The sequence below is a fragment of the Heterocephalus glaber genome, unplaced genomic scaffold (genome assembly GCF_053883595.1).
Source record: "Heterocephalus glaber isolate CG9 unplaced genomic scaffold, H.glaber_assembly_v1.0 deba00001733, whole genome shotgun sequence".
Taxonomy (NCBI): domain Eukaryota; kingdom Metazoa; phylum Chordata; class Mammalia; order Rodentia; family Bathyergidae; genus Heterocephalus; species Heterocephalus glaber.
In genome coordinates this window covers 18,379,053-18,503,221 of record NW_028258444.1, presented here as the reverse complement: position 1 = coordinate 18,503,221, position 124,169 = coordinate 18,379,053, and the positions used below count along the sequence as shown (strand labels likewise).

The 124,169-nt window shown below is 43.0% G+C and overlaps 3 protein-coding genes, 2 long non-coding RNA genes and 1 pseudogene across 27 annotated transcripts; 3 read left to right on the top strand and 3 right to left on the bottom strand.

The window, feature by feature from the left end:
* Positions 1 to 15,287: 15,287 nt before the first annotated feature.
* LOC101707673 (tubulin alpha-1C chain) lies at positions 15,288 to 22,538 on the bottom strand. Its single transcript, XM_087200028.1, has 4 exons — positions 22,349 to 22,538; positions 18,630 to 18,852; positions 18,342 to 18,490; positions 15,288 to 16,374 (listed from the first exon to the last, which is right to left on the bottom strand). Exons 1-4 carry the CDS (start codon positions 22,349 to 22,351, stop codon positions 15,400 to 15,402), a joined length of 1,350 nt encoding a protein of 449 aa, XP_087056154.1. The 5' UTR covers positions 22,352 to 22,538; the 3' UTR covers positions 15,288 to 15,399.
* LOC147821516 (uncharacterized) lies at positions 18,851 to 78,263 on the top strand. Of its 23 annotated transcripts, none has more exons than XR_015446922.1 (7): positions 18,851 to 21,990; positions 31,093 to 31,302; positions 41,467 to 41,549; positions 52,083 to 59,519; positions 60,182 to 60,444; positions 70,597 to 70,692; positions 70,815 to 78,263. XR_015446922.1 is itself a non-coding variant. In XM_087200029.1 (6 exons), exons 3-5 carry the CDS (start codon positions 41,535 to 41,537, stop codon positions 62,540 to 62,542), a joined length of 351 nt encoding a protein of 116 aa, XP_087056155.1. In that variant the 5' UTR covers positions 21,782 to 21,990; positions 31,093 to 31,302; positions 41,467 to 41,534; the 3' UTR covers positions 62,543 to 62,559; positions 66,365 to 66,480. The 23 variants fall into 23 exon arrangements, 1 of the variants encoding a protein (XP_087056155.1); XR_015446915.1 differs by lacking the exons at positions 70,597 to 70,692; positions 70,815 to 78,263 and adding an exon at positions 66,365 to 66,480 and having other exon boundaries at positions 18,851 to 20,792; positions 20,878 to 20,953; XR_015446914.1 differs by lacking the exons at positions 70,597 to 70,692; positions 70,815 to 78,263 and adding an exon at positions 66,365 to 66,480 and having other exon boundaries at positions 18,851 to 20,792; positions 20,878 to 21,990.
* A 10,110-nt stretch (positions 78,264 to 88,373) lies between these two features.
* LOC110345544 (uncharacterized) lies at positions 88,374 to 93,125 on the top strand. Its single transcript, XR_002388942.2, has 3 exons — positions 88,374 to 89,434; positions 89,998 to 90,081; positions 91,938 to 93,125. It is a non-coding gene; the product is annotated as an uncharacterized LOC110345544 (long non-coding RNA).
* Positions 93,126 to 102,195: 9,070 nt separating this feature from the next.
* LOC147821515 (uncharacterized) lies at positions 102,196 to 109,634 on the bottom strand. The gene is made up of 3 exons (XR_015446934.1): positions 109,455 to 109,634; positions 107,120 to 107,160; positions 102,196 to 104,843 (listed from the first exon to the last, which is right to left on the bottom strand). It is a non-coding gene; the product is annotated as an uncharacterized LOC147821515 (long non-coding RNA).
* On the top strand, positions 108,813 to 114,431 carry LOC101715424 (tubulin alpha-1A chain). The gene is made up of 4 exons (XM_004863035.4): positions 108,813 to 109,703; positions 111,683 to 111,905; positions 112,045 to 112,193; positions 113,247 to 114,431. Exons 1-4 carry the CDS (start codon positions 109,701 to 109,703, stop codon positions 114,225 to 114,227), a joined length of 1,356 nt encoding a protein of 451 aa, XP_004863092.2. The 5' UTR covers positions 108,813 to 109,700; the 3' UTR covers positions 114,228 to 114,431.
* LOC101716341 (Y-box-binding protein 1 pseudogene) lies at positions 111,681 to 121,179 on the bottom strand (annotated as a pseudogene).
* Between the last annotated feature and the right edge of the window lie 2,990 nt (positions 121,180 to 124,169).

Below are 124,169 nucleotides of genomic sequence, written 5' to 3'. Positions count from 1 at the left end.
CCAGGGGAATGGGTATGGGATGAATGAACCAGGGCAGTTCCGGAAGCTTAGAGTTCTGTCTGGGCTGGGGGCGAGGGGATTGGCAGGTGCCAAGAGGAGGCTGTGTGAGCCTTGGTGCTTTTTGCCGAAGCCCTGGGCTCTGAGCCCCAGACACTTCAGACTCCACCCCACCCTCCGGAGCAACTGGGAGCCAGCGCTGCACTACTGCACCAGAGGGGCGGTCAGGCCAGCCTGGGGAGGACCAGCTCCAGCTCCAGCTCCCAGCCCCCAGCTCATTGCCCAGATCTTCAGAGGAGAGGGGCCTGGAGAGCCCCTCAGCAGGGAGTGAAGAGGATGGGAGCCTAGATGGGGAGATGCCAGGCAGGGAAAGGCTCCTACCACTCAGGGGAGGAGCCAGGTCTGGGAGATCTTGGGGTAGGAAAAAAGGCATAGGCTCAGGCCCCATCCAGCTGCCCTGCTTCCCACTGGATCCTGCCATTCTCTGTGCTGGGGATTTAGGCTCTTGCTGTGTCAGTAGAATGGTGATAATTAGGGCTGTACTTCATAGTGTTGTTGGGAGGAGTAAGTGAAAAATATATGAGTTCTTTTGTTTGTTTTCTGAGACAGGGTCTCACTATGTAGTTCAAGCTGGCCTGGAAGTCACTGTGTAGTTCAGGCTGGCCTTGAACTTGGGGTGATCCTCCTGCCTCAGCCTCCTGCGTGCTGGGATTACAGACCTGCATCACCATGCTCGAGTGAAAAATATGTGTGTATACTTAGGACACATACTGTAAATGCTGAAAAATGTAACTTAGTTAGTTTTTTTTTTTGTTGTACCAGGGATTGAACTCAGGACCTTGCGCTTGCAAGGTGTAAGTTAGTTTTATTATTTGTGTGTGTGTGTGTGTGTGGTACTGGGGATTGATTTTTAATTTTTTTTTTGGTACTGGGGATTGAACTCAGGACCTTGCCCTTGCAAGGCAGGCAGCGGAACCACTGAGCTAAATCCCCGGCCCCTAATTTTTTTTTTTTTTTAGATAGGGTCTTGCTAAGCCACTAAATTGCCCAGGCTGGGCTCAAATATGTGATACTCCTGCTTCAGCCTCCCAGAGCTTTGAGATTACAGGTGTGTGTCACTATGCCTAGTTTATTTTTAGTATTATTAATCTTCTAAGTGATATTGCCAGCCCCCAAGTGAAGTGAAGATCCGGGCCTCTTTTGCATTGCCCCATTTGTGGCAGAGAGCAGCCACTGGCAGGCTGATGGCTGGAGGGAAGGTAGCCTCATCCTGCCTTGTGTACTGGGACTCTGGACGTGGCTGCTCGACTTACTGAGCTGTGTTCAGGGAGTGGGAGGGGGTTGTAAGTGGCTCACCTTGGCTCGCCCCATTTTCTTTACCCGTAATGGGGCTGTTACTAATAGTGCCTGCTTCAGATTGTTGGAGGAGGGGTTACAACTCGAGCACTTAGAACTTGGCCCATCATGCAGGCTGTGTATTATCCAGCAGGATTATGACCCCTCCTTTCTCTGCCTCTCTCAGCTGCTCTGCTGAGAGCTTAGAGAGAAACTGGGTGCTTGCAAGGGTTTACAGGAAAGGCAAGCAGCAAGTTTAGGTTACTGGTGTGAATACTCCTAAATGGTGGGCCTTCGACCCCACCACTAACCACGCCTAACCATCGGGTTAGAGAGGTGCAGGCAACAGCTGGGGAGACTGGGAGAGTTCAGAGGTTGGCAGCTGGACTCCCCGGCAAGGTCAAAGGATGGTCATAGTGCAAAGAGCCAAAGGACTGCACTGAGAGGGCAGGGAGCAGATTTCGGGCAGCAGAATGCATGGATTTGTGAATTTGGAGCCAGAGTGTTTATGGATGATGAGGTTCTTAGGATGTCTGATGGGTGAGGGCAGTTGGGCCTATGCTGGAACAGAGCAAAAGGTCACAGGAGAAGAGACCCATCCACCAGTCTGGGTACTGATCAGGTGTGTGTGACCCTGAGTGAGCCACTTGTCCTTGCTGCGCTTCCTCTTTTTCATCTGTAGAATGGGGGTAATGACTCCCTTCTAGTGTGTTTGGCTCACATAGCTGTTCAACTATGTTGGTTCCCTTTTTCTTTTTCCATGATCAAGAGGAAACAGGTACAGGGGAGCAAGGACATTTCCCTAATTGCTGATAACTAGGTGTCAGCTGGGCCCTGGCCAGCTGGTGTACACCCCCATTCCACATCTTGGGGACAGCACAGTCTCCTCCCTAAGATTCTTTTGCCAACCAGACCCAGACCAGTGGAGGGCACCTGTTGGTCTCATTTACTTGGGAGGCTGAGGCAGGAGGATCATCTGAGTGCAGGAATTTAAAACCAGCCTGGGGAGCATACTGGGACACCATTAAAAAAATAGATTTCTTTGCCTTCCTCAATTCTTCCTATCCATCCCTGCTGTCCCTGAATTAGCTCTTTTTACTTTGACTCTAAGTGTCACAGATGAGGGACTCAGCACTCTCCCTTGGATCTCTAGTTCCATTTCCCCTCACCCCCCTCTCTGGGGAAGACCTAAGGCTGGGCGGGACAAAATTGCCTGTCTGTGGCAGCACAGTGAGCCTTCTCTCCCAGGCCAGGCCCCGGGGAGGGGGCTGCTATGGGACCCAAGGGGAGGCTCAGGTAGAAATCTGGCTTGTCTCTTTTCCAGGCACACACTCCAGCCCAGTATGGCCACAGGGTCCCTGCTCACAAAATGACCTCAGACTGAAGTCCTTTCTCCACTGCCTCCAGTCTGGGCTCTGATACTCCCATTTCGGGGGTACCTGGGACATCTTTGCATCCTAGTTTTTCCCTTGCTGGAGCCTTTGTTTTTGTTTTTTTGTGGTTTTTTTTCGTATCGGGGATCGAACTTGGGACCTTGCGCTTGCGAGGCAGGCGGCAGAACCACTGAGCTAAATCCCCAGCCCTGGCGCCTTTGTTTAGCAATAGCTGAAACTTCCCATGTGCCAAGTACCAGGCCAAGCATTTAACATATTTACACATTTAATTGCTTCCAACCCTCAAGAACATCTTACCACAATAGGTTCCAAAGCTAGTCTCATTTTACAGAATAAAATGGTAAGAAACTGAGTCACAAAGAGGTGAAGTAACTTTCCCTACGTCACAAAACTAGTAAACTAGTGATTTGTCTATGTCTGCCTCTCTTATCCCTGGCAATGTGATCTGTGAAGGTAGAAATTAGATCTTACTTGTCTTTATGTTGGTGGTGTCTAACTCCAGACCTAGGACAACTGTTTTCAAGGCACCTGAATCTCTCCGTGGTTGGTCTGTAAATAGAGATGTGTTGCTGCCATCTTCTGGTCAGAAACAAGAATGACATGCCTGCGGTCTACATCTACGCTAGTTGAGAGCAAAATTCTGGGGGCAGGAATGCTGGAATTTGGGGAACACTTCACAGTTACTTATCGTGATCTCTTTTTTTGAGACAGAGTCTCCCTGTGTAATTCAGGCTGGCCTTGAACTCACTCTGTAGCCCAGGCTGGCCTCGAACTTGCAGTGATCCTCCTGCCTCAACCTCCTGAGTGCTGGGATCACAGGTGTACGCCACCACACCAGGCTTTTCATGATCTCCTTTTTACACATGAGAATCCAAGAAGTCATATAATACAGAGACCCTGAAATTAGAAGTTCTGAGCCCTGATTCCATTCTTCCCCTGGATTCTTGAGAGCTTCCTCTGCCCCCCTCACAAACATAACGCCAGGGCAGGAGGGCAAAATCTATCTTAACTCCTCCCCCAATCCTCTGCTATGCCCACAGTTCCCAGTTCTGTCCTCAGCATGAAACCACCTCTCTCCTGCCTGCCTGACCTTTCCAAAGAGCTCCTCTTCCGCTGAGAGCAGGAGAGGACGTGGCCAGCAAGCCACACTGCTCGGCAGAGTGCCAAGAGCCCCAGCTCCATTGTGGCCTGACCCCTGCCTCAGGATCACCAGGTCCCATCGCTCGACCCAGATCCTTGGAACCTCTAGAGTCTGCATTTTAACAAACTCTGTGAGTGCTTTGTAATGCCTATAAAAATTTGAATATGACTGGATTATATGTATTTTGAAAATTGTCCATCTGTTTTTTTGTTTTGCTTTGTTTTGTTTGAGACAAAGTTTTTCTATATAATTCAGGCTGGTCTTGAACTCACTATTTAGCCCAGGCTGGCCTCAAACTCACAGTGATCCTCCTGCCTCGGCCTCCCAAGTGCTGAGATTACAGGCGTGTGCCACCATGAAAACTGTCCATCTGTTATCCCACTTTATTTTGAAAAATTTCAAACCCAGAGAAAAGTTGGAAGAATGTCAACATGAATACCAATATCCTTTCTCTCAGATTTACCAATCATCACTATTTGTATGTGTGTGTGTGTGTGTGTGTGTGTGTGCGCGCGCGTATGTGTGTGTGGTACTGGGGATCAAACTCAGGACCTTGTGCTTTCAAGGCAGGTTCAGTGCCACTGAGCTAAATCCCCAGCCCCCAATCGTCACTATTTTGTCCCAATTCCCTTTGAAAGTGTCAGACAGCATGTGATTTTCCCCTTAAATACTTCACCACACATCTCCTAAAAACCATGGCATTTTCCTAGATAATTTCAGTACTGTTGGCCCATTTAAGATCAATATAATGAGGGCTGGGGATTTAGCTCAGTGGTTCTGCTGCTTGCCTTGCAAGTGCAAGGTCCTGAGTTTGATCCCCAGTACCTAAAAAAAAAAAAAAATCAATATAATGATATTGCTTAATACACAGTCCATATTCAAAGTTGTTATTCCAGTTGTTCCAGTAACATTTAAAAAAAATTTTTTTGGTACCAGAGATCGAACTCGGAACCTTGTGCTTGTGAGGCAGGCTCAGGAACCACTGAGCTAAATCCCCGCCTCCCAGTAACATTTTTTATAGATATTTCCTCCCAGTGTAGAATTCGAAAGTCATGAATTGTATTTGGTTGTCACCTGGGCAGAGGGAGGAGCTAGGGAAGAGGGATGTGGCTGGGATGAGCTCAGCATGTTTAGGGACTGGAGAAACCTTAGTGAAGGAGAGCAGCTGACAGAGGAGAGCAGAACTGCACGGTTAGGGTTTGTAGGACTTCGTACATCACGGTGGACTTTCCTCTTCCTCCTCTCCCTCCTTCAAGATATACAGTCTTACTATGTTGCCATGCCTGGGCTCATATCCTGGCTCAAGGAATCCTCCTGCCTTGGCCTCCTGAGTAGCCTGGACTACAGGCATGTGTCACTGCACTGGGCTGGAGTAGACAGTTTTAGATGCAGTGAAAACCCACTGGAGAGTTTTAAGCAGAGAAATCATTTGATCTGATTTATGGCTTTAAAAGGTCAATCTGAAGACAATTTTAGAATTGGGACATTCTATAAGACAACTATTCCTAGTTTCTTACAAAGTGAAAGTCAAATTGTAAAAGTGTGGGTATATGGACTGGAGGTGCAGCTCAGTGGAAGAGTATGTGTGCAGCACATCCAAGGCCCTGGTTCAGTCCCTAGCATCCCCCCTCCCCAAAGTGGACGCCTTCCTTCCTGGGCTTATCATAACAAATTACAAAATCTAGTGGCTTAAAACAAGCAGATTCATTCTCTCGTGGTTCTGGAATCTAGAAGTTCAAAATCAAAGTAGAGTCTGCAGGGCTGTGGTCCTGAAAGCTCTAGAGAAGAGTCTGTCCTCACCTCTTCCAGCTTCTGGGGCTCCAGCTTCCTTGGCTCGGGACATCATCCCAATCTCTGCTTGGTCCTCTCCTCCCCTTCCTGCCCATCCCACTGTTTTTTGTTTTTTTGGTACCAGGGATCAAATCCCATTGGTTTTTTTTGACACGGCGTCTCCCTATGTAGTTCAGGGTGGCTTCGAAGTCCCAGTGATCCCCTGTCTCAGACTCCCAAGTGCTGGAATTACAGGTTTTCCCCACCACACCTGGCTCCCTTTTATAAAGACATTAATCATTGCATTTAGAGCTCACCCAGTTAATCCAGGTTTATTTCACTTCACGATCTTTAGCTATTTATATCTGTAAAGACCATTTTTTTTCCAAATAAAGAGTCTGGAGAAAAAGAAAAGAAAGAAAGAAAGAAAGGAAGGAAGGAAGGAAGGAAGGAAGGAAGGAAGGAAGGAAAAGAAAAGAAGGAGGGAGGGAGGGAGGGAAGGAAGGAAGGAAGAAAGGAAGAGCGAAAGGAAGAGAGAAAGAGAGAGAGAAGAGGCTTGGGTGTCCCAGGGGTGTGGGGCATTCAGGGGATGGGCTCATATGCTCACACCCAGCCCAGACACCGAGGGCGGGAATGAGTGAAGGACTGAGGTGCCGGACACAGGTGAAAGCACCTGAAAAGATGCCCCCCAAGGAAGCCTCCTCAGGTTGCCAGCTTGCCAGCTCCTGGCTGCATTCTTGATGTCTTTCATGTCCTTGTGGGGCAAGGCGGTGCCCAAGAAGCAGTTAAGCCAAGCACCAGATTATCAGAATTGAGGGGGTGGGGACAGGAGTGCTCTTGCCTAGCAGGTGTGAGACCTTGGGTCCCATCCCCAGACCTGTACAGAACCCTGCTTCTCCTCCTGGCCTCCACTGCATCTGCTTTAGGCTCTTAGAAGAGGGGAAACCATGAGATTGAGTGGGTGGGACTGGCTTATGCCAGGCAGCCACACCAGGCAGAGCCACTCCCACCTGAGGTGGCTCATGGCGTAAAGAGAGAGGAACGGAACGCAGAGGTAAAATAATGACCTCTGACATCCTCTCTAGGCATATGGATTCTTGAGCAGAGGACTCAGGTGATAAAAGAAGCCTTTACTAGAGGTAGCAAGGGTCTCAGACCACTGCCTCCGTCCCCAGCTCTGACTTCTTCCCGCACAAGGTGAGGCTCTGAGGTCCTTGGGGTGGGACTGGGCAGTCCTTTGACAGACAGGTAAGGCGTGGGGGAAGCGGGGACAGCCTGTATCAGGGCAGGGCTGGACTGGAACGTGTGTTATCTGGTTGGCAGCTGAAGCATATGTGTGTATGTATTTATTTGGGTGCTGGGGATTGAACCCGGGGCTGCCTGTGTGCTAAGCTAGACCACAGGTGGGTACTCCAAGAAAGAGGGGGACCCCCACCCTGCCGCTGTCACTTTCTGTGCCTTGCTGGGACTGTCTTAGATCAGGTGAGGAGGGCACACGGCCACCCGGCAGTCTTCCTCCCTGCCCCCACACAGCTTGTAGGACTCTCCTGCCTGCAAGTCCAGCCTGGAGTGGGTGGGAAGCTGGCTCACCCAGGTGCCCCACTCCCCGGCCCTTTCCTGATGAGGATTCTGGGCACTGTGGGGACTCCGCCCTGGCTTGGGGACAGTCCTCCCTCAGCACGGCTGGCCCGTGCCCAAGATGAGACAGCCCAGGGGCTGGGGCCCACCAGGCTGTTGGCTGAGGCTCCTCTGCACTCGTGATCCCCGACCGATCTCACCCTCCCTCTTGCAGGCAAAGGTGGGGGAACGGCTGAACAGACAAATCTGCTTGACCCGTTCCCTGCTGCAGAGAAGGTCTCACCTGGCAGTGGAGGCAGGGCTGAGGATCATCAGGCAGAGGGGCCTGACGGTCAGCGTCTGTTCTCCCACTCTCTAGGTGTCCTGCAGTGCTGTGCTGGCACCTGAGGTGAAAGAAGGTGGAGATAGGAAAAGGGAGAGAGACTGGGAGAGACAGGGAAGAGAGAATGGAAGGGGAGGAAGAGGAAGAGGGGAGACAAAACATGAGGTACAGAGGAAGCCTGGGGTAGAGGGGAGAAGGGAGGAAGAGAGGGGAAACTAAATGGGCCAGAAAAGGACTCAGGCTTTTGTCTCTCAGGTGCCCAGGCCCCACGTGTAGGGACAGCCAGTTGAGTGACCTCTGTCCGTATCCTGCAGGTTTCAGTGTCCCCTGCACTGCCCCTGGTCTACATTTTTTTTGGTACCGGAGATCAAACTCAGAACCTTGTGAGGCAGGCGGCAGCACCACTGAGCTAAATCCCCAGCCAAAACTGCTTGATCTGAAATCGTGTAGACTACTCAGGAAGATTTGGGATGGCCCTGGGGCCAGGCTCGCTCTGATGGGCTTCCTGGGGAAGGCGATTCCTTCAGAGCAGACCTCCTTGTTCTGTCCCTCTCTGCAGATAGACCATGGCCTAAAGCACGGTTGCCTGGTGACAGGAAGTAGATGGCACATGTTGGGGGGCCTGCCCATGTTCTCGGTGTTCTGACTTCTCCTTTGGGATTCTTTTTTTTTTTCTTTGGTACTGGGGATCAAACTCAGGACCTTGCATTTGCAATGCAGATGCCAGAACCACTGAGCTAAATTCCCAGCCCCCTGACTTCTGCTTTGAATTCTCCCAGGACTCCTGGCAAGACTGGAGGGAAAAGGCAGATCAGATTGGCTGACCAGAACTGCGGGTAGAAGGCAGCCAAATAATGAGAAATGGAATCTTTATGTTCTCAAGGCAATATTTGTGCTGGAAAAGGGCTTATACCTGTTTGAAGGGGCCTTAAGCCAGGTGGCAGCACACAGCTGTCATCCCAGCTACCAGGAAGCTGAAGTTGGAGGATTGCTTTGGCCCAGAAGCTCGAGACTGGCCTGGGCAACATAATGAGATCTGGCCTCTTCAATCAATAAACAGATCAATAAAAGAACCTCAATATTATTATTATTCCATAAATTATCCATAAGTGTTGCATGAGGCTTTCATGTTTGTTAGAATGCTTTTGGCAGGAAACAATAAGAGAGCCAACTCAAAATATCCTGATTTCTCATAACAGTGATGGTGAAGCCGGGCATGGTGACACACACCTGTAATCCCAGCACTCAAGGGGCTGAAGCAAGAGGATTGCCTTGAGTTCAAGGCCAGCTTTGGCTATATAGTGAGTTCAAGGCCAGCCCAGACTACATAGTGAGACCCTGTCCGAAAACAAAATAAAAAACAGCAATGACAAACCTTTTAGAGCTTTAAAATGATACAGCCTGCTGCAGCACACATGCCATAGGTTCATCACCACTGTCCTATAATAAAAAGTTCAAATCAGGGCTGGTTAATCCAAGGGCTCAACACTACCATGTGCCCAGTTTCTTTTCATCTTTCTTCTTGGCCGTGCTCAAGGTGTTAGCTTTTATCCTCATGTTTGTCCCCCTGTGGTCACAAGGTGGCTGAAGCAACTTCAGGTATCTCACACAAGCATCATACATTCACACAATGGCCACACGTTGCAAGAGAGAAAATTGTTTCCCTGCATTCCTTTTCAAGAACAAGGAAATTTTTCCAAGAACATCTTCCTTGTATCCCTGAGCTAGGAGACATTACCTCACCTCTCATTTCCATAATTACATCACTTGCTGGGTCCTCAACCAATCCTTGGCAAAAGGAATGGAATCACCTTGATTAGATTACATAACCATTGCATGAAGATCCGCGCTGAGGTAGAAATGAACAAGTGGTTGCTGCAGCTGAGTCTTTTTTTGTTTGTGTATTTTAATTTAATTAATTTATTTATTTGTTTGGTACCAGGGATCAAACTCGGGTCCTTGTGCTCGTGAGGCAAGTGGCAGAACCACTGAGCTAAATCCCCAGCAGCTGAGTCTTTCCATGACATGTACCTATACTGCCTTAGATTAAGGTTGTGCATGTGTGGTTGTCTCTACAACCCGAGGGGGACAGAAAAGCTAAATCTACTCCTTGTGGTGCCCAGCACAGTGACTTCACCAAATATGTGCTCCAAAAATTATGAATGTGCCAGGCTTGGTGGTGCATTCCTGTAATCCCAGCACTTGGGAGGCTGAGGCAGGAGGATCACTGCAAGTGCAAGGCCAGCCTGGGCTACATAATGAATTCATGGCCAGCCTGAACTGCATAGTGAGACCGTGTCTCAAAAATAAAAAACAAAAACAAAAGAAAACAAAATTTTAAAAAATGAATGAATGAAAGGACTGGGGATTTAGCTCAGTGGTGCCGTGCCTGCCTCATAAACTCAAGGTCCTGAGTTTGATCCCTGGTACCACAAAGAAAAAAAGAATGAAACGTCAAGACTGGAAATGATTTCTATAATGGTAAATTGGATTACTTTACCAGGGATATTTCTATATTAGTTTACTGCTGGGTTAGACATCTGTGAGCCCAGTGAGATATTTAATAAGCACAGAGGAGTACAGAGAGAGGATAAAAGGCGATGCCATCAGATTGTATTGATACACACTCCCCTTTTATAATTTAACTGATTTGTGAGTGTAGACAAAACATATGTATAATTAGGAAAATTTTTATTCTGTAAACCCTAATTTAACAAAATTTTTTGGTACTGGGAGTGTGATTCAGTGGTAGAGTGCTTGCCTAGCATGTGTAAGGCCCAGGTTCAGTCCTCAGCACTGAAAAGAAAAAGAGAGAGAAAAGAAGAAATAAACAATTCAGGGGCCGGGGATTTAGCCCAGTGATGCCGCCGCTGGCTTCGCAAGCGCAAGATCCTGAGTTTGATCCCCGGTACCAAACAAAAAAAAGAATATTGGTGGCGAGACAAATGTCTAAAAAGTATTTTCTGAAACCAGACTAGTGGCACACACCTGAAGTCCCTGCACTCTGGGAGGCTGAGGCAGGAGGATCACAAGTTTGAGCCCAGTCTGAGCAACTTAGCAATTTAGAGAGTCCCTGTCTCAAAATAAAAAGTGTTCGGGGTGTAGTTCAGTGCACAGGTCCTGGGTTCAATCCCCAGTACTGCAAGAACAACAAAAAAATTTGTTCTGTGTTATGACTAAAACAGACATGTCCAGTTTTATAAGGTTCATTGATTCTAAATATTTCTTTTGTGTTGCAGACTTAAGGAGTGTTAGGGGGAAGAACCATTGTCTCAGAAAAACCAGGCTCTTGTAATCAAGGGGCAATGACAGGCTAATGAGATATCAGCAACAGGGACCATCTCTCAGGGCGGAGGGCCACACACACACACATACACACACATACACACACACACACACACACACACACACAAGGCTGTCTTCCTTTCAGCTTTGGCTGCCGTGTCTCCTAGACAACCACCCAGAAGCCATCTGCCTGGGTCATCTCCCCAGTGTCACCTTGTGGTCTCGGCTGACAGGCAGTGGCTGTCCTGCCCCAGTGCCTGGGCAGGAAGGCTGTGCTCCAGGTGGGAGCTGTCCTGTCTGCACATCTGTTGCTTTCTGGTCAGCAAGAGTCTGGGCAGGTGGCAGTAGCTGACCTGCTAGGACACCATACCTTCCCAGGGTCTGAAAGTTGATTTTCTGAGATTCAGGGGCCCTGGGCAAAGATACCCCTCAGCAGTGACACATGGGCTGAGATGAAGTGGAGCCACTGGCATTGCCCCTCTGGATCATGTGCTCCACCTAGGTCCTGGGAGTGCACTGACCTGGGGCACGAGGTTGCAGTTCTCCCTTCTCCATGGCTGTGCCCCCTCCAGTTCTCCGGGGGGAGCTGGCCTCTGTGGGCCTCTCGCCCCTGGCCTGGTGAGGCTGCCAAGCACAAGTGATGACTCTCCCTGGGGAAGCACAGAAGTCACCGTGGAGTCAGTGTTCTGGGGTCACATTTTACTTCCACCGCTTGCTCTGGCAAGGGCATAACAACGTCCCTCACAGGGCCATGAATGCATCCCTTCCTCCAACAGCCCCACTCAGGGCTGCCACACAACCTTCCAGAGAAGTTAGTGCTTGCTCCAATCTGGATGTTTAGGTTCTTTTTAAAGTTTCTAACCCACTTGCTGGCCTCCTGGCCTGACAGATCCCCGCTGGTGCACAGGCATTTGCCACCTGCTTCCCAGACACTTGGAACCACAGGCAGGCGGGCTCTGTGCTCCACCTCCCACACCAGCTCAAAACAGCCCTGCCTAAGCCCAGATCCCTTCCATGGCCAGCAGCAACCATGCTGGGCAGGACAGGGAGGAAGCCCTCTGTTGAGCAGCCAGAATCTCGGCCCACAGGCAGCCCCAAGTCCCACTACCTTCTTGGTTTGTTTTTTTTTTGGTACCAGGGATGGAACTCAGGACCTTGCACTTGTGAGGCAGGCTGCGGAACCACTGAGCTAAACTCCTGGCCCAAGCCAGTACCTTCTCAGGCTGTGTGCATATACCTCTATCAGTCTCAGTTAGAGTCCAGATTTTCCATTTGTGCTCAAGGGCAGATCAGATGATTGTCAACCACAAAGTGATGACCTAGACCTTGGGGTATATTTGTTCTTGCTGCAGGCTAACTTCTATTCACTCTCCAGCCCACACAGGAGGGGAAATATCTTTACAAGGACAGATCCTTTCCCAACCACTGGCACTTTGCTCTTCCAATTCCCCAGGCTTTACTCTACTGGAATATATTTTTCTCAGCTAAATGTTTCTCTCACCTTTTCTCACCCCATACCATTGTGGCTGCTGAAAGCTTTCCAACTCTTTCCACATCTTGGCACATTTATAAAATAATTCTCATCAGCAAGGCTTACTGAAGAAGTCGGAGGGGGCTGCTCCTAGCCAGGGGCTTCAGGTTGTCTGAGTCATTCTGAGAGGATCACATGTGGGCACCCTCAGTCCCATTTTCAGGGCACCCTACTCGGGAAACATTGGCTTAGAGAAATGGCCCTCAGCCTCGAGTGCTGGTGCATGCCTGTAGCCCCATCACTGGGGAGGCTGAGGCTGGAGGATAGTTGCCAGTGTGAGAAGGCCAGCCTGAACTACACAGGGATACCCTGTCTCAAGAAAGCACACACACACACACACACACACACACACACACACACACACACACCCTTTCAGATATGGTGGGCTGTCACACTCAGCTGCAGCTGCAGGACTTGCCTGCTCCTTCTCATACTTGGGACAATGCTTGCACTGTGGCTAACAGACCTGGGGTGGGTGGGGACTCCAGGAGCCCCTCTGGTGGGCTGGCCACCTCTCCAAGGTTTCATCCCAGCCCTCACTCTACCCCCAGCTCAAGAACAGCCCCGCCCACCTGGCAAATAGCAAGAGGTTGGTTAATTTGTGTTTAGGGATGGGGGTTAGCAGGGAGCATAAAAGCCAGATGTTGGGGCTGGGGATTTAGCTCAGTGGTTTCGCCGAAAGCCAGATGTTGTCACAGGAATCCTATGAAAAATGTTCTGAGCACACAGTTGATCCCAGGCTGTAAAAGTTTGCCACTTATGCTCGTAGGAACAATTTTTTTGTGGAACAATTAAAAAAATGTTTTTGGTGACACTGGTGATTGAACCCAGGGTGTGCTGAGCTACAGCCCCTTTGGATGGTAAGTGCAAAAAACACCAGTGGGAGAGAAGGTAACCAGGTAACGGGAATATGGTAAGTCGTGGAGCCAGGGTGAATGCCTCTCCACTCCCGCCCGTGCCCCTGCAGTGTTAGGCATTCTCACCCAGGAAGCAGCTGGGCATCAGCTCCATCCCTCGCTCACTGTCCTTTGCCACCGCTCACTCACTTCCAGACCTCACCACTGCACACAGATAGCTCTCACCAAGCTCTCTGGCCAGCCACACCCACGTGTCACCCCTCTGGCCTCTAGAATCACACTGCTTCCAACAGGTGCTTAGCTGTAGGTTCAAATTAGGGAACTCTCCGCTCTCCCGTCTCTCCTACACACACATTCCATTTTCCTTACACTAAATGCTCCATAACATATATCGGGTCAAGCACCAATACCATATCAAGCTGTGACTATTGTTCTTCTGTCAGCCAGCTCTGCTTTCTCTAGATAGTAACTCCTTTAGTGCAGTATTTGGCTTTCTGTAAGTGTGGAATAAGCAACATTTACAAGCCCTTCTCACATAACTAATAAAACGTTTGAAGCGCAGCCTGGACCTAGAGAATTAGAATCTGTACTTTAATGTCAACAGGTCATTCTCATCTATATTTTAGTTCAAGTACTGACTCAATGTACCTGAGCCACTAAATAATTTTGTCACCACTATCAATTCAGTTCTAAATGAACAAACCAGGGAGCAGAGGATCGTACACTGGAAATGCTGAGTAATCATTAGGTGGCTATAGTGATGCCCACCTATAATCCCAGCACTCGGAGGCTGAGGCAGGGGATAGTTCCAAGCCAGCCTGGGCTACATAGTGAGTTCAGAGCCAGCCTAAACTACAAAGGGAGACCCTGTCTCAAAAACCAAACCAAAACAAGCAAACAAAACAAAACCAAAAAAAGAAAAAGAAAAGGATAGATTAAAATCTAAAAAGAAAGATCCCAGTACTCTGAAGAGGAGACCTCAACATTCTGCCTCTCCTTCCGATATAACACACAGCTGGGCCCACCTTGTATCCTGGTTGATACCAACTTTATCAACATTTCCATCAAAGCCAAACCAGTCTTAGTACCATCGATGAGGGACTGTCTGGGTGCCAAGGGTGCCCCTTGTGTAACTGTGTAATGACTGAAATTGAGAAATTGGGACAGAAGTATCCAGTGGCTTTCAGGATTGAAGGATTACCTTGCAGACATAAAGGGATTTATGGAGGTAACTGGTGTCCATCACTACAGTGGCAATATCGAACTGGGCACAGCATGTGGAAAATACTAGAGTATGCACACGGGTGATCACTGATCCCGATTCTGATATCATTAGAAGCATGCCAGAACAGACTGGCAAAAAATAAACCATGCAAAATTTTTCATTAATAAAACTTGCCAGAGCTTATTTAAAAAAAAAAAGTTCCTCTGCCTTCCTCGGACCAACTTTGTTTTCAGTTCATCGAACATTATAGCATGATTGATTATTCACCTATTTGCTCTATTATCAGCTGAGTAAGGTTAAGTACATCTTGGCGGGGGCAGGGGGGAAGAGGACTGGCAGGTACGGTGGTGCATGCCTGTAATCCCAGCACTAGGGAGGCTGAGGCAGGATAGCCGTTTGAGGTCTGAGCTACAGCCTGAGCCACAGGGCGAAACCCTGTCTGAAAAAAAATGAGGGGGGCAGGGGATTTAGCTCAGTGGCACTCTGCCAGCTCAAGTGCAAGGTCCTGAGCCTGATCCCCAGTACCAAAAAACCAAAAGGTTTAGGGTACAGGACAGTGCCTCCTGGGTTGTTTCCAATAGTGACTTAGCAGGACCTTGTCTCAAAATTTAAACCTTCTTCAAGACAGGGTCATATTATGTAGTCTAGACTGGCCTCGAACTTGTGACCCTCTTGTGCTGGGAATACAGGCATATGCCACCATGCCCAACCAAAATTTTTTTTAAAGTTTGGGGATGTAGTTAAGTGCAAAGGCCCTGGGTTTAATCCCTAGTAAAAGAAAAATTAGGTGGCTCATGTACCATCTTAATTGGTCTTTGTGGGTCAAGTATCTACCATGATTCAGAAGCCAGATTGACATTGAGAATGCAAACATTTTTATTGACAGTTTAGGGCTTCATTCCATAGAACACACAAAAAAAATGTGTAAGATGAGACAATGGAGTGTAAAATTGCAGCAGACAGATTAATACTCTTCACCTTCATCCTCTCCCTCAGCACTATCTGCTCCAACCTCCTCATAATCCTTCTCTAGGGCAGCCATGTCCTCCCGGGCCTCAGAAAACTCCCCTTCCTCCATCCCCTCACCCACATACCAGTGAACAAAGGCACGCTTGGCATACATCAGATCAAACTTGTGGTCCAGGCGAGCCCAGGCCTCAGCAATGGCTGTGGTGTTGCTCAGCATGCACACGGCCCGCTGCACCTTGGCCAGGTCTCCACCAGGAACCACAGTGGGAGGCTGGTAATTAATGCCAACCTTGAAGCCAGTGGGACACCAGTCCACAAACTGGATGCTGCGCTTGGTCTTGATGGTGGCAATGGCAGCATTGACATCTTTGGGAACCACATCACCTCGGTACAACAGGCAGCAAGCCATGTATTTACCATGGCGAGGGTCACATTTCACCATCTGGTTGGCTGGCTCAAAGCAGGCATTGGTGATCTCTGCTACAGAAAGCTGTTCATGGTAGGCTTTCTCAGCAGAGATGACAGGGGCATATGTGGCCAGAGGGAAGTGGATGCGGGGATAGGGCACCAGGTTGGTCTGGAATTCTGTCAGATCTACATTTAGGGCTCCATCAAATCTGAGGGAAGCAGTGATGGAAGACACAATTTGACCTATCAACCTATTCAGGTTAGTGTAGGTTGGGCGCTCAATATCGAGGTTTCTACGACAGATGTCATAGATGGCCTCGTTGTCTACCATGAAGGCACAATCAGAGTGCTCCAGGGTGGTGTGGGTGGTGAGGATGGAGTTGTAGGGCTCAACTACAGCTGTGGAAACCTGGGGGGCTGGGTAAATGGAGAACTCCAGCTTGGACTTCTTGCCGTAGTCAACAGAGAGACGTTCCATCAGCAGGGAGGTGAACCCAGAGCCAGTTCCCCCACCAAAGCTGTGGAAAACCAAGAAGCCCTGTAGACCTGTGCACTGGTCAGCCTGCAAAAGAGGAGTTCATTTTAGTGTTGAGACATCTGGTGAAAGCTGCAACAGACTTCTAATAAATCTATGATTAGACAGATTTAAAAACTTCTAAATAGGGGCCAGGGATTTAGCTCAGTGGTTCCGCTGCCTTCCTCGCAAGCACAAGGACCCATGAGTTCAATTCCTGGTACCAAAAAACAAAACAAAAACAAAAGCAAAAAAACTCAAACTTCCAAATAGTATTTGCTAAGAAAGCAGTTATAAGAGCTTTTGAGTGCTATGTGATTCGAAAAACTTTCCACATTAACTCCTGGAGGAGGGGTGGCTACTAAACAGGCTATTTTTAAAATGAACATTCAGGCCAGGCATTTAGCTCAGTGGACCTGCCGCCTGCCTCGAAAATGCAAGGTCTTGAGTTTGACCTCTGGTATTAAAAAAAAAAAAAAAAAAAGATGCAAGGCCATTCTTTTCAAAACAGGCGAGTTGTGGCTGGACTTAAGTGTGTGATTTTCCTGACCCACTGCTCTGCTCTACCCAGGCCTTCACACTTGATCTTTGATTACTTAGAAGCTGCCCACATGTGTGAGTGAGCAGGTCATCAGATTGACAAGCTCTTAATCAGAGTGATCCAAACACCACTTGTACCAACCATCCTGAGGAGAATGAAGCTGCCTGAGACTGCCAGAGCTGGCTCACTACCCTGGATAAAAGCCCGGGCACTGTTTTGCTGTGACTCTACCTTAAAACTTCAAAGTTTCAATGGCTGCTACTTGCTTGCACCCTAAAGAAGCTCCTGACTCCTTTCCCACTTTTGGCTTTGTCAGGGGTCTGTGCTTTCAGCTGTTGTCTTGGTAGCGGGAATCAAACTCAGGACCTTGTGCTTTCAAGGCAGGGGTGGTGCCACTGAGCTAAATCCCTGGCAAGGGCTCCCCCATCCGCCAAGGGGTTTTATCTGTTGTAGATAGTTACCCTGCCTTCTTGTGGTTTGAACTTTTTTGGGGGGGGGGGGCGTTGTTGAGGACTGAATGTAGGCTAGGCCTTTCGCATGCTGCAAGTGTTCCCACTGGGCTCAGCCCAGCCCTGGGCTTTATTAATGACATTGGTCAATTAGTTACACATAGGAGTAGCTACTCAGTGTAACTAAAATGACCTCCAACGGGGTGGCGTCTCAGCTGGAAGCAAGGAGGCTTACTGGTCTTAAATGTCAGTGAAACTTTGAGACAGGGTCTCACTGTGTGGTTCAGACTGGCCTTGAACTCACTATGTAGCCCAAGCTGGCCTCAAACTTGTGGTGATTCTCCTGCTTCAGCCTCCCAAGTGCTGGGATTAAAAGCATATGCCACCATTCTCAGCTTGTCAGTGAAACTATTAAGGGTTCTTGGTTCCCATCTTGACACCAGGTAAATTGCCCTCACTGAAGGATGAGCACAACTGCCCAAATCTGCTGTGTAAAACACACAGAAATGGCAAGGGTATGTACTTTTTTTTTTTGGTACCGGGGATCGAACTTGGGACCTTGTGCTTGCGTGGCAGGCACCGTGACCACTGAGCTAAATCCCCAGCCCAAGGGTATGTATTCTTGCTGACAGTTGTTCCATAACCCAGGACCATTTGGTTTAGAAGGCCATTTAATGTAGACAGCAGCCCAATTAAAAGGAAGGAATGATTCTCATATTTGGCCAGCCATGGTGGCACACGCCTGTAATCCCAGCACTCAGGAGGCTGAGGCAGGAGGATCACTGTGTAGGCCACACAGTGAGTTTAAGGCCAGTCTCAACTACAGCGAGACCCTGTCTCAAAAAAACAAAAACAAAACAAAACAAAAAACTGCAAGAGAAAACTCTAATCCCACTTTAAAATGTTTAAAGTAGGGCTGGGGATTTAGGTCAGTGGTTCGAAAGCACAAGGTCTGGAGTTCAATCCCCAGTACCAAAAAAAAAGAATTCAGCAGGAATATAATGTTTATAAAGTGCTGTACTTACCAGTTTCCGAATTCGGTCCAAGACGAGGTCAATGATCTCCTTGCCAATGGTGTAGTGTCCACGGGCATAGTTATTGGCAGCATCTTCCTTGCCTGTGATGAGCTGCTCAGGGTGGAAGAGCTGGCGGTAGGTACCAGTGCGCACTTCATCTGGAAGAGGAAAAGAAACCCACTGCCCATTACTACAAACCTGCACTTCAAGCCTGGACCATCAACAGAGCCCTCAAGCCGGACCTCATGTCCCAACACCCCAGGCCCCACATCCCATGGGTGTCCGAGGTCCACTCACCGATGACTGTGGGTTCCAGGTCTACAAACACTGCCCTGGGCACGTGTTTGCCAGCACCAGTCTCGCTGAAGAAGGTGTTGAAGGAGTCATCTCCTCCCCCAATGGTCTTGTCACTTGGCATCTGGCCATCGGGCTGGATGCCATGCTCCAGGCAGTAGAGCTCCCAGCAGGCGTTGCCAATCTGGACACCAGCCTGGCCAACGTGGATGGAGATGCACTCACGCTGTGGGAGGAAGAAAGAAAAATGTCAGAATGACACATCGGATGAGAAAGGTGGAAATGTCACACCTAGATGAGTAATTATCCTTCAAAGACAGATAATCACCTTCCGGAGGCCACTCTTGCCCAGGGACTTTTCATAGGCAAAACTCTTTGTTGGAGCTGGGCACAGTTGGCACATGCCCATAATCCCAGCTACTTTTGAGGCTGAGGCAGGAGGATCACAAGTTCAAAGCCAGCCTAGGAAATTTAGTGAGCCTTTCTCAAAAAATAAAAAGGCTGAGGATGTATTTCGTTGGCAGAGTGCCTCCTGGGTTGGACCCTCAGTATAGTGTGGAGGGAGATCTTCATTAAAGAACTAATTCACAAAAACGCACTTTCAATAACCAGAAATGCTGATGAACTACCATGCACAGCTGGACCCTTGCTTTGTAGCCCAGATCAAGTTCAGGTTTCTACATTAGAATGGCACAGGTTGTTCTTTTTTTTGGTACCGGGGATCTAACATGGGACCTTGCGCTTTGGTGGGTACCAGAAGCTCTGAGCTAAATCCCTGGCACTCAGGCTGTTCTATTAGCAACACAATTTCCATTCACCCCAGCTCCTGGGAAATGTGCCTGTTGAGATTCCTTAAACTAATATAAAATTGCCCCTTCCAGGGCTGATTCACTCCGTGATTGTGTAATTCCTGAATCCATTTTGGTACCTTGCTTCAGTGCCATTCTTAGCAAGACAAGAGCTTCTTCCTCTCCCCCTGAAAACCAGCTTAAACCAGCAACTCTAGCCATGACTCAAGGGGAAAGTGCTAGATAAGAGCAGTTAGCTGTACTTTAATGTGTGGTCAGAGCAGCCTTTTCACCAGGTGAAAGAATTTTTTTCTTTAAAGAATCTAATTTCTAGGAAGAACATTTTTCCTTCACTTTTTTTGTGGTTAAGTCAGGGTCTTGAACTCGTGGTGCTCCTCCTGCCTCCGCCTGGAATTTACAGGCACGTGGCAGCAAGCCAAGATAGGGTTTTGTGGCACTGCTTGAAGAGTAAGATGACCACAAGTCTAAACCCAGCCTGGACAATATAGCAAGTAGTGAGAGCCCCAACTGAAAGAAAGAAAGAAAGACAATTGAACACCAGCTATTCTTGAATGTCCTAGTTTCATAATCCAAGATAATAAAAACCCCACATTGCTCACCACCTTTGACTTATGATCACCACCTTCCCATATATGCTTCCCATAAAACAATCAAGGTTCCTGACCACATGAGCAAGCTCAGTACTACCTGTGACTCCTCACCCAGTTCAAGGGCTGTGGGAGAACAGAAGCTGTTTGTTCTAGAGAGCACTTTACTCTTTACAGTTGCATCAGGTTTATATGAACTTTGAAAACTATCTACAGCCACAGAAACCAGAAAGAACCATCTATCTGTTCATGATGGGCCCAGGGTAGGCCGAGTAAATACAGTACTATTATCTGAGAAGAGTCACTCATTCTAACCAACCACTTCCTTAATAGAAATCTTAGTGGGCGTGGTGGTGCATGCCAGGAATTCTGAGGCTAGAAGATCACCAGTTTAATACAAGCCTATATATATAGTAAAACCCTGTCTCAAAACACCCCCAAAAGCCAAACCAATCTGTTGTTTCTTTGGTTTTTAGCCTAGCACTCACAGCCTCCTGCCTCAGTGTCCTGAGTGTTGGGATTACAGGCATGCACCATCACACCTGGTTTTAAAGTCTTAACTTTAAAAAAAAATCTTTGTTAGCTAGGCATGGTGGTGCATGTTTGTAATTTCAGCACTCTGGGAGGCTGAGACTGAAGATTACAAGTTCAAGTCCAGCCTGGGCAACAGAGCTTGGAGACCCTGCACCCAGCAGTCTGCTATCTTAAAGCTCACCATACAAAGTCCGTGGCCCTTTGCCCTGCCCTCTCTCTAGGGCCACATGGCACAGGTGAGTCTTAGTCTCATTTTAATTGAATACACAGCCACTGCTTCATTAAGAACCACCCACAGAACTTGTGTTTCTCTGTAAACAGGTGCGCCTCTGCTGTCCTGCTCTTTAAACAGCCCTGCTTCTGAATCTCTTTCACCAGATCTTTTGTGTCCTGCTTGGTGAGTCAAACCAATTTGCTACAGTCACACATGCTTTTGATAACTGTAGTCAGCCTCTAAAAATTGCTCCCTCAGCTGTTCACTGTATTCCTTTAACAAAAAGATACTTTTTTTTTTTGGTAGGGGGGATCGAACTTGGGTCCTTGCTCTTGTGCAGGAGGCAGCAAAACCACTGAGCTAAATCTCCGGCCCCAAAAGATACTATTTTGAAACACAATTCACAGGATACTTGTTTAAAATGAGTTCTTTTAGACAGACTTTCTTTTTGGGGGGGGGGGGGGTACCGGGGATCAAACTTGAGTCCTTGTGCTTGCAGGGCAGGCGGCGAAACCACTGAGCTAAATCCCCGGCCCACAGATAGACTTTCAATAGGTATTGTCTTTGTTCCCAATACCTCTGGGAAGATACAAAATGCTCAAGTCATCCCCCCTCCCCCGCAGTGCTGGGTATCAAATTCAGGGCCTTGTGCATCTTAGGCAAGTGCTCTATCAATGAATTACACACTGGCACCCCTGCCTTCCTCCCCCCCCCCCTTTTTGAGGCAGGGTCTCCCTACATAATTAAGCCTGTCTTTGAGCTCATTTATGTAGCCCAGGCTGGCCTCAAACTTGCAGCCATCCTCCTGCCTCAGCTTCTCCAGTGCTGGGATAAGGGCACTGCCATGCCCGGCTCCAATTTTTTGTTTCTTGAAAACTGAACTAAGAACATGTTGTTAGTACTAGTTTTCTCTGATTTTGCAAGAAAATATCCTTTCATGGATTTGATTCTGAAACCTGGTTTAAGTAGAAAGCTTCAAGCTGTAAACATCGCAGTAAATTAACACCAGAAATGCCGGATTAGGCAAAGTGACAAGTTACTTCCTTCTGAAGAGGAGCTCGCCTACTCCTCAGGTGGATTGGTGCAACCCGCTGCGCTTAGAGCTGGCCACAGGTGACTCAGCAGGGAGTCACAGGGCGTGGAGGGCTGCCAGGAAGTGAGCGCACAGTCGCGCCCAGCGCACCCGGTCCTCCAGGGCTGGCGTCTAAGGGAGAGGGAAGGTGAGAGCATTTGGGGAAGTGTGGGGAGACTTCAGTTTCTCTAAGTCTTGTGGGTCAAGGTGAAGGCTCCCCCCCTCTTCCCAGAGCGGAGGCCAGCCTGGGGGTGGGGTCCCCTCTCGGCGAGAGGCTTTTCCCTTCCAAGGACTGGGCCCGGGTGGCGTTTTCGAGCCCCAAGCGAGATGAGTCTGGCGAACTCGCCTTTCCCAGCCTGGCTGCCCTGAGCCAGTAGAACCCAGTAAGGCGGGAGCTGGGGGAACGTCGGGAGCCGTCGCCGGCCCCATGTGCTCCACGGGTCTCGGCGCCCCTGCCAAGGCACTCTCTAACCCGTCCCATGGCCCGGCGACACCCCTCCACTCACCATGATGGGGACTTGTAGGAATCAGCGGCGACGGACAAGGCGAGACAAGGGAGAGGAGGATCTCCCACTGACAGACTGCCAAGGAGTCCTGGGGGAGAAGCAAAGTGCACTGCCCACCAGCCGGGGCCTATATATACACCCCGCCCCCCGCCACGTGTTGGGGGGGCGGGCACGCGACCCCGCCCCGGCTAGAGCCCCGCCCACAGAGAAGGCGAGCGGCGGTGATTGGTGGGTTTAAAAGTTCAAACCAAAATCGACGTTGGAGCCTGAGGGTGAAGGGGAGGAGACAGTCCAGGCCGGGGGGGCGGGGCGGGGTGAGAAGGGCCTGGAGGGCTTTGGGAGGGAAGAGAGATCCGGCCGCTGAGCTGTCTAGAGAGGGTGCGGCCGCACCAGGTGGGCAAAGCCCTAGAGAAGTCACGCCAAGTGAAGGGGCCGGGGCTGCGCGGGGAAAGTCGGCCGGCAGCGCGGGTTCCCCGAGCCCGGCCGGAGCTGTAGGAGGCGCCGCGCCCGCGAGGTCGAGTCCGGTCGGCTGCGGACTCGGGGTCTTGAGTGCGTGGCCGCTACGGCGGCGAAGACTGCTTCCCGTTTCAGAGCTCAATGATCACCCAGTAGCTTTCCATCCGCGTGCTCATTTTTCGGTTGTCTTTCTTTTTTTTGGTAGCGGAGATCGAACTCGGGTCTTTGCGCTTGCGCAGCAGGCGGCGAAACCACTGAGCTAAGTCCCCGGGCCTCGGTTATCTTTCTTTACGTGTCTTCCTAGCTCCTCTTTCCTTCAAATAGGTGAAATCGATTTTTCAGTTCACGATAATAGCTGCCATTTTTTTCTTTTAACGTAATCCAAGTAGATATTAATAAAATATTTTAAAAAGGCAACTTTTTTTTAAGAGTAGGAAGTATTTTATGTGGTTTTTTTTTTTCTGTACCAGGGATCAAACCACTGAGCTAAATCCCGGTCCAAGAGTAGAAAGAATTTATTGAGAGAAAGACAGCTTCTAAGAGAGACAGAAGGGGGCCCAGAAAGTGGGTTGCCCCAGCACTCTTACTTTCTTTAAGAAATAAATTTCATAACAAAATAATTAGACAATAACAATACACTGTGTACCATAATCTTAAAAGGATGGCCAAAATGTTAACTGAGAGAACAAGTCAGACAAAAAAAAAAAAAAAAAAAGACTCTCGCAAAAAAGAAACAATAGCACAAAAACTTTCTTTTCTGTTTTTTTTTTGGGGGGGTACTGGGGATTGAACTTGGGACCTTGCGCTTGCGAAGCAGGCAGCAGAACCACGGAGCTAAATCCCCGGCCCTAAAATCTTTCTTTTCAGTGATCTACGAGAAACTGGTAGTATAAATGAAACAAAGATCATAGATATCGAAATGTTGAAATATTGTTGAAACAATGGAATAGATAATTTGGAATTATTTGATCTCCCTTCTTCCTATTTCTCTATCTTCTATTTTGATTGTATATATAGTTTCTCATATAAGAGAAACCATGAGCTTTTTTTCTTGACATGGGCTCCTAAGGTGTCCAGGCTGGTCTCAAACCCGGGCTCAAGTGATTTTCTTTTTTTTTTTCTTCTTGTTTTTCTTTTCAAGTGATTTTCTGAGTACTGAGTAGCTAGGGTCCAGATGTGCATCACTGGGCTGGTGGCTCTCATTTTTCAACTACTTACCGAGCAGAATAGTTGGCTTTTCACACTGTGTTACATTTCATCCACACCACAAGCCTTATTTGCCATTTTATGGATGGGGAAATCAGGGCTCAGGGGAATTAAGCCAGGTGAAGGTCCGGCAGTGGGAATTGGGGCTGAAGTTAGATCCCAGCTGTGACTGCCCTTCAGCACTGCCTTGTCCTGCCTCATACTAAATGTACTTTTCTGACCTGATGTGCAAAGGTTCATTTTTCAAAACCATTCTTTATTTCAAGCCAGACTTTATAGCTCCCTTTAAGTCCCTGCAAGTCCTGTGGGCTTTGAGAGCCAATGTGGGGTTCAGAAGGAGAAGGGACCAACCCAATTAACTTTTTGTTTCTGTGCACTTCATCCTGTTTCTTAGCTCTTAAATTCCTTAGCCATCTCTGAGACAGAGTTTATGGAAATATCGAGAGAACAAAAGCTGTTGTTGTACAGTATAGAAGTTACAGGACTTTCCCTGGAATTAGGAAAGGCAAAGTGAAAGCAGAAATGGATTTTGGATACAGGACAGGCAGAACTCCAGACACCAACTCAAACAACTGGCCTCTGCAAATGTAGATAGGCTTGAGTTTCCTTTTCAAATTTGATGTCTATTTCATTTACCAAATGCTTATTCATCACATATTGTGTGGCAGGATATTTTGAAATTTGGAATAACTAGCATTGTAATCTTAATTTTTTGTTGTTTGGTTTGGTTTGGTGTTTTTGAGGCAGAGTCTCAGTCTTGAACTCACCGTATACCTCAGGCTGGCCTTGAACACACAGTGATCCTCCTGCCTCGGCCTCCTGAGTACTGGGATTACAGGCATGTGCCACCATGATTGGCAGTAATCTATTAAATATTTGAGTCTTTATAATAGAGTTTTCCAGCTTTTTAATTTATTCTGCATGTATATGTAGCACAGTATCTAGGTGCTTGGGAAATACATATGCGAGCAAAACTGACAGATCTTCCTCAAAGAGACTATATTCTAGGAGACTGTGGGGTGGCACAAAAAACAAATTTTAAATAAAAATTCCCAAGGATTAATACAGTGAAAATGGCCATACTTCCAAAACTGCTCTATAGATTTAATGCAATTCCAATTGAGATCCCAGCAGCATACTTCATGGACCTTGAGAAAACAATCCAAAAATTCATTTGGAACAAGAAGAGACCCAGAATAGCAAAAGCAATTCTAGGTAACAGAGACATGGCAGGGGGTATCACAATCCCCAGCCTGCAACTCTACTACAAAGCTACTGTGATAAAAACAGCATGGTACTGGCAAAGAAACAGACTTGAGGACCAGTGGAACAGATTAGAAGATGCAGACACAACACTAGACACACTCAACCATCTCATCTTCGATAAAGGAGCCAAACACCCTCGCTGGAGGAAAGATAGCCTCTTTAATAAATGGTGCTGGAAAAATTGGGCTTCAACTTGCCAAAGATTAAAACTAGACCTATATCTCTCACCATGCACTAAACTAAAATCAAAATGGATTAAAGATCTAAATATTAAAATAGAAACTCTGAACCAGTTGGAACAGAGGTTAGGTAGAACCCTTGAAGACATTGGTGTAGGAAAAGATTTTATAAACAAAACCTCAGTTGCCCGTGAACTAGCACAAACAATCAACAAGTGGGATCTCTTCTTATTAAAAGGCTTCTGCACAGCAAGAGAAACCACCAGCAGTGTGAAGAGACAACCCACAATGTGGGAAAAAAATCTTCACCTGTTCTTCCTCAGACAAAGGTCTACTATCTCAAATCTATAAAGAACTGAAAAAGATCAGACCTCCCAGATTTAAAGACCCAGTCCTAAAATGGGCATCTGAAATGAACAGTCATTTCTCACACAAAGAAGTAGAAATAGCAAATAAATACATGAAAAAATGTTCAACATCACTGGTCATTCGAGAGATGCAAATGAAAACAACACTGAGATTCCACTTCATTCCAGAAAGAATGGCTGCTATCATGAAATCAACCAATAACAAATGCTGGCGGGGCTGTGGGGAAAGAGGAACCCTGCTCCACTGCTGGTGGGAGTGTAGACTGGTTCAACCACTGTGGAAATCAGTATGGAGATACCTCAAAGAACTAGGATTGGAAGTCCCATTTGACTCCGCTATTCCACTGCTGGGGATCTTCCCCAAAGAATTAAAAGAATCATACCACAGTGATATATGTGCGCCCATGTTCATAGCAGCACAGTTTGTGATAGCTAAAACTTGGAAACAGCCCAAATGCCCATCAACTGGAGACTGGATAAAGAAAATGTGTTTTTTTAATAAAATGGAGTACTACTCAGCCATAAAAAGTGAGAAATTAGAGACATTTATAGCTAAGTGGGTGCACATTGAGGCAATATTCTTAAGTGAAATAAATAGGACACACATGTATAAATACCGAATAGTTTCTCTGGTGTGAGAAACTGAAAGTATAAATAAGGACTAAAATGTATAATAGGTAATGTGAAATAGGAAGAAAAGGGGCAAAGGGGAAGGAAGTGAGAGGGCTAGGGGAAAGGATACAAGGGAATGGGATTAATATGAGAAAATGGAAAACTAGGGACAAAATCTTTGTAAATAGGGAGGACTGGAGGGGTTGAAGGGAGGGCTGGGCAAGGGTGAAAAATAAGAACCAAGAGAGACTATGTAAAGGTGCAAATTTCCAATGATGAATGTCATTATATTGTATACCTAAAATGTACCAATGATTAGAATGAATAATCGATAATGCAAAATAGGAAGAAAAGGTCCAAAGGGGTAGGGGTAGTGGGAGGGGCAGGGGAAAGGAAAGAAGGGAAAGGAAAAATGATGAGAAATGGAAAAAATGGAAATAAAGTCTTTGTAAATAGGGAAGGGTGGAGGGCGTGAAGGGAGGGCTGGGAATGGGGAAAAAATAAGAACCAAGATGCATGATGTAAAGGTACAATTCCCAGTGAGAAACGTAATTGTGTTGTATACCTACAATGGACCAATAAAGAATTTAATACAAAAAAAAGAACTTGATGTTAGAAGCCAATCACACTCTAAAATAAATAAATAAATAAATAAAATTTTAAAATAAAATAAAATTTCCTAGAGCCTATTAATTAGGACTTAGCTCCTTATACTATATCCCAATAAACCAGCCTAAAACTCAAAATAGAGTTGCTCATAGTAAAGTTCCACCTTACCAAAAATAAAATCAAGATATTATCTGACCTTCTGAGAAATCAAAGGACATAAAAAAGCAAACTTCTGAAACAAGCCACTTTCACTTGGCATAATAATGAAGTTCCCTCTGCTTTAATCCTTACCCCCAAAAATGATGTTAACCAATCACTTATTTTTCTATTGTTCTGTCTTCCTGTCTTTGGCTTACAAGGAAAGTAACTGAAATGACCAGCCTGCTTTTTGTTGTTTGTTTCTGCTTTCTTCAACCTTTTTTTTTTTACCCCTGTAAAACTAACTTCCTCTGCTCAGCCCATCAGAGCACTTATTCTGTGTGTATTGGCACACACCTGTAATCCCAGCATCTGGGAGGTTGAGGCAGGAGGGTCACAAATTTGAGCACAATCTGGGGTGATTTAGTGAGACTCTGTCTCAAAAAAGTATAAAGAGGATTAGGAATGTAGCTCAGTGTGAAGGCCCTAGGTTCAATCCCCAGTATGGTTGGGGAGTGAGGTGCATGTCTAATTCTAGAATCACAAAGCCAATTAAGGTCTTTATAAATTTGTTATAATTCCTTCCGTTGAGGAGCCAGGGGTGATGGTGCATGCCTGTAATGCCAGCACTTGGGAGGCTGAGGAAGGAGGATTGCTTCAAGTTTGGGGCCAGCCTGAACTACAAAGGGAGACCCTGCCACAAAAAAACCAAAAAAAATGGCCAGGGATTTAGCTCAGTGGTTTCGCCGCCTGCTGAGGAAGCGCAAGGACCCGAGTTCGATCCCCAGTACCAAAAAAAAAAAGAATTCATAATTCCTTCCTTTGATACAATGAATTCAACACATAAGTACATTAGATTATTTGTTAGAAAATTAAGAGTACTACAGAAAAATATAGAGCCAGGCTTGGCTGCACATGCCTATAATGGGAGGCATGTGGGCAGGAGATCACCAATAGTTCAAAATCAGCCTGGGCTACATGGCTACAAGGCCAGCCTAAACTAAACGGCAAGTCCCTGTTTCAAAACAAAACAAAATGAGAAAATTATAGAAAAATGTAAAGCTGAATGAGAGTGTTCAGGGAGGGGGTTGCAGGCAGGGTTAGTTTTCATGTGTGAGATTTGAACAAATGCTTGAAGGTCATGAGAGGTTAAGAGGGGTTAACCTGAAAGAAGAGTAGTCCCAGAGCAGCCAGCAATGGAAGCAAGGCCCCACCCCCAGACGAGAGGGAAACTCTAGTGCTCCTGAAAGGAAGATGAATAGTGAGGCTTAATGAACAGGGATAGAGACTTACCTAGCATGCCGTGGGTTCATTCCCCAGCCAGACACATACATACACAGGCTAAAATGAAGTTGGAGAGGAGGAAGCCAGATTTTTTTTTTTTCTGGTACTGGGGACTGGACCTAGGGCCTTTACATTGAGTTACATCTCTGCTGGGATCTCCATAAATTGCTAATTTGCCCAGGTTGGGTTCAAATTTGCAGTCCTGCTTCAGCTTCCTAGAGTTCAGGGATTACAGGCATGCACTACCACACCTAGCTGGAAACCAGATTTTATATCTCCTTTTAAGTCACGGCGAGTCCTGTGGCTTTTACTCCCACTTTGGGAGCCAGTGTGGGATTCAGAAAGAGAAGTGATATTAACTGACTGATTAACTTTTTAAAAAGCTCACTTGTTAGTGTACTGAGAATAGGTTATAGGAAGGCACGGGTGCCATTCACGGCAGTAACCCATTAGAGAGATGATGAAGACTCAATCCAGGGTAGTAGCAGAATAGGTGGAAAAAGTGGTTGGAATTGGACTCATAGTGAAGATAAAAGCCAAATTATTTCCTTAAGATTCTCCTGTGAGTCTAAAGGGCATGTTTGTTTGGGTTTGGTTTTTTTTTGGTACCCGGACTCGGGACCTTGTGCTTGCGAGGCAGGCAGTGGAACCACTGAGCTAAATCCCCAGCCCTAAAGGGCATCTTAAAAAAAGAAGTGAAGGGGGGCTGGGGATTTAGCTCAGTGGATCCATTGCCTGCCTCCCAAGTGCAAGGACCCGAGTTCGATCCCTGGTACGAAAAAAAAAAAAAAAAAGAAGTGAAGGGTTGGTCTATACACTTTTTACCAGGTAAGAGAAAGATTTGCCATTGACAGATGCAAAAGGTCCGAACAGGTTGGTATAGAGGAGGCGATGGTGTCAAGGCTGCTTCTGATCATGTTAAGTCCCTGGAGGCGGCAATGTGTGGTTCACAGCTGGATATGAGAGTCTGGCTTTCCGGGGAGAGGGATCTGGGCTAGAGATACACATTTCAGTAGCATCCTAGAGGCCTCAGGACACGGGACGAGGTCAGCAAAGGAGCGAGTAATGAGCACAGAGCTAGAGGAGACGAAGACAAGGGCTGAGCTCCAGGAGCGGTGACAGAACCAGTGCCAGACACAGAGAAGGACCCGGTGGGGGAGTAGACACAAGGAGGATTCATGATGAGCAGGGTCAACTGCTGCTGAGCGATCAAGTGAAATGCAGATTCAACCAAGATGCATGATGTAAAGGTACAATTCCCAATGAGAAATGTAATTGTGTTGGATACCTACAATGTACCAATAAAAGAATTTAACAAAAAAACAAACAAAAAAAGAGATGCAGATTCAAAGTTGACTGTTGGATTTAGCCACATGGAGGGCACTGGTGACCTTGACAACAGTTCATCTTGGCAATTTAGAAAATAATAACCAGGGCTGAGGTGTACCTCAGTGGTAGAGCACTTGCTTAGCATGCCCAAGGCCCTGGGTTCAATCCTAGCACTGGTAACAACAAAATGTGTACTTTTAGATTCTTTTTCATATGATTCAATAAGAAAATGTCTTTTGTTTTCTCATTCCCTACTCCTTGTACTCAAGTGGACAACACTGAGGTAGCACAAGGTGTTTAAGACTTAGTAGTTCTGATGACCTCAGTTTGGATTTAAGCTTTTATTTGGTTTATACTATAGGTTCTTGGGAAAGTTTCGTTTTCTTTTTTTTTTTTGGTACCAGGGATTGAACTTGGGACCTTGCACTTTCGAGGCAAGTGGTGGCATCACTGAGCCAAATCCCCGGCCCTGGGAAAGTTTCTTAATAACTCTCTTCTCTTATATAATGCGATAACATACCTCACTAGTGACACATTATTGTGAGGATTAAATGACATAAGCAATGTACAGCACCTATGCAGTGCTTGGCACATAGTGAAGCACTGAAAAGTATTAGTAGCTGTTTCTGCTGGAGGTGGTGGTGGACACTGTTAGAGATAATATTTCTTTCTTGAATTTTAAAATCATTTTAAGCATTGGGATCCACACAGTATTTAAATTTGCTGCCCCCTGCTGGAATTTTTGGAGGAAAAACTCTTGAGTGAACAATTAAAATTTTAACCTTTATATAAACAAGTTGTTGTTGTTGTTGTGTTTTTTGTTTGTTGTTTGTTTGTTTCTTAGTATTTTGAGAGTTCTTAGTAGTCCTTTCCCAACCTGGCTTCAAACTCTTGGGCTTAAATGGTCCTCTTACCTCAGCCTCCCAAATAGCTAGGGCTACAGGCACATGCCACCCTGCCCAGCACCTGTCTCTTTACTAATGTGCTAAACGGACATTCTATGGGATAGCTATTTGAAGTTGAAGTTTGCCGGGGATTTAGCTCAGTGGTTTCGCCGCCTGCTGCGCAAGCGCAAGGACCCGAGTTCAATCCCTGGTACTAAAAATAAATAAATAAATAAGTTGAAGTTTGCCTGAGGCAGGGTAGGTGTACAACCCTTCTTTCCCTAAAGAAGGGAGTTTTGTAAATCATTGTAAAACTTCAGCAAAAGCCCCGTATGGAAGTATTTCTGAAATGCAGTGGTTATTCTCATGAGGCCTTGCCTGAATAACATGTTTTCACCTTGGCTTTTGTACAGTTCACATGGACTGCAGAAACCATGAGTGCCAGCATCACAGAACGTCAGGGCTGGAAGAGGCCTTGGAGAAGATCCTGTCCAGTCCTCACATATGGCGCATGTGGAACCTGGAGCCTGAGAGGAGAAATCCCCATCCAAAGTTATAAAGCTCAACATGGCAGCGCAGTGGACTACATCTTGTCTTCCTGTTTGTAACTCAGCTGGTTTTTGGTGAGTTCTGGAAAATCTCAGTTGTTTCTGCCTCTTCTCAGTAATGTTTAGCCTCAAAACTTGTTTATATAGGGCCAGGATTTAGCTCAGTGGTCCCCGTGCCTGCCTTGCAAGCGCAAGGTAACGAGTTTGATCCCCGGTACAAAAAAAAACACAAAAAACTAACCAAAAATAAGTAATAGTGTAGGTATATTTTTGTGCTCATATAGCAATTTTAAAAATTGTTTATTTGAGACAGGATTTCACTTTGTAACCCAGGCTAGATCTGAACTTGCCATCCTCCTGCCTCAGCCTCCCCAGTGCTGGGATTACAGGTGTGCACCACCATAGCTAGCTAAGAAAGGTAGTATTTATTGGCTTGTGGGAAATAAGGTCCTGAGTCTTGAAATAATATACCTCAAGCCCTAAGTGGAAGAACTCAGAATAAATGCTGTGTTAATCAGTTTCCCATCACAAAATATCTGAGATAACTTTTAGAAGAAAGATTTATTTTGGCTCACTGTTTCAGAGGTTTCAGTCCAGGCTCACTTGGACTCTGCTGTTTCTGGACTTGTAGTGAAGCAGATCATCATGACAGAGGGCATGGAAGAGTAGAGCTGGTAATGTCATGGTGGCCTGAAGCAGGGGGTGGGGGTTGGGGGTGGGGGAACCCAGGCAGAGAGGGAGGGGCCAGGCAGGAACAAGATACACCCATCAAAGCCACACTGCCAGTAGCCCACTTCCTCCTGCTAGGCCCCTTTCCAGATAGCCCTTGAGGTACAGACTCATCGTGGGTCAGTCCACTCATGAATTTGGGGCCCTCCTGAGCCACCTTTGCACATTGCTGCACTGGGGACCAAGCCTTCAACACAGGAGCGTTTTGGGGGACATTTTACATCCAATCCATAACATTACCTAAGTTCACTTCTAGGTCCTAGCTTAGCCTGTTACTGGCTACTCCCAGTTCACAGGGAAATCATGTCCCAGAAAAGATATTCATTGAGTTTGTCCTCTTAAGACAAAGTTACTACTAATGTAAGAAGAAAAAGATGGAAAGAAAAGAAAAAAGAAAAAAGATAAAGATGGTCTGTAATTCCAGCTATTTGGGAGTCTAAGGCAGAAGGAGCCCATGTTCAAGGCTGAGTCTGGTCTACATAGCTACATCCTGTTTTAAACACCACCTCACCCCCCCACCTCCACAAAGGAAAAAGATCTCTAAAGTTAGGACTATGCAGTTAAATTCAACAAACTTCTTTGAAATATATACTTTTTAGGGCCGGGGATGTGACCACTTATAAGTGGCACTCGCCTGTAATCTCAGCACTTGGGAGACTGAAATAGGAGGATGGTGAGTTCAAGAGCAAACTTGGCTATAGAGCAAGATCCCGTTTCAAAAATAAATAAATCAGGGCCGGGGGTTTAGCTCAGTGGCACAGCACCTGCCTCACAAGTGCAAGGTCCTGAGTTCGATCCCTGGTACCAAAAAAAAAAATGAATAAATAAATATTAGGTATAAATAAGACACGTTTTCTTCTTCTGCAGTGCTGGGGTTTAAACCCCAGGCCTAGTGCATGGTAGGCAAGTGATCCACCACAAAGATACATCTCTAGCCCTTATGATAAGGTTTTTTGTTGTTGTTTTTTTTTGAGGCAGGGTCTCCCTTTGTAATTCCAGCTGGCCCTGAACTCACTATGTAGCCCAGGCTGGCCTTGAACTCCGGGTGATCCTCCTGCCTCAGCCTCCCCAGTGCTGGGATTACAGGCTTACACCACCATGCCCGGCAGGATAAGCATTTTTAAAGGCAGTTCATTTGTTCTTTTTACCCCATGTAAATACAGAATAGCAGGAGATTATTTTCTAGATGATATGTTATTTTCTTCTTTTGTTTTTTTCCGGTACCGGGGATCGAACTTGGGTCCTTGCACTTGCGCAGCAGGTGGTGAAACCACTGAGCTAAATCCCTGGCCCTGTTATTTTCTTTTATAGAAGAAATAATCCTTAGACTCTTTAACTTTCACTTACTGCTTTTTCATCCCAGAAATATTTCTAGCCTTTATAACTGTTTTATAAATTCTTTCAAAGTTCTCTTCCTCCCTGACCTGAGTAGTGTTTTGGACCACTTCCCTTTCTTTCATGAGGAATTTGTGTGTGCCGTGCTAGCTGCATTCTGGGAGATTGCCACAGATGAGATTTCATCTCTGAAATTTCACATTTCTTTCCAATGAGATGTCATTTGACTTGTTCTTATCTCCTTTCCCTCCTCCCGACCATTACTGGGAATTGAACCCAGAGCCTTCACACTGAACTATGTCCCCAGTCCCACTCCTTTTTTTTTTTCCGGTACTAGGGCTCAAACTCAGGACCTTGTGCTTGCCAGGCGGGCAGCAAAACCACTGAGCTAAATCCCTGGCCCTTCCCTTTTTTTTTCCCCCAAAATTTAAGACAGGCTCTTATTAATTCATTAGGTTGCCCAGGCTGTGCTCAAACATGTGATCCTCTTGCCTCAGCCTTCCAGAGTGTTGGACTTACATCCGTGGGCCACCATGCCCAGCTTGTTCTGACGTGCTTTGTGTTCCCTAAAAATACAGTGCTTTGGAATCCTGTCTTTATGGTGACCACCTGAAACAGTTGAGTAGGCTGTGTGTGCCCTGTGTTGTGTTGCTACAGCCAGGCCTTCTTAGTAATCTCTTTTTACCCTTTCCTGAATTAATAACTGTTCCTTTGATGTGCTCCTCCTCATCCCTTTAGACTACACAGGTAAAATTCTCTTGCGAAAAATTAAAAGGAATTACTCACATTCTTCATTATCTGCATTATTATTCTGGTAAATAGACAGTATCCTGGAGTCTGGAAATCTTTCCTGTTTTTAGCAATGGTTTATCTAATAACTGTATTTATTCATGTATCTATCTCCCAAAGTAGAAGACTACAGAGGCTTTTATATGATTATAACTTCTTGCCACTAGTGGAGATAGTGGGGGGCTGTTAATCAGCCCTCTGTCACTATGACAACATATCTGAGAAAACAACTTAAAGAGGTAAAGGTATATTTGGCTCAGAGTTTTGGAGGTTCCGGTTCATGGTTGGCTGCTCCACTGGTGTGGGCCTTAGGTGAGGCAGCACATCACCGTGGAAGGGTGGGGGCAGCAAAGCCGCTCACCTTATGGCAGCCAGAAGCAGAGGGGGGGGGCGGTCAGTAGGGTCAGTACCTTGAAATCAGCAGTGGTGTTTTTGTTTTTTGTTTTCTGTTTTTTGGTGGTAGTGGGGTGGTGGTGGTGCTGGGGATCAAATGCTGGGCCTCATGTATGGTAAATATGTGCTCTACCACTGAGCTACACCACCAGCCTACCAACTGTGGATGTATTTGCACTATAGAAAATTGGTGAGTGCTCCCATGTGTGTAGATGCAGAAATAGTTCTGAAAAGCTGTCTTTTTATAAAAAGAAATCTGTATCTACCCACATTAGTAAAGTAAACAGAAGTACAGGTGGGAGCTTTTCTGATAGCCCCCTTCTGCCCAGGAAACATCTTTTTACTCGAAGAAGAGATTGGGGGCCTGACACCTGGCCCAGGCAGAGAGAGTGGCTTCCCTGAGAGAGTGTATGGATAACTAGACAACCCTTACTCACTCTGCACCTCCTCCCCCTAGCCTTCCATAGCCTGTGTCACCCCCCTTCTACCCAGAATCTCAAGCCCCAGCCCTTTAACTGTATGTAAGGTTCAGCCACCTTGCCCCTCTTTGAGTCTCATACTTTGTGTACGGCTTCTGTGCTTATGTATATTAATACATTTTTTGGGCCAGGGATTTAGCTCAGTGGTTCCAGCGCCTGCCTTGCAAGCACAAGGTCCTGAGTTCGATTCCCGGGACCAAAAAAAAAAATTTATATTTTTCTGTCAATCTATATTTTGTCAGTTTATCTTACAGAACAAATTCTAGAACTTTCAGAGGTAAAAAAGTAAATTTAAAATTTATCTACAACCACTGCACCACTGCCCCTACTTCCACACTATTCCAAGTCAGGCATTTCTCTCTTGTTTTGGTCCTTGCATAAAAAGGTCTCTTTGTTCTCAGGGCCTGGTTCATTCCCTGGTGTTATGGTTTATATCTAGATGTCCCCCAAGAGCCTCATGTGCTCAGAGGTGGGCTTTTGAAAGGGTGACTGAATCATGGGAGCGATGTAGCTGACTTGCTCTTAGGAGGCAGAGTCTGGTAGTAAGAAGAGGAGTATCACTGGGTCACTGAAAATGTGTCCGGGAACAGCATATATTGTCCTCAGCTCCTCCCTCCTCTCACTTCTCCCTGGCCACTGTGATGTGAACAGCTTTTCCTTTGTCAGTCCCCTCTGTCATGCTGTTCTGCCTTGAAGCCACCCAACCTTGGACTGATATGTGAGCCAAAATACGTCTCTCCTTCTTTAATTTGTGGGTATTAAGTATTGTGTGTCAGTAATAGGAAAAGCGACTAAGACAGATTTTGGTATTAGGAGTGGAATCACTGCTATGAATATTCCCAACTATGTGGTTCAGAAGCCTTTGGAACTGGTTTGTGGAAGGAGTTTGGAAATGTTTAAAGATGCCAGCTAGATGGGCTGGGGATTTAGCTCAGTGGTTTAGCCACCTGCCTCAAAAGCTCAAGGTCCTGAGTTCGATCCCCAGTACAAAAAAAAAAGATGCCAGCTAGAAAAGCCCTAGAATGACATAAACTGAGCTAGAAGTGTGATACTGGTCAGAGCTCAGAAGACCAGAATGCTGACAGAAATGCAGACTGTAAAGACCAGGCTCAGGGGGTTTCAGGTAGGCTACAGACCATGTGTGTTATGTTCTGGTAGAAAATTTCCTCATGTCCTGAGACTTTGTGGGAGACTGAGATTAAGGATGGTGAACTAATTAGTGTGGTAAAAGAAATTTCAAGGCAGCCCACCAGTGAGGGTGTGGCATGGGTACTGCTGGCAGCTTTTAACCTAGTTTATGCCAAAAGTTAGAGGCAAAAAGCCCATTGGAAAAGTTTTCAGCTTGGCCAGAAAGGAAGCATCTGGAAAAGCAGTGTCTTAGACAGCAAGGGTGATAGAAAGATTTTTTAAAAAGTCAAGTGCTTTATATCCAGACAACAGGAAAGATGCTTTGAGGGCATGTGAGGAATCTGCAAGATCCCACCTATCATGGGTTCAAGGGTGTAAAGCTGTACATTTTTCATTTGAGAAGAGAGCCATGGGGCACCACACTTCAGAAGGAAGTGGGTTTGGCAGATGATTCATTTCACAGTATTCATCCATCCAGGCACTGGATGCTCCAGACCACTGCAGCTATGATTCAAGAGGGCCTAGCTACTGCTTAAGCTGGTAGCAGAGCTTGGCATCATCTGTGTAGTGCTGGTTTTGGAGGCATGCAGAATACGAGAGTTATGGGGTCATGGAGGCTTCTACTCAGATTTCAGCAGAAGGCATGTGAGGCCAGGCAGTGTGCCTTGAGAAGCAATGTATGGTAAAGCTGTGAGAGTAAAGTCAAAAGTGCAGTAGAGGTTCTGCTGCCTGCCTCACAAGCACAAGGTCCCGAGTTTGATCCCCGGTTCCAAAGAAAAAGTGCAGTAGAGACCCTGGCAAGTTGGCCAAGAATGTTGTCCATTTGCTGAGAAAGGGGACAGGCAGTGAGCAAAGCCATCCCAAAACAGAGGCTTTGTGAGCTGCAGCTGGCAAAGTCATAGTGGCAGGACAGCCAGGTCCTTTAAATTTCACATCTTGCCACCACAACTGACCTGGGGTTCTGGACATAGAACTACAGGATTTAATATTCACCCTGCTGTATTTCAGTCTTGCTTTTGTCCCAGCGGTTTCTATTCCCTATTTCTCCCTTTTAGAATGGGAATGTTTACCCTGTGTCATTGTACATTGGCAATGTTTAGCTTTCTTTTTTAATTTTACAGGGGCTCCTGGTGAAGAGTTTGCCTTGAGTCTCAGAGACTTTGGACTGGGACTTTTATATTTTTAATTTACTATTATTTTTTAAATTTATTATTATTTTTTTATTTTTTGGTACTGGGGATAGAAGTCAGGACCTTGCACTAGCGAGGCAGGCACCCAGGCACCGGAACCACTGACCTAAATCCCCAGCCCTGGACTTGGGCTTTTCAGCAATGTTAGAAGTATCTTAGAGATGGACTAAATGTATTTTGCATAGAGATTTATGAGTTTTGGGGTCCAGGGGCAGAATGTTAGGACTTATATCTAGATGTCTCCCAAAACCTCATGTACTCATAGTTGGGGCTTTGGAAGGCGACTGAATAATGGGGGCAATTTAGCTGACTTGTTGCTGGGAGGTGGAGTCTGGTCAGAAGAAGTGGGTCAAAAAAAAAAAAGAGGTGGGTCACTGAGTAACTGAGGGCGTGACTTGGAAGGGCATATTACCCTCCCTGGCTACTCCTTCTCTTTCTACTTCCTGGCTGCCATTACATGAGCAGCTTTTCCTCTGCCAGGCCCTGCTGCCATGCTGTTCTGCCTTGGAGCCAGCTGACCATATACTGAAATGTGAGCTAAAATAAACCTTTCCTCCTTTAATTTATGGGGTGTCAGGTATTGTGTCTCAGCATCAAGGGAAATGACTAAGACACTTGGCTCCAGACTGAATTCTTTCCTTACAGTCAGCTAAAGTGCATCAATCACCCAGCCTCACCAGGCATGATGGCACATGCCTATAATCCCAGCATTTGAGAGGCTGAGGCAGGAGGATCACCATGAGTTCATGAGTTCAAGGCCAGACTAAACTGCCTAGCGAGACCCTGTCTCAAACAAAACAACCACATCACCCAGCCTAGCTCCCCCTGATTTGACTTTTCCAGGTTATGAAAGGATTACCTTCTAGTCTCTCCCAGCCAAATCAATCATTCATAGTGGTTTTGTTTTACATTTTGGTGCTAAGGATTGAACTCAGGGCCTCTTACAAGCTAAGTATATGTTCTGCTACTAAGCCACACCTCTAGCCCTCACAAGGGTTTTCTAGCCCTTTTATCTCCAGGGTTCTAAAATTCCTCAACTCTTTTACTGCCCCACCCTGCCCACCTCAGCACCTCCAGCACTAGCACTAGAATCACCACACTAGCCTTTCATCTCTACCCTGAGCAGAGTACTGCTGATCAGACCCAGGAGCATTGTACCACTGAACTACATCCCAACCCTTTTTGCATTTTATTTTGAGACAGGGTCTCAGCAAGTTGCTCAGGCCAGCCTTGAACTTGCAATCCACCTTCTCAGCCTTCTGAGTAGCTACGATCAGATGTATGCCACTATCCCTGGCTTTATTTGTTCTTTATGACAGCCTTATGAGGTAGAAACTGTTGCTACCTCTATCTTACATAAGAGGAAATTGAAGTTCATGGGGTTAAACAATTGACCTAAGATCCTACAGCTGCCCTTGCTGCCTTTAGCCCAGCCTTCACAGGAATTCCCACCCTTCCCTCACGAGGCTGACTTTGAGGTCATTTCAGAAACACTGTCTTCTCTCCAAAAATAGTAGTGTAGAACCACTTTTGTGTCTACAACTTTAATTATGTGTTTCTTTTTTCAGTCATCCAAACCTGAAGGGTCAGGTCACCCAATTCCTTGGGAGGTGTAGTGAAGGAAGTATTGTAGATAGGTAAATTAATTAGTCATCTTGTAGGCAGTTGGACAGGGTTGGCCTCCGAGGAGCCAGCGTGGAAGACAATCAAGACACATTCACTGAAGGCCAACATTGTAAAAGAAGAGAAACTACCACACCCATGTGCTTTCCCTAAGGATGGATAGCAGTGATTGAGCTTCTAAATAGCTATCAATCACCTGGGTGGGGGACCATGATCTTACCCACCCCTTCCAGGAAAGATCCCTGACTGAAAATCCTTGTAGCTTGCTATACAACTTGCTTCCCCATTGGATCCTCATTTAATCAATATTACCTAGGCAACTATACTTGTAATCTTATTGATTGATCCTAGTTTTGTCCACCTTGTGATTTCTCATTGGATCAGTATTACCTAAGCGACTGTACTTGCAATCTTACTAGTTGAATATAGTTTTGTCCCACCTTGAACCCTCCTGACCTCATGGCTTTGTCCCAAAAATCACCTTTGAGAAGAAGGGTTGGTGGGAAACCCACTTTCTGGTCCCCCTTGTGTCTCTCTTAGACAGAATGTAAGACCGAGGGCCTTACCAAACGCTCCGAGGAGCTGACTGCAGCGACGGACACCCGGGAAGGAACACACCGGACAAGTTGGAAAGTAAAACAGACCTTTATTAGTCTGGCCAGACGGCACTCCCAAAGCAAAGTAGCTCAGAGAGGCAACTGGCTCAGAGTCCGAGGCTGTTTTATAGGGGGTTGAGGGGGAGGTTAACATGTAGATTTACGGAAAAAAAAAGGAACAAAGGTTAGTGGTCGACTGTCACGTACTGATGGTCAGCAGACATACACACTAATGGTCACGACCGTCACGTACTGATGGTCAGCAGACACACTGATGGATTGTTCTACAGGTAGTGGGCCTGGGAACATTCGTTCTCCGGACAAACAAGGGGTTGAGCGATTTTACTTAGGAACTCTGTTTCGTTACAGATTCTATTATCCCAGAACTAACAAGCACATTTTAACCATTAATTTACAAGTACAATAGAGGCTAGGGGAATAATTGATTTTGGAATCATGTAGTCCCACAAGAAGCTATCTTTCTCCCAATAAATTTTTCCTACTCTGGGGGCCGGGGATTTAGCTCAGTGGTTTCATTGACTGCTGCTCAAGTGCAAGGACCCGAGTTCGATCCCTGGTACAAAAAAAAAAAATTGTATTAAATTTTTCCTACTCTTAACCTCCATTGTTTCTAGAATTAATTCTTTGGTTTTAGAGAACACGAACTCGTATTTTGGATACCTAGCAGGTTTGGGAGTTGCATCAATTCCCCCTATATCAGAAGGAGGCTGGTACAGAGCTCCAGCAGATGTGGGTCTGTGCTCACAGGCCTTTAATTTTATAGCCTTTGATAATTTGATCCTCCACTCTATGTACTTTTTAGTTTACCCTCCAGCATATTTTGTTCCAATAGATTCAGGAATGTAAGCCATCTAGAAATCCTGAGTGGTCTTTGTAAATTTCTAGGAGATCGAGATTTCCTCATTTAAAATTATAATTCTCTGTTTGGTAAGTTGTGGTCCCCATTGACCTTGTAAATAGTTGATGTGGAACAGCTGGTAACTACAAAAATCAACTTACCCTGTTCCATTTATTTATACAGAGCCCAGGGAACAGAGCTGGGAACACAAAGAAAAAATTGCGTTCAAAACCAAGAAACAAATTTAAAATTCAGGCTGCTCTTTTTCCTTCCCTCCTTCCCTCTCTCCTTCCTCTCTCCCTTTTTCACCTACTCGTGTGGGACTGCATAACCTTTGTTCCTTTTCTCCAGCCCCACTGTGATTAAATGTGAGTTAATGGATAAAGATGCTTGTTAGTTTTGGGACACTAGACAAAAATCTGTAACAGACCTAAAGTCCCAAAGTAAACTACTCAACTCCTTGTTTGCCCAGAACTGACGTTCCGGACACCACAATCTATAAAACAAGCTGCACATGTCTGCTGACCATCAATATGTGACAGTCGACCACTAACCTTTGTCCCCTTTTCTTTAATTCTATATGTTAACCTCCCCCTCAACCCCCTATAAGAACAGCCTCGGACTCTGAGCCAGTTGCCTCTCTAAGCTATTTTGCTTTGGGAGTGCCGTCTGGCCAGACTAATAAAGGTCTGTTTTACTTTCCAACTTGTCCGGTGTGTTCCTTGCTGGGTGTTCTTTGCTGCAGTCAGCTCCTCGGAGCGTTTGGTAAGGCCCTCGGTCTTACACTCTAGCAGATCAGTAGAGCATGTTCCTGGGTGCATGTGGGTGGGCCGTGGAAGCACTGCCTCGGGCACTGTATGTGCCCCAACACCACCACTGTCCTCCTCCTCTGCTTTCCAGCAACCATGAACTAAGCAGTTGTGCTCCCCCATGCCTTTCCACTATGATGTTTCTGCCTTGGAGCCAGCTGACCTTGGACTGAAACAGCCAAATAAACCTCTCCTCCTTTCAGCTGTGGGTGTAGGGTATTGTGTCCAGCAGTAGATAAGCTAACTAACAAACTGGGGATTGAACCCAAGACCTTCACACTGAAGCTCATTCATTTAATTTTGTGACAGGTTCTTGCTAAGTCAAAGTTGCCCAGGCTGGGGTTGAACTTGCAATCCTCCTGCCTCAGGCTCCCGTAATGTTGGAACTACAGGTATGTGCCACCACATCTGGCTTGCTTTTCTACTTTATTCTGAATGAAATAACTGATAGTAAACCAAAGTTGTTTCAGAGAGAGAGAGAGAGAGAGAGAGAGAGAGAGAGAGAGAGAGAGAGAGAGGACACCACAGTAACTTGGAATAATCAAGCTTCCAGACCTGTTTCATTGGTACCGGTTTGCTCCAATGCCCTGAGGGGCTTCACAGCTTCCAGGCCAGAGGCCCCAACACCAAGTTACACTGTCATGAAACCTAAGGAATGGAGGTCCAGCTGGTGGGCTGAGCAAGCAATGGGCCTAAGTGTTTCTCTGAGTTCTGTGAGTCATGATCCAAACTATTAAACTTGAGGAGAGGGCTTGGAGAACCCCTGATTTACTGTACAGCCAAGTCAGACAGAAGTGTGGGTACCTAGTACTTGTGACTGGCATGTGAAGTGGGGGCTCTCATGTAGACCTGAGACCTTACCTGTGGGGTCTATGCCAATCTATGAGTAGTTAGTGTCAGAACTGGATTAAATTAGCACATCCAGCTTATGCTCCTCATTAACCTAAAATATAACAGCTACTGTCAGTCTTTTCCATACCCTGCTCCTAATCTGTCTACACCTACCTGTTCCCTCCTGTCAGATAATCTGCATTCCTAATTTAGTGATAGGATTAAGTGGTCTAACCTGCTGTCTAATAGCTTTGAACCTATCTGAAAAAAGATGTCTCTGGCTCTTGTTTCTGATTTCCCCTCCCTTTTCTCATCAGCGCACCCCTCCATTTATTAATTCCAATTCCATCAACTTGTGCCCTAGTTTCTATTCCTGCTCACAGCATATGGAATCTTGCTGCATAAATTAACTGATTTTCTTGACCCTTCACTCATTATACAAATTATGCCTTAACTAGTGTCAGTACCAGTCTGAATTTCCTATGATCCTGTATCTCTTTTATTCACACTTGGGACTTCTTTCCTTCTTCTGTTCACATCTTAGCTCTACAATCCTCAGCTCGCCCTTCCTTTAGTTATTTCCATTTTAAGTATCCAACTACTACCTCTCATTTTTCCAGCTCCAGAACAGATCCCCACACTCCTGCCACTGATCAGTCAGTCACCTTTTCACTGTCCTCTAGCCCCTGTGTTCCACTCTTGTTTATGCCTGCAACTCCCTTGTTCCCTTTTCTTGGTTGTGCTCAGCTAGCAAAACCACCAAACTGATTGAATCTAAGCTTGCCTCCCCAGGCCTGAAGGCATGGCTGTGGCATGTTGACAGAGCTATTTAAAATTCATGACTACCAACCTCCAGGGGGCCTTGCATTGCTAGGTATTCATACTGTATTTCTCTTAATCTCCTCACTCCCCCCTCACCTAAAAGTTCTTTTAACATATTCTTACTGTCTCCCCTCTCCCCAAACCTTCTGCCTGTTTTCACTCTCAGCTCATGAATTTGCATCCTCATTCACTGAGAAAATAGAAGTAATCAGAAGAGAATGCCCAAAAACCCTAACTACTAAATTTTTGTCAGGATGAAAACCTTTTTTTTTTTTTTTTTTGAGACAAGGTCTCCCTGTGTAGTCCAAGCTGATTTTGAACTCACTGTGATCCTCCTGCCTTAGCCTCCCGAGTGCTGGCATTACAGGTTTGTGCCACCTTGTCTGGCAAAAGTTTGTTTTTGAGAACAAAAGTTCATATATTTCATCAAAGAAGGCACTTAAAATATTAAAAAAAGATTCCCAGGTTTGATACAAAACTTGTTAAAGCCTTACTAGGCAAAAAACCATAATCTGTGAGGTTGAATATTCCATATGCATTTGTTTCTCTCAGACAAGAAGCAGTGTACTAGAAAGAACAGCATCCAAAGCAGTAATAAGTAGGTGGTCAAACAAAGGTACCTGGCCCTGAAAAAAATCTCAGAGGGTCTGAGACAAAGCACAGCTCTGTACTAAAAAGAAACCTTTTAACCCTATTTGCCTCTTTCCAAGTTTGGAATGGTTTTCCTTAATATGCTAGCTATTTGTGACTGTTCCCATACACTTTGGCTATTTTCCAGCTACTAAAATGTACTCGGTGTTATTTAAAGCCAACCTTTCCCTTGTGTATTAAATCCTACCCACTTTTGCCCTCTTGAGCATATTTTTCTGGTTATTATTTTTTCTGTCTCCTACATCGACATTTTTTCTCCCTCTGCTGTTTTTTTTTTCTTTCTCAGCACAAAGAAATGCTCTTCTGTCCCTAAAAGCAAAACCCTCTCTTGACTCCTCTGCCTGAGGCTACTATCCCATCTCTACCTTTTCCTTTATGATGCTTCTCCTGAGAGGCTTCTCTACAACTGCTGCCTCTTTTGCCTTCTCACATCCCTTGGACCTGCTGCAGCCAGGCTGGCCATGCTCTACTCTTGCTTCCATCCAGGTTGTCCACAGCCTCCACATCACCAAGGCCAGGGTCAGCTCTAGTGCTCAGCACCACTTGACACTGAGCAATCAATCACTGTAAACATTTTCCCTTGATGGGGCTGGGGATTTAGCTCAGTGCCACCTGCTGCGCAAGCCCAAGGACCCAAGTTCAATCCCTGGTACCAAAAAAAAAAAAGAGTATGGCTTCAACATTTTCCCTTGAAGCTCTTTCCTCACCAGCATCTAGGACTCTATTATTTTCCTTCCTGGCTACTCAGCCATTATTTTTCTCTGCAGTTTCTCCAACCCTGATGTCAAAGGCCCAAGATTGCTTCTCATCCCACCCCACCTCAGTCAGCCATTCTTTGTGATCACATCCAATCTCCTGCTGTATATATTCTCCATACATTATGTATGCATGCATCTCCAGCCCACAGTGCTTCCCAGAACTCTAGACTCACATATCTAACTGCCTCTTGTCCTTTTCTGCTTTGACAACTAGTAGGAGCCTTAACCTAAACTTGGAATCTTCCTGCCCAAACAGGCTCCTCCTCCCTTTTCCAATCTCAGTTAAGTAGCAACTTCATTTTTTTTTTTCCTGGTACCTGGATCAAACTCAGGACCTTGTGCTTGTGAGGCAGGCAAGGTGCCAGTGGGCTAAATCCCCAGTGGCAACTCCATTCTTCCAGCACACCAAATTCCAAACCTTGCAGTCACTATTGGCTCTTCTTTTTCAATCACAATCCTATCAGTCTAAAATCCAAATTCTAGCTGGGCGTGGTGGTGCATGCCTATAATCCCAGCACTTGGGAGGCTAAGGGAGGAGGATTACTGTGAGTTCAAGGCCAGTTTAGGCTACAAAGTGAGTTCAGGGCCAGCCTGCACTACAAAGTGAGACTTTGTCTCAAAAAACAATAAAACAAAACAATGAATACTGTTGGTTCTACCTTTTAAACACATATGAGCCCGGCATAGTGCCACTTACACCGGGTTCAATGGCACATGCCTAAAGTCCCAGCTATATGGGAGGCTGAAGCAAGAGGATCACTTGAGCCCAGGAGTTCAAGACCAGTCTGAGCAACACAGCAAGACCCCATTTCAAAAAAATAATAATAACAAAATAAAAACACATTTGTAGCATGACCGCTTTTCACTATCTCCACTGTAGCCATCTGTACTAGCCGTAGTCCCTGGGCTCTCCTCCTGCCTATGCACTGTCTGTTCCTAGTACAGCTGCCAGCTGATCCTGTAAAGTCAGATCACATCACTTCTTCACCTAAAATATCTTATGCACTTCCCCTCTGTGGTGGCTCATCTCCATTCCTGGCTGGCTCATCACAGCCATATGAGCCCAGCTCTACCCTAGGCAACCAGTGAGCTGCTTGTCTCTATAAGTTTTCCCTTTTTGGATATTTTGTATAAACAGAATTATATACTATACAGTCTTTTGCATCTTTAACTTAGTATACTGATTTGAGGTTAAGCCACATAACATTTATCAATATTTCATTCCTTGTTTTTGCAGAATAGTGTTCCATTATAAGGATTTTGTTTATCCATTCTCCAGTTGATGAACAGGATTTTTTTTTTTTTTGGTACCAGGGATCGAACTCGGGACCTTGCCCTTGTGAGGCAGGTGCTGGAACCACTGAGCTAAGTCCCCGGCCCAATGAACAGGATATTAACTGTGCGTTTTCTTAGGTGGCTTTTCTCAGGTTGAGAAAGGTTTTTTGTTTTGTTTTGTTTTAGTCAAGTGTTTCACTATGAGCCCCCAGGCTCAGGTGATCTTCCTGTTTCAGCCTTCTGAGCAGCTAGGACTTTGGGCATTTGGCACTGAACCTAGGATGAAGTTCCTTTTTATTCCTAGTTTGCTGAATTTTTATAATGAATGGATTGAATACTTTCAAATGCTTTTCCTGTATCTATTGAGATGATCATGTAGGTTCTGTACTTTATTAATATAGTGTATTACGTGGGCCTGGGATTTAGTTCAGTGGTTCTGCCGCCTACCTCACAAGCGCCAAGTCCGGAGTTCGATCCCCAGTATAAAATATATATATATATATATAGTCTATTACGTGGGAGTAGAATATCTATTCCAAGTACATTTCATTGGCACATCTTGCGTTAGTTATTCGGAGAAACTACAGACCTGTGCAGAACCAGGCATGGCTCCCAAAGCTGTCCTTTCCTAAAAGGGAGTTTACATCAGTAAACTGTAGGCTCGCACAGGCTTTCCTATCTCAGAGCCCCTCCTGTCAAGAAAGGCTCTGGGGGAGGGCGTGTTCGATCCTGGCCCAAACTGAGCTGTGCACAGGCAGCTATTGCCTGGGAGACTCGAACTGCGAAACTAGACAACCCTTGCTCCCTGCACACCCACCCCTATCTTCCGTAGCCTGGCCACCTCCCTTCCTCACAGAAGCCCAAGCCCCCATCCCTTTCCTTAGCTCTATATAAAGTTCAGCCATCTTGCCCATTTCTGAGTCTCACTTTTTTTTCGGGTACTGGGGCTCGAACTCAACCTTGCGCTTGGGAGGCAGGCGGTGGAACCACTGAGCTAAGTCCCCAGCCCTCTAAGTCTCACACTTTTATGTATGGTTTCTGTGCTTTTTTTTTTTTCAAACGGAGGATTGAACCCAGGATCACTGAAATGAGCTATATCTCTACCCCCTTTATTAGTTTTTTTTTGAGTCAGGGTCTTGCTAAGTCACTACACTGCCCAGGGTAGGCTCAAACTTACAATCCTCCTGCTCCAGCCTCTCAGAGTGCTAGGATTACAGGTGGGTGCCACTAGGGTTGGCTAGGAATATTTAAACTTTCTTTCCCTTTTTTTTGGTACTGGGGATCAAACTTGGGACCTTATGCTTTCAAGGAGGCGGTGGAACTACTGAGCTAAATCCCCGGCCCTAAACTTTCTATTTCTTCTCCTTTTCCTCTTCCATTTCCTCCTTCTCTTTCTCTTCTGTCTTCTTCTTTTGGTGGTATTAGGGATTAAACCCAGGGGTACTTTACCACTGAGCTACAACCCAGGCCTTTTTCTTTTTTCTTTTCTTTTTTTTTTTTGGTACTGGGGATCGAACTTAGGGCCTTGGGCTTGCAAGGCAGGCGCCAGAACCACTGAGCTAAATCCCCGGCCCTTTATTTTTTTCTTTTGAGACAGGGTCTTGATAAGTTGCCTAGGCTGTCCTCAAACTTTCTTCAGCCTCCCAAGTAGCTGTGTGTGTGTGTGTGTGTGTGTGTGTGTGTGTGTGTGTGTTTTAACTTTCTTTTCTTTTTTTTTTTTTTTTTGGTACCTAGGATCGAACTCGGGTCTTTGCACTTGCGCAGCAGGCAGTGAAACCACTGAGCTAAATCCCCAGCCCCTGTTTTAACTTTCTTAAAGTAGAATCTTAAGTTATTGATTTGAGACTTGTGAAAAAGCAGTTTTCCTTTGCTCTTACACCACAATCAACACAGCCTTTCTGAAACTGAATGTGTGTGGATTTTACCCACACTCCAAGCAAGCAAGCGATTCTGCAGCAGACTCCAGCTGGGTATCCTCTGATCCAGTTCTGAGACTCTACCTGGAGAGAGCATCAGACCCCACAGGTTTCAAGACTGTTTTCCCCCTTCAGATGCCAATCACAAGCACCCAGTGGTTTTTCCTGTGTCTGTAAACCGAGGTTCCCACAACTCCCTCTTAGGGATAGATTAATCTGCTAGAGAAGCTCACGACACATAGGGAAACATTTATATTTACTTACTTACATTTAGTATACAGGCTATTACCAAGAACACCCATGAACACCAGATGAAGAGAGGGAGAAGCGAGGTATGGGGGAAGGAGCACTGAGCTCCCAGGCCCTCTCCAGGTCAGCACTTCCAGGAATCTCCTGTGTTCAGCTGTCCAGAAGCTCTCCAAACCCAGTCTTTTCTTTTTTGTTATGCACCGGGGATTGGACCCAAGGTCTTTTCATGGAGCTATCCCTAGCCCCTTTTTAATTTTACTTTGAGGGCCAGGGATTTAGCTCAGTGGCACTGTGTTTGCCTCAAAAAAGCAAGGTCCTGAGTTCAATCCCCAATACCAAAAAAAAAAGTACCAATAGTTTTACTTTGAGACAGGATCTCACTGAGTTGCTCCAGGCTGGGCTCCCAGAGTGCTGGGATTACAGATGTGTGCCACCATGCCAGCCTTCTTTTGTGTGTTTCTGTAGGTATGGCTAATTAAATCAGTGGCCCTTGACAATTAATTCAGGGGTTGAGGAGTAAAGCTAAAAGTCCCAGGGTTCTAATCGTGCCTTGGTTTTGCACCAGTCCCTACCCTGAAGCTACCTAGGGGCCACCAGATATTAGTTAATCATTAGCACAGGAAAACACACATGGGAGATTCTAAAGATTTTAGAAGTTGTATGCCAGGAAACAGGGACAAAGATCAAATATGTATTTGACAATATCATAAGCCTTTTCTCCTTTCTAATATATATTTCTTTGTATTTCTAGCTTTAGCTGCTTCCCATAAATTTTGATATGTTCGTCTCATTCTCATTCAGTTTAAAGTTTTTTGTTTTTTGCTTTTTTGGTACCAGAGATTGAACTCAGGACCTTGTGAGGCAGGCAGCAGCACCACTGAGCTAAATCCGTGGCCCCAGTTTCAAGTACTTAAAAATTCCCCTTAAGGGATCTCTTTGACCCGTGGACAACTTTGACATCTGTATAATTTCCAAATACTTGGGGATTTCTAAGATTTTTTTCTGTTATTGATTTTCAACTTAATTTCCAAAGAGGGATTTCTCAGATTTTTTCTGTTATTGATTTCTAACTTCATTCTATGTGGTCAGAGAACAGTTTGTTGATTTCAATGGTTTTACATTCATTAAGTACTTAACGTTTTACGTCTCAACATATGGTCTATCCTGGAGACTTGTTCTAGTCTTCAGTATCCTTGCTGAATTTCTAATGCTTTTATTCACTATTCAGAGTGGATTTTTGAAGTTCCAAACATTATTATTGAATTGTCTAACTCTTCCCTCAATTCTGTTAGTGTTTTTTTTTGGTACCAGGGATCGAACTTGTGACCTTGCACTTTCAAGGCAGGTGGCGGAACCACTGAGTCAGATCCCTGGCCCGATTCTCTTAGTTGTTATTTCATGTATTTTAGAGTTCTATTGTTAGGTACCTAGATATTTATATTGTTATATCTTCCAATGACTTGATCTTGTATCTTTATTAAACATCTCTCTTTTTCTCTAGTAGCATTTTTTAAGGGCAGGGAAATTGTAAGTCTATTTTTTTTTCTGATAGTAATATCAGCTTTCTTATGGATTCTGCCTTTTCCCATTCTTTATCAGTCTATTGTAGCATTACACTTAAAATTATCCTGTGGACACCTTACAGATGGATCTTGGTTTTTCATCCAGTCTGGCAACTTCTGTCTTTTCCTTTTTGTCTTTTTAGGGCATTTAGACCATTTGTAATTAGTTTTGTTTTGAGATACTGGGGATTGAACCAAGGGCCTTACATGTGCTAGGCAGATGCTACACCACTGGGCTACATCCTCAGCCCTTTGATTTTATTTTGAGGTAGGGTCTAGCTATGTTTCCCAGGCTAGCCTTGGGAACCTGGCTCAGCCTCCCAAGAAGCTAGGATTACAAGCTTGTGTCACCATGCCCGGCTTCATATAATTCCCAATGTGAAAGGGTTTTTTTTTTTTTTTTTGGTGTTTTGAGACCAGGTCTTACTATGCAGTTTAGGGCTGGCTGACCTTGAACTCACTATATAGCCCAGGCTGGCCTCAAACTCACAGTGATCCTCCTACCTCAGACTCCTGAGTGCTGGGCTAACAGGTGTGTGTCACCATGCCAGGCATGTGAATGGATTTATATTTGCTATTTTGGTGTTTGTTTTTCTATATGTTCCCTTCCTATTTTTGTTCCTTTTATCTTCCTTTAAAGCTTCTTTTTCTGTTAAATATTCTTTTTTTGGGGAGCGGTACCGGGATCAAACTCAGGATCTTGCGTTTGTAAGGCAGGTGGCAGAACCACTGAGCTATATCCCTGGCCCCTGTTAAATATTCTTTACTGTGCTACTGTGACATTTAATTCTTAAATAGATTTTCTCCCCCTCATCCCACCCTAGTACTAGGAACTGAATCCAAGGACTTTACACTTAGCTAGATCCCAAAACCATTTTTTGGGGGGTACCGGGGATTGAACTCGGCACCTTGTGCTTTCGAGGAGTTGGAACCACTGAGCTAAATCCCCAGCCCAAGAGACAGGGTCTTGTTAAGTGGCCAAATTGCCCAGGCTGGGCTTGGACTTTTGATCCTCCTGCCTCAGTCTCCAGGATCCTGGGATTATAGCCAGGTAATACTATGCCTGGCTTCTTTTTTTCTTTCTTTTTTGAGAGAAGGTCTCTGTTGCCCAGGCTGGCTTGAACTCCCGGGCTAAAGGAATTCTCCTGCCTCTACCCCACAAGTAGCTGGAATTATAGGTGTGTGACACTGTGTGCACTCCCTACCCAGCTCCTTTGATTCTTGAGGGTGGGGGTTGGGGGAGTACCAGGGATTGAATCCAGATCCTTCTCACTAAGCTCTATCCCTAGCCCTTTTTGTTTTTTATTTTGAGACAGAATATTACTAAGTCCCCCAGGTAGGACTCCAACTTGGGATCCTCCTGCCTCTACCTCCCAGAATGCCAGGATTATGGGTGTGGGCCACCATGTCCACCATCCTTTGATTCTTTAAATGTGATTTCTTTCAGTTCTTTGAACATATTTATAATGGCCACTTTGTGTGCCTTTGTCTGCTAAATCCAACTTCTGTGGACACTCAGAGACTGCTGCTATTGATACTGCTTTTCCTGAGAATGGGTCATACTTTCCTATGTCTTTGCCAATTTCATTTATTTATTTATTTATTTGGTACTGGGATCAAACTCCACTTGCCAAGCAGGCATTGTGTTGCTGAGCTACATCCCTAGCCCTTTGCCAATTTTATTAAAAACTAGATATTTTAGATAATATATTATAGTGACTCTGCATTCTGATTTTTTTGGCTTGTATATTTCATTGTTTAGTAACTTGCCTGGGCTAAATCTACAAAATCTGTCTCCTCTGCTGATTTCTCTGCTCAGTTTCTTTCTTTGAAAAAGTTTGATTTCTTACAGATTGTCCCTGTCCCAGTAACCTAAGAGTCAAGCAGTAATGGGACAAAATCTTGTGCTGAAACACCTCAAGACAGTAGGGCTTCTGTCCTGTGATGATAAATTTCTGTTTGGGCTGTGGAGCGCACAATTCAAAGTTCAGGGCATTTTCAATTCTGTTTGGACATTTACTGCCACTTTCTGTTGGACCTTTCCACATCTCTATGTAGGCAGCCCCAGAGTCGACCAGGAGTATGTGGAATCTGGGCCCTGTGTTCTCCACTGTAAATGTGCACAACTTCAGCCAGGAATGTGCTTGCCTGGCCACAGCTGTAACCTAAGTTAATAGGTCCATGGCCTTCCCCTGGTGCAAAGGGACTGAGGTATGTCCCCCGCCATACAGAAGATCGAACTCAGGACCTTGCACTTTCCAGGCAGGCGTGGCACCACTGAGCTGCATCCCTGGCCCTGAAGTGTCTTTGACTACAAAACTGCTCTTTGATCTATTCCCCACCCTGGCAAAGTCTTGAGAGGGGAGAGGTGGGAATGGCAGCGTTCCCTAGTGAGCATGCCACAGATTTCCACTGTTACTGTGATGTTAAGCAGTTACTAGAGCTCAAACATTCTTCAATTACTATATGCCTTTGGTGCATTTCCAGAGTGCTGGAAATGGTTGTGGTTGTTTTGTCCACTGTTTTTCCAGCTCTGTAGTTTTCTTTTAGGGGATACCATCCTGCTCAATAACTATTTGATGAATACATGAGTAAACTCTTTGTAATTTGCCTTTTGCCTCTGTCACCCTACTAAAGCTGTCCAATGAAAAGTTACAAGATACCTCCCGGGCACTAAAACAGGCTCCAAAATAGACCAGGACTGAATTGCAGCTCTGTCAGCAATGGTACACTTCACAAGGGCACCATCTTCTCCAACTCTTGGTTTATCACTTATGTTAAATGACGGAAATAACACTTATGGTGTTATTGCAATATGATGATATAAATTTTTTGGTTTTCTTTCTTTTTTTTGGTATCAGGGATGAAACTCAGGACCTTGTGCTCATGAGGCAGGCAGTGGCACCACTGAGCTAAATCCCCGACCATGGTTTTCACTCATGGTTCCTGCCTCATAACTTCCTCCTCAAAGTAAGCCATAGAAACTAGAATTTCTCTTCCCCAAGGTGGGTCACAAATCCTAATCTCCACCCCTGCCCCCATCTTTCTGTCTAGGTGCTGGCCATAATGAAATTCTGACTGAAAATGACAGAAAATGAAAAAATGGAAACAAAGTCTTTGTAAATAGGGAGGGGAAGAGGGGTTGAAGGGAGAGTAGGGGAATGGGGAAAAAAATAAGAACCAAGATAGATTGTGTAAAGGTACAAATTTCCAATGATGAATGTCATTATATTGTATACCTAAAATGTACCAATAAAATTAATTTGAAAAAAAAAATCTGACTTAATCTTCCCCAACAGTAGGTCAGAAGACCCTCTCTGTGCTAGAGGAATTCTGTCCCATTCCTTGGAGGGAGGAAGGGCGAACAAAGAGGTCAAGAAGAATGCTGAAACATACAAGCCTTGTGATAGAGAAAATTTAAACTATAGGTTAGTTATTAAGGTAGCTGAAGTAGAATAAGTAATCCGTTCCTTTAAGATTTACCTTTCTGATAACTCTTATTGTTTAAGGTGATGGCTAACTGAACCTTTGACCTGTAACCTAACTGTAAATAACATTTAGCCTGGAGAAAAACGAAGTAGAAATGTTTGGGTAGTTTACAATGTATGTGTTTTACGCACCACTGTTTGTTATATGTCTGTGACTATAAGCATTAATAGGAACTAGTTGTAAAAGAGAAACAGAAATTTTACTAAGACCACCAGAAATGAGGTAATGGCTAAAAGAAGATATAAAAGAAATGTTAAAACAAAGGAGGGGCAGACATTGATCAGACGAGTTTCTGGGGGTCCCCCTTGATAGCAAGTAAAGGCTTTGTTTTTTTACCCAACTTCTGTGTCTCCGTACATTTCTTTCCGCTATTATGGAACACTTGTGGTTTACCCATAGCACCAGGTCAAACCCTTTACATGCAGTCACATTTTTTTTGTTTTTTTTTTGTACCAGAGATCGAACTCAGGTCCTTGTGCTTGCATAGCAGGCGGCTGCGAAAACCACTGAGCTAAATCCTCGGCCCTATTTGTTTTTGTTTTTTGAGACAAGGGCTCACTGAGTAGTTCAGGCTGGCCTTGAAGTCACTATGTATTCCAGGCTGGCCTTGAACTCACAAGGATCCTCCTGTCTCAGCCTCTGCAGTCACATTTTTTTTTGTACCAGGGATCGAACTCAGGTCCTTGTGCTTACGAGGCAGGCACGGGAACCACTGAGCTACATCCCCAGCCCTGCAGTCACATTTTGACAGGTCTGTCCACGTGTTAACCTTGCCTGCGCAATACAGTCTCCATAAAAACCCTAAAGGGCAGGGTTCAGAGACCTTCAGATGACTGAACACATAGAGGCTCCAGGAGGGTGGTGTGCTCGGAGAGTGCAGTATGGTTTGTGCCACTCCTGCATACTTTGTCATCTCTTCTTCTGGGTCCTTTGTAATATCCTTTATAATAAAACAGTAAATGTGTTTCCCTGAGTTCTGTTAATTTTAGCAAATTAACTAAAGCCAAAGAGGTAGTTACGGGAGCTGTGATTTACAGTGGGTCAGTAAGAAGCACAGGTTAAACCTCCTGGGGCTTGTGATTGGCAATCTACAATGTGCACGTGCATGGGGGGAGTGCTGGGGACTAACTCCTCAACCTGTAGATCTGACACTATCTCCAGGTAGTGTGAGAACTAAATTGGATTTTGCTTTTTTCTTTTGGTACCAGGGATCGAACTCCGGTCCTTGCGCTTCCGCAGCAGGCAGCGAAACCACTGAGTTAAATCCCCAGCCCTACCCACACTTTTTGATGTCACAGAAGTCTTTGTTGTTAGGGCACAAGAGCAGAGAAAGGAAAAGAGATGCTTTGTTTATTCTTTCAACTATTATTGTAAAGAAAGGTAAGTTCTGAGTAAGCATCTGGCCGGATGCTTCTGGGTTCTTTTTTCCAACCCAGCATTTGTCAGGAGCCCAGGATGTCTCCTCTCTTATCACCCTTACACAGACAACCCGAGGGAATGCAGGGATAAGATCTCAAAAACCCTTTGAGGGCCAGGGATTTAGTTCAGTGGTCCTGGTGCCTGCCTTGGAAGCTTAGGGTCCCGAGTTAGATCCCCATAACAACAACAATGAAAAACCCTTTGAGATTGAGTCTATTTTACATGACCATCAGGTATTATTATGCCTTTTTATGGTGTTCTTTGGGAACTTTAAAAAATTTCTCCCTCTGGGAAATTCTGGTCATACTAGAATTTTTTAAAAATAGGGAAGTTACTCAAATTAGTTCCTCCAACTTCCCTTTTCCCTGGACATTTTAACCATCACATTGTAAATGTCTTCTAAAAGACCAGGTTCAAGGGGCCTGGAATTTAGCTCAGTGGTTCTGTTGCTTGCCTCGCAAGCACAAGGACCCGAGTTCTAAAAGACTAGGTTCACAGGTATAAATCTCTAATCACAAGGTTTTATATTTGTAAGTGTTTCTTCTAAGAATTGAAGATCATGGTCTCCCAAATCAGGAGCTAAACACGAATCTGGTGCTAAAGACAGAGAGGAAAGAACATGACCAAACAGAATGTGTGGAATTTGAAATGAACATAGTGTGGTAAGGCCATTGGGACCCCTTCTAGGACCTTGGTGAAAATTCAGCTCTTTCTGCAGACAGTGTATGACTGAAATGAGAATTTTAAAAAATGCTTTATTAAATTCCTTCCTCATCATCCCTCCTTTAATTAGCTGTGTATTATTTATGGTTCACTCTTTCCCTTGTTTTTCTACCATTGCCAGCCCTTTGGAGGCAGGAACTGGCCCTATTTCTTATCACCTCCAGTCAACAATTCTGTCCTTCCTCCTCCCTTACTTAGAAGCCTTCACTGTTTCTTCACTGTCCCTAATTCCCAGATTTTGTATGACTACATGTGCTTATCAGTGTAGTAAAGTTTTCCCTCTCTCATATATGATCTGTATACACATGCATATATATATATATAGTCCCCTTGCTATTATATTTTACATAAATAATAGACATCTACCAAAATAGGAAATTTAAGAAGATGACCTAAAAAAGTATGAATAGAATTTGTAGTATTTTTTCTCTGCATTTCCTGCACATTCCACTCTAGAAACCAGTAGTCTATAGGATAAAACCAGGTTCTGCAAAACCACAGTCTTTAAACTGGAGTCTAGTTCTCCTGAGTATTACGAGGCTCAATTTGCAGATTCTCTCTCTCTCTTTCTTTTTTTTTGGGTACAGGGATTGAACTCAGGACCTTGCACTTGTGAGGCAGGTGGTGGCACCATTGAGCTAAATCCCCAGCCCAATTTGCAGATTCTGATCTACCAGTGGGTAGCTGAATGGATTGGATTGAAGAGATTTCTCTTTTCTACCTTCTCCTTGCAACTGCTCTTAGCTCTTCCAACATTACCCTTCAGCCCTTCCGAACTGTATATGTGCTTTTACCCCAAGCAAATGGGCCCTGTCTGCAGGAGAATCTCTTGAGGGCAAGCAGAGAAATACTGAGAGGGTTTCACTGTGTTTCATCCACTTGACAAATTCCCTGACAGCCTCTGTGCAAGGACAGCCAGTTATTTTAGAATTTCACTTCACAGGAAAGAAAGTGGAAGCCCTTGTAGTATTATAATTTTCTTTCTTTAGTTGAAAAAAAATGAAGCTAACCTTTTTCTAATAGAAAAATGAGTTTAATTGGTTTGGCTACAGGGACTGGTTTTGCCAATTAAGTGATATTTTCTACAAATGGGATGCGCTGGTTCTGTAGCTCCAGGCACTTTTTTCTTTTTCCTAGGCTGGCCCTGAACTCCCTGACTCCAGCAGTCTTCCCACCTTAGCCTCCCGAGTAGCCTGGACTATACGTGCATGCCATGGTGCCCAGCTTCACAGTCACTATTTCAACCATGAGGGACAAGCTAACTTAATTCTAGGGTCCAGACAGAGATTTCTCCCACAGCCCATTCCATGCTGTTCAGAGAATAGTTATATAATTACAGAACAAGCTAAAAGTCAAGGGAGAGTCATCTCTCAAAAATTTTTCCCTTGCTTTTTGCCAAACACTAATATTTGAACCCTGTGCTTGACTGCTGTAGGAATGGGCAGCCTTTTTTTTTTTTTGGTACCAAGGATCGAACTCGGGTCCTTGCGCTTGCACAGCAGGCAGCGAAACTACTGAGCTAAATCCCTGGTCCCATGGGCAGCCTTTTTATACTGGGCTCACCAGAAAGAGTAATGAATGTTCTAGGGACACCTGTGACCAAAGTAACAGGTAGTTTGCATATGTGGCTCTTGTTTTTAGGGTGAGGCTCCCTGTAAGCAAACAAGTTAATGAAGTAAATAGAGCCAGAGAGGAGAAAACATTCTATTTGAAGGAAATGCCTTGTGCCACATGAGGGGAATCTGGGAGGGTTCAAGGTATCCAGCACCCACTGCTCCCACTCTGTGCCCATCACTGTCCTGGGCCAGTGGCTGAAACCCCTGCACTGAGGAATGCTCAACTCTCTACTGAAGCCCACATTCAGTGCTGATTTGACACCAAGCTACTTATTTTAGTGAAAGAGTCCCCTACAAACACATTGGTACAGGCGAGGTATGACAGATGGGGCATCAGCCATCAAAGATTTCCTGCAGTAGTCACAATTTGGGACCCCATAACTCAGTGTTCATTCAAAATAGAAAATAGGGCCGGGGATTTAGCTCAGTGGTTCTGCCGCCTGCCTCGAAAGCGCAAGGTCCCCAGTTCAATCCCTGGTACCAAAAAACAACAACAAAAAAAACCCAAATAGAAAATAAAGAAAGAAAATATACTTAGTCTTCTAGTTATCTAATATAATCCACCCATTCACTGCAGTAGGGGACTTTTATTTATCATGCTTTCTTGGTTGTCTGAGCATCTTCTTTAGTGCTCCTATGGAGGATTAAATTGTTTTGTTTGTTTGTTTGCTTGTTTGTCTTTTTAGACAGGGTCTCACTATGCAGCCTAGGCTGGCCCCGAATTCCTGATCCTCCTGCCTTAACCTCCAGATTCTGGGATTACAGGCACATACCACCATGCCTTCTCTATGGTCACTATGGCAGTAAAATCTCACAGATCTCACCCAAAAGGGCTTAGTTGTTGAAGGATCTCCTTAAAACTATGATCTGTATATGGAAGTCACATTATTGCAGATAGGTAAGTTAATTAGATATCTTGTAGGCAGTTAGACAGGGCCGGCCCATGAGGAGCCAACATGGAGGACAGTGAAGACACTTTCACTAAGGCCAGCACTGTAAAAGGAGAGGAACAACCACACCCAAGTAGGATGAATAGCAGATTGACATTCTAAATAGGTATCCATCACCAGAGTGGTGGGGCCAAGGTCTTAACTCAGCCTTTCTGGGAAATATCCCTGACCCACCCTTGCTGAAAATCTTTGTAGGCTTGCAATGTGACTTGCTTCCCCATCTGACCCCCATTTAATCAATAGTACCTGGGTGACTGTACTTGTAATCTTTTTGGTTGGTCATAGTTTTGCCCCACCTCAGGCCCACCTTGTAAATTTCCACTGGGTCTTATAGTTTTGTTCCACTTTGTACCCGCCTCACCGCATGGCTTTGGTGTATAAAACATCTTTGAAAACTAGGGGGGTGGCGGGGTGGGCAACTCACTTTCCAGTCCCCCTTGTGTCTCTCTTAGACAGAAGCTTTCTTTCTCTTAATAAATTTTTCCTACTCTTAACCTCCGTTGTTCCTAGAATTCATTCTTTGATTTTAGAGAACACAAACTTGCATTTTGGATACCTAGCAGGGTTTTGGAGTTACATCTCTCTCCCCTATATCAATATGACAAGGACCCCAAAGACAACACAGTGAGGCTCCAGACAGCTGCCTCATAAAACAAGTTGATACAGCTGTTTCATCTCTTTTAGGAAAGCCATTATAAGCTTATCCCAGAACGTAAAGGCTCCATTTTGTTAGACTTGATGAGATCATCTCAAAATAAAATGGGCTGGGGATGTAGCTCAGTGTGAAGGCCCTGGGTTCAATTCCAGTACCACCACCACCACTACCATCACCACCAAAAAAAAGTAATTATCAAGCTTTGCAGAGTGAGAACTATGTTTGATAACATGTTTCCATTACAAACACTTCTATCAGTAATACCATATTTTCTCAGACAGGTGGGCCAACTCTAATCTGCTCTAACATTCTGCTTTCTGCCAGTTCCTGAAGAGCAAGAGCTCCAACAAAATTTGCAACAATGGTGAATGCAGGCTTATCATGAATTACTGTATGTATATAAATGTGTTCGGAAATGGATTTAGACTCTTGTGTGGAAAGGATCTGTGGTCTCCTAAATAGAAAAATCTTTGCCTGAATCAAAACTGACTTAAGAGTTTGAAAATGGTAGCAGGGCTTAATGATCTTATATCAAGCACCACCAGGGCTACATTTTAACACCTCCCAACTCTCAGATTAATTTTATTTCTGTCACCCTCTTCACCTCTGAAATTCTTTCCGTTCAGCAAAATCATTTCCATTTAAGAGAACAAGTACACTGTTACTTCTGTCCATGACATGTATGTGTAGTGACAGAAAACAGTTTTAGTTTTCGGCCCTGAGCCGGAGAGACTGTTGGTATTATGAAATTATGCCTCTTTGCCTCCCTAAGCTCCAGGCTTTCCTAAGAGACCAACAGTCAGTTCAGGTCAGGGGATTTAGCTCAGTGGTTCTGCCGCCTGCCTCGAAAGCAAAAGGTCCCGAGTTTGATCCCCGGAACCAAAAATAAATAAGTAAATGCCGGTTCATTTACAAAGTCCGAGGGGTCTTCAACATGGACACCATTTTGTAGTACAGGATCAGTTTAGTCTCTAGAAAAGCAGACTGTAGGGCCGGGGATGCAGCTCAACGACACAGCGACTGCATGGCAAGCTCGAGGCACTGGCTTCGATTCCTGGTACAAAAAAAGTGAAAGAAAAGCAGTCTGTGTGTGAACGTTACCTTGGTGTCAGAGCTTTTTCTGGGCAAAAAGCCCGGCCTGTATCTGCAACCTCGACATTTCCTGGCCCGCAGGACCTTGCAGTGCGGCGGGGCGTCCAGCAGATGGCGCCGCAGTTGAATTTTCGTGAGCTGTTGTCTGCGGCTGCGAGAAGTCTGGAAAAAACAGGAAGGGGATTTTTTTTTTAAAGCATTCTTATTTTCAATATACATCGCCGTATTTGCCTTATTAGAAGCACTTTATTCAAATTAGTTGAATCGCATTTGAGATCTATAAAAAGATCACTGATTACGCAATTTCAAATGGTTTTTCTTTTGCTTTTCCACTCTTTCAAAAACCACCAAGAGGTAAGTTTTCAAATAGCATTGGGTGTCACAAGCGCACAGAGGTTCAGAAACGCTACAGGCAGCGCTGAGTGAAAAAAGGCGGTTTCTAAACCGACCAGCAAGGGCGTGGCGGCTACAGGCTCTCGGGGCCATTCGGGAATGACCTTGGTGGCCTCGGGGCGGTGGCTGCAGCTCCCAGACACAGCGCCGCCTGCTGGTGAGAAGGGACAAAGAGCTCGGCGCTCGCCCGGGAAGGAGTGGGCCTCGCACACACTGGCCGTAGCAGACGCTCGAGTGCTGCGCGTCACCCGGAGCCAAAGGGGCTGAATAACTGGCTTGGGCTCAGTCGCCTTGCCTTTCGGTCGAGAACAGAGCGCTAGAGGCCTGCGATAGTTTTGTTAGGCCATGTTTCAGCGTGTGTAACGGTTTTTAATGCTTTCTGAAGCTAAGAAGTATAAGTTTGATTTTTTAGGGTAACATTGTTATTTTAGACAAGCCTAGATAAGAGTGAAAAATAGAACCTGTTACGGATGGGTGGGCTTTCATCTATTCTTGCTTTGATGGATTTACAAAATATAAAAATCGGTTGTGAGGCAAATTGGGAAAATGAGCTGTGTCAAGCAGGAAAAATGAGATGAGTTTCAAGGTGAATTTGTCATTGCTGCCCCTCATTTTTATTCCAGGGTTGTTGCTCGCCTCTTCTGGAGTCCCTCCTCCTCTCCCCACTTCTTTTCTCTCTTCCCTCATTTGACAGCCGCCTCTGCACTCTTCTGCTTAGAACACGTCATCGTCCTCCACTGGGAGAGAATCATGGTGCCACCTTTCTCCCCCTATGGCTGAAGACCACAAGAAGATGGCAGGCTGGGCTTCTGCTCTTCAGTCAGCAGCCGCCAGGAACTGGAGCTGGAACTGGCGAGATGATGTCACGCAGCTTTTCACTGACCAGGTGCTTTCTCTTACAGAGCCTGTCTTTCACCTTGTCTGGATGACTGGTGAATAACCTTCTAGTCAGCTTCCCTTGCAGGGATTCCTAGAGCTTTAAGTGTAAGAATTCTGCATCCCGGTTTTTCTTCTAGTTAAGAGAGTAAAGATCTATAAAAGAATAATTTTTTTTTTTTTGGTACCGGGGATCGAATTCAGGTCCTTGCGCTTGCGAGGCGGGCGGCGGAACCACTGAGCTAAATCCCCGGCCCCACACACGAACAATTTCATAGATGGACACTTGGTTAGAAGTCATGCTGTTTGCCAGTTTCCTGTTTTGACATGATTCCCACCTTCCATCAGAGCAGGGCTGTGGACATTAATTATAAGTTGTGGTTCAAAAAGAGGACTCTTTCATCCAGTAGCACCGGAAACACCCAAATTAGGACTGGAAGAGAAGGGTGGACTCCTAGGTCTTGTAAGTGACTACTTGGCCTGTAGCCCTCAGTCTGGATCCAACCACATGAGTGCTGAGCCCTCAGTATTTGAAGGACAGAATAAAAGAGAGCCGTGGATATGTAGTAACTTTTAGTGACTCGGGCTGGCTCGAGGAAGAGCCCTGATATTAGTTTATCTGCAGGGAAACGAGGAGGGGAGTGCCCGTTTAAGTGTTACTGTATTATAAAAGTGACCTTCAGGGAGAGGATACATGGACAGGGCTGATAATAGTAATACTGCAGGAACACAAGGCCCTTCTTCCCCCTGGACTGCAGAACCGGAACCGAAGGTTCCTAAACTAATCCCAGGGAACAGCTCGGAGCCTCCCCTGCAGCAGTCCCCAAGGGAGTCGGCGTCTGCTCCGAGGGGGAGGGGGAGGGGCCGCGTACCCTTTGTCCTTCCTCGGAAAGGGGGCTCTGTCTCACACAGCAGCTGCTTCCGCTTCTGCGGAGGGCGGCAAAGTAAATTAATCACCAATACTGATTTGGACAGCATATTTTTGGAGCTTTGAACTCTGAAATGCAAGCTCTAACTAATTTTAGAATTCTAATATCCTCTAAGTTTTTGTTGTTGCTGGTTTTTGTTTGTTTGTTTTTTCTGTGAGCTGCAGATCAAACCCAAGTCCTTGCACTTGCTGTCTACCAGTGAGCTACACCTCAGTCTTTTTAAGGGTTTCCAGTTTGTAAAAATAATTCAGAATGTGCCCTTGCTTATCAAAATAAAATTAAAAGATCACCTTCAAAAGAGGTGGTGCATAGTGTTTTGTTTATACTTAGCCCAACAATTACTTGTTATTACAAATTTAAGAATGTGCTGGGCCGGGGGATGTAGGTCAGCGGCGGTGCACCTGCCTGGCAAGCGCAAGGTCCTGAGTTCGATCCCTGGTATGGGGCGGGGGTGGGGGGTATCCGCTCTTAGAGAGGTAGGATTTAATGAGCAGATTTGTCTGATAAGAAATCTCTTTAGCAGTAAAAGAGGGCTCTCTGAGAATCTCACCTTTTTACAATATAAGTGATATTTTTCTCCAAAGAATGTTTTAACATAGCCTCTCTAAAAGAAGAAAAACACATTTTCTGAGGTGTGGCGCTCGGGTACTGGCTCAGGAACAGGCCTGCTGCTCCCTAAGAGCCCAGCGCATCTGCTGCGGGCTGATTCTGAAACCACAGCCGACACCGCTTCCTGGACAGTTGAAGCGGCCTCTCCGGCCCAGCTGGAATTCCAGTTTGGGCTGCTGGAATGCGTTCACACACAGAAAGTGGGTTTTGTGGGTCAGAGAAAGCTTACTGGGCTCAGAAGGTTAAGAGGACACTTTGGAAACACCATGGGTTTATTTCCTGGGTATCTGTTCCCACAATAGGATCGTTTCAGTCTCTTCACAGGGCAAAGATAGTTCCTTTTCATATTTTATTTGTTTTTTCATTTCATTTGGCTGCTAAACACCCGCTCATGCCGTGCAGGAAACCGCGAGCGTCCGAGCGTCCGAGTCTTCCCGTGAAAGCCCCCAGTCGGTGGGGTGGCGGCTCTGGTCAGCTCTGGGGCTTCTTTTCCTTCCTGCCCTCCGGGAGAAGCGAAAGTCGCCCGACCAGGAAACCAGCCCCAGGGGCGCTGAAGGAGAGAGGATCTAATGGCTCCAGCTCTCTAGGTGACGCCCAGGCAGGCTTCTAAAAATAATTCTGAAGCTAGATACTGAATAAATGAGCAGATATTCCTCATCTATTAAACTAATTAATTAATTTTTGGGTACCAGGGATCAAACTCGGTTCCTTACACTTGTGAGGCAGGCGGTGGAACCTCTGGGCTAAATCCCCGGCCTAAAGTACTTTAATTAAAAAAATTGTGACCACTGTGAGAGTAAGACGTTTGTACGATCTATAAATTTTACTCATACTCAGCAGGGTGATGAACGTGGTAGGGAATACTTGCTTTTTAAAATTCGATAAAGGGGCCGGGGATTTAGCTCAGTGGTTCTACCGCCTGCCTTGCAAGTGCAAGGACCCGAGTTGGATCCCTGGTACAAAAAAAACAAAAAACAAAAAACAAAAATGCATTAATAGCCAAGCATGGTGGTGCACGCCTGTAATCCCAGCACTCTGGGGGGCTAAAACCACCCTGTATAATTTAGCAATTTAACAAGAGCCTGTCTCAAAATAAACAATGTTTTTAAAAAAGGGCAGCCGAGGTCGCTCAGTAAGAAGCTCCTGGGTTCAATCCCCAGCACCTCCCCTCTCCAGGCAGGAAAGGAACAATGAATGGATGTGGTCTAATCTGGAGATTCAGCTTAGTCTTTAATTGTCATTTGTGAGGAAACTGGAGAGTGACACTTTGTAGACAGACTACACTGTGGGGATGTTGCAATTTATCTGAATGATAATAGTAACAGCCAGCATTGCTACATACCGGAAATACACTTTGTACTTGACATTTAAACCTCATTCCACCCCACCCGGAAGTTTTTCTTGTTAGTACTACCCTTTTTTACATATTACAAAACATTACACAAGTCATATAATTTATCAATAGTCACGTAAGGACTACTCCAGCTTTTAGCCATTCTCCAGTGCTTTGGGACACAATGCTGCACCGAGTCATCTACTAATGGCATTTGTAGCTGCATTCATTAAACACCCTTCTCTGAGCCTCATGATAGGTCTGATGGGAGGAAGAGAAGAAAGGAGGAAAGGGGCCGAGCAAGCACAGTTCACAGTTCACACAGTTCAATTTCCTGGGTTTGCTGCTACTTGTAATCTGTGCCCCCCCCGCCCCGCCCCTCTCACTGGGTGGGCATTGAACCCAGGGACCCTTTACCACTGAGCTATACCCCAAACCTTCTTATTGTGAGACAGGGTTTTGGTAAATTGCCCAAGTGGGACTGGAACTTCTGATCCTCCTGCCTTGGCCTCCTAAGTAGCTGGGATTACAGGCCTGCATCACCGTCCCCAGCTCTATTATCTCTTCTGTATACAGAGTAAATGTGTGTGTGTGGGGGGAGTAAATGTGGACTAGGTGGTTCAAAAGAAAGAAAAAAAAATTTGCTAAAATATTGGGAGACTGAGAGCTATCAAGTCTACAACATCTAGATAATGTTCTGTGGGCCCTGGGCTTCACTTCCACACTCACTGTGGTGGGTCCTTGCTATTTTTACTTCCTGTCTTGTGTGTTGTTAGCAACACTCCAATCAACCACAGAACCTGTATCTGTCTCTACCTGTCCCATGAGTACAAGTATAGTTAAATGTTGAGTTGTTATGCCATTAAGGAACTTTGAAAGCATAGGTTAGGTAGAGAGAAAACAGTGAAAATGACAGTGCATGAAATGCCAGAGCTATGTGAAATGCAGTTTAGAAGAATGAATTATATTTAGATCTACTGACATGAAAAGAACTCCATAAGGCATTTTTTTTTTTAAAAAAGCAAGTTGAGAACAAAAAGTAGAGAATGACACTGTTTATGTTTTGTAAAGTCATACAAAGCAATAGTACACACACACACACACACACACACACACACTATACAAACACAGATAGAAAACAGTTTGATAATAGTGGTTTTTCTGGGAAGAGGACTGGATTAGGGGTGAAGTGGTGGTAATGGCAAACATTTTCTTTATCATTTTATAAGATAATTTACTCTTATAAAAGATATGTAAAAGAAAAGAAATAAAACAGTGATGCTGTTAGAAAATAAAAGGTTTTCAACACACAGTAAAGTGGTACAAATACACCAATCTAAAAACATTGCTCCGGCCGGGGATTTAGCTCAGTGGTTCCACCACCTGCCTAGAAAGTGCAAGTTCCCGAGTTTGATCCCTGGTACCAAAATAAATAAATAAATAAATAAATAAAATAAAAACATTGCCCCATTGATGTCCGTAAGAGACCTATTGGTGGGGCCAGGGATTTAGCTCAATGGTTCCATCGCCTGCCTCGAAAGCTCAAGTCCCAAGTGTGATCCACGGTACCAAAAAAAAAAAAAGACCTACTAGTTAGATTAATCATTGATTAGAAGAGTTCTTGTATTTTTTTTTTTTAGAAGAGTTCTTGTATTGACATTATTATGAATTTCATGATTTTTAAAAATTTAATATCTCATCACTACCACAAATATGGTCCCAAGATTGGAACTAGAGGACTTGAGTTCAAGGCCTGACTGTGCATTTCTTTGTAACATTGGCCCAACGTCTGTTTCAACAAAATGGAGAGAATAGTAACATTTTACAGAATCCTGGGAGGATTCAGTGAGAAAACGAATAAAAAATAACATCAAACCCAGGCAGACTGATGCTTATAAATTACAAATTGTGCTTATTTTTATCTCTTCCCATTCTCTCCCTCCCACTTCACAGCATTATTTTTCTCTCATCTTTAAGATGTCTGACTGTCCCACATTGAGGCAGAGATAAATTCTTAAACCATTAACCTTCAGTATAATATTTGCTGCTAATAAATAGAACTCTCATATTTGAGACTTTACATTATGCAGAGGCATGTTTTTTAGGCTTAGGTGCCTGTGTTTGTGTATTTATTTTAAAGAATATACTTATTTAATTGAATTTATAAAATATTTCTTTTCCTTATGAAACCCAATTTTGATGCAAGAACTACAATATCCAAATCAGAGAGGTCATTTAAAGTACAAGCCAAAAACATAATTCAATTTTTTTTGTATCTTAAAATATGCTTGTCATCTTAAACAAAATTTTAGGCTGTTATGAAATTTTAAGAATCCAATTTTAACTGTTATAAGAAAAAGAATTGCAAAAATAATAAGAAATACTAATGCCATAGATATAATTAAATTCAAAAAATGGACAAATTCATAAATATCAATTGCATGCACATTATACCATGTCTAAAGCCACAGATGATATAACTATTTTCCATTACATTCTCACCTTTGAAACAGAGCCAGGTTCTCCTCTGCTTTTGCTGGACGTATATGAGTTAAAAGGTTCAGGGACCTGGAGAGTCCCGATGGAGTAAACAGGAATCCAGTTAGAGATGTTTTACAGTCTGAGTTCAGGAAGGATCCGTTTGAAGGAACCATTTTCAAGCACACAAAGCACACATGTCTCCCACGCTCCTCCACCTCATTAAACTGGGCTGTCATTTCAGAGCTGGGCGCCCATTGTTCACTTTCTTCTACTCTAATTAGATTTGACAGATTGCTCTTTCTGGCTAGACTGGCTGTTGCCAAGAACAGAGAGAAGAAATGAGGTTGACCTTGTCATGATGCCCTAGGGACAGTGCCCCCCATCTCAGTTTGCAGATCACAGAAATGCATCCTCAGCAGCCTCCAGTCTGTTTTCCTTCTCCTTTAGCCTCGTACATGCCCCTGGCAGTCTAGTGCCACTGAATTTTCTTACTTTCAGCCTAGGTGGGCTGTGGAAATGGAGTAAGTAGTGCTTTAATATTTTTAATAATAATACTCTGCCCTTTGTTTTTTCTATAGGCCTCAGGTGCAGAGGGGTAGGAAGACCAACCAGATTTCTAAAGAAAAAGATACTTCAGACCCTCCCAGGAACTGGAAAATATTGATTGCTTGATTAAATAAAGCTTGAGAATTCATGTGTCTGAAGCAATTTTTTTCAGGCTGCCCTGTTTCCATATCTGTAAAACATTATTAATAAATTTTGATCCTTTACTGTATCAAACATGTTACATTAGTATTATGTAAGGCTTAGATAACAAAATAATAGAAAAATAAAATAATAGAGCTGAAAGTGATCTTAGAGATCATCCAGTCTAATAGTTTTGTTTGAGAGATTAAAAAACACAGACCTAAAAAAAATTAAGCAAAAAACACAGACCAGGGCCAGGGATTTAGCTCAGTGGTTTCGCCACCTGCTGCGCAAGTGAAAGGATCTGAGTTCGATCCCCGGCACCAAAAAAAAAAAAAAAAAAAACACAGACCAAAAGAGGGAAGTGACGTGCACACCATCATGATATTAGTTAATAGATTTTATTTTATTATTTTATCATCACTTCTCGGCCTTTTGGCTAAGATCAAGTGTTACTATTTTATGTTTTTGGTACTGGGGATTGAACTTGGGATCTTGCTCTTGTGCGGCAGGTGGCAGAACCACTGAGCTAAATCCCCGGCCCAGTTAATAGATTTTAAATGGTTGATAATGAACGACAGTTTGCTAATTGGCTTTGGCAATAGCCTGCTTTTTTCCAGGTATTCTCTCCTTGATGATATACTATATTGGTGGGAAAGCAACTCTTTGCTGAGGAAGGAATTCCCTTCACCCCAGGACTGTATTTTCAGAAATGCTTCTCTTTACTGAGCACTCAGTGGTCTTGTAACAGAATCTGAGTCACCAAATGCCACAGGACTTTCAGAGGGACACAGGCTGGAGTTTTGGGCCTTGCTGTAAATAGGAGTGGCCCTGCCTCTGCCCCAGCCTTGGCTGTCCCCTGTAGCAGCTGTTCAAGAGCTGTGAGCAAGAGTGACTGAAAGTTCCATTTGGGACAAATTTAGTGCTTATGAGGTTATCATGTAAACCCATTTATTTATTGTGCATTTGCTACACAGCAGTCAGATGGAGAAGTGGGATCGGGTAGGGTTTGGCCTGCATAGTATAAGAAGCAATCACCAGGTCCAGGGATTTAGCTCAGTGGTTTTGCTGCCTGCTGTGCAAGCACAAAGACCTGAGTTCAATCCCTGGTACCAAAAAAAGAAAAAGAAAAAAAGAAGCAATCACCAAAGATGGATTGAACTTTCAGGTAGAAGTCAGAGGAAACATTACATGAAGAGGAAGAAATTTGGACCTTATCTTGGTAGCTCATAGGAATAATTGAAGAGTTTTAATAAGGGAAGTGCCTGGTGTGGTGGTGCACACCTGTAATCCCAGCACTCAGGAGGCTGAGGCAGAAGGATTGCTGAGAGTTCAAGGCTAGCCTGGGCTACATAGTGAGACCCTGGCTGAAAGAAAGAAAGAAAGAAAGAAAGAAAGAAAAAGAAAGAGAAAGAAAGAGAAAGAAAGAAAAGAAAAGAAAGAAAGATCCAAAGTACCTTTTAGAATGATGGCTCTGATGGTGGTATGGAAGATGGTTTAGAGGGTAGATGGGAAGGAGCAATACTCCAGGCAGGGAAGCTAAGAAACCACTGAATATATATATATTTTTTCTTTTTTGACATGGGGTCTTGCTATGTTACTTAGGCAGGCTTTAAGCGATCCTACTACCTCAGATTTCCACATGGAGAGGAATAGAGGATTGCTGACAACACCATAGAACTATACAGCTGAGACAAGACAGCTGACCTAATCACTTCAAGTCAATGAGAAGGATAAAAGGGAGGGAATTGTTTAGTTTCTAAGAGACTTCAACTACCTGTGAGGAAGTATACAACTAGGTACAATGTGTGGGTCTTGTTTGGACCCTGATTAAAACAGACCAAGTGTAAAGAGAATCTTTAGGAGACAGAATTAGATGATATTAATGAATTAGTATTAATAGAATTTTTTTTTTTTGTACCGGGGATCGAGCTCAGGTCCTTTCGCCTGATGAATCAGTGTTAATTTTGTTAGGTACCATAATGTTATTGTCATAGCATAATAAAACAGCATATTGAAGTGTTGATGGGTAGGATATTATGATGTCTGGTTTGCTTTTAAACCTTTACAAAAAATAGACAAAGTAACCATGGCAAAAAAATTAATGATCAAATCCAGATGATGGCTATGTGGGGCTCGTTATTCTTCATGTATACTTCAAAGTTTTCAGATAAAAATTTAACATTTTAGGCAAAAGATAATGAAATCCTAAATTAAAGGAGTTACGCTGGGAATACAGTGGTAGAGCACTTGCTTAGCATGGGCAAGGCCCTGGGTTTGATCCCCAGCACAGCCCCCTCTGCCCCACAAACAAAAAGATTGTTGTGGGAAAGAATAAAGACAGAATTAATAACACTCAGTGACTGATTAAATGTAGTTATTGAAAATGAAAAGTTGAAATGATTTCCAGGCTCTTGGTTGGGTTTGCATGGGGTTAGCAAGGAGTGGCTTCCACACATCTAGGCAAGCTGAGTCCAGCGGTGTGATCAAATGTCTTCTGCTCAGGGAGACTTAAAGAAGTGAGGAGGGTGCATTCTGTACAGAGATGAAAAATAGAAGAAAGTTTATGAGGGACCAAAGCTTCCAAAATGCAATGATGGAGGTTTTGGAGAATCAGGACAGCAGGAGATTCTTTCGGCTTCTGACGGATAGATCTCATGATCCTCTTCACTGGTGTCCCAGCTATAATTCTCAGAGCTGGGGATATAGCTCAGTGGTAAAGTGCTTGCATGCCTAACATGTACAAGGACCTGGGTTCGATCCCTAACACCACAAAAGAAAACCCAGACAAGTGTGGTGTGCACACTTGTGATCCCAGCACTCTGGAGGCTGAGGTGGGAGGATTGAGTTCCAGGCAGCCTGAAATACACATTGATACAATGTCCCAAAAAACAAACAAAAAATTCCAAATATATAATAAATATGATTCTCTCCACTCCATGTGGTCTTGCTGGTATCATATCCAAAAATGTTTATGGAATGTCTTGAACACAACACACCATTGTGGCTTAAAGATTTTTCTTTCTTTCTTTCTTTCCTTTTTTTTTTTTTTTGATACTAGAGATCAAATTCAGGACCTTGTGCTTGCAAGGCAGGCAGCGGAACCACTGAGCTAAATTCCCAGCCCTGAAAGATTTTTCTTTAGCTCCTAATACTGTACCTATTGAGTTAGATATAGTATAGGTAGGTGTTTAAAACTCTTCTTTCTTTCTTTTTCTTTTTGGTACCGGGGATCAAACTTGGGACGTTGTGCTTTCGAGGCAGGGAGCAGCACCACTGAGCTAAAACCCTGGCTTTAAAACCCTTTTGTATTCTGGTCCCAGTCTGCTTTCTTCTGTCTGATCCAAAAGTTTTCTTTGGTTGCTTCTTGGATTTTGTTTTACTTTTCTTTTCATGAATATCCCTTCCAAGATAGTAGGTTATTTGCTATTCTCTGAACAAATGAATTATATGAAATACTACAGAAAAGGCGCTGAGAAATATCTGGCCTATACTACTAGCAGCCCTCAGCAGATGTTAGTGTTTGGACATTGGGCTATTTATAATTCCGTTCATTTCATGCAGTTTTTCCTCTAAAGTCTCTTTCTGCCTGTCTTCATGTCATGTAACAAGATTCAAATCAGATGTCTTCTATTCTAGGAAATCTTTCCTGAGTTCTCAGCCCAGGCTGGGGGTACCTTTGTCTGGGATTCTATAGTACCATGCCTCTCTTGATGCTTAGCCTATTAGATGTGTTTAGATCTCAGTTTTCCCCATGACAGCATAAGTTTTCTGAAGATCAATGCTGTACTTTTTTATATATTCATGTAAAACTGTACCTAGCACAGACTATGGTTTTAAGTATGCTATTTTTTTTTCTTAATCTATTGGGGGCCAGGGATTTAGCTTAGTGGCACAGTGCCTGCTTGCAAGCTCAAGGTCCTGAGTTCAATCCCCAGTACCGGAAAAACAACAACAACAATCTATTGGGCAGAACGTTACTCCCTTTCCTCTTTAACTGAATTTTTATGTGATATATGATATAGTTTCTTATATATATTATACTCTCACTCTATTTGTACTGAGTTTCACGGGATGTTGTTTTTTGCCACTCCAATGTCTCTTCCTGTACTTTCCATAATAGGTCTGGTTTTCTTTGAGAATTTTCTGCTCTGAAGACAAAGACAAGGCCTAAATCAGCCAGTTGATCCCAATCCTGTGGCCTCACTATTGGTTTGAGGTAAAGTATGTGCTCTAAGTTTTACTAATCATTAAGTTTCAGGACTTTTGTCTTTGCTGAAAGAGGAGTCATATTTTCTCCTTCTCTCTCTCTCTCTCTCTCTCTCTCTCTCTTTTGTAAAGGGCTGTTGTGGTCCTTTTGATACCACAAGGGAGAAGTATGTTGGAGAAAAAAGCCAAAACATGGAGGAGAACACAGCTAACATAGGGAGAAACAGAGTCCTGGTGATAGAAACAGAGCTCATGAATCCAGCCATACTTGAAAAGAAAACTACTACTTGTCAGTTTGTATTGAGTTTTCTGTTATTTGCAACAAAACCATCTTAACTGATATAATATTTATAGGTACTTAGTAGATTGCTTGACACGTGAAACTATTCAATAAATGTGTTTAATAGAAAAATAGGTAAGTTGCTGGGAGAAACAGCAAATATTTTTTCTATAGGGCAATTTATTTACAGCCTTAAAAAGATCAGCCTTCTGGATGATGGTGGTGATGGTGCACAAGAATGTGAATGCAGTCAGTGCCACTGAAGGGCACACTCAAAGTTATTAACATAAACTTTACGTTATATATATTTTATCATAATCAAAATGAAAGAAAAATATCCTTAGATCTGAAATAAAGGATTAGCATCCATGGTGGTGCATCAGGCTAACTGGCACAGGGGACTGAGGCAGTGGATTCACTAGTTTGAGGCCAGCTTGGGGAATTTAGGGAGACCCTGTCTCAAAATAAAGCCACCAAAGGGGGTGGGGTGGAGATGCAGCTCAGCATAGCCTGGATTTAATCCCTGGTACTGAAAAAAGTAGCAGATAACACATGAAATAACAGTCAGGAAGTCCTGCTGCACAGTACCAATAGAAATGTATCATTACCACCTTGGAAATGTATACTAGGGAAATAATTAGGTAAGTACAAAAAGTATGGCCATAAGAGCATTACTTATAATATCAATATAGGTTAGTTAATAAAAGTATGATACATTAAAATAATGGAATGTCATTAAAGTAGATTTATATGCTACTTCTTATAACCACATGATCAAAAATGTTAGAATTAGAGGGCCAGGGATTTAGCTCAGTGGTTTCGCCGACTGCCTTGCAAGCACAAGGACCCAAGTTCAATCCCTGGTACCAAAAAAAAAAAAAAAAAAAAAATTAGAATTAGAGCCAGGATTTAGCTCAGTGGTGCCACACACCTGCCTCACAGGTCCAAGGTCCTGAGTTTGATCCCCAGTACTGGAAAAAAAAAATAGAATTATATTATCAAATAGTTTCACAAAAATAACACCAGACTTTTTTTTCTTGCTGCTGTGATTGAACTGAAGGCTTGCTCTATCACTGAGCTACATCCTCAGCCCCAGGACTTTTTATAAGGATTATAAATTGGAGACAATGAATTGAAAGAAAGAATGTCATTCATAACTTGTAGGCGATAAACTGCTCACTCAAAAAAACCTTATCGGGGCCAGGGATTTAGCTCAGTGGTTCTGCCACCTGCCTCAAAAGCACAAGGTCCTGAGTTCGATCCCCAGTACCCCAAAAAACCAAACCATATTTCATTAAATTTTAGACATCATTGGTTATAAGATGCTTCCTGATTTTAGTGGCATTAAAATGTTTTAAAATTTTGTGTTAGTATCAACCAAATACAGTATGTTGAGGAGCAGAAAATTGTACATGGTGAGAGAAATGGAATGATGAGAAATAGGACCATGAAGTCCATTAGATATACTCAGAGGAAAAGTGCCTTGTAATTTAAAGATTAAAATTACACCTAGTGAAAAGGAACTAATGAGAGGCTTTGAGGAGGTGTATATGGTCACAAAAACATGCCCTAAAGATCAATTCTGTAAGTAAAAGAAGCAACCAATTCTCCCTACTAATTTGGACACTATATAATTTGATAACAATTAATTTACACATGTGAGCTTGCTTTCTTTGTTTTTTTCTGAAGTAGAGGTTTTTGCTTCCCCTTCCCTGTTTTAAAAAGATGTCACACAGCTAAAGAGATTTAAAAAAGAAAGGGTATAGGAACAACGGATTGTTAGTACTCAAGGAGAAGAGTCAAATTGTCTGCATTTTCCATGTAAACAGAATATAAGGCACTCAGGACTCTCCTAAAGATGTTCTTCGCCTCTTCCTATCTTGTTCAAAGCTTTCAGAAAGTGTTTTCTGCTATATAAGATGCAACCACTTCTATCCAAGCAGCTTCAGACTCACAAGTTAAGAATCTGACCAGCTGTCCATGGAGAAGGAGGCTAAAAAATGTCAAGTATTTTCTCTCTCACACAGATTTCAATGTTTAGCATACACCACATATATACACATAGCTTTTTCTTTCTCCTTTTTTTTTTTTTGGTGCCAGGGATCAAACTCAGGACCTTGTTCTGGCGAGGGAGGTGCAGCACCACTGAGCTAAATCCCCAACCCTACATAGCTTTTTCTTTATTTTCCTTGGTATTATTTTTCCTCCCCTGAAGATAAAGTGTTCTTCATTATTACTTTGATTCACAATAAGTTCAAGTCAGGCCCAGGTCGATCACCTCCAGCAATTGCTGTATCTAGAACATCACCAGAAAGTCCTTCCATACGCCTGTAATCCCAGCATTCTGGGAAGACAAGGTAGGAGAATTATAAATTTAAGTCCAACTTGGCCAATTTAGTGACTTAGCAAGGGCTATGGATGTAACTGAGTACAAAGGGCCGAGGTTCAATCCTCAGTACTAATAAAAACAACAAAACAAAACAAACAAATAAACACTATCTTTCAACTTGATACAATTATCATAGACAGAGGGACTTTAAAAAAAACAAACAGCAAAATCCATTGGCAAATAAATTTACATCACAGGAAGCCAAACCTAGAAGGAAACTCAAAGAATATCTAAGCCCTGAAATTCCTAACCTTTGGTAAACAACAAACTCATCTCTGAGCTGGAAAAATATCTCTGGGCTGAGGAACCAGGGTTGTATTGTGAAAATAAAAGGTAAAATCATGATGTAAACAACCTTGAAAGAATTTCTAAAAATGGAGTAGGGAGGCCATTAGGGAAGCAGGACTTCATGATTCAAACTGCCATCTATGAAGTGACCTTTGGTACTTTTTCCTTTGACTGCGGGCATTTGAAACAGGTAATGCCATTGTGCCCGGGAGACTCAAGTTACACATCTTTATCAGACTCCTGGTTTCTGGACATTTTAACTGAGTAAGTACATTCTTTTCTTTAGCTTAATCAGTCACATAGTTCCTGTCACACAGCCTGTCTCCTCAATTCCATTCAGTTTCCCCACAAAATACTTTTTACTGCTTTGTAATAAAACTACATTGTTTGCTCACATAAGCTCCTACCTACCCTGCCTTCTTCAAAACACTGATTTGGAGCTCTCTGGATCTGTATTCCCTGAATTGCCCTTCCTGAGACCTCAAAGTCCTTTTTACATTTGCAGTTTCTGAGTCTGGACGATTGACAGTGTATTTTTCAGCAAGCTCCACGCTCCTGTACATTAAAAGCTGAAACTCACTGTTCTCATCCTTATTTTACAGAGATGGAAATCAGTGGTGGCCCAGAGATTGATAACTTGTCTAAAATCACACATGTAGTTAAAAGAATCAAGATCAGAACTCAAGCTAAGGCATGGTGGTTTATGCCTGTAGACTCAGCAACTCAACAGACTGAGCCAAGAGGATCACAAGTTCAAGGCTAGCCTGGATAACTTAGTGGGACCTGGCCTCAAAATAAAAATTTAAAAGGCTGGGGTGTAGCTTAGTGGTGGCGTTACTGGAGCTCTGGGGTGCTGTATGTTCTTTCCAAAGATTTTTTTCCAGGTTCTTGTCCTGAACAAAGAATTGAGTAAGAAACACAAAAAAAGGTAGTGAGGTTTTACATTTATTTATTTAGGTACCGGGGATCGAACTCAGGACCTTGAGCTTGGGAGGCAGGTGCAGCGCCACTGAGCTAAATCCCCGGCCCAGTTTTACATTTCTTAAAGGTAGGAAAAGAAGTTTGCTCTGCAGAGTGACAGAGAGGACAGTGGTTATGAGCCGAACAGCCAGTATCTGGTACCTCCCACTCCTCAGGCTGACTAGGCCATCCTATCAAAAAGCCTGCCTGAGGGCTGGGAATTTAGCTCAGTGGTTCCACTGCCTGCTTTGTAAGTGCAAGGACTTGAGTTCAATCCCGGTACCAAAACAAAAACAAAAACAAAAACAAAAACAAAACCTGTTTGATTTTACACCAGAAGAACTGAAGATAGCATTCTCTGATTGGCCCCAGGTGCAGGGCTTGGTTCTGTGCATGTGTCCTGGATCTCTGTGATTGGTAGGTCATGCCCACTTGGCCAGATGCCTGGCTATGCCCTAATCTCCAGCCTCAATGGGGTTCCCTTGGGTTTGATCCCCAGAACTGCATCCTTGTTCCCGATTCCAAGTCTTTATCCTTACACTATCATTCTGACCTCCTGGCTGCTCTCCAAATATTTATTTCATCATAATACATTTAAAAACATGTTGGGCTGGGGATTTAGCTCAGTGGTTCCATTGCTTGCCTTGCAAGCACAAGGACCCCAGTTTGATCCCTGGTACCAAAAAACCAAAACAAACAAACAAACAAACAAAATAAATAAAAACTTGTAGTTTATTTAAGCATAGTGGTGCAGGCCACTATGTAGCAGGCCACTATGTAGCTACTCAGGAGGCTGAGGAAGGAAGATTGCCATTTCTAGTGTAGCCTGAACAATGTAGGGAGATCCTGTCTTCCAAGAAAAAAGAGAAAGGTGTGAGCCAGGAGCAGTAACACATGCCTGTAACCCTAGCACTGAAGGTGGCTGAGGCAGAAAGGTTGAAAGTTGAAGTTCTCCTTGAACAACCTAGCAAGACCCTGTCTCAAAATAAAAAATAAACAGAGCTGGGGTTGTAGCTCAGTGGTAGTGTTCCTAGATTTAATCCCCAATATCAAAAAGATAAACAAAATAATAAAAAGTATAGTTAAGCCATTGGTCATTTAATAACAAAAACATGGAGTTGTAAGATTTAGACTTCATGAAAGAAGCCAGTCACAAAAGACTACACACACTTCTGATTCCATTGATGTGAAATGTCCAGAACAGGTAACTCCAAGTGCAAGGACCAGAGTTCGATCCCCGGTACCAAAAAAAAAAGCAGATTAGTGATTGCCAAGAGCAGGGGGTAGGGATGGAAATGGAATGATGAAAATATTCTAAAATCGATTGTGGTGATGGTGTATTACACAACTCTGTGAATATAATAAAACCAGTGAATTGTACAATTTCAAAACTTGAAGGGTCAGGGATGTAGCTCAGCACAGCACCTACTTGGCAAGTGTGAGGTTCAATTCCCAGTACCAAAACCAAACAAACAACAACAACAAGAAACTTATGGGTGTGTTGGCACATGCCTGAAATCCCAGCACTCGGGAGGCTGAGGCAGGAGGATCCCCGTGAGTTTGAGGCCCGTCTGGGCTACACAATGAGACCCTGTCTCAAACCAAACCAAACCGAACCAAACCAAAACTCAAGTTATACGGCAAGTGAATTTCATCTCAATAAAGCTGTTAAAAATAACACCTATTGGATTTTGAAAGTTAATTTAAAATGTTCACCAAATTCATTCTTCAACATTTCTGTAAAATAAGTAGCCAGTCTCTAACTGGGTCTTCTCCTTAAGCATAGCTCTCTCTGGGGCTCACACCTGTAATCTCAGCATAGGACAGGGGAAGGCTGAGGCACAAGGATTGAGAGTTTGAGACCAGCCTTAGCCACATACCAAGACTGTGTCACAAATAAAGAAAAAAGAAAAAAACCCACAGTTCTCCCTGTTGCATTTTCCTGCTTCCCATGCACTCATCAGCAGATTAATCATCCCGGAACTCAGGCTGGCTCTCAGGATTTTCCTCCCTTCCACCAAACTCTGTGCCTTTGCCAACATGGTTGCCTCCACTGAGAAGTCCAGTTAGTGTTAGTACCCATCCCATGTGTCACCTCTTCAGGGGCCTTTCCTTCCCACCTCACGGGAGTTGGTCTGACTCCCTGGGTGTGAGTGGTGACATTATAACCAAATGTTTTGATACCACATGACAAAGGTCATCAGTCCTCCAATTTGGGATCTTGGATCCTTACCACCAACCGGTTACCTTTTGGACTAAACTAATGCCACATTTAATTTTCCTTATCACAGGACCCAAGAACTAGACTATACTCATTATTATTATTGTTGTTATTATTTTGCTTTCTTCTGTCCATTATGCTATCCCTTTCCTCCCCCTTTCTCCATCTCCTCACTGATATCTCCCTCCATGGCCCCTCCCTTCATACTTGGATAATACTCGCTGAATATTTAGGACTCTGGGAAAATGTCATCTCTGCCAGGAAGGCTTCTCTAACATCTCTCCTCACCTGTAGTTAGGACGTGGCTGAATGAAAGTAATGGTCAGAGAAATTGACACATTTGAAAATGTTTACTCCTTAATGTGAAATACACGTAAAAGCAAATCATAGGAGCCAGTCTGAACCTCTTCATCAGAGTGTGCCCTCTTCAGCTGCTCAAAAACAAAAACAAGTCATAAATTACAAAGACCAAACAGGAGCTGGGAGTTTAATTCTGTGGTAGAGCACTTTCCTAGCATGTGAAGCCCCTGGATTTGATCTTCAGCATCAGAAAGAAAAGAGAGAGAGAATAAAGATCAAACAGAATAAGCAGTGAATTTGAGACTAAGGATTAATAACAATTTAATTTTATATATGTGTTTTCATGGTTTACGTTATTTGCAATTTTAGTATATGTGCTGCTGAAGTGAGCACTGCAATTTTAATAAGATTGATTCTCTGTATCCTGCCAAACTCAACCTTAAACATCCCTTTAATAATACTGCTTTAATGATTCAGGGACTTGCTCCTTGCTAATGTTCTTTGCTAATGCTCCGAGCCTAAATTCTGTTTTGCTGTCAAGATTTTCATAGCTGGTCCAGCCCTTCTGTCAGCCCTGTCCAGCTGCAGTCAGAATGGCTGCTTTATCCTCTAGGACAAGGTCTTTTTACTCCAGCATTTAGTACTTCTGTCACCCCCTTATCTGTGATGGTCTTTTCCTCATGCACATCTCAGGGATTATTTAAGGCTCTGGTTCAGAGTTTATTTCTCCATGCAATCCTGCCTGCCCAGTCTGTGCCTCCATGGGCGCTCTGAATTCCTGACATTCATAGTTGATAGCATCCAATTTAGCACTTAATTGCATATGCTCATCTTACATAATTTACTGTTGTTTTAATGTGGGTTGCTCATGTTTCCCTCAACTAGATTATATATTTAGTGAGGGTAGGAACTATAATTTATACTTCTTTGAAATTATAAGCTCTGAAATTAGACTGTGCTCAGTCCTTGCTCTACAGACTTGCTATGCGGCATTACGCAAATGGCTAACTTCTCCCTCAATGTCCTTGTTCCCAGCATTTATTTATTTTTTTGTGGTACTAGGGATTGAACTCAGGACATTGCCTTTGCCAGGCAGACATGGCGCCACTGAGCTACATCCCCAGGCCCTGTTCCAGCATTTAAAATGGAGCCTTAGAGGCCGGGGATGTAGCTCAGTGGTTCTGGTGATCCCCGGTACCAAAAAAGAAAAAAAAAAAAAAAAAAAAAAAAAAAAAGGGAGCCTTAGATACAGGAAGGGGGTGGGAGGAAAGGGGAAGGGGAAATAAGAATTAGGATGTGTTATGCACATGTACTAACTCCCAGAATGAATGTAATCATTATGTACTGCAAATGTACTAATAAAAATTTTGAAACAACAAAATGACTTTAAAACACAATATATATTCAGGAGCATGTTAAAGAAATTATTCTACTTAATTTTCAGTATAATTTTATCTATTATCTTTCTTTATTTTTATTTTTTTTATATCTTTTTCTTTTTTTTATTGTGGCAAATTTTGACAAGCAGGACTTCCAGGGTAACAGAATTTTGTTCATTTTCTGAGTTTTGCAATGGCTTATCTACTTCTATTGCTTTTTTTTTTTTGTACCAGAGATCAAACTCGGGTCCTTGCGCTTTCAAGGCAGGCAGCAGCACCACTGAGCTAAATCCCGGGCCCCTTGCAATGGCTTATCTAAATAGAAAATCAGGGGCCGGGGATTTAGCTCAGTGGTTTTGACATCTGCTGTGAAAGCGCAAGGACCTGAGTTCAATCCCCGGTACCAAAAAAAAGAAAAAAAAAATTTAAATAGAAAATCAATCATTTAAACTTTATTTTACAGATTATATAGAAGCAGTGTATTTGTTTTCCTGGTCAGTATGGGAACTTTTTTTTTCCAGTACCAGGGATCGAACATAGGACCTTGCGCTTGCCAGGTAGGCACCTGCACCAGTGAGCTAAATCCCCAGCCCTGGGAATTTCAAACAGTAAAGATTTCCTGGCCAGGTGTGGTAACGAATGCCTGTAATCCCAGCACTTGGGAGAGGCAGGAGGATACTGTGAGTTTTGAGGCCAGCCTGAGCTACACAAGGCCAGCCTGGACTACATAGTAAGACCCTGTCTCAACCCCCCCCCCCAAAACCAACTTAAAAATAAAATAAAATAGATGCTTAAAAAGTACCTACTTCAGGGCCAGGGATTTAGCTCAGTGGTGCTGCCACCTGCCTTGCAAGCACAAGGTCCCAAATTCAATCCCAGGTACCAAAAAAAAAAAAAGTACCTACTTCATGTAAGTGGCTGCACACTCCTCAGGTGCAAGAATTTAACAAACATTAGCTATATTATTTCCCTACACATGGCTCATCACACATAGAGTAGATGCCTAAACATTTATTTTTGCTGATTTACTAGGTTATATGTAAAATTCTTTTAGATGCCTGAAAGAAACTTTTGGGTTGAGGTGAAAAGGGTGTATTTGTATGGCTAATGATTACTTAAAAATGTTTATCAGGAAAATTTTACTTCCCAAATTTTAAGAAGCATCTAAACATTGTCCCCATGTTTCCTCTTGGGTCCTGCAGCCCAGGTGAGGAATTAAGAGGATTATATCTTTCACTTCATAAGGAAACCAGGAATAAGCACTAGACTTAAAATAGATATCATGTAGGGCCAGGGATTTAGCTCAGTGGTTCTGCCACCTGCCTTGCAAGCGCAAGGTCCTGAGTTCGATTCCTGATACCAAAAAAAAAAAAAAGAGTAGTAAAATAGATATGTACCAGTAGTCCGCCAAGAATCCATACAAAAAAATTGTCTTTTATAATGGTCTTCTGGGGGCCAGGGATTTAGCTTAGTGGTTTGGCCACCTGCTGTGCAAGCACAAGGACCCAAGTTCAATCCCCGGTACCAAAAAAAAATACCTCATATAATGGTCTTCTGTTTCTGAATGCATGTTCCTCAAAGAAGCAAACATAAATTACTGTACTATGCTCACCACTATACCACCAACACAGATGCTGTACTAGCATGTTGGTAGTTGAGGCGACAGTATGTCTAGTATAGTGCGAGACAACAGTAAAGGCAAGAAGGTAATTAAAGACCCTAGGTTGAGCTCTAGAAGTATTATTATATTTTATATTATACCAATTACCATGTAAGCAGGCCCCTCCCCCATTGCTCTAAATAGCATCAATCACTCCTGCACCCCAGGTGTGGGGATTCAACCTGGGGCCTCACACTTGCTAACAAGCACTCTGCCTCTGAGCCACACCACTGCACCAATTTATTTTGAAGAGCTGAAGCTTTGTTTTGTCTTGTTTTGTTGGTAGTACTGGGGATTGAACCTGGGGCTTTCCCACTGAGTTACATCCCCAGCCTTTTTCATTTCTTCTTCTTTTTTAAAATTTTGAGACAGAGTCTCACTAAATTGCCCAGGTGAGACTCGAACTTGCAATTGTCCTGCCTTAGTCTCCCAAGACCTGGGATTACAGGCATCCACCACTGAGCCTGGCTGAAGAACTGAAATATTGAGTCCTATGTGGTCCCAGAACTGCATCCTGATAAAAATCTTTGGGACTCAGGTTGTTATAGAGAGGACAGACTGCTATTGTGGGTTGGAAATGTGAGACTGCAGGAAATGTGTAGGATCCATACTGTCATAAACAATTATGGAATGTGAATTGTTTTGAAAGAAATTCTATAGGATTTGTTCATCTTCTGTTAGTTACATTTAAATATCATATTTTCCAAATGAAAGATTAAAAAATAACAGCTGGTTAAAAAAGAAATTGATTCATTGTTTTAGGATGTAAAAATATAAGACAGACATGGAAACTAGAAGGTAGCTGCACTGAATCACAATGCCACCTGCTTTGTGGTTCATTTTGCCCAAACCTCTTAGAGTGATTGACAAGAGACCATAATCATCAGGTGAAGGGGTCTGATGTGGAGAGATGCCAGGGGTGTTGCGAGAAGAGTGACCCCGATTCTGCTACCACAGGGCTCTGCCTCTTTGGACAGGTCACTCTGCTTTTCTAGCTTAAGTTTCCTTATCAGTAAAATGATGATAGAGGGACAGGAAAACATCTCTAAAACTCCAATACTGGCATTGTTAGATTCTGTTGAGTTTAACAAAATCTATGCATTATTCTGGGTTTAGACTCACTTCCCTCAGATCTTCCTTCTTCCTCTCCCTCCCAGCATACACACCCTGCCCCCTCTCTGCCTCTCACTTTCAATGCAGAATGTGAAAATATTCCCAAGCTTATATACATTGGTTACAATGACATGCTTACATTCTTTCCCCTGGAGGTGTCATTGAGGCATTTGCTGAAAGCCTGAATTTAAATTTGTAGTTTCAAAGGAATAGGGACCGATGGTGATACTGACTATGTGGCCATGAGGCGCTGTCTCGAGGCAGTTTTCCTACCCAGGCAAAACCTTCTTTCCACACAAGGTTAATGAATCTACTGCTTCTGTTTCCCTGTAAAGGGTTCCTTAGAATTAAGATTGCTCTAAAGTCTCCATAATGGTTCTAAACCACGTTGGGTCTTTCAGTGCCGTCCTCTGATGTAACTTCTGAGCAAGCAGAAGGACTAGGTCAGCTCTCTTTATGTGTCAGTGCTTGGCAGCGCAGCTCCTCTGGGATGTGTCTCCTGGCGTCCACCCAGCCTAGCTATCAACAATAAAAGCTTCTTTTTGTGCTTCCTGTAAGTTGTAAATAAATCTCCCCAACCCCACCTGTTTTCTGAGAAGAGTTTCACCCATGTCCTTTACCCTGGGTTCAAAAAGAGACACAACTGCTGCTTTAGGAAAATAGTTTTTAAATGTCCATTAAACAATTGTACTTTTTTGTTGATCCCTACCCCAAACATTTAGATGTGTAATTTGAGTTACAGGCACTTCACTTGGGTTCTGAGGCTGGACTGCTTCTCCATTCTATGCTAATTACCTTTTTTGAAAGCTAACCAGCCCTACCTAATTCTCTTGTGTGTAGAAAGCATTGGTTAAGGAAGAGGAGGGAGGGCATACCCTCCCTCTGGGCAGTGCCTCTGGGCAGTGCCACAAGGGCACGGGAACTCTAAAAACTGCTCCCCAGAGGTGAGCGGGCCAGACTGTCAGCCTCTTGGGGGAGTGCCAAGCACCAGGCTGGCACTAAAGAGAAAAATAGAGTTCCTGTTTAGCTAAACAAGAAAATAGTTAACCTCAGTTATACTCCAAACAGGTTGGATTTCTTAAACACCTCATCAAAAACCTCCTCTGAAACATCAGGCCTTGTATTACTGTTCTGAGGTAAACATTAATCCTATTTTCCAGCAAACTGTAGAATGAGGTCAAGCACATTGTTTTCTACTGCAGTCAGTGTTGGAATTAAAGAAATCTGCTGAATCCATTCTCAAAACTGCATAAATGAGTCATTTCAGCTGATTCATCACTGAGTTCGTATGAGCAACCTGTTTCCTGGGGCATTAAAAATTGAAGTAGGAAAAAAAAAATTGAAGTAGGGATTTTCCCCTTTCACATTCTATTGGCCATGAAAGAGGCCTGGAAGGGGAGGAAGTGAGTATTACCAAAGAAAGTCTCCTGCCTTAACTTGGGTAGCTATAAAAGGAAAGAGACTCCTATGTTTGTCCATATTTCCCCTTTGCTTGTACAATGCTAAATTCTGCAAGTATGCTTTACACATGTTCCTGTACTTTGGACAAGTTTTTAAATTGAAAAAAAACCACAAAGAAATATATAAACATAAGAATATAAGCCAGGCATGGCAGAGCACACTGTGATCCCAGCTGTCTGGGAGGCAGAGGCAAGAGGATCACAAGGTCAAGCCCAACCTGGGTAACCTAGCAAGACCTTGTTTCAAAATAAGAATTTTTTTTTTGTACCGGCGATCGAACTCGGATCCTTGCAATTGTGAGGCAGGAGGCAGAACCACTGAGCTACCCAGCCCCAAAATAAGAAAAATTTTAAAAGGGGCTGGGGCTGGAGCTCAGTCCAATGGCTCTGGGTGGTTCAATCTCCAGTACTAACACACACACACACACACACACACACACATGCATGCACGCTCACACACACACAAATATAAGTAATATAAAACTATTAAGCCATAGTTATAAAACACCATTGCTGGGGATTTAGCTCAGTGGTTCCACCGCCTGCCTTGCAAGCAGAAGGACCCAAGTTTGATCCCCAGTACCAAAAAACAAAAACAAAAACAAAAACAAAACACTATCTATGAACCTACTACTAATTCAAGACCTAGCACATCTCAAGCTGACAGTATTCCTGTAGTTCCTCCAGTATGCACCCTCCCAGACTCCCCCACAGGCGAATGCATTTGTCTCTCTTGTTTTTCTTGATAGCTTTGATATATATATAATTGTTTGTTTTATTGATATATATATATATCAAAGCTATCAAGAAAAACAAGAGTGAACAAGAGTGACATTATATAAATATATATATAAATATATATCTATGTTAAGTTTTTTTTGTTGTCTGTATTAATCTGCCAGGGTTGCTGTAACAAAGCACAAAAATTAAAAACCAAAAAAACCACAAAGCATCACAAGCTGAGTACCTTGAACAAGAGAAATTGATTGTCTTCTAGTTCTAGGGACTGGAAGTCTGAAATCAAGGTGTCAGTGGGGTTAGTTCATTGTGAGGGATGTGAGGGGAGATCTGCTCCAGACCTCTCTCTTTCAGGTGGCTGTCTTCTTCCAGTGTCTGTTCATCTTCTGTCTAAGCACGTTCAACTTTGCCTTTTTTTTCTCCCAGTACTGGGGATCTAACTCAGGACCTTGTGATTTCGAGGCAGGCAAGCACTACTGAGCTAAATCCCCAGCCCTTAACTTGGCGTTTTTAATGAGGACACCAGTCCTATTGAATTAGGGTCCACCCTAATGCCTTCATTCTGACTTGATTACTTCTGTAAGGATCCTGTGTCCAAATAAAGTTACATCTGAGCTACTTGCATTTAGGGTTTCAACAAACAAATTTTGAGGGACACAATTTAATCCACAATATGGTGACAAACAGTTCTCAGGAAAGCAGGTTTGGAAATGCAGATTCTTATTAAGGGTTGTCCTTGGGATCAAGATCTGAGGGAAGGAGGGAAATAAGATTAAGCAGAGGAAAAGTCAAGTTGTGATGCAGGCCCAATAATTGCTGTAGCTGACCCCAAAGGGACTCTGGAGCAACAGTAACCCTTCAGAACAGTACCAAGTTGGGCCAAGGTGGACAGGTCTTTTTTACAACCACATCAATCAGCCATTAGACTGAGCCATCTCAGGAAAGGGTAGTAGCTGGAGCAAGGCAGCTTTTTGCAGCTGAAGTGGCTGAAGGGGCTGACAGTTAAAGGCATCTGCCAGCAGCATTCTGGCAGCCAGGTAACAAGTTCCGCAGGGGATCTGGACAGTGCTTCAATGTCTACAATGCTGGCTTTGAATCCTGGAAAAATGAACTCCTTTTATTGTTTTTGGCAACTTGCTTTTCAAAAATGTGAAGATTGGATGGGCATGGTGGTGCACACCTGTAACGCCAGCACTTAGGTGGCCAAGGAAGGAGAATCACTGAGAGTTCAAGGACAGCCTGGGTTACATAGTGAGATCAACGCCAGCTTGAACTACATATTCAGACCCTGTCTCAAAAAACCAACCAATCAATCAATAAAATGTGAAGATTTTTTCAGGCATATTCAAAAGTAGAGGCCACTGTGTTCTCCCTTGCATAGTGGCCCACCCTCATGCTACAGGGTGTAGTTCTTTTCCTACTTTTACTCTGTTCAAACTCTCTCTGCAGGGCCTGTTTGTTTTCCTACCTTTAATAAAACTTTGTTTATGCTTCAGGCCAGGAATTAGCCATTTCTGCAAGAATTCTTGATTCTCTCTTTTCTTTTTCCCTTAAATTAGTGGGGATTGAGCCTAGGGAGCACTGAGATACATTACCAGCTATTTATTTATTCTTTTTTTGTTTTTGAGACAAGTTCTCACAAAGTTGCCCAGGCTGGCCTAAAATTTATGATCCTCTTGCCTCAGCTTCCTGAGAAGCTGGGATCATAGGCATGCAACACCACATGCAATTCCTTGATTCTTATTAATAGAAAATAATTTTTAAAATAATTTTGTTGTTGTACAGTAATTTTAGATTTTCAGAAAAATTACAAAAATAGTACAGAGAGAGTCTAATACCCCATACTCAGTTTCACCTATTCTTAGTATTTTGCATTAGTATGGTACATTTTTCCCAATTAATGAACAAATATTAATCTATTACTATTAACTAAAGTCCTCTTTTTTTTTTTTTTTTTGCAGTACTGGGGATCAAACTCAGGACCTTGTGCTTGCGAGGCAGGCGTGGTGCCACTGAACTAAATCCCCTGCTAAAGTCCTTTTTTTTTGGTTCCGGGATCGAACTCAGGTCCTTGCGCTTGTGCAGCAGGCGGCGAAACCACTGAGCTAAATCCCCGGCCCTAAAGTCCATTTTTTAATGTACTGAGAATTCAGCTAAGACTCTTTGCACTGAGCTCAGGGTCTTATTTTGAGACAGAGTCTCACTAATCACTAAGTTCCCCAGGCTGGGTTGAAACTTGCAATCCTCCTGCCTTGGTGTCTCAGAGTACTGGGATTACAGGACTAAGTCACCACACCTGGATGGGTGAAGTTTGTTGTTTGTTTGAGACAAGGTTTCATTTTGTTGTCAGGCAGATCTTGAACTTCTAGACTCAAGTGATCCTCCTACCTCAACCTCCAAAATGCTGGTATCATAGGTGCTCACCACCACATCCACATGATATCCATACTTCATTCATATTTCCTTAGTTTTTAACCTAATATTTTTTTCTGTTCCAGGATCCCATCTATGTTTCACATTACAGTTAATCATCATGTCTCTTTAGGCTTCTATTGGCTATGACAGTTTCTCAAATTTCCCTTATTTGTGATGATCTCAACAGTTTTAAGGAGTTCTGGTTAGATTTTTTTTTTTTTTTGACAGGATTTCACTATTCAGTTCAGGCTGGCTGAAGTCTCACTGTGTAGCCCAAGCTGGCCTTGAACTCGAAGTGATCCTCCTGCCTCAACCTCCCAAGTGCTGGGATTACAGGCGTGTGCCACCATGCCTGGCCTGGTCAGATATTTTGTAGAATGTCCATCAAATGGGATTTGTCTGATGTTTTCTCTTTACTACACTGAGAGCTACAGGTGTGGGAGAGGAAGACCACAGAGGTAAAGTTCAAATCTCATCATATCATACCCAGGGGTACAAGCTATCAACATAACTTGGCGTTGATGATGTTAACCTTCATTATCTGGCTGAGGTAGTGTTTTTCAGGTTTTCCACTTTAAAGTTGCTCTTGCCTCCCCCACCTTTTTTTTTTTTGGTACCAGAGATCAAACTCGGGACCTTGCGCTTGTGAGGCAGGCGGCAGAACCACTGGGCTAAATCCCCAGCCCAAATATGATCATATCTTTTGTTTTGTTTTTGTTGTTTTGGTACCAAGGATCGAACTCGGGGCCTTGTGCTTGCAAAGCAGGCATCGGAACCACTGAGCTAAATCCCTGGCCCCCTCACCTGTTTTTATACTGAACTCTTTAGAAGCAAGTCATTATGCACAACCCTTACTCAAGAAGTGGTAAGATATGCTCCATCTACTTGATGGAGGACTATCTGCATATATTATTTGGAAATGTTCTGTATGAGAGGTTTCTCCATTTGGCCCTATTTATTCAGTTATTGATTTATATTAATAAGGACTCGTTGAGATAAGTTTTACATCCAGGGCTTTAATCCAGTACTACTTTATTTACTTGTAGTTTTGGCCATGGCCTTTGAGTTCTTTCAGTTGGCCCTTGTATTCCTTTGACCTACCCCTATCAATGTGGTTTTATTGAGCCCTTCTTCACCTTAAGACACAAGATGTTCTGGGATTATCTTGTGTTTTTCTCAGACAAGCTCTAGAATCAGACACTTCTGTAAGAAACCCTGGTTTCATTTTTCTTTCCTTTTTTTTTTTTTTTTGTGGCACCAAGGATTGGACCAAGGGCCTCACATTGAGCTGCTACAACCCCAGACCTTTTTTTATTGTTTATTTTATATTTTGAGATAGAGTCTTGCTAAGTTGTCCAAGATGAGCTCAAATGTGTGATCTTCCTGCCTCAGCCCATAGCTAGGATTGAAGGCATGCACAACTATGCCTGTCTTATCTTTTGTTGGAGAATGGTATTAGAAACAGGTGAGCTTTTTGGTAATGCGGCATCACTGTTTCTAGGCACTCTTAGTTGACAGAGAAAATATATGTGTCTACTAATCCATGTATATGCATATATAAAATATTTCTGTATATAATCATTGCATCTGTATTAAGCTAAATATGGGTTCACACTGATGCCTCCAATTCTAATTCATTAGCACATGGGTTGTTTTAGCTTTTCTGTCATTTGTCTGTAACCTCCCACTCCAATACTAAGAAAGAAACCTAGCCACCCACCAACTATTTACTCGATTTGTTCAGTTCCATTACACATGTGCAGCAGTTTGAGAACTGTTAGCCGGTACCCTCATGGGAAACAAGTGTGTTGATTAGAATGCAGTACTATATGCACACTTCCTTTTGCCTTTCATCTTGCAGATGCCTCTCTTTTCACAGTAACAGGTCAGAGCCTTTTCTCCCCACCCTCTTCCTATATTTGTAACACTATTATATTCTTTTTATCACATTCTATCCTGGGATTTCTGATCTCCTAAATATTTAGAAATGGTTTTTTAAGGGCTGGGGATTTAGCTCAGTGGTTTCACTGCCTGCTGCGCAAGGACAAGGACCTGAGTTGGATCCCTGGTACTAAAAAAAAAAAAAAAAAGAAATAGTTTTTTTATTGTTTATTTATTTGTTTTGAGACAGAATCTTGCTAAGTAGTCCAAGCTGACCTCAGACTCTTGATTATCCTACATCAGCTGTGATTGTGCAAATGCTGGGATTACAGACTTGTGCCATTTCCATACTTAGGAATACAGTAGTTCTTCAAATTCACAATATTGGCATTAATAGAGTTTTTTGCTAGGGGGATGTCATTATTTCTAGATCTATTCAGTGAATAAAACTGGAATATATATATATATATATATATATTAGCAGAACTAGAAAATAATTTTTGTGGCTATCTTCATGTTTTCTTTTCCTTTTAAAAAAAAGTAGCCCTGTTGCCAAGCACAGTGGCGTATGCCTGTATTCACAGCACTCTGGGAGGCTGAGGCAGGAAGATCATAATTTGGAGCCTGGGCAACTTAGTGAGATCCTGTCTCAAAATAAAACTATATTAAAAAACTTTTTAAAGTCTAAGGATAGGGCAAGGGATGTAGCTCAGCAATGCACTGCCTGCCTGGCCAGTGTGAGGCTCTGAGTTCAATTCCGGATACCAAAAAAGACCTCGCCCCGCAAAAAAGGGTGAGGACATAGGTCAGTGTGAAGGCCCTGGGTTTAATCCTCAGTTACACACACAGACACTCTATTTAGATAGAATTAACATACCATACAATTCACTCATTTAAAGTACATAACTGAATGGTTGTTAGTACATTCACTATATTATACAACCATTATTGCCGGCAATTTTAGATCATCCTCATTATCCCACAAAGAACTCCAACATCCATACCCATTTTCACTCTCCATTTACTACACACACACACACACACACACACACACACACAATTTTTTTTTCCTGCAGTGCTGGGGATTGAACCCAGAGAGCACTGAGCCACATCTTCAGCCCTTTTTATTTTTTATTTTGAGACAGGGTCCCACTAAGTCTTGAGCACTTTATCCTCCTACCTCAGCCTCTCCAGTGGCTGGGATTACGAGTGTGCACCACTGTGACCATCCCCGCCCATTCTTATGCCTCACTCTGCCAGCACCAGGCAACCACTGACCTACTTTATATCTCTGTGGATTTGTCTTTCTGAGTATTTCATATAAATGGAATCACATTACAGGTAGTCTTTTTTTTTTTTGGTACCGGAGATCGAACTTGGGTCCTTTACAGGTAGTCTTTTATGTCTTGCTTTTTTCACTTAGCATAATGTTTTCAAAGCTTGTCATGTATTAGTACTTTATTCCTTTTGATTACTGAATAATATTTTATTATAAGAATATACCACAATTTATTTACTCACAGTTAACGAACATTTGGGTTGTCTTTCTTTCTTTTTTTTTTTTAGGCAGGATCTCACTATGCAGTCCAGGCTGGCCTTGATCTTGAGGTGATCTTCCTGCCTCAGCCTACTGAGTGCTGGGATTACAGGCATGCACCACTATACCTGGTCAGATTTTACTTTTTAGCTATTATGAATAATGCTGTTATGAATATTTGTGTATAAACTTTGGTGTCATCAAATGTTTTCTCTTGGGTATGTACCTAGGAGTAGAATTGGTGGAATTGCTGAGAAGGATAGTAATACTGTGTTTAAAATTTTGAGGAGGTCACATAGCTATCCTAGTGGGTGTGAAATGGTATTAGGGTTTGAGGGGAGGCTTGAATCCAGGGTCTTGAGCAACCTAAGTATGCACTCAACCACCAAGCTATACCTCTAGCCCCAGATATTCGTTTCTAAACATAGAATCTTCTTGCATCTCTGCTTTTCCCATCACACCTTCCATGATAGGAAACTTTACTAGGTAAATTTCTTTCTTTTTTCTTTTTTTTTTGAGACAGGGTCTTAGTATGTACTGTGTAGTTCAGGCTGGCCTTAAACTTACCATGTGGCTGAGGCCAGCCTCAAACTTGAGGTGATTCTCTTGCCTCAGCCTGAGTGCTGGGATTATAGGTCTGACTAGGTAAATTTCATGTAATAATCATAGTTTTGTTGTTGTTTGTATTTTTGAGGCAAGCCACTACTCATTATGTAGCCCATACTGGCTTTGAACTTGTACTCCTGATGCCTCAGGTTCCCAAGAGCTGGTATTACAGGTAAGCATCACCATGTCTGGCTTTTGTTTTTCTTTGGTTTTTTTGGTACCGGGGATGGAGCTCAGGATTTTGCGCTTTTGAGGCCGGTGCCAGAACCACTGAGCTACATCCTGCCTGGCTTTTGTTTTTTAATTAACTAAGTACCAAATACAAATTCCTGGAAACTACCTAAATGTGACTTTTGATCTGCTTTATTTATTTATTTAAGCAGTGACAAAGTTTATTTAAAAAAGTAAAAGTGAAGAGTGAGGGAGAAACTGGCTCTGAGAGCAAGCTTGGAGAGAGTAAAAGGTGAAAAAGCAATATAAAAGGACACCTCAGAGAAAGCAGGGCGGGTACTATGAGGAAAGTAAAAAAATTATACTAGAAACTTATAAGGATTAGAACTTACAACGCATGGTTGGTTGATTTTTTTTTTTTTGGTACCAGGGATTGAACTCAGGACCTTGCACTTTGGAGGCAGGTGTGGTGCCACTGAGTTAAATCCCTGGCCCTGGTTGATTGCTTGTTTGTTTTTATTTCTTTGGGTGTTTTGTTTTGTTTTGTTTTGTTTTTGAGACAGGGTCTCCCTATGTAGTTCAGGGTGGCCTTGTACTCCCAGTGATCCTCCTGCCTCAGCCTCCTGAGTGCTGGGATTATAGGCATGTGCCACCACAATCGTCCCATGCATAGGATTGAACTCCTCTATTATTTTCTTCGTGACTTTTAACAACTTATTTGACACTTTTGTACCTCAGTTTTGTCATCTGTAAAATGGGGATAATTGTAGTATCTACTTCTTTTTTTTTGCACCAGGGATTGAACTCGGGTCCTTGTGCTTACACAGCAGGCGGCGAAACCACTGAGCTAACTCCCCATCCCCTGTAGTATCTACTTCTGAGAGCTGCAATGAAAAACAATTGAATTCATACAAGTAAAATATCTAGAACAGAACCTGGCATAAGATAATAACTTAATAAATATTTATTATTATAGATTTTCTCAAATCATTTAGCAATAGAAGTCAGAATTTTTCTCCCACTTTATTAGTTTATACTGGTGTCGGGTCTGGTGGGCTGAAGGGAGGCCAGGTCAGATGAGGGTCCCAAAGAAAAGAATACTGGAGGAGTAGACATTACAAAGCAGGAACCCAGCTTTATTTTCCAACAAATCACGTATAGTGTTTTTTTTTTTAAATCAGCTTACTAAGACATAGTAAGACAAAACATTGTGGGTGACCTTGCAGGCCATGTGGCACATTGGTGGTTATCTATGCTGATTCATTATTATATAACAAAGCCCCATCGTGCACCTGTGGTAAACATTGGGGTTGTGTCCTCAGACCCCCTGGCTTTGACACATCTCACAATGGCCCCTACAATTGATTATATGGATGAGTGGGTTTCTTTATGGAAGATCTGTACATGCTCATAACATAATCATTCCTCCTCATCACTCCCCTTGCCCCACCTCCCCTAATTCACATGTTATTACTGGAGTTTCAATTTGTATAATGTACTTTGATTATATTCATGCCCCTATTATCTACGCTTGTACCACTCTTTCTCCCTCTTTTCTTCTTGTCTAGAAGTCAGAATTTTAAAATCCCATTTTTCTAACAATTACCATTCACAGTCAGATCACAAGACTTCTTATACATAGAGACTAAACCCATACAGATATCAGTAAATATTCTTTGAGTGAGTATTTCAAAATCCAAAGTCTAGGGCTGGGGATTTAGCTCAGTGGTTCTGCTGCGGGCCTCGCTAGGGCAAGGACCTGAGTTCTATCCCCGGTACAAAAAAAAAAAAAAATCCAAAGTCTACTCACAAACTCTAATGAGAAAAATGCAAACTGCATTGTCCCTTCTGTTGTAGACACTTCCAGATGTACCCTGTTCTGAGAAGACTTGGATCATAGTACAGCCTGTCCTGTGTCAAATAGGTGAACACGACTTCTGCTAAGACTTGTGCTTGAGGGTCTGTGCTGTATGGCCTCACTTAATAAAATTTGTATTAGCACACATCACTGAGCAAATGACTCCCTTTATTTATATGACACATGGAGACTAGCAATAGGTGACACAAGTATGGACTACTTTCGCTTCAGTGAAGTTACACTGTTGATTGATTGACTGATTTTTGGACACAGGGTGTCACTATGTAGCCTGGCTTGATACACTGCTTTTTTTTTTTTTTTGGTACGGGGATTAACTCAGGACCTTGTGCTTTCGAGGCAGGAGGCGAGGCAACACCACTGAGCTAAATCCCCAGCCCCATACACAGCTTTTTTTGGAGGGGGGAGGGGAACCGCTTGTGCAGCAGGAGGCGAAACCATTGAGTTAAATCCCCAGCCCTACACTGCTTTTTAAGAACAACTCTCCTAGTGCTTTTTTTTTTTTCCTAGTTTTTTTTGGTACCAGGGATTGAACTCAGGACCTTGCACTTGCAAGGCACCACTGAGCTAAATCCCCGGCCCTAGGGTTTTGTTTTTTGTTTTTTGTTTGGAGACAGGGTCTCACTCTGTTCCTAGTGGTTTTGTGATAAATGTTAAATATCTGCCACTGAGAAAGGGAGAAAGAGGCCTAATTTGTAGCATTTGCCAATTTCCATGTTATATTTGTCAAGGCCATTTTCAAACTACCAATGTGATGTCACTAAGCAGAGTTGGAAATAGGTACATACTGTTGGCTCTCAAAAACTCTTAGAACCAGCTGGGTGTGGCAGTGCACACTTATAATTCCAGCACTTGAGAGGTTAAGGAAAGAGGATCACAGAGAGTTGGAGGCCAGCCTGGGCTAAATAGTGGAACTCTGTTTAAAGAAAAAAAAGAACCTCTTAGAACCAAATTCCAGTGCAGCATCATGACTATTTCATGTTTCCTGCCCAGTCTGCATGCACAAAGGAAGGCTTTTGAAAATTTAAAAATATATCAAATGTTTGTTTTGAAATGTTTATTTTGAGAATACCAATTCAACGAACTTTTTTTTTTTTTTTTTTGGTATTGGGGATCGAACTTGGGTCCTTGTGCTTGCGCAGCAGGTGGGGAAACCACTGAGCTAAATCCCGGGCCCCTCAATGAAGTTTTTGATTGTGCAAAGGAAAGCAAATATTACATTCTGAAATGAAGATTTTGAAACAATGTGTCTCCAATGCACTGAACCAAGATCTGCATAATATAAAATGCTGTGGTCTTCGTGGTCACCCTTTTAAAGAAACATTTTTTTCTAAATTAGAATTCAGACTACATGTTCCTCCTAAAATGATGTCCTGTTTTTATTTGGTTAGGAAAGGAGAGATCAGGTGGATACAGGATGACCCTAGGGGTCAAATCTTTGTCTGATATGAACTATTAGGTTGACTGGACCGGGATTGCAGAGCCCCGGTGGGACAATCCATCTAAAGACCCCATGGGGGTGTTACTACAGACTGAATAACCTAAATTTGAGGAAATCCAGCGATGCTGAATTGCTGGGTTCTGGAGGACTGTCCTAGTAAGGTCCTTAAAGCAAAGCAATCCCAGGCTGGGGATCTAGCTCAGTGGTTCTGCCGCCTGCCTTGCAAGAACAAGGACCTGAGTTCGATCCCCGGTACCAAAGCGGATATTCTGATACCATCCCCTCCTGTGAGGGGACAGAGGGACTCCAGAGTCTGTGCTCTTCACCTTGATACACTATTGTATTATGCAATTTCTTCCCATATGGGAAACATTCTCTGTTAAACAAAACATAGAATAAAGGCTGAGAGTCAAACTCTGAAGCCAGACAGACCCAGGTTTGAATGTTCATTTTGCTATTATTAGCTATATGTGACCTTGGTCATATTGTTTAACATCTCTAAGCTTCAGTTTCCTCAACTGAAGAAAATAATTTTTTTTTTTTGGTGCCGGGGATCAAACTCAGGTCCCTGCGCTTGCGAGGCAGGCACCAGAACCACTGAGTTAAATCCCCAGCCCTTGAAGAAAATAATTAATATAATTGTATTTGCCTCCTAGATTTTTCTTTTCTTGTGGTGCTGGGATATACTTGCTAAGCAAGTGTTTTACCACTAAACTCTACACCCAGCTGCCTAGGATTAGTTTGAGGACTAAATTAGTAAAATAAAGTACTTAGCCTCCATCAGGCACTCATAATATTCACAACAATCAGAACCTGTTTTGGAGTCTAGGTGCCTGACCTAAGTAGATTCTAAATCTCAGCGTAGATTTGCAGTTGTTTTCAAGTTCAGAGCTCTGACCATCTACCAGGGAAGCACAGTTTACCATTTGAGTTCATACAGGATGCCTCTGAGTGAGTGAGTTGTATTGATTTGTTTAAAATTTTTTTTTTTTTTTGGTACTGGGGATCAAACTCAGGACCTTGTTCTTGCAAGGCAGGCGGCAGAACCACTGAGCTAAATCCCCGGGCCCTATTGTTTAATTTTGAAAGATGATTTTAGTGGTTTCTGGGATAGGCTAATGTGGATCTTTTGGGGTTTTTTTTTTTTTTGGTACCGGGGATCGAACTCGGGACCTTGCACTTGCAAGGCAGGCACCAGAACCACTGAGCTAAATCCCCGGCCCTGGATCTTTAATCAGAATCTTCTGGTATTCTATTTGGAAATGATACTCTCCCCACTTTTTTTCTGGTACTGGAGATTGAACCCAGGGTCTCGCACTAAGCTATATTTCCAGCACTTTAAAAAAATGTTTTGACACAGGGTCTTCCTAAATTGCTAAACTTCCCAGGCTGGTCTTGAAATTTTTTTTTTTTTTTTTTTTTTTTGGTACCGGGGATCAAACTCGGGCCCTTGAGCTTGCAAGGCAGGCGGCGAAACCACTGAGCTAAATCCCAGGCCCTAGTCTTGAACTTTTGATCCTACTGTCTCAGCCTCCCAGTGTTAGGATTATAGTTGTGCACCACTATGCCTAGTTGGTACTGCCACTCATACTATGGCTACTATGAACAGTTAAGGTGATCTCATGCTGTAAGTAAACATTCAGGGGACTATCCTGGCTGAGACCAGGAAGTCACATAAATCTGATGAAATGTTTCCTGTCTGTGTTCCTGGTCTTAGATTCTTTATTAGGCATTTAAAGCTTATGACATCAGAATATAAATCTTATTTTAATTAAGCTATTCTCTAAGGTCCTGTCAGTGCTCTGTACTGAGAGAGCTGGCATTCAATGAAGAGGAAGCTGAGGCTCTTTGAGTGAAGCCTCCATTTTAACTAATTTTCACGAAATACAAAAATGGACTGTTTGCTGTAAAACCATTGAGGGTAACAGGAGCTGGATTTTTTTTGCAGCGATTTTTATCTCTGGTGGCTCTGTCACTGACTAAGGTTTCAGGCAGAGAGGCAAGCAGGACCTAGCAACAATCACTGGGGAGCTTCCTGGTTGCTAGCAACAGTAAATACCACAGTGACACAAAGACACAAAGACTCAACCTTTCACATGCACACAATGAACCTGGGGCCTGGTTTCTTATTTCAGATACAACAGAGTCCTCCAGGTAGAGCACAACAGCTTCTTCTTTCTTCCTATTAGATGAGATTTCTAAGTTTGTACAGAAATGCATATGGCACAGTAGTCTTATGAACATTTTGCTTCTAAATTCACCCAAGAACACTTACATTCTAACCTTCCTCTCAGTATCGCTGCTTTTTACTATTCTGAGAGAGAAATGGAAGGAAATAGGGCTGTATATCTGATTTAGGAATTTTTAATTAATTAATTAATTTTTTTGGTATTGGGGATCAAACTCAGGACCCTGAGCTTGCGAGGCAGGTGGTGGAACCACTGAGCTAAATCCCTGGTCCCTATTTTTTTAGTTAGTATTTATTTATTTATCTGAGAAAAGGTCTTGTTATGTAGTTCAGGGTAGCCTTGAACTCACTGTGTAGCCTAGGCTGGCCTTGAACTTGGGGCGATCCTCCTGCCTCAGCTTCCTGAATGTTGGGATTATAGGCACATGCCACCATGCCTGGCCTGATTTGGGAATTTTAAATAATGGGTGCTAATGTGGTTTTCAGAAAAGGTAGAAGAAATATGCAGAATATGAAACTAAGCACTGGCAATTTAAGGTTTTTTCCATGACTCACTGAAGGAAATTGCATAATGGACTTTCTTTGCCAAAGCGCACACACTCTTCTTTTCAAATACCTTGCCATTTCCCTATATTATTCCCTGATTCTCCAAACCTTGTCTTTCTTTTTATCATTTTTATACACTGTTAACTTTTTCTCTCTTTTCTCTAAAGCTGTAAAATTCTCTAGGGTACAGTCCTGTGATATGAAAGGTGATAACAGGAATCTAAAAGTACCCTCGACCTTGCTAGTCTGTCTCCTAGCAACTGGATATGTTGCTTAGTAACATGGGGGTGAGAGTAAAGTCACTCTTACAGATCTAAAAATATACTGAAATCATTAAAAATACTAATCATGGGCTTTTTCTTTTAATATATTAAATCCAGGGACAATCCTACAATAGAAGGGAATTATTTCAGGCTATGCTATCTTGAATTAACCTCTAAATCTCTTATAATCTGTATACTAAAATGACAGGTTGCTCTTCATATAAGCAGATGAATGAAAACAACCTGTAGCCTTTCCTAACCCTTTCTCTTCTATAAATGCATAATCAGTGTTTAAGTCTATAAGACACTGAGAAACATTTGCTAAATTATCTTTTAGGCTAGGTAGAGGAAAAAAAGTTTTTTCTAACTTCTCGGCATATGCATAATCAACTTTTTTTAGATTTATATATATATATATATTTTTTTTATCCCTCCCTTCCCCATCAGCCCATTCTCCCCCTGCCCCCCCCCACTGTCACTATGGAGATTTTTGTTTTGGGTTTTTTTTTTGTACCAGGGATCAAATTTGGGACCTTGCACTTGTGAGGCAGGCATCGGAACCACTGAGCTAAATTCCTGGCCCCATGTTTTTTTGTTTTTTGAGATAGGGTCTCACTATGTAGTTCAGGCTGGCCTTGAACTCGCAGCAATCCTCCTGCCTCAACCTCCTGAGTGCTGGGATTACAGGAGTGCACCCCCACACCCAACTTTGTTTTGTTTTGTGAAACAGGGTCTTGCTATGTATTCCAGATTGACCTTGAATTCATGGGGATCCTCCTGCCTCAACCCCTTGAATGTTAGGATTACAGGCATGCATTATGATTCCAGGTTCAATTTTTGGTACTTTTTCTTTTTTTCCCCAGTACCAGGAATTGAACTCAAGACCTTGTGCTTGCCAGGCAGGCACAGCGCCACTGGGCTACATCCCTGCACCCCAGGTTCAATTTTTAAATCTAAAGGAAGACAGAGGTTTTGTTTGTTTGTTTGTTTCAGTGCCAGAGATTGAACACAGGATATTGTACATGGTGGGCAAGTGCTCTAACAATGAGCTATATCCCCAGTCTAGAAATCTCTTTCTCTCCCTCTGTCTCTGCCTCTCTCTCTCTCACTCCTTTCTTTTTTTTGGTACCAGGATCAAACTCAAGAAATGTTTCATAAAATGCCCTTTCAGGCTACCTGATTTGGAATTGTGTCTTTTAGTGATACAAGCATAAAGGGAATAATTTCAATTAATCTTAGGGGTTGTCAGAATTTAGAAATAACTAAGCTGGGTGCCATGGTACCTGCCTATAATCCTAGCAATTTGGGAAGTTAAACAGGAGGCTCTCAAGTTAGCTATCCTGGGTAGCATAGCAAGACCCTATCTCAAACAAACAAAAAAAATTAGGAATAACCAAACCACACTCAACATACTAAAATTTTTTGTTTGTTCAGTTTCCAAAATGGTGAATTATTAAGTCTAAGACGATACTATTGACTGAATTAGATCTATTGAATCAGATTCTCCAATGGAAGAAATGGAAATTGGTAATTATAATGAGGACAACAATTGCTACAGCTCATTTAGGAAACACTGCTGTACTGGATCATCCCAACATGTTCTAGAGGGGTATCCTCTATTTTGGACTTTGATTTATACATGTAATGCTTAAAGAAGGAACTTTAAAGATTGAGTCTTAAGTATTCTTCCACATCTTCCACTTGAACTAGTCCCATTGTCCAGCAAAATTAGTCAAGTTTACCAGATTAGATTTATTCATTCTGCAGTTGTTAACGTAATTTTGAAGCCAGTTGTATTGGCACATGTCTGTAATACCAGCTACTCAAAAGGCTGAGGAAGGAGGATAACAAGTTCATAGCTAGCCTGAGTAATTTAGTCAAACTTTGTCTCAAAGAAAAATAACAAGGGCTGGGGATGTAGCTCAGTGGTAGATTGCTTTCCTAGGGTGTGTGAAGCCTGTGTTCAATCCCCAGTACAGAAGATAATTGTTTTTTAACTTGATGGTATATAATGATCAGGTAGGATTGATTTCAATGAATGTACATAAGTACTTATGCCCAGAGGGCCAGGGATTTAGCTCAGTGGTTCTGGCCCTTGCCTTGCAAGCTCAAGGTCTGGAGTTTGATTCCCCAGTACCAAAATAAATAAATAAATAAATAAATAAATAAATAAATATAGTGCCCAGAACTCAGTGTTACAGGGGGTTTATTATTATTATTATTATTTTCTTTTTTGGTACTGGGGATCAAACCCAGGACCTTGTGCTTGTGAGGCAGGTGGCGGCACCACTGAGCTAAATACCTGGCCCTGGGGTTATTATTATTATTTTCTTGGTACTGGGGATCGAACTCGGATCCTTGCACTTGCGTAGCAGGCGGCCAAACCACTGAGCTAAATCCCTGGCCTGGGTTATTATTATTTTAATCTAACTTTGTAGATCAGAAAGATGGTGACAATGACCTGATATTAAAAATATAGAGGGGATTTAGCTCAGTGGTTCTGCTGCCTGCCTCCCAAACACAAGGTCCTAAGTTCGATTCCCGGTACCAAAAAAAAAAAAAAAAAAAGAATATAGAATAATTAGGGCTGGGGATTTAGCTCAGTGGTACTGTGCCTGCCTCGCAAGCACAAGGTCCTGAGTTCAATCCCCGGTACCAAAAATAAATAAATAAAATAAAATAAAGAATATAGAATAATTGAGAATATTGAAAATATAAAATACTGATGAACATAATACAGAAAAATAACTAGTTTTATTTAGGTATGCTGAATTTGAGATGTCTGCAAGTCATCAGGGAGATAAAACTAATAACAAATATAAATCTTTTTTTTTTTGGTACCAGGGATCGAACTCAGGTTCTTGTGGTTGCACAGCAGGCGGTGAAACCACTGAGCTAAATCCCCGGCAACAAATATAAATCTTGAAGACTGAGGGAGGTTGTATAACACATTTTAAAAATAAATTCTACCAGGGCTGGGGATTTAGCTCCGTGGTTCTACCGCCTGCCTCACAAGTGCAAGATCCTGGGTTCAATCTTCAGTACAAAAAACCAAACAAACAAATAAATAAATTCTACTAGGCATGGTGGCACATGCCTGTAATCTCAGCACTCAGGAGGCTGAGGCAGGAGGATGCCTACAAGTTTAAGGCCAGTATGATGGGCTACATAGTGAGACACTGTCTCAAAAAAAAAAATAATCTGACTTTTTGTGTAGTTATGTACATGAAAATTGACCAGTTGTAATTCTAGTGTTTTATGTCTGATAAGTTCAATGTACCAATGAATACTTTTGGAGATATGAGATTTTGTTTTGTTCACTAGTAAATCAGTCTCATCCTGGTTTATCTATGCTATGGAGTTAATTAAGACAATGATTTGAAAGAAAAGAGAGAAACTCACATTTGGATGGTTGTGGGAGGGGAGTAGAGTTTCTTTGACTACTATTAAATCCCTGGAGCCAGTGCACCATGGCAACTTTCCCAGTCTGCCATCTAATTTCCATCCACTTCAGGGAAAGAAAGGGGTTGAACAGAGGTGTTTTCATATGTGTTCTTGTGAGTGTAGATAATTTGGGTCAATGAAATGCCACCAGATTATGAACAGTTTCATGAAAATTGAGATTACTGTCTTTGCCATTTCCTTTTCTTTCTTCTCTTCTCAGGATGCCTTTGAGCCTCTTTTAAGTTTTGTCCCCTTTTTTTCTAATGTCACATTACACTAGGAGGCTTGGATTAATCACTATCTCAATGTACCAGAGCTACAAATTAAAATGTATATGTTAGGACATAAATGTTTTTTTGAAAAGAATAGCGAGTAAATGACTGAACATTAATGGATTTCAAAGCATTATATTCCAATACTGAGATGCATTTTTATATTACAGTGTACAAGTCTTACTTTGGAAATAGAAACTCATTAATATTTATCTCTGTTATACACACAAAAATTCTTTCTCAAATACATAAAACCAGTTACCAGCATGACCACAGGATAATTAGTTACCCAGAAAAATCTATTTAGTAATATAATACTATGTTGAGCCCAAGTTTGGGGAAAAAGCTTGTTACTTTTATATAAGATCCTGAATTCTAGATGTGGGATCATATTCTTAACTAAATTTTCAGCACTGGAATTTGGCCAATGCTAAAAATTTGGCCAATTTTTAGCATTGGGATTCAGTACATAATTTTTAAGGACCAAACATTGCCAGTCCCAATCTTACTCAATATATTGACCATTAACTTAATCATAAAATGAAGATAAATGTAAATTCATTATGTTAGCATAATCATGTCTATTCCCTGATTTAAATTTAGAGTTTGACCAAGGAGGAGTGTTTGGCCTTGCTGTGACAGTGGCATTTGGTACCTTGGCTCACCTGGTACCAACACTGGACTCCTGGACCTCCTTTTCCTTCCCTTCATTTCTTCTTCTTCTTTTTTTTTTCTTTTTTGGTACTGGGGATTGAACTCGGGACTTCCCGCTTGCAAGGCAGGCAGCAGAACCACTGAGCTAAATCCCCGGCCCCATTTCTTCTTTCTTTCCAGTCACTCAGCCCCATGCTATATCCAGCACCACAGAAACCTCAGTGTCTGGGCTCTGCTGTGTTTGGGGGCACCAGGAAGCCTTGGAGGTGGGTCAAAGGCTGTTCTGTAGAACTTACTCCTAGGCCAAGGCTGCTCTCCTCTCCTTGTTCCTCTCAGACAGGGAAGCCCTGCTGGGGTGGGAAGGGGAAGATTTCCTCTCCACCCAGGCAGAGGAGGGGAAGGGGGCCTCTTTTTCTTTTTTTGTAACATGTTAGGAGTTAATTTGGAAAGGGCACTTCACATCTTCACTTTCTGAAGACATGCCAAGAGTGGCAGGGGCCATCAAGGCAAGCCACTTCACATCCACCATCTTCCCAGGGGACTAAGACTTGAGACGAAAAGCAACAGCCTGCCCAGAACCTGTGCATCCTCTGCCCTCCCAAGGTTGGTCTATGCCAGAATGAGCCTTGGGCATCACACAGAAGAGCTGGGCCTCAGTGGCCACAAGGGGTAAGTTCTTATCTGTCCACTCCTGAACCTGAGCCCCCCTGTCAAAGTTATTCAGTGTCTTTGTTTTGTTCCATTGTAGCTTGTGCTCTCTCTCTCTCCCTCTCTTTTTGGTTTTATTTTATTTTGTTTTGTTGAGATGAAGTCTTACTAAGTAGCTCGGGCTGGCCTCGAACTTCTAGTGATCCTCCTGCCTCAGCCTTCTGAGTGCTGGAATTATAGGTGTGTGCCACCACGCCTGGCTCTCTTTTCTTTTGGTACCAGGGATCTAACACTGGTCCTTGTGCTTGCGCCAGTGGGGTGGGGGTGGGAGGTGTAAAGTGTGTGTGGGGGTGATGGGTGGTGGCAGAACCACTGAGTTAAATCTCCAGCCCCTGACTCTCCTTTTCTGATGATTGATTTATACAAGAAAATAAGCTTGGCTGGAGATTTAGCTCAGTGGTTCCACCACCTGCCTCGGAAGCACAAGGTCCTGAGTTTGATCCCCAGTACCAAAAAAAAAAGGAAATAAGCTGTTCAAAAGGCTCTTGAAGTAGGGAGGCAAGGCAAGATGAGTATTAGGATGGGTGGAGTGTTTTGTTTTTGTCAAAAGCCTGGGTAGAGTGGTCTGGATCATCTGGCACCCTTCTGAATGGGAAGCCCAAAGGATCCCCTGTATGGAAGGCTCCCTGGATTCTCCCCCCAACCCCCGCCATCCCACTCTCCTCCTCCTTCACTACGGTAATGTCAGAGAAGACAAGAACTTACAGCTTTTTCCCACTGCAGAGGAAAACTTGTCATCTGGCATTGCAGAGAAGTTTCTTCCTTAGGCTCGTAGTACATTTTCTATACCACATGCTAGGCTATCACACTGGAAAACACACACATACAAGTACCTCCTTTAACTTGTGGATTTGGGCGTTTTGTCTCAGCAATGAGAAAGTAACCAAGACAGGAGTAGTATATATACAAAGACAGGGCAGTATGTAACAAGCTTTTGTTATTCACTGATATTCTTGCTACTAAATCAAGGAAGTACTCTCCTGTCCTTATTTGACAACTCCCTTGCAGTAGTTATTACTCAGAACTCTTTTCCCTTTGTGCTGGGGATTGACCCAGGGCCTTGTGCATCCTGAGCACATACTTGACCTCAGAAAGACACTCCTGCTCATGGCACTCTTTTTTTTTGGTACCAGGGATCGAAATCAGGACCTTGTGCTTGCGAGCCAGGCATGGTGCCACTGAGCTAAATCCCCTGCTACAGCACTCCTAATGGACTCTCCTTTGTTTCTGTACCAGCGTCTTCTGTCTTACCTCTTCCTGTATTTCTTTTTTGCCAATAAAGATTTGTTTATTATAAATCACTTGGTCTGTGGTGTTCTGTTTTAGCAGAACAAAATAGACTCAGTCACCCCTGTGACTCTAGAACATTTCTCAGCCTTTCTTTGTTTTCTATGATGTTGACATTTTTGAAGAATACATTCTTCTTCCCTGAGGGTTTTTTTCCCATTGAGTTTATTGGTACATTTTAGGTATACAATAGAGTTACATTCATCATTGGGATCTTGTACCTTTACATGATGTATCTTGGTTCTTATTTGTTCCCCATTCCCCTTCCCTCCCTTCACCCCCTCCACCCTTCCCTATTTACAAAGACTTTGTTTCCATTTTTTCCTTTTCTCCTATTTTTTCTTTTCCCTTCTTTCCTTTCCCCGACCGATGCCACTTCCCCTGCTCCTTTAGACCTTTTCTTCCTATTTCATAATATCAATTATACATTTTGATCCTTATTTACACTTTTGGTTTTTCACACCAGAGAAACTATTTAGTATTTACATGTATGTCCTATTCATTTCACTTAAGAGTATGGCCTCAATGTGCATCCGTTTAGCTATAAATGTCTCTAGTTTCTTGTTCTTTATGGCTGAGTAGTACTCCAATTTATATTAAAAAAACCCAAAAAACACATCTTCTTTATCCAGTCTCCAGTTGATGGGCAATTGGGCTATTTCCAAGTTTCAGCTATTACAAACTGTGTGGCTAAAAACATGGGTGCACATATATCACTGTGGTATGATTCTTTTAAGTCTTTTATCTCCTTTATTTCTTTTTCTTCTTTCTCTTGCAGTCCTTTATTGTTTTATCATCATCATCATCATCATCATCATCATCATCATCATCATCATCATCATCACTTTGGGTGCTGTGGATTGAACCCAGGGCCTCAGACATGCTAAGCATGTACTCTACACCAAGCAGTACCCAAGCCTTTGTTTTTATTTTTAAATTTTTAATTAAATTAATTAATTTTTGAGACAGGGTCTTGCTATGTAGTTCAGGTTATCCTTGAGCTCACTATGTATTCCAGGCTGGCCTTGAACTCATGGTGATCCTCCTGCCTCTACCTCTTGAGTGCTGGGATTACAGGTTTGCACCACTATGCCCAGCCATTGTTTTTAATTTATTGAATCTGTTCTTAATTCTGGTAAATTAACTTCCTAAATACACCTCAAATCTATCTCTTTCCCTTTCAGTGATATAATTTGAAATTCTAGGTTATATTTGGAGAATTCTATTTTCTTAACAGACCACCAGCCTTATAACTATGCTACTGTTCTTTTGACTCCAAATATGCATCTCCAACTCTCTAATCCTGATCTTTCTTCGAGCAGTGCCAATTTCAGGTGCTCAGTGGCTTCCAACACTTCTGGATCAATCCCGCCATCACCTCAAATGGTGTAACATTCAACTTGTTAGATCACCTCAACTGAACTTTCCTGCTGTCAGCACCCTACCCCAACACACAAAAATGCATTTCCTGCTCAGACTTCCATCCCTCTCAACTTCCCTATTTCTATAAACAACACCACTACCACTTCATTCTTAGTCTTCCAGGGTAAGAACTTTAAGGGTTCATTTGATTTCTTCCTTTTACCACATATCTAACCAATCACTAGCAGGATGCTTCTTTGAATGGACTCTTCTATTATCTGTCTCTATCCATTTTCATTGTAAGTAGCATGGTCATAACTTCCTTATTGGTTTCTGCTTCCAGATCTTTTTCATCCACTTCATACACTTGTCAGATTAATTTTATAAAAATGCTGCTTGTTTCATAAAATTGTCATTCTCTTCTACAAGAATAAAAAGCCTTCATGGTCTATGTACTCATGTCCAAAATCCTCCTTCAGACTGAAGTAAAAAATGCTTTGTTAGCTGGGCATGGTGGTGCACAGCTATAATCCCAGCACTTGGGAGGCTGAGGGACAGGAGAATCACCATGAGTTTGAGGCTAGCCTGGGCTACATAGTGAGTTGGAGGCCAGCCTGAACTACATAGGAAGACCCTGTCTCAAAAACCAAAAAAAGGGCCAGGGATTTAGCTCAGTGGTTCTGGCGCCTGCCTCGCAAGAGCAAGGTCCCGAGTTTGATCCCCTGTACCAAAAAAAAAAAAAAAAGCTTTGTTACAAGGTGGGCGTGGTAGCATAGGCCTGAAATACCAGCATTCAGGAAGCTGAGGCAGGAGTATTGCCCCCAAGTTCAAGGACAGCCTGAGCTACATAGTGAGTACAAGGCCAGCCTGAACTACATAGACCATAAATAAACAAATAGACCTCAAATAAACAAACAAAAATTTTGTTGACTAGCTGTACCTTAAATGCTACATCACCCACAATTCCCTGGCATCTTCTTTTTTTTGGCAGCTCCTGATTAAGTCAATTTTTTCCCCTTCCTTTTTATAGCTTTGCCTGCCTTTCTCCTACCATTTTCTTTTTTCTTTCTTTCTTTCTCTTTCTTTCTTTCTTTCTTTCCTTCTTTCTTTCTTTCCTTCCTTCCTTCTTTCCTTGTTTCCTTCTTTCCTTCCTTCTTTCTTTCTTTCATTCTTTCTTTCTTTCTGTATCAGTTATTGAACTCAGAGCCTTGCGCTTTCCAAGCAGGCACTGCACTGCTGAGCTATATCCCTGGCCCTCCCTACTATTTTCTTTTTCTTTCTTCTTTTTTTTCTAGTACCAGGAATTGAACTCAGGACCTTGCGCTTGCCAGGCAGGTGTGGTGCCACTGAGCTAAATCCTCACCCCTTCTCCCTACTATTTTCTTTCTTTCCTTTTTTTTTTTTTTTGGTACCAAGGATTGAACTCGGGTCCTTGTCCCTACTATTTTCTTAAGAAATCTGAACTTAAATGTAATTTTAAGTCCATGTACCCTCTTTTTTTTGTTTGTTTGTTTTGTTTTGGTACTGGGGATCAAACTCAGGTCCTTGCGCTTAAGGGGCAGGCTGAGGAACCACTGGCCCCTGTACCCCTGTAGCCTGGCCCACTGGCCCCTAGCCCTCAGGTACCCTCTTAGAGACTTGGGGTTTTTTTATTCTTAAATTCTTTTATTGGTACATTTTAGGTATACAATACATTTATATTCATCATTGGGAACTTGTACCTTTACAGGATGTATCTTGGTTCTTATTTTTTCCCCATTCCCCTGCCCTCCCTTCAACCCTTCCATCCCTCCCTATTTACAAAGACTTTGTTTCCATTTTCTCCTTTTCTCATGTTTCTTCTTTTCCCTTCTTTCCTTTCCCCTACCCCTCCCACTTCCCTTGTTTTTGTTTTTGTGGTACTGAAGATCAAATCTAGGAGTGCTCTACCACTGAGCTACACCTTCATTCTTTATTTTGAGACAGAATCTCACTGAATTGCCCAGGCAGGACTTGAACTTGGAATTTTTTTGCCTCAGCCTTCTAGAGTGCTGGGATTATAGGCATGGGGGCTGCCATTCCTACCTTAGGTTGGAAGATTCTAAAGAAAAGAGACCATGTTACTACCTCAATTCCCTACTACTTTAGATGGTCCAGGGCTCACCACAGACACTCAGTAAATATTTATTACATTAGTGTTGTGATTTTAAAATATACAGTGAGCCAGGCATGGAGGCACAGTCCTTTAATCCTAGCACTTAGGAGGCTGAGGCAGGAGGATCGCTGAGAGTTTGAGGCCAGCCTGGCTTACATGGCTCAAGGCCAGCCTGAACTACATAGAGAGACCCTGTCTCAAAAAACTAAAAAAAAAAAAAAAAATCTTTAAATTACTAACCATGATAATAGGTAATGAAAATATGCACAGAAGGCCAGGGATTTAGCTCAGTGGTTTCACTGCCTGCTGCGCAAGCACAAGGACCCGAATTCGATTCCTGGTACCAAAAAAAAAAAAAAAGAAAAAAGAAAATATGCACAGACAGGTGTTCATTTAATTCAACAAACATGTACAATGTCTGCTATATGCCTGGCACTTTGGCAAAAAACTAGGAAGAGAAGTATAGATATGCAAAAAAATTTAAAATTCCACAAATATTATGAAATAAAAATATTTTACGCTAATATTACTGAGTACAGAATGAAATCAGTTAAAGCACTTATACATGTATACTGATATAAATTAAATAAATTAACAGTAAAATTAAGGATTAAAGAAAGAAAAAAATTTTTGATTTCTATAGTTTGAATGCTATTTAATCACATAATTAGGAATAAAAAATACAGATTGGTTATTTCCCCTGATTTATGTATTTAAGATTATTAACTTTGATCCCTTGTACCAAAAAACCCATCTCTATATATTTAAGATTTTATTTCTGATCTAGGTCTTATTGTTACTTGTCCCAAGAGAGGAAAAAAATCCTTATTTACATAAAGAATAGAATGGCTGTAAGATACTTACAAAGAATCAACTGCATGAACCCTCTTTTCTCATTTAATTCTCTGTAAAATGTATAAAGAATAGACTACTGAGAAGATATTTCTTAATCTTTTACATTATAAAGAAAACAAAATTCAAGACTGCCTCATTTTTAAAAAATTGTACACTTTACCACAATCCAGCAGTGTCTGTTTTTTGTCATTACTTTTTTTGGTTTTTTTGTTCTTTGTCATTATTAAAATTATGAAATAAGTATTTTTTAGCAAAGCATTTATTGGTACATTTTAGATGTACATAATGATAACATTCATCATAGGGAATTTGTACCAGTACATGATATAGCTTGCTTCTTCTCTTTTCCCCTTATTTTCCTCCTTATGTACAAAAGCTTTGTTTCCATTTTGTCCTTCCATTTTTTCTTGTTGTCCCTTCTTTCCTTTCCCCTCCCCCTCCCTTGTTCCCCTTCTCATTTGAACATTTTCTTCACATTTCCCAATGTCTATTGTACATGAAATAAGTATTTTGAATGAGCTACTTATTCATCCTTACATTCTCTATATCATTTAATTCTTATTTTTGCTAAATATTTATGGTTTCAGAAAGAAGCATCAAATCATCCTTAACCCCTGTCTCTACTGAAGTATATTTTTATTTGCTAAAGTGATGGAGATATAGCATTTTCCCCCTATGAAATAGGCAAGAAATAAAGTGATTTGTGTGTTGGGTTTTATTTTTTCTAGAAAGGACTCCTGCAGCAAATCTGAGCTGGTAAAACAGAACAGTGCATGGCAGGCTACGAAACCCCAGGCCACCATCGCCGAAACCTGCAGCAGCTGTCATCCCAGGTCCCTGCCCTGAGCCCTGCTCTACAGCCCAGCAGGAGCCAGCAGGCTCTGCAGAGCATTCGAAGTGGTGCTGCAGACCCTGAAAATCTGTCGCTAAAAACCACTAGAAAAATTATCTATCAAAATTCAAATTTTCCACTTTGGTGGTCAGACAAACTTTTTTACTTCTGAAATTTTATCAGCAACATTAAGCACTCCACAGTTCACTTACTCTACATAGCCCATCTTTGCTGATAATGGAACCTTTCCAAATAGCAAAAGAATGTTACTGCAATCCATTTCCTAGGGGTGAAAGCAAAGCCTTTTTGTCTCGAGGGGCAATTGAGCAACCACCAGAGTCTCTGACTGAATAGCAAGGGTGTGAGGCAGCTACAATTCCCACAGTTAAAAGCCCAACCACAGAAGAGACTATTTACCAGTTTCACTAAGAACTACAGAAAAATGAACTGCAGTTGAGCTGACATTGCACAGTTGTCTGTGGATGGAGGCAACACTATAATATGGTTTTCTTTTTCCATTATATAACTGTCTTCTTTTTAATTTGGTTTTTTGTGGGGTTTTTTGGGGGGGGGCTTGATATTTTTCAGAAAAGAGAATAATGCAGAAATAAATCTGTACATAGAGGTAATACACTAGCTTTTTAACTCAATTTTTTCTTTTTGTATTTTTCCCAATTCTGTATTAGGGAAAATGATTCATTTCTACAGACAATACACCCACACAAACTATATTACATAGGTTTCTAGTAAAGGAATATCTCAAACAATTAACTACTGTATGCATATTAGTTCTTAATTATTGTCATGTTAGAACTATCCTTATTCAATATGGCTATTGTTTCCATTTTCCACTTTTCTATAGTAATTTGGTGTGTATGTGTGGGCGCAAAAGAAGGTCTGAAAATTTATTTGAACTTGAGAAATGATTTTGGATGGCTCTATTATGGAATCTTTTTTTTTTCCTCCTGGTAGTGGGAATAGAACCCAGGGACTTCAAACTGAGGTACATTTCTAACCCAGCCCTATTTATTTAAATTTTGAGACACGGGGGTCACGCTAAATCGCCCAAGCTGGGCTCGAATTTGCGATCCTCCTGCCTCAGCTGAATCTTAAATAAAATAAAATTACATTTACCCAAGCCATTTTGAACATCAGTGCCATCTTCTCTCCTATTTCATTTTTAAAACAATTAGAAATGTTGAATCCCAAAGGAATGTAGTCGAATTTAGTATACTGTGAGGGAGAAGCTAATTGTAATTTTCCGTAAATATTTAATCTCAACACATAGTGTGATTAGGTGTAAGAAAAAAATTTTCATAGCTTATTTTAATTGTAGTTTGAGGTTTAAGCAATATAAAATCATCTAACCCCGGTCTTATTTCTCCCCTTTCGGCCCCTCCCCAGCCACACCCCATAATGGATGCTCGACTGCAGGCCTTTGCACCATCTCTTTGTCTGAAGGATGCAAGCAGTCTATGGATGCTAGAGAAAAAGGGGTGGGGGAGAGATTACCTCATCCCATGTCGCTTGCACCAATCACCACTCTCCAGTTGTGACTTCTCTGGGCAGATTGAGGGGTCTGGACCAACAGGAAAAGGCCCTGGCCCATCCCCATGGTGACCGAGCAGTATATAGGGAGCCGCATCCGTGCCTGTGCCGCAGATTTTCTTACATCGACCGCCTAAGAGTCGCGCTGTAAGAAGCAGCAACCTCTCCTCTCGTCTCTGCCATCTGCTCGGCAGCCGCGAAGCAGCAACCATGGTAAGAATAATAATTTCTCCGGCTCTTTGTGGCCAGTGGGTGGAGTCAGTCCCCTTAAACTCATTTCTTCCGTAACCTCGTTGGGTAAGGGTAGTCTATGCTTTATGAAGTTTGGCTTTGTCTGCCCTGAACCCTTTGGTCCCGCCGCCGCAGTGCGGGGTGCAAAAACCCGGCAGAAAACGCGCCCAGCACCGAGGAGAACTGGGAGGAAGAACAAAGGCGGAGCGGGGGAGTTTTGGTTACCCGGAGCCCTTCGGGACTACCAGCAACCCGTCCGTCGATACTGAAGGGTCTGGGCCGGGAACAGAGACGGTGGCGTCCCCTGCGGGGGCCCTCTGGCCCCGCGGCCCGGAGAGGCCCCTTCCTTTCGCGCTTTTCCCGGACGCAGAGAGGAGTCGTTGTCCACAAAGACCGGGAGCGGGGTGTAACTGGGGACTATGGGGAGGGACCCTTGAGTTTGTGTGGAAAGATCCCTTGCGGGTTCGCAGGCATTTCAGAAAGATACCCGTGTATTTACGGGAAAATGGTGTTTCTGCTGCAGCCCTTGGCAGTCGTGTCCGGGAGGCGCAGGGGCGGAGTTGTTTGTTTCTGGCTTCTCTGGCATTGGGCGCGGTTGGCCCTCGCTAAACCTCCTCTGTCAGGCTTTTAATGAAAGCCGTTTATCATTGCAAAACTGTGGGCTTCAAAAGATTTTTTATTCACTGTTAAAACTTACATGACATATTTTCTTGAGAAGCAAAAGTACAATTCGCTTTGACAATGGGGAAGCGCCACCCCAAGGACTAGGTAGAGGGCTGAGGCTGCCCGCTGAGAGGTGCGAGAAGCCTTTGTGAGCCCGGGTACCTGAGGGTCAGGACGAAGGGAAACGCCCTCCCCGTACGTCAGTGAGTAGACAATGGAAGTTGTGCCCCTACAGATTATGGAGAACATCTATGGGATAAAAAGAATAGGAATATCACGTGGTGGGTAGAGAATCTCAAAATGAATTCTACTTCATTCTTTTAAATAATATTTCATTATCCATTCACTGGGCTTTTATTCTTTCGTTTGGTAGCTTCTATTATATTTGATCCTAACTTAGGAACTGCTGTTATATTCTAATACTTTTTCAACTTTTTTACAGTGGAGAAGATTCTGTAAAAAAACAATTTAAGTAATGAAATTGCTGCCGACAAAGAATTATACTGTGTGACCAGCTGTCTTTGTTCTAGCGCATCTTCATTAATTCATTTCAATCCAGGCACACAGTCCTAGGCTGGGTCACTGGAGGAACACTGCAAAACAGCACAATGAGATCATGTAGGCAGTGGCTGGAAATAGAGCTTGCTCTGTTAAATAATGCAGCAGACGATGCCGGCCAGCACCAGGCACTGCAATACAGCAGTGCAGCAGGCAGTCCTTGTCTAGCTTCCACCCGCCCCACTGATGGTTTCTGTAGACTGCAGAAGGGTGTGGCTTCAAGCCTCAACTGCAATACAGATGTCCAGATTAAAATACCAAGTCCTTTTAAAAAGAAACTTTCATCTTTAAAGAGGAAAGAAGCAATGAAATTAATTCTAATTAATGACTGAATGTAATTTAAATTTTACAAAATCTGCGCTTTGAATATTTTTAAAAATAAAAAAATCTTCTATTCAAGTATGGCTGTGGGAAGAACAATGGGCTTGGGGCCGGGGATTTAGCTCAGTGGTTCCGGTACCTGTGGTACTTGCCTCCCAAGCGCAAGGACCTGAGTTCGATCCCTGGTACCAAAAAAAAAAAAAAAAAGAACAATGGGCTGACATCATTATGTCACAGACAACACCCATTTGCAGCATTTGTAGGAGGTTCTTTTCATTAATAATTTGTCATATTAGGGATATAGCCCCAAATAAATTTGAATGCCTGTATGTTATTAGAAATATTTTTTACAAATTTATTAAAAATTAAAAATGCTAATACAGCTTAATTTTATGACTTTTCTCTTTCCCTTCTCACAGCGTGAGTGCATCTCCATCCACGTTGGCCAGGCTGGTGTCCAGATTGGCAACGCCTGCTGGGAGCTCTACTGCCTGGAGCATGGCATCCAGCCCGATGGCCAGATGCCAAGTGACAAGACCATTGGGGGAGGAGATGACTCCTTCAACACCTTCTTCAGCGAGACTGGTGCTGGCAAACACGTGCCCAGGGCAGTGTTTGTAGACCTGGAACCCACAGTCATCGGTGAGTGGACCTCGGACACCTATGGGATGTGGGGCCTGGGGTGTTGGGACATGAGGTCTGGCTTGAGGGCTCTGTTGATGGTCCAGGCTTGAAGTGCAGGTTTGTAGTAATGGGCAGTGGGTTTCTTTTCCTCTTCCAGATGAAGTGCGCACTGGTACCTACCGCCAGCTCTTCCACCCTGAGCAGCTCATCACAGGCAAGGAAGATGCTGCCAATAACTATGCCCGTGGACACTATACCATTGGCAAGGAGATCATTGACCTCGTCTTGGACCGAATTCGGAAACTGGTATGTTATTCTTGAAAATAAAGTAATTTAATGAGCATAAAGACATTTGGCCATTAGGTGGCACAAGCCTATAATCAAGCAACTAGGGTGGTTGGGAAGCACTTGGAAAGCTGAGGTAGGAGGATCACTACAAGTTCAAGACCAGCCTGGGATACATAGTTCAAGGCCAGCCTGAACTGCAGAGTGAGACTCTGTCTCAAAAAAAAAAAAAGAAAAGAGTGATACCAAATAGCTTTTGTTGTTGTTTTTGTGGTGCTAGGAACTGACACTGAGGCCCTGGGCATGCTAGGCAAGTTCTGTTACTGAGCTACATCCCTATTCCCCATAGTTCATGTTTTAAGTAAAACAAAACAAAGCAAAATAAAAAACCTAAAGGAATAACTCATATCATTTTTTATTACATTTTCATTCTGTGTTTGGAAAAAACCAGCTTTATTCAAATGTCTTCTCCTTTCTTTAAAGATGGGGTGGTAGGTGAGGGAGCTCAGGAGGGAACTGTCTTATCTGTATCACTCAGGCTGGCCTTGAACTCGCACACCTCCTGCCTCAGCTTCCCAAGTGCTGGGCTTACAGGTGGGCGCCACTACACTCGGCAGTATCACTTTGTAAATACTGAGGATAATAAAATTAAGAAATACTGGGTAATCCGCAAGGTTTTTCTGTTCTTTACTTTTGTGTATGTGTGTGTATCTATGTGGTGCTGGAATTGAACCTAAGGCTTCATGCAGGCCAAGCAAGCACTCTATCACTGAGCTACATCCAAAGTTCCCTAAACTTTTTAAAAAGCATTTGTCAGCTAGGTGTGACGGCATACGCCTGTAATCCTACCACTTGGAAGGCTGAGGCAGGAAGACTGCTGGGAATTTGAGGCTAGCCTGGGCTACATAGTGAGTTCAAGGCCAGCCTGTCTCAAAAACTAAAAATAAACAAATAAAAAGCATTTGTGAAAATAATGTTTAAGTCCATGGTGATATATGAAAAATAAAGGTATACTATGGTTGTATTGCAAAAAAAACAAGTTAATCTTTTCTCTATTCTTTTCTTTTCTAACAGGCTGATCAGTGCACAGGTCTACAGGGCTTCTTGGTTTTCCACAGCTTTGGTGGGGGAACTGGCTCTGGGTTCACCTCCCTGCTGATGGAACGTCTCTCTGTTGACTACGGCAAGAAGTCCAAGCTGGAGTTCTCCATTTACCCAGCCCCCCAGGTTTCCACAGCTGTAGTTGAGCCCTACAACTCCATCCTCACCACCCACACCACCCTGGAGCACTCTGATTGTGCCTTCATGGTAGACAACGAGGCCATCTATGACATCTGTCGTAGAAACCTCGATATTGAGCGCCCAACCTACACTAACCTGAATAGGTTGATAGGTCAAATTGTGTCTTCCATCACTGCTTCCCTCAGATTTGATGGAGCCCTAAATGTAGATCTGACAGAATTCCAGACCAACCTGGTGCCCTATCCCCGCATCCACTTCCCTCTGGCCACATATGCCCCTGTCATCTCTGCTGAGAAAGCCTACCATGAACAGCTTTCTGTAGCAGAGATCACCAATGCCTGCTTTGAGCCAGCCAACCAGATGGTGAAATGTGACCCTCGCCATGGTAAATACATGGCTTGCTGCCTGTTGTACCGAGGTGATGTGGTTCCCAAAGATGTCAATGCTGCCATTGCCACCATCAAGACCAAGCGTACCATCCAGTTTGTGGACTGGTGTCCCACTGGCTTCAAGGTTGGCATTAATTACCAGCCTCCCACTGTGGTTCCTGGTGGAGACCTGGCCAAGGTGCAGCGGGCCGTGTGCATGCTGAGCAACACCACAGCCATTGCTGAGGCCTGGGCTCGCCTGGACCACAAGTTTGATCTGATGTATGCCAAGCGTGCCTTTGTTCACTGGTACGTGGGTGAGGGGATGGAGGAAGGGGAGTTTTCTGAAGCCCGAGAGGACATGGCTGCCCTAGAGAAGGATTATGAGGAGGTTGGAGTGGATTCTGTTGAAGGAGAAGGTGAGGAAGAAGGAGAGGAATACTAAAAATGTCACAAAGGTGCTGCTTTTACAGGGAAGCTTATTCTGTTTTAAACATTGAAAAGCTGAGGTCTGATCAGTTAATTCATATGTAGCAGTGTATGCTCTCATATACAATTACTGACCTATGCTTTAAAACAAATGCTTTGTCACAGACCCAAATTGTCTATTTCTCTGATGGGTTTTGAATAAAGTATTCCCTGTCCTAAATTAGCTGTTTTGTGTTGTTTTTGTCTTTGCTTTTTTTTTTTTTAACTAGGAAACTGAATCCAGGGCCTTAACACTAGACTAAATCCAAAACCATTTTAAATTTTTTATTTCAAGCCATAGGGTCTCTAATTTGCCCCAACTGGGGTCAAATTTGTTCTCTGTTTTCAACCTTCCAGTTCTGGGATTACAAGCATGTACCACTATACCCAGCTGTCTTGTGTTTATATTAAGGTGCCTGAAAATGTATGTAAAGATTATCATTAGACAGTACTACATACTCTTAAGTTTTGACTTACTTGTAAAGTTATTTAAATTGTCAATTTATAGTTGAAAGTTGTCTAGTTAGTACATAGCCATGGTCTGCTTGGCTGCTGAATCTCATACCACTAACAGATAAAATAGTGAATAACCCAAATGCAACACAAGGTTTTAGAAGCTCCTTTTCATGCTCCCTCAATAACTTGTTTTTGTTTTTTGGTTTTTTTGAGACAGGGTCTCTCGAAGTTCAGGCATGCCTCAAACTCATGTATCTCAGTCTGGCCTCAAACTCAAAATGATCCTCCTGCCTCAGCCACCCAAATGCTGAGATTATAGGAGTGTGCCACCATGCCCAGCTTCCCTTAACAATTTGACATGTATCTTGTGGCATATGCTTCCTCTACCCTGAGTTCCCAAAAGAAGTCTGCTCTCTCTAAGCAAGTGGCTCTTGTACTAATCTTACATCCTTGTCTTTTTCCCAAACCTATTTTTTTGTTGACTTGTTGGGATAGCCCGATAGATATATTTGCTGTAATGTGTAAAATTACATATCTGAATGTTAACTCTCCAAAGATATTCTTATTTCAGTATGGGTCAATAACTTCAAAGAATAAAACTAATGATGCAATTACTGGCATTAGCACCAACTCTTAGAAACAGTTTTCAGGGGCGAGGATGTAGCTCACTGGCGCCATGCTTGCCTGGCAAGCACAAGGTCCTGAGTTTGATTCCTGGTACTGGAAAAAAATTTCAATCAAGCGTTCTCCAAAATTAGAGCTGTGTTACCAGTCCAACTGACTAAAAGACCATCTCTTTCCAAAGAAAGCAAGTCTATTACATTTTTCTTGTTCTGGGATAACCAGTATTAATGAAGTTAATTTTTTGGTATCAGTTGCTGACTTAATCTATTTTTCCCTTGACACTGGCAGCTAAGGGGGTGTGATGGTATTTAGTTACTGAGATTTGTATTTGATATTAAGTTAATAAACAGGGGCTGGGGATGTAGCTCAGTGGTGTCATGCCTGCCTGGCAAGCATAAGGCTTTGAGATTGATCCCCGGTACCACAAAAATAAATAAATAATAAATAAAAATAATGCAGTACAAGAAGCTGGGGGTGGGGTGTAGCTCAGGGGTAGAGCATGTATAAGGCCCTGGGTTTAATCCCCAGCACTATCCAAAAAAAGAGACAAGATCCACTAATTTCAAACTAACCCAATAGTGCTCAGCAGTTTTAACTAGAACCCAATATAAACAGATATGCTGCACAAAAAGTAAAGTCTTGCTAATTTAGATTTTAAAAAAACAATACGGTAACTAGGTCAAAAGTATGTTTTAAATATACAATGCCAGGAACTAGCAAATGATTGCTGACTGAAACAGTCTGCCAGGCATGGTGGCACCATGATTGTTGACTGAAATAGTCTGCCAGGCATGGTGGCACATGCACTTGGGGAGACTGACAGGAGGATCACCGTGAGTTCAAGGGCAGCCTGGGCTACATAGTGAGTTCAAGGCCAGCCTGAACTACATAAAATGTCTCAAAAAACAAAAAACAACAACAACAAAGAAACAGTCAAATATAGGATAAGAAATACAGGCATAAAACCAAAAAAGTTAAAAAAAAAAAAAAAAGGAAAAGACTACCATCTCAATTTTAATTACAAAAGGATAAAAGTAAACATTTTTCTAGTTTTGTGTACTGAAAAATCCTGTAACAATGAATACCTGTAGCACCCAGATGGTCTCTAAATCCATGTCCCATTAAAAAGAACCAGAATGTTCTTTTAAATGTTCCCATTAAAAGGAACCAAGCTTGAACAGGAAATTCACAGGTTTAGACTCAAATGTTTGTCACTCTAGAAAGCAAAGAAAATATCAAAGATTATTAAAGTCATATCAAGAGAATATAAGTAGCTGGTTGCAGAAGCACACATCTGTAGTCCCAGAAATAGGGAGGCTGGCTGAGGCAAGACTACTTGAGCCCAGCCTAGGCAGCATAGTGAAGCTCTATCTCATTTTTAAAAAGAAAAGGGGGGGGGGAGGAGAAGAAAAAGAAAAAAAGGATATAGGAGCCAATTTTAGAGGCTCTTACTCTTATTGATGGTACAATATAACCATTGAAAACAATAGTGACAGCAATAGATGGAAAAGTACAGAGTATGTTAAAATCTATTAGCTTTAACTGCTTTCTTAGGTATTTTGTTTTGTTTGAGACAGGGTCTTGCTATGTATTCCCTTCTGGCCTCAAACTTACAATACTCCTGCTTCAGCATCCCATGTCCTTGAGTTACAGGCATCCACCACCATGTCTGGCTCCTGTTTAACTGTAAAAAAAAATGGGGCCAGGGGTTTAGCTCAGTGGTTTTGCTGCCTGCTGCGCAAGCGCAAGGACCCAAGTTTGATCCCTGGTACCCACCCCCTCAAAAAAAAGAAAAATGAAGCTGGGGGCATAGATTAGTAGTAGACCACTTGCCTAATATACATGACACCCTGAGTTTGATCCCCAAAATTGCAAAAAAACAAACAGTATGGCAGTTCCTCAAAAAAAATGAAACAGAATTACCACATGATCCAGCAATTCTTTTAGGTATATGCCCAAAAATTGGAGATAGAGACATTAACAGATATTTGGACATTCAAAAACAATAAAAATGAAAATACGTTTGAAATAAAAATGCACTGAATAGGATTAATAGATATTACAGAAGAAAAAAATAATGGATTGACAACATAACAATAGAAATCCAAAATGAAAATGAAGTAATATATAGATACTAAATAGAACATAAACAGAAGCATATTAAGATGACTCAGCATTGTTTATTTTTATTTATTGTTTGTTTGTTTGTTTTTGGGGTTTTTTTTTTTGGTACCGGGGATTGAACTCAGGTCCTTGAGCTTTCGAGGCAGGCAGCGGAACCACTGAGCTAAATCCCCGGCTAACTCAGCATTGTTTAAACGATTTAAAGTTTGTAAAACTTCTAGAATAACATTTTGAAACTCCAGACATTGTTGTAAGCTTGGCAGGACCTTTAACCACATGTAAGATGAAAGTCAGACATGGACCAGTTACTGAGTCATTTCTCCACTGCTGACAGCCATCACCATTGTTCATCATCTTCAGGGCTCTCTAAAGGGGTGGGTCACCATACAGGCTACCAAGAATTATCAACTGTGTGAGGAAGGTTCTTTTTTTTTTTTTTTTGGTACTGGAGATTGAACTCAGGACCTTGTGCTTGCAAGGCAGGTGCCAGAACCACCTAGGAAGGTTCTTTTATCGTCTTACAGAAATCTCTAACTGGCAAAGTGTAGCACTTTTATTTATTTATTGACATAAAGGGCTTATTTTAAATGTTTTAAGGATAGGATAGAGATACATCACAATTATGAAAATTCCTTACAGAATTAACAGATTTATATTGTATATACTTCTAAAGGCAAAGAACAGGAAACTGTCTATACATTGTATAAAATAAAATTAAAATTAAAAATGAATTCAAGCTTGAAAGATGAGGTCATTTATCTAAGTTTTAAAATGTGAGGGCTGGGGATGTAGCTCAGTGCCGCTGCACCTGCTAGGCCCTGACAAGGCCCTGCGTTTGATCCCCAGTACGGGGGTGGGGGGTGGGGGGGGTGGTAGTGGTGGTGGTGAAGACCTCTAAACTACACACAATCATCCAAACTGCACTAATGATGGAAAATACAAAGACCACAGCATTTCCAAGGAACCACAGACATTTCAACCATAATTAAATTGTTATAATAACTGTTACTGTTTTTGTCTTTGGAGAACTTTTCATTTTTTTAAAATAGAACTTTCTGGGGTTTTTTTTTGATACCGGGGATTGAACTCGGATCCTTGCGTTTATGCAGCAGGCTGTGAAACCACTGAGCTAAATCCCTGGCCCCAGAACTTTCATTTTTTAAGACAATCATCTTAAGAGTGTTTTCAGGAGCTTCAATTTGTGACAATCAGTGCAGCTCTTCTAATATTAACATCTCTGAGCTGTGAATGCCAGCAGCTATAAGCTCTTGGTTTTAAAAGGGCTCCTCACCACTGAGGGCAAGCAGGTATCAGCTGGCTTTGGAAGTCTTCTGGCATTGCAGGTGGTGCCTCCTGGCAAGTCTGTGTTCCTCTCTCTCATACCCTGGCTGCTAGCTAGCTTCAGTGTTACCAGCCCTGGCTGCTGGTCATTTTTGGTGCCAGCAGCCTTTGGTGTTACCAGCTCTGGCTGGTGGCTACATTAGATGCTAGACACTTGATGTTATAGTTCTATGTACTAGTTCACCACATTCTGCTCAAGACAGACATCACAAATAGGCAAAAATATGCCACACAAGAGATACTTTATGTATTACAGGATTTAGATTGTAGTATAAGGAGGACCAGTATACTTTCCTAAGGGTACAGGGAAGTTGTTTATATCCGGAAAAAGGCAGGCTCAGGCACGTGCAGTGTCAGACTTTGTTTAGTCATGGGTAGGGGAGGAGATCCTCATGGATGTGAATGAAGAGGGCTGAAGAAGGGTCATCCAGAGAGCTTTGGGGTACAGTCCCTCTTGGACTGGCACACAATGAAAGCTTTCTGCAGCCAAATATCTCCCAGAGCAGCCATGGGGCGTATGATACAGCTGTAACTGGCTGTGAGGCACATAAGGCAGCTGTGGAAGAAAAATAAGAAAAAAATATCCTTTGGGGAGTGTCTGCTCCTTATCTCAGTATTATATTTTCTCAAAAGCAAATTGCTTAGGCTGAGTCAGGAAGATTGCCATGACTTTGAGGCCAGCCTGGGATATACAGTGAGTTCATGACCAGCCTGAACTGCATAGTGAGATCCTGTCTCAAAAAAACAAAACATAAAACCTCAAACTGCTTTCAACATAAAATATAGTGCTAGACATGCTAAATGGAGAAAAACTGAAACCTTTCACTCTAAAATCAGGAACAAGACAAGGATGCCCACTGTCACCACTGTTTTTTTTTTTTTTTGACAATTATTTAAGACCTTTATTAACAGGTGCTTGCAGTTTGTTGACATTTTGAAGACATCAAGTTGTAAACTTTTATTACAAATTAAAAATGAAGTTCTTAAAAGTCTCAACTTGACCAGATGTGAAACAATTTAAAAACCTTTAAAGGTATATTGAGAAAAACCACGCTTTTTTATTTTATTTAAAAATTTTTTTTGGTACAGGGGATTGAACTTGGGTCCTTGTGCTTGAGCAGCAGGCGACAAAACCACTGAGCTAAATCCCTGGCCCAAGGCTTTTTAAAAAAACACTTTTGTCATTACCAAAAAGAGACGTCTTTAGGTAAAAATAATAAAAACCCCATGCTGCATAGATAATGCAGATAGTTCTAGTTATCTGGTCAATGGGGAAAAAACAAGCACTTAAGGTCTTCAGTTCCCAATCTTTTGTTCATTTCTTATTGCTGGAATTTCATATTCGTTTCTTCTTGCTGGATGACTAAAGCAGATGATGGTAGAGATGTTAAACTGGCATTTACTCAGCCCCGGCCTGCTCAGCCTCGGGAGCTGACGAATTCTCAGCTGGTGGATCGGCTGCTTTTGTCTCTTTGACATCTTGTGGTTTAGGGTTCTCTGGGCGTCTGCGTCGGTAATTGAAGTTGCGGCGGTATGGATGTTGCGGTGGCTGCTGACCTTGGGTCTCATCTCCTGGATTTTCCTTATCCTCTTCATTGCCGTCCTCTCTAGGCTGTCTTTGGCGAGGAGGGCCCCTGCGAAATCGTGGTCTATAACCTCGATACATATTCTGTCTCACTTGTCTACCTTGTTCTCCTGCACCCTGGTTGTCAGCACCCTCCATCACTTCTCCCTGCACAGGAGGGTTGGAATACTGTGGTCGACGCCCATAGGGTCTCTGGCTGTAGTAAGGTGGGAACCTTCGCCTGCGGTAGGGCCGGCGTTGTTGGGCCTGGCCTTCAGGAGCGCTCTCCGATCCCTCATTCTTTCCCCCACTCTCACTATTCTGGTAATTCTGCTGGTAATTGCGTGGAGGACCCCTACGACGTGGATAGCGTCTATAATGGTTACGGTCTGTTGCGTATTTACGCCTTGAACTGGAGTTCCACCAGGGCCTGTAACATTTGCTGCCTCCGCACCCTTTTCTCCTTCAACAACATCAAACTCCACAATCTCTCCATCTCCTACACTGCCAAGGTACTTCCTGGGGTTATTCTTCTTTATGGCAGTCTGGTGTACAAATACATCTTCCTTGGTGTCATTCCTGTTGATGAAACCATATCCGTTTCTTACACTGAACCATTTTACTGTTCCCAAAACCTTCACTGCGATGACTTTTTTGTCCCCGCCGGTAGGCGCTGCCGATATGAGGCCGCCCGGGCCGCCGCTCCCTGCGCCGCTGCCCGTGGTGCGGGGCTTGGTGCCGGCAGCTGTGAGGGCGGGGGGCAGCGGGGGGGGGGCGGCTGCTGTTTCTCGGCCTCGCTGCTCATGGTTGCGGTGATGGTGACCGGGGCCGGCTCTGGCAGCTGCGGCTCCTCCCGGGGTGTGATGGTAACTAGGCCGGCGGCGGTGGGGCTGCTCAGGGCTCTCTGGGGTCCGCTCTCCGCTCCCGCTACCGATCGAACTCCACTGTCACCACTGTTATTCAATATAGTTTTGGAAACACTAGCCAGAGCAATTAGACAAAAGAAAGAAATAAAAGGAATAAGGGTAGGAAACGAAGAAGTTAATTTATCATTATTTGCAGATGACATGGTACTCTACATAGAAGACCCCCAAAATTCCACCAAAACACTTCTAGATTTAATAACCAAATTAAATAGCATAGCTGGATACAAAGTCAACACTCAAAAATCAATAGCCAAGCTGGGCATGGTGGTGCATGCCTATAATCCCAGCATTTGGAAGGCTGAGGCAGGAGGATCGCTATGAATTTGAGGCCAACCTGGGGTACATAGTGAATTCAAGGCCAGCCTGAACTACATAGCAAGACCTTGTCTCAAAAAAATCAAAAAAATCAATAGCCTTCCTGTATACGAGTAACATACTCACTGATAAAGAAATTAGGGAAACAACATCTTTGACACTAGCATCCAAAAAATGAAATACCTAGGAAGCAATCTAACAAAGGAAGTAAAAGACCTCTACATTGAAAACTACAGTATTCTGAAAAAGGAGATCAAAGAGGATATCAGAAAATGGAAGGACATCCCTTGTTCTTGGGTAGAAAGAACCAATTTAGTGAAAATGGCCATGCCTCCAGAATTATTATACAGATTTAACGCAATCCCAATTGAAATTCCAGCAGCATACTTCACAGAACTTGAGAAAACAAAAATTCATGCCGCTACCTGCCTCAGAAGCACAAGGTCCTGAGTTCAATCCCCAGTACCGAAAAAAAAAAGGAAAAAAGAAAAATACTCTGGACACACATGTTTAAATACCACATTGTTTCTCTGGTATGAGAAACCAAAAGTGTAAATAAGGACCAAAATGTATAACAGATATTGAGAAATATGAATAAAATGTTCAAATGAGAAGGAAAATGGGGGGGAGGGGTAGAAGGGACAAGGAAAAAAGGGAGAATAGAAGGAAAAAATGGCAACAAAGCTTTTGTAAATAAGGAGGGGAAGAGAGGCAAAGGGAGGAGAGGGGAATGGGGAAAAAATAAGCAAGATTATACTATATACAGGTACCAATTCCCTATGATGAATGTTATCATTATGTATATCTAAAATGTATCAATAAATATTTTACAAAAAAAAAAAAGTGGGGGGCTGAGGTGCCTGCTCGAAAGCACAAGGTCCTGAGTTCCATCCATGGTACAAAAAAAAAAATAGTGGTAGAAATAAATTTAAAAATCTAACAGCTAGGGAATTATTCATTTTCAAATACTCCTTACTCGGCTAAAGTAGCTGTCTGTTCTCTCTCTCTTTTCCTCTTTTCCCCATTTTCAAATAAATTGTCTTTCTTAAAAAAAAACCCTAACATATGGGTGGTGGTGGTGCACACCTGTATCCCAGCACTTGGAAGGCTGAGGCAGGAGGATTGCTGGAAGTTTGACGCCAGCCTGAGCTACATAGTGGGTAGAAGGCCAATCTGCACTACAAAGGGAATCTCAAAAAACCAATCCAAAACAAACAAAAAAGCATATAAAGAGATATCTTTTTAAAAAAAGATATCTTTAAGATTAGAATTTATGTAATATATATGTATTTTTAAAGTTAAATTCAGTCTTTTTTGTTTTGGTACTGGGGATCAAACTCGGGACCTTGTGCTTGCGAGGCAGGCAGCAGAACCACTGAGCTAAATCCCCAGCCCTACATAATATTAAAAACACTTTATACACTAATTTTATTTTCTTCTTCATTGTTGTAATAACAATAATTACCATGTTAAACATTTTTAAGTATACATTTTATTAGTGTTAAGTACATTTACACTGTTGTACAGCCAATCTACAGATCTCTTTCCATTTTGGAAAACTACAGCTCAATAGGGCCAGGGATTTAGCTCAGTGGTGCCACCACCTGCTTTGCAAATGCAAGGTCCTGAGTTCAATCTCCAGTACAAAAAACCCCCCAAAAAACTCAATACCCAGTAAACAATACTCCTTTCCTCCCTCCCACAGCCTCTTACAATCACCATGGTTTTTTGCTTTGTTTTGTTTTTTGTGAGACATGGTCTTGCTATGTAGTTCAGGCTGGACTCGAACTGGTGGGGATCCTTCTGCCTCAGCCTCCCAAGTGCTAGGATTATAGGCATGTGCCATCACAACTGACATGCCATTCTATTTTCTGTCTCTATGAATCTGACTATTCTAACTACCTCATATTAGTAGAATCATACTGTCTTTTAAAAAAATGTATAACTTTATTATCATTCACTAAACACACATATATACAAAAATCAAAATTATTCAAAGAAAAGCAATGCAAGGGAAAAACTATAATAATATTCAAATATAGTAGAACTCAACCAAAGCAAAACTGAAAAGTACTTAAACATTTTTCCATATAATTTGAAAAAACATCTCAAGTATTCACAACACATCAAAGGATGTGATTTGTTTTAGAAAGATTTTCAAAACTAATATCGAACAAATAGTGGTCTGGAAAAAAATTCTAATTAGCTAATAGCCACCACATAGGCCAAATTTTAAAAATTTCAATTTCAATACAGTCATGTGACATGTGATGGAAATATAATCTGAGAAAAATGTTATTAGGCAATTTCATCCGTGTGTATCACAAAGTACCACATAGAGTGCCAATTCCTAAGTGCAAACTGAGAAGGTATATGTCAATCATCTTTGGTGGCCCCTTGATTTTATTCAAATAGGCAGTTAAACATGAGACACGAGGCTACCACTGGCATGGCAGCACACTGTTTTACAGTAAACTCTTTTATATAAGTAGGATTATGCTCTAAAGGATGAAAAGCACAGCATGTTATGATAAGTACATAAAACAGTAACAGCCATTTATCACACTAT

Excerpts from the sequence above, each read along its gene's own strand:
- LOC101707673 (XM_087200028.1), bottom strand. Across the intron at positions 18,491-18,629 it reads CCTGGAACCCACAGTCATCG|ATGAAGTGCGCACTGGTACC; the intron begins GTGAGTGGACCT and ends TTCCTCTTCCAG. Across the intron at positions 16,375-18,341 it reads TGGACCGAATTCGGAAACTG|GCTGACCAGTGCACAGGTCT; the intron begins GTAAGTACAGCA and ends CCTCTTTTGCAG.
- LOC147821516 (XM_087200029.1), top strand. Across the intron at positions 60,445-62,374 it reads CGCAGCTTTTCACTGACCAG|GAAACCGCGAGCGTCCGAGC; the intron begins GTGCTTTCTCTT and ends CATGCCGTGCAG.
- LOC101715424 (XM_004863035.4), top strand. Across the intron at positions 111,906-112,044 it reads CCTGGAACCCACAGTCATCG|ATGAAGTGCGCACTGGTACC; the intron begins GTGAGTGGACCT and ends TTCCTCTTCCAG. Across the intron at positions 112,194-113,246 it reads TGGACCGAATTCGGAAACTG|GCTGATCAGTGCACAGGTCT; the intron begins GTATGTTATTCT and ends CTTTTCTAACAG.